Raw genomic sequence first — 121,896 nt, 5'->3', positions numbered from 1 at the left:
TGTTGAAAACCAAACAGCTGAAAATAAGAGCCATAGAGAACAGGTAATTATCTGGGTATGTGGTTTGCTCTTCTTCAGCTTCTCTCTTGACTCTTATAGATAAGTACGCTCAGTATCCATGCAAATGCTTGGCAGACAGTTCGATTCCTTCTGGATGGGGGGGGGGGGGGGGGGGGTGTCTCTCTCTCTCTCTGTCTGTGTGTGTGTCTCTTTCCCTCTCTCACTCTCTTTCCTTGCTGGCAGCAGCGTCTGTACTGTTGGCAGGAGTGACCAGAATAAAAACAGCAACACCAGACATAGGGGAGGAAAAAAAGCAAAGTGATCCATTGAAACAGAGTCTTGCCCTCTCTTAATTACGTCGAGTCTCATATCTTTTCCCTTTTTTTCACCTTTTTTCCTCACTCTCGAGGACGTTGGGCTTGTGGTAATTAGTGAGAAGAGAATAAAACCAGCTGATCGGGAGAGGGGTGGTGCATTTTGGAGCGAGATGGCTAACAGAAACATTCTGTTGCTCTTCTGTGGACTCTTCCTCTTAGCACTGATTCAGCCCTCTCTGCAAGGAGGTAAGTGTGTGCTACAGGTGAACTGACACATTATCTTTGCTGAATCAATCACAGACATAGGGCAGGTGCAAGTTTTGTAATCTGTGCATCATAAAACTGAAAATCTTAAGTGATCAACAGTTTTTCTGATGCTTATCAACTACAAGGTATACATGAGTACTTTTTTACTTATTTTAACTGAAGCATTTTACATAATATTTAAATCATATACATTATCTGCTGCAGTGTAAATGTATTTGAAATACGAGTATTATGTTTTATGCTAAATTTGGATTGGTTTATTGTTTGGCTTCACCCCAGATATAACTTACTATATAACTTAATATACTGTTGCATTGCTATGCATTTTTTATTTTGTTTTTTTTAAATACATTAATAATGTAAAAAGCCCCACGCTTTAGTCGTAAACACTGAGGGTTGTTTAGTCTGGCTGATCCTCTGCACACTATGCTCTTCCATTACACTACTGCTGAAGAAGACACTAAAATAAATAGAAAGGAATTTGTTATTTACATTTCTGCAAAGAGAGGTTTAACCACATGTTTGTGTCACATCATGGCTTTAAATTGTTATCAGTTTTATCAGTAAGCCATACCCCTACATTATAACTTTCATTTGTGTGATTCTTAATACTTGTTAATGTATATGACTTTTTAATGTGTTTTAAACAGTTACATCACATCCTACACTCACACACCTAGTGTATGTATACATGGATGCAGACTCTCTCCTTTAACATGTCAGGGAGAGAAGGCTCTCCAGCTGGTCCCTCTTTCCTCTTATCAAGCCCACTTGGTTTAAATTCACCCATGATGAACTCCCAGGTGGACAGACAGCATATGTGAGTGTCACCTTTACAGCTCTGACCGGGTTTTCTTTCTCTTGAAGTTCTGCCCAGAATCCGTGAGGCAGAAACATGCAGATCTGAGGGGGTTAGGATCAAGTGAGGTTTAACCCTTTGAAATCTGAGCAAAGTGACTCTATTTCATTCAAAAACAGGTGAAGAGCAACTCCGCTGGCATAATAAATGTTGGCAATGAACTTTTATGCAAACCACAGATACTTAACATTTGTAGCCTACATTATTATGGAGTGGATACATACAAAATGCATGTTTTGACAGCGCTGTGGTTAACGTGGCACAGAAATCACTTATGGTTATGACAAGATTTTAAAATACCATGGTTTAAAATACCTGATTTTGGTGGCACAATTATGGCTGCAAATGCGGCAATGACTTGCTAAAAAACAACTACTTCTATTGTTTGTTGATCTTCAACAGTCCTCTGCAGCTTGGCACGTGTCTCACCAAAGTGACACACCATCCACTATCCCCTTTAGATGATAAAGTCAGCTCACACTATGTCACTTTAGAAGTTTTGATATGATACATATGGAGCGTACAAATGCAAAGTATCAGTGGTTTGCAGAAACTTACAGTGCTAACATTTCTTTCTGGTGACTGAGCTGAGGTATGAAGGCAATAAGCACCTTAACAAGAAATTACCAAAAAATGACCAAGAAATGAATAAAACATTACAAGGAAATAACCTTAAAAACCAACAAAAAATAGGCAATGACCTCACAAGGTGCTAAAAATCTATATTTTTTCTGACATAATTTAGAATATAATATTTTAAAAGTTGTAAATATAGTTTTGTTGACATTTTTTCCCCTTTTTAAACAATATTTTCAGATAATTTCCTCCTTTTCTCCATTGCTTTTGTTTGTTGTCAGGAAATTTTCTTTTAATTTCTTGCCATGTTGCCCTTTTTCACAAAGGTTTTAGTGCTTGTGAAAGGTGTCTGAATGCAGCACAAAAAAACTTATGTTAATCCAGGGTTTCAAAGGGTTAAAGTTATAATTTATCGGTTTCAGACAGATAGAGAGAGAGGTTGTGAGCATGCCTTTCCTCCCACTCTCATTCAACCTGTGAGCTTGCTACCCTTCTTGCATTGCTTTGATTTGGTTCTCAGTCTGCGTTTTGGCTGAGATTCTCTCTGTTATTCAGCCCCCAACTGGAAAACATGTTTAGCATCTGGGGCTGGGTATGCCAGAGTCGAGTCCATTTTTTGTTGTATTTATTTGCTTAAAAGTCACAGTTGTTTATGCTCCTTATCTTCCAGTGTCCTTTCAGATGCATTATGTTTAGGTTATTAAATTCCTGAAAGAAACATTTGTCCTTATATAGTCTCATTCTTTTCATAGCTATTTTGTCTGCCCTCTCTAATTTGATCACGTTGTCTGTTTTTGTCAAGTCACAAATTGTATCTTCAAAAAATGTATTTGCCCTTGTTCTCTCTGCCTCAGGGCACATTCATCCTTTTTTCTTGGTGCCAGCCACATTTCAGTTGAGATTTTGAGGTGCATTCGGTCAAATTATGGCGCAGGTAAAGAAGCCAACAAATATCAATACTGGCTTTGCAGCACAACTTTGATCTCAAGTGTGTTGAATCCATCCATATCAAACATTTCTGTGGTGCTCAAACCAATTCCATCTGTCTCTGTGCAGTCTAACTTAGAAAGAAAAAAAAAACACCCTCGGCATGGTCCAAGGGTCAATTATCTGTGAGTAACATGAACCTCATTAACACCAAATTCACCCCTTTAATGCCTCTGCACAGAAAACACTTGTGAAATTCACCCCTTAAATTATGACGTAGAATGAGGCTAGTCTGACTGTTTTCCCTCAACACATGTAAATGAGTTATGGTCCTACAGGAAACATCTGGGAAGGAGTACTGTGTATCAATAAATATGCCCCCTGTCACGTAAAGCAGTGTCCAGGTACTGTAGTGTGTTTGTTGGTTCTCCCTCGTACAATGAAGGAGGAAGACTTGCTTTACATTCAACAAACAAACAACATCTGCCACATGGATATAGAGAGTTGGATGTTATTCTTATCAAAATAAATTTGTGTTGACACAGCTTGGGCTCAGTGGCCTTTACTTTTTATTGCTACATTTGATAACTGAATCAGACCCAGACGGTTGATAACATTCTTTTGAGTAGATTCCTCCATTTAGGAATTTAATCAAGCTCATTTTTCACCACCACAATATGAGGAAGAGTTCCTGCTGTCTGACCAATCACTAGCAGCAAAATTAAATGCAAGCACATTGATTTGCACACACAGCTGTCAATCATGTCATCAAATCCCCTTTTTGTAGTATCAAATGACTAATAAAAACCAAACTTGTTAGAAAAACGAACCCTTGAACAAATAGCAACATAAGAACAACTACCTTAAATGACCAAAACTATCTTTGGGAAATATTTATTTAATTTGTGCTTTGAGTTTTTCAGTTTGGCCCATGACCTGTTCGCTAACATAAATGGGGCGAGTTTCATGACCAGTACTGCAGTCAGCCACCAGAGGGCATTGAGATGTTTTGGCTTATTTTGGGGGAGATATTATGTTGTCCATCTTTATGTACAGGCTAAAGGTGGACATTGGAGTGAGTGAAATTGAAAAGGCAAAAGCAATCCAGGCCACAGTACAAAAAGAGAAGACAAAATTTGCACATGCCGTATTCTCTTATGGTTGTTGTGATTTTTTGATAACTCTTGTTTTTGTTACAAATATATACCTTAAATATAAAAGATAATAATAATAGTAATAATAATATATTTTTGATGCAGTAGCGGCAGGGGAATCTTATGGCTTAACCCTATGGTGCCAGATGAGCTAGGTCCGACACTGGTGAAATAATACCAACGTTGCTCAAATTATTTTGTAAATAATACTAATAATACCGGCGTTGCACTAATTATTTACATTTTAAATGCCCAGAGTGTATCAAGTATCCTGTCTCTCTATTTCTTACCTTGACATGGTATGCTATATTCCTCCAGAAGATCTCAACAACCAACTGGTGGACCTGTGCCAAAGTCATTAGTGTGGTTTTTATGACGGACACAGTTAATAACAAAAATCTGACGGGCCATTGGGAGATGAAAAGGGAAAAAATAGCTGCTCTGTTACTTTATAGTCTCCCAAGAATTAAAGAAGTTGTGGGATGTTTTCTTAAGTGCTGCTGGAAGCCAGTTTGCCTCATTTGGCATTAGGTAAATTCAGCCCTGAGACTTCAGAGGAATTTAATACATTAATCAGGGACACTCGTCTCGTTAAACCAAAGCAGTGCAGACTGGATGCCGTGCCTTAGTTGTCACAAAACACTAGTGATGAATTGCAGCATTACCCCAACATTGCTGGTAGATACCCAAACTGATTGTCTTGATCCCCAAAGCAAGTGGTGCTTCAGGCTTTATTGGTAGTGTGTGTTGTGGACACCTCTCTGGCTCTAATCCCTCTACTGGCAAGGTTGGGTGCCAACCACAGCATACTGGATTAATGTGACACATACAGTAGGCATCCCAGTGCTCAACAACTCTACCCTGTAATTAAAGAAATAGAATATCTGAAGTAGTGTCTGAGTAAGACACAGAGGGTTTTCTTCAGTGAAGTTTTCAGTTTTTACAACTTGTTTAAAAGGGTAACTGGTATTTTTCAAACTGGACCTGTTTTCTTTGTGTCTATGTGACAAACTGGAACACATTTATTTTTAAATTGGTCCAGTATTGAACAAGGGAACTATAACATAACATAACATAACATAACATAACATAACATAACATAACATAACATAACATAACATAACATAACATAACATAACATAACATAACATAACATAACATAACATAACATAACATAACATAACATAACATAACATAACATAACATAACATAACATAACACATAACATAACATAACATAAAAAAGTGATTGTCTTTGCCACTTAAAGGCTCACATTGTTACTCTAAGGGTCTGCCAACATTACAAATTAGAAATGATTCCTACAGAGACAGATCATTTGTTTGTACGATTCTTTTTGGTCAACCAAAAACAGCATCAACAGCATCTTTGCCAAGCCCACAGGATTCCATTAAAATAAACAGTAACTTTATCGTCCTAAAATGCACTTCAGTCAAGGTGGACAGAAACAAAATAAGACTTGCAAAAACGTTATTTCTACCAAATCAAACTTGGTGATTGTTGGAACAAGGGGAATTTGGTTGAAATAAACTTAGTGAAGTTTTTTGTTTTCTTTTTGTCAACTTTGACTGAAGTTAGTTTTAGGATTAAAATGGAACCTGGTGGGTCTAGCAATAGCAATTTCAGGGCTGTTTCTGGTTAAACAGAAAGAATCATACATGATAACAAATTGGTCTCTTTCTTTAGGGATCCTCTCCATAATGTTGTCAGACACTTACAATAACATCTGAGCCTACCAGAGGCAAAAACAAGCACTTTTTAATGCACAACGTTAATATATAATGCACAAATGCCCTGAGTGGTTGCAGCCTGTTTCGTTGCTGCAGGCTCCAGCGGTCACCTCAGTAGGGGACCAGTTTTAAAAATTGTTGGTGTCATTAGTCAATTAGACACAAAAACAATGGAAAATAGGGCCCAGATTGAAAAATACTGAAGTTACCCTATAATGGCGGTCCCACAAAGGCATTTTAATTTGTTGACATTGAGTGGTTTGCTGTAATTTGTAGTGAGGTGACCTCATTGAGTGCTCATTTGGGAGAGAGCCCTCCGGTTACAAGCACTGACTGACCAAGATTTGCTATTGTGAAAGAACTTTTATTCCATGCATTCATGTCCTACTCTGGCACGCGTCCTGGGAAAGTGTTAGGAGATTGGATGATTTCCCGTCCACGGCTTGCAGTTTTACAACAAAGCATTATGGCTGGCTGGGCAGTTGCTTTTTGCATCAAAGCCCCTAGCCAGAGGCGATTACTAACATTTTTCCTATCACCATTTTTACTGTAACTACTGTTAAGAGTATTGCAGGGATCAGACTAGAGGTTCGGGATGGATGAGTTGTTTTAATAGACATGTAATTCAAACGGAGTGTACTGTAAATGTCCAGGGTGCAGTTCCCTCGCACATCTTTTTTTCTGTCCGTAGTCTTACCTTTATAAATGGACTGGTTAATGCAATCCAATTCCTTCGCACATGGACGGCTACATTTTAACTCCTTGAAACTTGGATTGACATCAGTTTTCTTTTGCTGCATTGAGATGCCTTTCACAAGCATTCATACCCTTGAAATGTGAGCGAATGGGTTCATTTCTTTCAAAAATGCAATCGGCAACCTACCAAAAGATGTCCCACCAACTGCAAAAAAAATAGTTACCATAAAAAAAAATCAACTGATTATTAGCTTAAAAAAAGAGAAAAAAGAGAGAGAGAAAAAAAGAGAGAAAGGAGAAATCATTATAGATATCAAGAAATCTATATTGATAATTATATATTTAAAAATTAATTAAAATAAAATAAATTCTAATAAATATTTATGAGATTTTTTTTTTTATAGATTTTTTATTTTAGCACATTTAATGATGTAATTAAGTGTTTTGGTCTTTTCCTTTTCTCCCCTTTTTGTCAATTTCAGGTAGTTTTCCTGTAATTTTTCATTGATTTCTTGCTCATTTTTGGGCCCTTTCTCGTTAAGTTGCTTATTGCCTTCTTTCCATGTTTTTGGAAGAAATCAAGCCACTTAGCTCAGGTTTCAGAGTCAAGAATGTTGGATCACAAATCCGCAAGTAAAACGCCTGCCGGTTTCTCACTAAGGCATCACTTTTACACATGTAGATACACAGCATGTTACTGTGAGTCCTCATTATTGCCATAAACCACGTATCAGTTTGTAATTTGTTTAGCTCCCACTCTTTGGTTGTGGCTGAATGTCAGTCCCAGCATCTCCCAGTCAGATGTTTGGTCTGCAATCAGCCACTGCCAAGTGTTCAACAAAGAAGCACATTAACTCAGATGATTCATTCCAGCCACTCTGCGAGCAGCCCTCACCAGGCTGCGAGCTGCTGCGCAGTCTCACTGGGCCAGCAATCTGCAATGGCTCCTGTCAGGAATGTTTTCATCTCGACCTGCCACTGCCTACTGATTTCCAAGTTCGCACAAACAACATGACAACACGAGCACAACATGAGTTTAAAAATATTTTTTTAATAAAAAGCAACAACTGATGATGAATTGTTGAGAAAAGATGGTAATAAAAGGAAATTGTGATTAAACACATTACGTCAATATAATCAAAATCCTCTGGCATGAAAACATTGCATGCTTTGTTGTATTAATGTCGGCGCACTTTTGTTGGTGTGTGGGAGAGGGTGGGGTAAACATGGCACCTTGAGGCGTTTGGCATCAATAAGTTGGTCTAAATCAAACAAAACTGCATTTCTGTCAGTGTTTTTTTGGGATTTTAGCAATACAACATGTCCATTTTCCACATACTTTTATAGAACGTCTGTGGACTGGACTGGAAGATCAGGAATTCTGTTCTCCTCCACATTAATCATAGACTTTATGCGTTCTCTGTTCAACTATGCAAACTGCTTTTGTCCTTGCCAGGATAGAAGTAGAACTTTCAGTATCTTGTTCATAAATTTGATTGATATGTCCTTAGTCAGTTGTGCAGTTCCAGTTTTGAAAAAAAACAACAACAATGCTTTATTTTCTTTATTTTCAAAAAAACATTAGGGTGATGAGAACTACCTTAAAGGACTGAAAACATCTTTGGGAAAAATTTGTTTGGCTTGTACAATGAGTTTTTAGGATGGCCCATGTCCCATTTACTAACATTGAGGGGGCCTTTATGGCCTGTACTGCAGCCAGCCACCAGGGGGTGAGAGCTGTCGAGTCATCCACCTTTATATACAGTCTACGGATTATTACTGCTGCAAAGTTGGGCATTTTTAACATGGGGGTCTATTGGGACTGACTGGTCTATGGCCTGCTGACTCATTTTTCAGCTTTGGAGGTTGTTGCTTTATTCTGCTGTATGATATAGTCACATAAATCACTTTCTGGAATGCAGTCATATTGTGAATTGTTTGTTCCACTAGATTTTTGTGATTTCGCATAGCTGATGGTTATCTTCAGCCATGGCTTAATCTTTAGTCGTGTAAATCTGAAATATTCATACAGGAGAATTCACAGCTGCTACAAAACCCTGTTTTTAGTTTCAATGGCACGTTTTTCATGATTCTTTAACGATTTCCTGTCAGCTTCCAGTGGGATGACTTCACCCAAGACTTCCCGAGGCCAGCAATTCAGCAATGACAAGATTGGTCATTGTTCTTGTCATCTTCTTAGTCGTTAAAATATTGCCGTCTGAGGGCTGTGAATTTGTTTGCCAAACTGATGTTCTACCTCAGAGAGTATCACTTAGACGAGGTTGGGCAAGTGTAGAAAGTGAAGGTGGCAGCAGGTGGATGTGGGTGCAAGAAAAAGATTTCCCATTTTATTTTTTTTACAGTATTTGATGCTCCTCACACTCTCCACCATGCTATGGAAAATACACAGTGCAAAGGGTGAGTGGGCCAGCTGTCACATGTCTGATAACGGCAGATGTAAGGGTGCCAGCAACCACAGTGTTTGCTTCACTGCACTGTTGCTCTGGGCTGCAGTATGAGAGCTTTCCATGAATCAAACCTCCTCTTCTGGGACAGTGGTTTTTGGATACGTCTGAACACAGCAAACAGTTGCTAGTTTGCCAAAGCATTTTTTTGTTTTATCGAAAGTGATGGAAATAGTGGTGCAGATTTGTGTAAATGTCAGGTGGGCGAAGTGGCGTAAACACATGACAGAATAGTTTTCCTCAAGACTTCCCAAACTATGTGGAGTGCAGCCGTGCGACCATGACTGGTAATGGACCTATACGTTTTTTTTGTAAAGGACATAAAGGGAGTGTCGTAATTAACTTTTGCGAGGTTGCATGTGTGAGTGTTGTATACTCATATGAGTTTGTTTTTCATGCCTAATGCAAATTGTTTCATCAGCTCATTGGCATTTAATTATTTAGTAAAAGACCAATTATTTAAAAAACACAACGCAGGGTCATGGAAATGTCACATTACTCTGCAGTTTGGTGTAAATTAAGTAAAACTAAACTCAGCAATTTGAAAAACTATCATTAACATGGGAGGTACTTTGGAAAACATGTCATTGGCTTTAGTTTAATTCAATAATAAAACAAGTTACAGTTACGTAACTTCTCCTCTATTCTGTCATTATATGTGGGCACAACAACCAATATCCCCTCCATAAAATGAAGTGTTTTCAGGCAGTATAAAGTTTTTACACAGACTTAAATTTATAGTTGTTTGTTTGAATTACACAGATTTTCTTCTGTAGCTGTGTTGATACTCGAGGCAAATATCTTTCCAGCGAAATAAGTTGATAAACATGTCATTTCCTACTTTCTAGGCCAACAATCAGAACATGAAATGATGCAAGGCTACACATAAAAGGCGCTGGATACGGTCTTTTCCACCTGTTAGCTCGTGTGTGGTGGACTGCGTCATTTTATCAAAATTCAAAACAAGGGATTTAGACGGACCATAATGCTCACATACACATATGTTGTGTGTGAAAATGATTTCTGTCTAAGCCTTTGGGCTTTTCACACATTGTCCTTTTTGTTCTGTATAAATACAATTTTGAATCCTCTGGAAACTGAATTCTGATTATGAAATTTCTCAGCAATTGTGTTGCTTTGTTAGATCTGGGATTTAATAATCATGTGAAAATGTGAAGTGGTGACAGGATTTCCCTCCTAAAGGAAAAAAAGTTCACCCAGAAACACTCCTTCGTTATTAAAAAAATACTACTGGGGTTTGCTAAGAGATTTTAGGAAATGTTAGAAATCACTATGACATCACAACCATTTTTCTCAGCCAAGACAGGCTGAGAAAATGGTTATCTCTTGAAGTAAATTAGACAAATTCTCACAAAAAAACAACACACAGTTCATGATGTGGCACGCTATTAAAAATAGGAGAAGTTTTCGGTATGCCGGTAATGCTGGAACCAATGAGGAATAATAACAACAATGACAAGGGCCATAGAGAAGATAGATTTACTTTGCTCCCCTATTAAACCCTGACAAAACCAATATGTTCTGGCTGTTTGTACGTACAACTACAAAAAGTATAGCATCACAATTTGTATATAACACAGGTAATCATGAACCAATAAATTGTGGACATGCAAGCTGTTCGGGAAAGCTGCAGTCACATGACCAGTGCACGGACAGGAGTAAAGAAGAACATAGAATAAAGAGCAAAAGTCTGTAAAAGGAGAGAGGATGGGGTGATGGGTGGGTCAAACAAACACAGAACTTTCCCCCAGGAGACTGATGTTAATGTCTGGTGTGAAACCAAGTGAGCTTTGAGTGATTCTTTTCTGAAACGTAACCCATGTAACTTTTCGCTAAGCAAGTCGATTTAATAAACTTAGTAATACGTAATGTCAGTGCCATTCATGGGGCACTCTTTACTTAGATATCATACTAAGTATTGTATAAGGATGCGTTAGGCATGGGAGGAGGTATGTTGGTCTCAAATGATTGGTAAGGTAAAATCGAATCCCCCACCCTCCAAAAAAAATGAGAGTGTAATGACTTAACAAATCTGATATTATACAACTGGCCTATTGTAACCCATGTTGATCCCACATGGTAGCAGATATTGTACTTTATAGACCACATGACAACATGTTTGTGTTGCCAAAAAAGAGACACAAATTCCAGCCCATCACTAATCCATGTGAGACCCATATGGACACTTTTACAGAGAAATAATTCAGAAATAGTCCAAGACTTGTTCTAGATACACACTTTGATTGACACAGACACATTGCAGGAAGTGTCAGTATCTCACTCCTGGACCATGTTACCTTTCACATCCGACATATTTTTCCTGTTGCTGATGATTGGCTGCTTACTGACACCCTGTCCGCTGGGAGTCTTACAGTTGGACCACATTCAAGTCCAAAGTGAAGTCATGATAACGTAAAATACTGTCAGGAGTCCTGTGAGTGCATGTACATCATCACGTTCTTAATGTGCTCTGGGCTCAAACTGCAATAGTAGGAAATGCCTTTTCAGTTCACAACAGTCATAGTATGTGACTGATAGCAAGAAGGCAAATGCTGTAATTTACTGATGTTTCTCCGCCTTTCCTTTTTGATGTTGTCTGTCTTATAAAATTCTCTTAAATTTCCTGCCGTGTTCCACTGTAATGAATCTGCTATAAGCTTAACAATATAGTTTTAAGAAAGGGCTTTCAACTTGTCATCCTCTAATTTGCTTGGCTTATATTTTAGTAGATCAGCTATTATTTCGGGCAGGATCAAATCACTAATAAAAGTCAGGCTTTAACATTTGCAAATCTTCTTTCCCAAGGTATTTTTATCCAGCCACATTAATCATATCATGAACACTCAGGGCAAACTCTCACTGGAGCCGATGGTGAAATAAATGATGCCTCGTCTAATCCCCTGTGCTCTACAAGTCAATCTTGTCCTTCACACACATTCCAGCACATTCCCATGACCTGGCTGAGTTCATGATGAACATAAGCCCATGATGATGATGATGGTGATGATAATTAAGACAATAATGAAGAAATCTTCACAATTTGTTGAGGTAGGTCAGGTTATTTGGTAGAGGTCAGTGTCCACCTTATTTGGATGCAAGGTCTCGGTGAACCTATTGCACTCTGTGAAAGTGGCACAGTAGCAAGTAAAAGGAAAACTGGAGTAGATAGATACTCCCTCTCGCCTCGCTTGCAGCGCCGAGACAGGAAATCCTCCCTTTGATTGTGAAATGAAGGAGCAGAATTGAGAACAATCATTCTGCCTCCGTCGTGTGGGGCCTGCACCTGAGATCCCTGCCACGGAGCCAATTGCCAATGAGACGCACATAAACACAAACGCATGCACATATAGGCGAAGATTTTTTTTGGGGGGGCAGGGGACATGTCCCACATAATATTTAGCCCTGTCTACTTGAAATAATGTTTATACGCAACTATTTTGTAACTGCAATGATTTGACGAATGTAATTTATGTTTTCTATTACATAGAGAGAAATGTATTTGGCAAGGTCTAAAAAGGTTAATATTGAACGTTTTAGCAAAATGTTTATGGACAATGTATTTCAGTTTTCTTCCGCCAAAATCTTGCAATAAAGTATCCACGCTTAATTACTACAGCATTACTTTTTTATTACCTTTTTTTTAATTAAAAGGCCCTGTTGTGCTTTTTGGGTTTTTCCCTTTTCTTTATTGTCTTCTATAGTATTTTTGTGCTTGTAAAAGGTCTCCAAGTACAGCCCAAAGTCCAAGCCAAAGGAAGCTCTCTCTCTCCCTCAAAAGAGACTCCTGAAACAGCATGTTTGAGTTTCAGTGTTGACTTCCGTAACAATGTCATATCACAATGTAACAAATCAGGGTAGACTGGGCTTCTCGGCAGGTGGGACATAAGCTCAGACAGACTGTTTCAGACAGAGGTGCTGCAGCAAAGGGCAGTCTGAGACACATGATTTTTTTTTTGAAGATTGAAGCATGTAAACCTATACTAGTGGACCCCCAAAATACAAATATGAACCCGAAAATGAGCATAGTAGGGCCCCTTTAACAGCTAACCAAAATCACGATCCCTCTCTAAACTTTACCAAAGTGCTTTTGTCACCTAAAACTAAAACAGGTGTTTGGAAACATTGTGATTGGACGCATTATGATGTTCGGCAGGCTTTACTTTTGGTTTTCCATACTTGATGACTAAATGTTGTTATTCTGCCTCAAGATAATGTTGGCATTATCTGTTTGGAAGACGCTGGTTTCTGGTTTCTTAACAACACTCAAAACTGAAAACCAACAATGTATCAACGTCATCTGTCGTTAGTATTCTGCATCATATTGACATTGGTATTAGACGTTGACCTGACGTTCTCACCTGACATCACAATCTAGATTAAACCAAAATATCAATGTCTGATGACATTGGTGAAAAGTTGGAAAGGCTCTGGTGTTAAGGTCCCACACTTTTTACACTCACCATCCTTACCAAACACATCCTTGCGAAGCCTATGCAGTACATGACCGTAGTGTTTTGGTACATGAGAGAATCGTTGTCTCTGAACATAATAAAGGCAGTAATTTCGTTGCCAAAATAAAAAGAAAGTAAGTGTAGTGTCAGTAACCTCAAAAAATATAATCGCAATCTGCCATAAAACGTAAAGAAGAAAAGGCACCTATCCACAGTTAATTAGGAAGGACAGACATTTCCACCATAAACTGATAAAGAAAAGGCACCAATTGTTGCATAAAATTGACCAATATGCATGATATAAAGTGTCTGATACTCAAAATGTCTTCAGGGATGACCCTTGGACCCCTCACTTAATATGCGTCTCCCCACATATTGAAAAATAAATAAATAAATACACCCCTACACACACATTACTTGCATTGACTTAGCCGTTTGATAATCAAAAGCAGAACCCTGGACAATGTTATTTATTCCTCATTTTTATTTGAGCCAGGAGGATTTTGAGTTCTCTTCACTCAGTCCTCTATTACAAGGCCAAGCCCCAAGAAAATGGATTAGTTCTGCCATCGTCCAGCTCCCAGATCTGGATGAGTCAGGATGATTTAAGTCAACCTCCCGCTTATCTGTCCTATTGTTCATTCATAGATTAATTTTTTTGTTTTTTTTGTTCGGCAGCTGTTCAAAGCCACAGCTACTGCCATAACTGTTCCCATTTAAAACTGCTGCTGAAAAAAGGCATATACACCTACACTCTGTAAACCCTGCACAGCAAAATTTTTTGCTCTGGACATTTTTCTCTTAAAAAACAGACAAATCTTTTACCCTTGTCTAATCAGATTTTAAGTGCAGTTTTGGAGTATCCAATGCTGCCCTTGCTCACTTCATCATTAATAACTTGCAGTTATATCAACACTTTCAGAAGTGTTTCACTGCTGGAAATATGTTCTGTTCATTAAACTTGGCTGTCTATGCAATACTGCAAATACTTTTGGAATTGTCGGTATATGACCAGAGAAAACAGAGAAAAAGGGCTTTTGTTAAAAAACCTACAGTCACCAGATTGCATTAATAATGATGTACCAGACCAGGAAACACTCCTGCTGATGGGTGACGTAATGCAGCTTGGTTGTTTACACCAGAAACAATATGACACCTGACTGCTAACAAACAATCTCAAATTTCAGTTTAATGGTAAGTTAAAATATTTGTAAAAGTAATATTTTTGTTTCTGAGAACAATTTGGGCATGAAATAAGCCATGCAGTTACAAAATCTTGTTTTATATTTTATCAGCACAGCTTATATCTACTGTTGGAGCTCAATATTTTGAGCCTCCGTTTTCACAGAAATATCAGAGGAAACAGTATGGCACTGTCTTCTTGCTCATAAATTCTTGTGTTACAGTTAAACAGTGCACTAAAATATATTTCTTGATACATTTTAGGCAAGAAATAGGTAATACAGTAACATGATCCTGGTTTATATTTGATCAGCACAACCTAGTTTTACAGTTTACGATCTAAATAGATACATACTCCCTTGCTCATTTTCTTGTTTGGTATCCTGTATGATCGTCAATATGTTTACAATCCATCCAAAAGTTGATTGCATCTCAGAGTATGTGTCTGAATTATGCACGTCACTGGTTTCTTCCATTAACTGGCTCTGACTGCAGTACAATAGAAAGAATGCTAGTGTTATTATGGCACAAATCCATTAAATATGTCACATCTTGTTAGTGAGAAGGTCAAAGCCTTCTTCAGTGCAATATGTACACATTAAACTGTGCTTTTTGGCATTTTTCTGTGGCATATGTCATGAATTTTCATTCAACTAAATCGGACAGTAATACCTTGTAATCTTCTTCCCCTAATGGCTGCACTCAGTGGACAGAGCTCAAAGCACAGTGTTCACACAGTATTCGCTAATAAACACATGAACGCCTTTGACATGTGGTTTAAATTAATTGGACTCCCAACACATGTAAGAGCCATTAAACATAATCATTGTGGTCCTGCAGCTCCATTCTCTCCATTGCGTTTTGCTTTTAGTGATATGAACCAGGTTTTTCCCTCAAAAATATAACTTTTTTGCCTTAGCTCACTGGCTGTTAGTTGTCCCAAGACAACTGGAGGCATTTTTTCATCCTCCCCTCCTTTTATTTCTGGTGCTGTTCCTTGCACACATTAGGCCGCCATGTCTGGGATCCAGAACGACCATCTGAGGAGTTGCTGTGGGCTGCAGCCAAAAATCAGTCGGGAAATGAGACTAGGGGATGTAGGTGGGGGCTTAGGGTGTCCACAGTGCTGCAGCAACTCTGAGAGAAGGTCTCCAACTGCAATACCTCATCAGAATGAAGACAATTGAAATCTACTCCTAATCAAGCCTAGGAAGTTTTTTTTGCTTTCACTTTGGCTCTGGCTGGAGCTGCTGTGTTCACGTTTCATTGTGCACCCTATCACTGCTAAGACCTGCCAGCGACAGATTTCAGTTTTGACGTCTGTGTCACAGATGATGAAAGTGTTTGAGAATGTCTGTCTATTAGATGGCGTCATTGTTTAGAAATGCTGTTTCTAGCTGTGCAATAAAAACATAATAAAAAAAAAAGACATTGATGGCTTAGATCTGTTTGGCCACACTGTTCCCTGTTGTCATGCTCGTTGTTAATAGAGGGTGACCTTTTCTTTCTCTGTTGTGTGTTACAGGTGTGTATGTACCACCTGGTGCTGGGATTGGACCAGGAGGCACGGGACCAGGAGCTGGATTTTTTCCAGGTAAAAGAGCCTCCAATGACTGTCTGGACAGTTTAAGCAGAAATAATCCAGAACACAGCTACAACAAAAAAAGTCTGTTTGTCTTTAGCTGAGGTATAACAGTAATGTATACTACTGTAGACCAGAGGTTTCACTAAAAAGAAACACAAGTGAAAAAAATATCTAAATGAGAACCCGAACTTTAACTAAAATTGAAAATACTTACAATGTCTGCATTTATAAAAAATTGTAGTCAGTGTCTCTAAATAAAAAACTAAATAAATGCAAAAAAAATATTGCCGTAACTGACAAACTTTTGCCATCTAATGATCTAATTGATTAATAATCTAATTGATTCTTCTGCAAAATCCTCAATCCATAAGTGTGCTTTGACTTATGGGGAACTTTTCAGGAGGTGGAGAGGATGGTGCATGGCATAAAACCTAGGCTGCTTAGCTGCAGACCACTTCTCAAGACCAACAGCAAAATTGGGCAGTTTTTAGTGAGAGATCAGCTTCACTTGAAGTGGTGATGTCCACCAAAAGCAAATGTTTTTAAGCAAGAAATCAGTGGCGTTTCCACCAGCAATTGTGCCACCAAAACTGGGTGTTTTTGAGGAAGAAATCATTGGCATTCAAGCAGACCACTTTTCGGAACCAATCACAGAAATAGGTGTTTTTTCGCAAGAAATTCATGGCTTTCGGGGGCGATTGTGCTACCAAAGCAAGTGTTTTTAAGTGAGAAATTACAGCATCACAGTGCTGCAGACGACAGACCAACAAACAATGAAACTGTGTGTTTTTAGAAAGAAATCTGTGATATTTACAGCTGTGATTGTGCCAACATAAGTAAGTATTTTTTAGTGAGAAATGGTTTTCATTTTCAGCATTGGCACACTGTTTGAGACCAACAGCAAAACCAAGATTTTTATTTATTTATTTGCAAGAAATTGGTAGCATTTCCAACGGCGACCGTGCCAACAAAACTGTGTACTTTAAACCAGAACTAACAATTACCAGGTGTTTTTTGTACCTACCCATAACTATACAATAACCAAAGGTTATTCTGTAAAACCAGGTCTGTGGTTTCCAGAAATTGGAAATTAAATTGCAGCCAGATGTATACTAAAGGGTATAGACTTAATTATTGTTACATTTTGTATGTATTGACTTAATAAATGTCTCTTCCTATACCCACATGAAAAACATAGTTGTGAAGCTGTATTTTTTATTTCCTGGTAATTATAATTATATTGATATATAACAAATTTCTTAAAAACTGTTTAATACTGTAGGGCTTAACGTTTCGCATATTGTTTGCACAAATGTCTGTATAAATCTCTGCCCTGTCATTATATTACCACTTGTATGCATACATGTATGCCACATTACACTCTCTTGGTGTCCCGAGAGAAAGTCAGAGAAAAGTCAGCTGGTGTAATGATAAATCACTGGGCCAAGAAACTGTCCATTACATCACTACATGTAGGCATACCGTAACTTTGTACTCTGTATGACTGTTGTTTTACAAGGGTCTGTCGGAGGAGTCCCTACGGGCTATAAACCAGCTAAAGCAGCAGGTGAGTAGAAGAGACATTAGATTTATGATTTTTTCCTCTGTCTACTTTATAAAATGAGTTTATATGGATCGCATCTGGTTTATCATAAACTGATGCACTACTGTTTCAGTGATTTGTATATGACAAACTTTAAGTATTTGTATTTTGGAAATTATTTTTACAGAATATTTAGAAATGTGTATTTTCTTTGGAAAAAAATTTATTTAGCTTCATGATCACGTAATACCTGGTGGATTATATGATGAATGAAATGTTTAACTAATTGCTTTATAGCTATTCAATTGTTCTTTCAGATTATTGTTTAACTTTCAAACATGTATTAAGCTTTATTCCATGTTCATCAAAAATGACCTGCAGAATTTCATTTGTCAATTGTTTGCTATTTGCTGACACTACAACTATTTTATGACATGGTAATCTCTGGGTCATGAAAGCAGTGATGCTTTCCCAGAGTCCAGATTGTCGTGTCCAAAAGGCTGTTCCCTTCTTTGAGCTTAATGCACAGTCAAAGATATTCTATCTAGTGTTTGTCACTTCACACATTCACAGCAGACACTTATTTCTGCATGCACAGTCCACTTTAGTAACAGTTTACCAAACGCAGGCAGTGTTCTGGCATGGCTTCAGCTCCCATTTACTTGACCCTGCTCACCTTTTTAGAGCAAAGAGAATTGAAGCCATGACTGCAGAGAGAACGGATATGATGAAACATTTTAATTGTGATTCTTATCATTTAAGTTGTCATTTGGATGTTTGGTGAATGGTGTTACATTTACCGCATTTTAAGAAACAGACAAAAACAAAATGTTGGCTGTCAACACTCAGCTTTGGGTCAGTCAGATCTGGAGGAAACATGTGGTGAGACTTCCTAATAACACCACCACTAAGAATAATTACATTCAAGGGATTTTGCTCTGGCAATGAACAGTGTGTGAGGGGCCAACTGCTGTTGTTTAGTCAGTTTATTGGAATACATTATGAGGTTTAAGGTTTGCAAATTTTAAGGCCTGTTACACATTCTTTTGTAGACGCTCAGGGGTCAGTTATCAATTTTGGGATCTTAGCAATGGCAAACCTAAGTCATGATAATAGTGTTACTATGTCATGACATGAACATCGTTTGCAGGTGATGATGGTAAAAGTTTACAAAAATAAGCAGGTTTCCATTGATCTCTAAATTGCGCAAAAATTGAAATTGTGAATATAGAGTACGCTGAAAATAAACAATTTTGAAAAAACTCCTATTTATCGCAAAAAAGTTTTTATGCTCGCATGAGGTGGTATTTTTTTCGGCAATTCGAAAAAAGCCGCATTTCACAAAACTGCAATAGAAACTATTTTTTCGCTTTTATAAGTCACACGATGCTATGGCTATGTCCTTGTCGGTAGGAACTGGCTCCCTCGGGCATGATGCAGCAGGCGCTACAAGAGGTGTTAGTGCATCATGTAACTCTTTGAAAGTTGAGCGGATCATCCGGAAGTTTTGAATCCAAAATTCTTCTGTGAAATTGTGGACTGTCACCTCCCAGAAATCCCTCATACGTGGCCACTGCTACGTAAAAGGGGCTTCAATTTGAAATAACTGGAAATACTGCAGGCTAGTGCAGAGGCTGCTAATGTTTTGAACATTCATCACCATGCTTCTTGGAATGTTATCGTGAGAGAAGAAGTCGCAGATCACTCAATGAAAACACAGTCATTTCGCAAATGCGTTTTATCAACATTGAAAATATCGATTAAGTTTTGCACAAATCTGTAAAGGAAACCTGCCTAATAATAACAATTGTGTTTGACCCTGACAGTAGGAGGTTATGGAGGTGGAGGCCGTGGTGTAGGACCAGGTGGTCTGGTGCCAGGAGGTGTTGGGAATGGTGGCCTGGGCATTGGAGGACTGGGAGGAGGTAGGAAAATTAAAAAAAACCTTCCTGAAACTTTATAGTTTTAGCAGAGTCAGTCAGCATACAGCTGCTTTGAAGGCTGCAGCCAATACCCATATTAAGGCCTTTTTTTCCAACATCCTAATATGATTAATCGAAAACAGACATGAGTGCATGTTGAAGAGAGAGACAAAAAAAATGTGTTGCTCTTGTTTCGCAATGTTTGAAAAGTTGAAAACTGTGTAAACACTGTAACAAATGCGTATGTCTTTTGAACTGACATGATATTAGACTCTATAAATTAATATTAACAGAAAATGGAAATTGTTGTACAGTAAATCATATATACAGTGTAGGGAGGGTTACTTTTAATTACTTTTAACCATGTATTCCACTATAAGTTATTGGATACATGCCCTAATGTAATTTGTAATGTATTCCATCAGATTACTCAAACCAAGTAATATTCTAAATACTTTGGACAGGATAAGATAAGATAATCCTTTATTAGTCCCACAATGGGGAAATTTGGGTTGTCACAGCAGCAAGGTGTGTACAAGATAAGCAAGCAAAAGAACAATTTAAATATTTAAAAAAAAAAAACAACAACCAAAAAAACAAAGCGCAATAGTAAAAACAAGGTGCAAACTCAACATTTAAAATATATTTACATCATTTTAACATTTTGAAGTACTTCAAAATCATCTTGCTAATTTAATTTGTCTGGGTTTGTCCTGGCTGTGCATCTCCTCCTCATGTGGCAAGTGCCCTACAGACATAACCCTTTTAAAGTACTTGCTATCTTTTTGTACTTTTTAAACAGAAAACACACATTTTATTATGTGATATTTATTGAAAAAGAGTAGCAAGTACATTTTTTTGGGATGGGGATGGGATTTTCTTCAGCAATCAGCAATTCCCTGGCGATCTCCCTCCAGCCAGCTGCAACCTTATCTTGGTTTCTGTAGTAAAATGCAGACATGTTGTATAGATAACTCCTCATTTCAACTAAATGTATCAGCCATTCCTTGTCCATTGTAGAGCTTTCAAAGCAAGCGAAGAATACCACCCACTCAAACAGTAACTGTAAGGGAATACAGCTACTCTATGTAACATTGTTAATTGTATTCAGTTACTTTTCAACCCTCTATATACTGTATGTCTGATAACATGGAAGATGTTTTGATATTACAGGGCAGAAACATAACCTCACCGATGTTTTTACTTTACTTGTTACCCAACAGGACAAGGTGGAAAGCCCCCTAAACCAGGTAAGTTGGAATATTTATTTCCCTTGTCATTGTCTTCTGTGGAAAGTCGTGTAAAATAATTGAAAGTGCAGGTTTTTTGTTGTATGTGCATATATTAAAATAGTATTTCAAGGGATATTTTGCCAATTTTCAACCAATTTTCTGTGGCTAGTATGTTAAGATGAACTGTGGTAAACATTTTCTGTCACCTGTGCTGCCAAAAGCGCAGACAAAGAGTATACAGCTGATCAAGAGAGTCTCCCCTCTTCCTTTCTCTCAAACTCAGACCAAAATCTTAACTGATCAAATATATATCAAGACTATGTCACTTCCTATTTCTGTCCAAAGATGTTTCCAGAGACATTTTTAAATGCTGTGTTTAGCTGTAACAGTGAAAGTTTGTGAACAGTAAATGGGCATCATACTGCTTCCTGCACAGTGAATACGGAGGCCAAATAAACGGAGATCAAACAGTAAAACTAAGCAGCTCTGATCCAATATGAAACAAGATACTGTTACTTGAGTTGTACATTTTTTGCCTCAAATGTTTTTAGGAACATGTTTTAGCTTACTGTTTACCTGTAATACAAGATTGGCAGCTGCAGTTGTTTCACTTGAACCAGTCCACATAACATCACCCACCATCAGGAACGTGTGGTAAGGCTTGATGCATTCTGGTAGTTGAAGGGTTTCTACCTCTTGAGCAAAACTGTCTTTTTGTCTGTTTTCTCTGGTTATGTAACACCAATTTAAAAAGAATTTTCATCTTTATACTGAGGAAACAACCTCGTTTTATGTGAGGACTCGCTTCATATGGGTGATATACTTATTATTTAAAATAAATAAATATTGTGAAAAATTGTACAATGAAAATTTTAATGAAATATTTGAGGATGTAGTAACACTCCTGTGTTCTTACAGTAGTGTACAGTAATAGCCATAAAGAAACACATGGAAACTTCCGCTGCATTACGTAAGCTTATACTATTGAAGTGCTTTTAAAGGAAGGAAACAGAATGAATTGGTGTGGGGTGGATAAAGTAGGTTAATGTATACACTACATTATGTTCACACACCAACAGAATAGACCTGCACAGACGCAAAGCTCAGGCTTAAGAGGAATAGTATTTTGATTGGTTGTCACCAAGTTTTTCTTATCACCCCTGTTTTCGTCGGGGTCGGTTTACACTGGCTTGGCAGCTGTTTGGGGCGTCCTGACTGGGTGGGACCATTCAGAGATTCCACAACTCCTACACCTCTGCTGTATTAGTGAGTGATGATTGGCAGAGTGAGAGCGGCCATCAACGGCTGCCAAACAATGGTGCCAGAGCACTGATTAGTGTTATTGTAATGTTAGACCCTCACAATTTCTGGAAACCTCCGTGTTGAAATTTACCATGGCCCCTGTCTCCGATACCACACAGTAAATATTTTCCTTTGCTGTATCACAGTCTGCGCTGCATTGGGGCTTTAGCAATGTTTAGCCATCGTTTAATTTCCGTAAGCATTGCTGATACAATCTCAGCCTACCTCTATGTGTTCAGAAAGATAAGGAACCAAGCAATCGTCTTATAGTTCTGATAACACATGGAGCGGGTTACAGAAGGGTCCCTCCGGACTGCCACACCCCCGCCCTCCAACAAGATTCGCAGGAGAGCCATTTTGTGAGAATGACCTAATATCCAGTTTTCAGTGGTTTATTTTGGCTGGGATTAGCAGAGCCTTACTTGCCCTGGCTTTTGTTTGCTTTTGAGTTCCCTGTCAAGTGCATGGCATATTAAAAGGAGCTCCCTGTGAAATTAGTGCAATTTGGGGTCTGGGTGCTCCCTCCCATACTGTAGCTCCCAAACTAATGCTGTCAGAGCCCTGATTTACTGCCTGAAGTCAATTGGGCCCGACTCAACCTGCCGAGCTGTAATTCCTCAATATTCTCACAGGCTTGAATCGGTTGGGTTCACTCAAATTCTCCTGTTCTTTTTTTTTTCTTTTTTTAATGCAACTTTGTGGTCTGTGTAATGTCATGAATAATGTATGGACTGTGTTGCCATCAAGCCATCCTGAACCTCAGCCCTCATAAATGAGAAAAAATGTTCCGTATTTAATATAATGTGAGGCATATGACAGTTTTTAGGTTGTGCTGAACATTTGGTAGAAGACATATGTCATACTTGGATCACAATTGTTTGTAAACAAAAAACTTTAGTTGACTAAAGTTTGTAATAAATCTTGTAATATGAACACATATATATTTACAGTGAACACGGTCACACGGTCACCCGGGTGAAAGTCTTACCCTGCTCTCCCCTCTGCCCTATGCGGCTGTTCTAGCTCTTTGTATTACAAGCATCAAAATAATGACTGCCAGGTGTGTTTCATACCACTGCTAAAACTGCCTCTGTGCATAGGTATCTGGCGCTGAGGGACACTGACCAAGCACCTGTATTTGACAAGTTGGGAGTGAGACCAGGTTGAAAATTCAGGATTTTAGTCAGCTTTGGGCCCAAAACTGTTGCCACGGCTCAGGCTCAGATTAGGCTGGGACAGACACTGTGCGGGTTCATGTAGGATTGGGCCTGATTTTTTTGGGTCTATCTCTGTTGTATGGGAAAAAAGAAAAAAAAACTCTGACACAGAGCTAGGGATCACATAGAGTTTAACACATTTTTACATGGAAGGAGACACTTAGGTGTTGTCATATGTTCCACTTCATGGTAATTGTTATTGTAATTGTTGCTCAGTTATCTCTAATTGTTAGTTTCCATCAGTAGTGACTTTCAATATTTGCAATTTCCATTCCATCAGCTACGAAACTATCCAAATGTGTTTTTTTTACATAAGGAATAAAGTTTCCATTGCAATACAAATATGGATCTGCAGTTCACCAGCAGGTAAGCCTTTCACAATGGCATGTTGAATCCATCTGCATCAGTTAGTCAGTGTTTGGCTTGTGCTGCAGAAAACATGCCAGAGGAAATTTTTTGCTACTAGCACATGAAAAATCGTTGACCCATTTTTATTAACCTTTTATACATAAAGCAGGATTCTGTTACTAAAGAGGCACAAATGCAAACACTGGTAAACTACTCTTAGATGAACACTCGCACATCAAGAGAGCTGCCATTCATTCTTGTGAGGACGCCAAGCAGCGACATTACATTCCACAGATACGCACCTTGCCTGGCCAGTAATAGGGAACAGCAGCTGGCTATGTGAGTAGCGTGACTGCAATGAATTGCAGCGTAGCTCATGCAAGACCTTGTAAATGTTACACTAATTGTGAAACCTGTCAGCATCCAGCTTTGACAATACACTGAAAGCTGGACAGAGAGAAACTTTCTCTTCATGAACAGCTGTTGGACACAGTCTCCTTTCCTGCGTTCCCTCAAGCAAAGGTGGATTCAATCCTCACGTTGTGATTGCCAAAACTTTGTTTTTCACGGGCTAGCCTTTTGTCACTTTCAGACAGTGTTAAGTCAGTTAAAAATAAACATAGATGTTACTGTTTTTGCTTTTGGTGTAGTTTCATTACAACTGTTTGTTTTTTTTAGAGAAGATGTGTCTCTGTGTGATATCTACTGCATCTCTTTGCTTGCTGATTGACTCCCTGAGAGCAGATCAAATTATCAGTGATAGAAAGACAACAAGCTGTCTGTCCCAGCTTTCCTTTGTTTGGAAACTAATGTCACACAACACTGCATTAACCCTAGAGCAATGCAAATTGTTATCTTGTTAAAAAAATTATCTGAACAGTCAATCTGTAAGCATTTTCGTGTAGCATTTCTCTGCATAGATCATAGATAACACATAGAAGAAGGATGAAATAGTTACCGTTGTAATCAAATCCTTTGTCCTTCACTGTTATCAATGAAGGTCTACAAAACTACAAATAAGAAATATCTCTCATGACTGTGATGAGAATGACTGGCAGACAGCTATCTATTCAACATATCTTCACACAACAGTTCAGATGATATAAGAGGAATAAGTGCCCCACAAAAGGCGTCGTAATGTTATGTACTTAACCTAAAGTTACATAAGTTTGGGTTAGGAAAAGAAACATGCTAACAATGTAACTTAATATGACCCAAAATTCACTAAGGGGAGACTTTACTCTCATCAGCTCTTTGGTCACATGATGACAGCCTTCCCAAGTTTGTGGGTTATACAGAAATTGCTGGCTCAAGATTATGTACATGTACATCCAAACTGTGGTGCGTTACTTTTCACATTAATTAGTGACCAGGCCATAGACTGTATATATGAATATATGTAATAGACATAGCCACTGTGACATCACCCATTAACTTGTGGACTCCTGTTTAGAAGCCTTGAGTTCAGCCTTTTGGACATTGCTTGAAATGGCCATGACCTTAATGATGCGTTACTTTAAGCCTTATTAAAATGTAAATGTTTTATTAATGAAAAAAAAAAAAGAATCCCGTACAGTTGTCATGGATGTTAAAATTAGCTATAGAGACCCAAAACATTATTTGTACCAGGCTGTAAAGATGTTTATTTCTACTGTGAAGTTGGGCATTTTTACTTGGGGGTCAATGTGTATTGATTTGCTTCTGGAGCCAGCCTGAAGTGGCCATTGAAGGAACTGCAGTCTTTGGTACTTCTGTTGGCTTTGTTTTTTCATCTTTGAAGGTTTATACTTGGTCAAGGCACATAAAGTGTGTGGGAGGTGTGCGTGAAAGAAAATAATAATGACTAAAGGAAAGAAATTGAAGGTTGGCAGGCAGGGGGTTGTTGGGTGCGTCCCTCAAGTTGGCATCAGCAGCGAGTTCGAGGAGCGCCCCCATGACGAGTCTGCCATAATTGTGTTCAACATAGACGTTCTTGTACTAGTTTTGCTGTTTTTGCGGTTGGTCTGAGAGGGAAATTGCCTGTTACTAGCGCATGGTGATGCAATACAACTGAGCAGCAAACCACAACCCCCCTCATAAACGTATGATTTACTGCAGGGTTATTACACCAGACTGTAGATAAGTACACCAAATAAACCAGAGGCTGGGTGTATATACTGTAGTCCTTACTTCTTATCTCACCTTTTCTTTGGCGCTTCACTGCCACTGAATAAACATAATAATGTGAAGTAATGGAAAAGTGGTCCCAACAATTAGGTGCAAGATAAAATCACTCTTAGAAAAATGGCAGTACGCTTATAATTTAGGATGATTGATGACACTGGACAATGCTGCAACATCTCTCTGAGTTCTGAAATCTTGGATCCTTTGACTCTTGTGATGGCAGATCGACCTGCAGTAGAGCAGAGTTGTAGCCTCTGACTACAGAAAATAAGCAGATGTTTTTGAGTTTTCACAGCCTGTGGCGAACACTTGACTTAATTTTGAAGCTGGCACTCACTTTAAAGGGACAGTTCACCCCCAGATAAAATATATTTGATAAACTTGCCAAAGTATCACCTCGCCAAGGGCGTAGGTTTAGCTTCAATATTGTTAGGGAATCATGAAACAGGGTTTGTGGGCCCTTAGCCAAAAAAAATTTGACTGACCATCTCTGTGGCCGGTGTCATGACAGCTCTCACCAAAACAATATTGATTGATAAATAACACTACAGGTAAGAGGAAAATATGCATTTTTGATTTGGGATAAGTGTCCTTTAAGGCTGTTGCTCTAAATATTGATCATATGCAGTTAACATGAAATTGTTTTTTTCTCCTCCCCATTTTAAATTACCAACTTTAAATCATTTTCAGTATATGTTCATCTACAATTAAAAATGCACAACCCATCAATACACCTGATTCCTTTTTATTCAAACCCCTTGGTTACTATCAGGGTCTTTTTTTGAAGAAGTACAGATACACCTTTTCCACCAACATGGAACAGATTCTGTTTAATAGTTTAATAAATTGTTGGTCTGTGCTTGGTTTTTGGGTAAATAAAAATATTTGTAATAACAGAGCAAAAGCTAGATGGTAATCAATGCAATCTGCCATCTTGCTCCTACTGTTTACGCCCAGCGTGCATTGTGCAAAACTCTCTGTTTTTGAAGGTTGTGCTCAAAACAGCTGGAAACGCAGGCTGGTTCGCACAAGAACGGGAGCTGATTTGGTGGAAAAGGGGAATGAGTGGACTTGTCTGCTTCACAAAAGGAAGAATGAGAAAAGAGAAATGAGAAGATAGATTGGATATAGGGAGGACAAAGAAGAGACAGGGTGAAGCAAGGAAGATGGAAAGGATTAATAACTCTTGCAAACATACCGTATAGTGTGTGTTTCATACGCGTACAACCACACATGCTTGGAGAGTTTGCTGAAATAGAGGAGACTGATAGATTGAGGTGAGGATAAAAGTGTTTGGCCAAAAGAAGATGTACTTGGAGGAGTTTTAGTCTCCAGGAGCACAGATGCTTTTCATTACTGGAGCTCAGACCTGTCAGATATTGGAAGCATCTGCATGTGAATGGGTATGACTGTGAGTGTATGTAAATATGTTTACGATCTTCATATGTGTTTTAGTCACATGCACACGCACAGTATCTTAGCTAAGACACACCATAAGTTAATGAAACATACTCAGACACAAGAACTATGTGTTTCTATTCTTACACACTCATCTTTCCTCCCTGTCTCTGCAATCTGCTCTCAGTGTCGGTCTTTCAATACCTTGGAACCTGAGCCGTCTAGAGTGGAGACTTTTTTAATATCCCAGCCACACCGCCTCCACACTAGACTCAGCCCACCCAATATACACATATCCATCACAGCTTGTTTGTTCATACTAGAAATGCCTGTTGTTTCCTTAACAATTTTTCTTGGCTGATGTCACCAGATGTTGCTTCTAGCATTTTCAAGAATCACACTAATTCATCCCAAGAATTAAAATGTTATTGTGGTAATGCAATATAAGGATAAGGGCTTTATTAGTTTTTATTGGTGTCTCATCGGTCACGCAAGCCACACATTACTGTTTCTAACTGCAACATTTTTCCCCTGCACTTCCACGATAACTCATTTATATCTCCCCAGTCTTTCACCAACCTGCTCTGCGTCATGTTTGTGTGGTTGTCCTCTGGTAAACATGTTACAACCAATGTAATTTCTTTCCATATTCTCTGTGATAGTCGATGAGCCATCCCTTGGCATATTCTCACAGCCTCTCCCCTGCTCTGTTTGCCAGCAGGTCTGGAGCATGGACCACTATCATTGTCCATCTGGCAGCACAGACTAACTGTTGTTTATGTAGTGATGGAGAGAAAGTCCATGAGCACAGATTGGCGGTTGAATGACCTTGTTTTAGTTACTGGTAGAACTGGGCTGAAGTTTCGGAGATGCAAGGGCCTGTTTTGAGGATCTGTGGCTGAGTGAGTAATAACAGTGATGTTTTGCGAGTTAATAGAGGAGATGAGAGTGTAATTTACAGTATGTTTTGATATGAAAGTCGATTTAATGTGTTTCACACTGGGTGAGTGTAGATGTGGCTGATCAAACTGGGTTGGCCTTTGCATGCATGGCCCGGCAATGTTAGAAACTGGTTTATGCTGATCTGTTAACACTGAGCCTGTGTCTGAGCTGAACTGTAATTGCACAAGTTTGTAGGGACAATTAACCCCAAAATCAAAAATACGTATTTCTCCTCTGCATTGCTATGAATCAGTCTAAACTGTTTTGGTATAAGTGGTCTAGTTTTGGAGATATCGGCCATAGAGATGTCTGCCTTCTCTTCAATGTAATGCAACTTGATGGTTCTCAGCTTGTGGTGCTCTAAGCGCCAAAAATTATATTTGCACAACTCAACTGAAATGTCTCCTTCCATAAATCATGAGTCACATACTAAAGATAATCCAAAGACCTTGTTGTGAGCAGCTTAATGTAGGAACTATTTTTTTTCTTCTGTACCACACCTTTGGACCGTACCACTACTCAGAGGGAAATGTGTATCTACTGCAAGTTCACCTAGCACACTGAGCTAGTCAAAGTTACAGCTCAGCCGAGGAGGACACCATTAACGTTTACACCTCACACTGTCACGAGCTCGAGCTCCATGTGTAGATGTTCGCCTCCTTCCTTAAAGAGATGTTATTGTTGAGTTTTCAATTTATTATTTAGTTATTTATTCATTTGCTGCTTTAAACACCACGAGAGACAGCTAGTTCCATCACACTGGAGAGAAGGCAGACATCTCAATGGCAGATACACTCAGCAGCTCACATTAAAACAATCTAGACTGATAAATGGCACTACAGATAAGAGGTATGTATGTACTTTTGTTTCTGGGGTGAACTGTCCCTTTAAGATGGGATGGAACTGAAAGCAGTGTTGTGGAAGCGCGGAGTTTAAAAGGTCACTGTGAAAGACTTTCTTAGTAAGTCATTTATTCTTGAATTACATTTTATGTAGTAAATCTTGTGTTCCCAGTTCCCAATTTGAATCATTTTTAAAAATTTGTGTATTTTGAAATGATATGAGTCACTGACATTATCTCACCTCAGTGAAATGCTTTGGACGTCTGGATTTCTCAGTACTTATCTTGACCCAGAGCTGGACTAAATGACTTGTGAAGATGAATGGTTTTTGAATGACTTAAGATTTGGCCTTGTAATCCTAAATTGTTAGGCCATGTTGCAATAACCCGACATACATGTAATGTACAATATGGTAAACAGCTTTACCACTGTCAGTGAAACAATTTATCTCTCACTTGTTTTTCTTTGTAGAGCATCCCATATGTCTGTCATAGTAGAATGCCTCAGATAGCTGCACATGGACAATGAGTGTCCTCTATAATGACAGAGGAATTTGGTAAATGCGTTAGAGGCTGACTCAATGAATCTAATGTCAGTATTTCAACTTGAATGTTTTGAGTTGAGCCGACCTGTCGAACACTTCTCTCTTTTCTCAACCCTGAGTTGTCAGAAAAGTATTCAGTGGAATAGCACTTAGATGCATATGTCGACCATCTGGAAGAGGAAACACACTTGGCCAACTTTACATACCACAGCCACGGCTGTTTGTTGACTGATTTTCTCTCACTATGCATTATTTGCACAATTGATCATCTCTAGACAGAGAACATAGCCTATTTATGAGAGAGAAAACAAGCAGTTTTGCAAAATTGGATTTTCTAAGTTCCCATTTACTAAATGTACTACTGTGTACTCTAATGCTTGCAGTGTGTTTCTGCATTGTCTGCATGGCTTTACAGTACATGCTGTGAGTGTGTGTGCCAAGCTGAAACAGACGGTGGTATGAGCACTGGGTTAGGGATACTCTTCAGACTTAATACTCTGGGGCTCAGTGTTGGCAGACCAACTGTGACATTCCTGTAGAAGTGGGTAAAAAGTAGAACCGCAGAGGGTCTTAACTCTCACAGTAAGTGGGAACAGGGACAAGTGTTTGGTTGACTTGAAAGCTTATAGCATAGCTTGCTCTGCTCTGTATGACATGTAGCATAAACAATGACATCACAAACTCAGTGGATATAACACGTGGTGTACAAATTAAAGTCTGGTTAAAGCAAAATCTGTGATTTATTTCTAAAACCATAATAAATGTTAGACAATACTTGTTGAAAACATGTAAAAAGGAATGGAAGCTGTGTTTGAGTGTTAAACTGTTTTCTCACCATTTCTGGGTCCATGATTTTTTGGGCCGGCCAAAGGTTCTGCCCGATGACACACTGAAGCCATCTGTAACATGATCCCTTCCCCACTCTAAAACAACAAAGTCGGTGCGAAGCAACAGACTCTAGTCAGCAGTTGACTTCTGTAACACAAAGCACACATGTCCCGAGCTGCAAAGTAAAACAGTCCCCTGAGCTGAAGAGCAAACCAATACACAGCTACAGACTCTCATTAGCAGCTCAGCTGGTAGCACAGTAAAGTACACACCCCGAGTCAAAGAATGAGAGCGCAACTCAACAGCGACAGACTCTTGTTTGGCTGCTTATAGCAGTCAATGTTAGCACAAAGCACACACACACAAAAAGTGAGCAGCAACTGCAGGTAGGCCGAATAGTCGATTCAGGTAAAAGCGACTGAACGGTATGTAAGTGATAGATATTGTGATTGTGTTTATATGATTGTGGTATTTTAAAGACAAATTCACGTATTTGTTAGACTGAAAGAGCTAAGAAGGCTTGTAGAACGTTAACTCACCGCTAATGACCGAAATGACTCTAATATTATGCTACAAGCTCTAATGTGAGTCGTAACCACATCCAGCTCCTTCAGTGGACACGTCCTTAGCGCCACAGAGCAGAGAACACTCCTCATTTCTCAATGATTTTTGAAACTTAATTTAATATGTTTCCGATTCTTTTAATCATTTAAATTTGGTTCTGTGGTTAATAAAACCCTTTTCTGTGGTGTGACACACTCATTACACATATTTATTTTGAATTAAGTCACAGCAGTAATGGTCGTTGCACAGATGTGTTTGAAATAATGTGTGTTGTGGAGGTGAGAGCCTCACAAAGACTCTGGGTGGTGAGGTCAGACAGTCTCAGAAGTCAAAGCAGCCTTGTTTGGCATGGCGGCGGTGCTTATAATCCACAGAATGTGTAATGGTGACTTTTACAGTTAACATTAATTTGGAGCCATTTGTTAGACGCCTCAGAGATGATGTGTGTGTTCTAGTGCCAAAGTGTGTGGGTGGATGTGACCCTCCAAAGTTGCCTCATCATTGCTTACAACATAATAAACAGAGCACATTCTCTTCTTTAGTATGATGCAATTGTCCCTCAATAAAAATGTGAAAATGACCACCCGACAATGGCTACACTGATTCTGATCTGGATGCTGCCCCAAAAGCAAATAAAATTAGGCAACCATAGACTCTCAACTGTTTGTCTGTAGGAACTCTGACAGTCGTGCACTCGGGGTCATCTGGCAACAAGGGAGGCTGAGGCTTTGGGACCTCTCATTGATCGTGTCAATGACTCCATGGAAAAGGAAAGCGAAAACAATAAAAGGCTCGCCGCCAAAGTCGACTGGCTCACACCAGCCAGGGAGGGAGAGAGTTTGTGTGAAGCGGAGTGACTGTGTGAATACTTAATTAGTCCAACATGCGACCGGTCCAGCTTCTCATAGCTCAGTGCCCGTAACTGACAGCACGGAGAACCTGTAAGTGACAAGGAGCAGGGGAGGTCACAGGAGAGGGGAGGGGGAGAGGAAGCGAGGGGAGCGTCAGTGTGTTCGCTTGTCTCACGCGATCTGGAATCACCACTCACATCATTCTGCTTTCATCCAGCTCGTCCTGCATCACCACATAAGAATGCAATCTATCCACCATCTTGGAAGGGGAGCTGTGTGATAATTTGATACTGATAAAAATCTGGTGTCATGACAGTGAAGGACTTAATGATGGGCTTCGCTTTCAAAATGAAAATATATATGGGACCACAGCCGACGAGCAGAATCTTCCTGTCAGTCAGAGTAAAAGGCTGATTCTCTGGGGAACTTTGGAGAGCCTTTGAGGATGAAGTTATCATGAACATCACATTTCAGAAAATTGCATTTGTGCCATCACAGCAGGCCCCTGTGCTTCTTGCAATTACCCTTTGCACTTTGTGAGTTTTGTGGCTTGTACAGCAAATCCAATGTTTCAGTGTAGCTGAAGACTCACAATTTAATGGTTCTCTCTAACCCTTGTATGTAAAACATTTTTTTTTTAAGATCATTTTTTTGGCTTTTGCCTTTATTCAGACAGGACAGTTCAAGTATGAAAGGGGGAGAGAGAAAGGCGACGACATGCAGAAAAAAGGACCAAGGCTGGAATTGAGCCTGCAGCTGCTGCAGCGAGGACTTTGTTCCCACTCTACCAACTTATCTACTGAGCGCCCCAAAATTAAAAAAAAAATAAAAAACAAACAAAAAAATTTAAAAAGGAAATTGCATGCTATAAGTGCTTAAAAAATATAATAATTCAGTGGTTTCCCCTAACTTTTTAAAAATGAATTACCTAAATGTACTAATTTCTTGCAATTTGTGGAACGTTTCTTACCAAGTTTGCCTTTTTCCCATGTTTTTGACAGACATAGCACTAATTTGTTTACAGTTCAAAGCAGCACAAGGAAAGTGATGTCGCTTCAGGTTTCAAAGTATTAAAGAGACATATGAATTGTAATCGTGCCCACTGGCTTTTCAGTAAACATTTGCTCTCAGACGGTCCGCCTGATAAAATAGGAGCTAAAACAAAGAATACAGTGAGAAACGAGACCCAAAAAATTTCCTGGACATTCCAGAGCTCGAAGTCTGCCGTCAGTTACAGTGGATCTCTGCCATGGAATTCTCTGCTCTCTTAAATTAAACCCTTCACCAGGCCCAGCTGGTTCACAAAGTTGAGAGAAGGGGAGAAGGGGGAGGAAAAGGGAGGAGATGGAAAGTAGCGAGCTCTCACATCTCACGTTTGACTTCCTCCGATTGTCGCTACCACCTCACGTCTGGTCAGCGCAACCTCTTAGACGCTATTTGGAGAGGAAAGATGGAGAGAAAAGGATAGAGAAACAGGGAGAGTAAGAGCCGGAAAGTTTAATACAATGTTTTGATTAATGTGTCTTGTATTCCTCTGGTTCTGAAACAGAGGATTACCTTACTTAACCCCAATGGAGCTTGAGCGAGACGTTTCAGTTTTTGAGATTGAAACCAGATATTTCTGTTCACTCTGGCTCACATCCATCACTTGTGCTGGACCCAAGTTTGAGAACATGACTGGTGACTGAGGGAACCAGCCACGCTGTCTGGCCAGTTTTACTCCAGTCAGTCTCCAGTTTAAACTCCAATGCACATGACATGTTACAGGAGGAGGCAATGAATGTGGCAGCCTGTCCTTCGTCACATTTTCATTCCTCTGAAAACCTTCTTTGTCACAGAAGGTCTAGACATGCATTTACTTGTGCGCTCTCACTGAGATCATTCCTCAACGAGCCGCCACACATGAATCACCACTGTTGGGCGATGCTCAATTATTCACTGCCACACTATCCCAAATTTCTCCTCAACAACCTGCAGGTGCACTTGTCACTGCACAGCTGTGAACGCCAGTGCTCTTTTCTGAATGGAAACTGGCTAGTAAACCTTGTTTCTGTCACACTTTTTTCTTTTAATTCTAAATGGAGGAAACTATGATGCATTGCCATACTGCATCACTTACCTTCCAATTTCCTTGGCCCCCAGTTCTCCCTCCTGTGTAGTATTGGGTTTCTGTCCCCTCCATCTTGTGTTCAGAGCATTGACCTTTTGTAGGGTTCCTTTCTCCAAGGTTCGAAAGCACTTGGGGTTTCAAGTGGTCTCTCTGGCTCCCTATTATGCCTTGAGGGTCACAGAGAAAATAAGCCACTGCATTAGTGTACAGAAATTCTTCAGCTTGTCAGCAATCAACCGAACACTGGGAGCAGCACCAAAGCAAAGTGATGATTTGATATTGGGGTCATGGTGCAGACTTTCCATGTGTGTGGTTCAAGACAACAAACAACATTGGTGTAGACTTCCAATAATGTGTGAGCTAAGACAGGTCTATTTGTGTGAGCTGACGTGCTGTAACAATAGTAGTCCAACAAAAGCATGCTTGTTTGAGCTGACAGGATGGCGTAAATATGGCTAAACAGAGAGCCTTTGTACAACCCCCCCCCCCCCCCAAATATACAGTCAGTGGACAGATGCCAAACTGACAATAGTCCAGATTTTGTTAGCGTGTCCTCTCACTTTGACCCTGAAAAATACACGACCTCCAGGGTAGTATTTGTTACTTGAGAGCGTTTTATTTTCCTCAGTGTCTAGTGATGTCAGAACTACATACTATAAAGTTCCTTTTCCTTTCTTTCTTGTCTAAACCGTGCGTCTGCCCAAGGCCTGCTCTTGTGGTTACACATACGCACGCGCGCGCGCACGCACACACACACACACACACACACACACACACACACACACACACACAGAAACAAACCCTCTCTCAGGCTGACTTCTGCGTGTCTGCATCTTGTCTCCTTGATCTTCAAATCAGCTCAACGTGGCAGGTGCTGTTCGACCCTGAGCACGACTGCCAGAGCCAGGTTGGGTCATGCACATGTGAGCACAGGTGGGCCAGATGATGGATGAATAAGCTAAAAGTCTCCACCGTCCTGCCTGTTCGCACTCTCACCATGTTTCTCCTCCACTGACATGCATAATCTTGGTTGTGCAGACTGTGCTGTATATTTCCAACACTCACAATGACAAACACATACACCTCAGACCGGTTGATGAGACATTCTGTAATCTGGTGGCAGAAACATTTCAACCCACACATAGTTGTTTTAAAGGTCCAGTGTTTAGGTTTTAGGGGGACTTATTAATATAATATAATAACACATTTTCATTACTGTATAATCACCTGAAAATAAGAATCCTTGTGTTTTTGTTACCTTAGAATAAGCTGTTTATATCTACATAAGGCACAGATCCTTATTCATAGAGTCCATCACTTTGCACCACAATGTTTCTACGGTAGACCAGAATGGACAAACCAAACACCGGCTCTAGGCCAGTAGCATTTTTGCATTAGCTATTGCAGTTAGCAGCCCCTCTACAGCGATAAGCGTCACAAAAAATATTTATTCAGTGTTTTTAGGGGTTTCAATTCCCTGATGCATTTGTTTTGGCAACACATTCTTATCCCAACTCGTCAAATTTTGCCGCTCTGTCAATGGACTTTCACTATGTATGATAGCTATCATCCTTCATCTGTTTTTGATATTCAAGGACAGAGTTTCAGTTTATACCTGTTAGATGCATTGTGTCTTTTCAAAATACAAGGTAATGTACAGTTTGTACTCGTGAAATGCATAAAGCATTTTGCTGAATGGACGGTAAAACACATTGTTTTAACGTTGGCATGTGGTTAGGCTTAGAAAAAAACATTATTGTTTGCCTCAGCATTCAGATGGGATGCGAACAGCGGGCTCCTGGATGAATGTCTGAGGTTTGTTGGAATCATCCACCTCTTGTCTTGCATGGCCTAGGGACTTTCCAGCTCCTTTTATTACATTGTCACCAGCAAAGTTTCCAACTGACGCTGTCTGGCGGCGTTATAACCTGATGCTGTCCAGTTGCGTATCATGCAAAAGGTGCTTTTATTGCCCATGTCTGATGCCAAAATCACTGACCAAGCAGCGGTATTTGACAAATTGGAAATGACAGCAGGCTGGTTTTGGAGGGGAAGAAGCCTCTGTTGACAATTCAGCTCTGGGTGAAAACCTCCTGATCAATGAATACTGAAGGAATCTGAAGCGGGAGTTCACGTTTGGCACACAGGAGAAGTTTCAGCTGGTTTCAGCTCACTGCTAGATGCCACTTAATCCTTCACATTGCTCCTTTAAAGGGTTTAAGGCATAAGAAGTGTTCCATATATCTTTTAATGCTCTCATTTTTTGTCCTGTCAATTCTTAAAATTTTTTATTGTTAAGTGGAGCTCAGTGATAAAAATGAGACAAATGAGACAGATTCTTTGTATCAACGCAAGAGACACTGGAAAGGGGAAAGCCCTAGATCTGTCTGATTTATATAAGAATTGATTACTGTTGTTATTACTTCGAGGTGTGTCTGGGGATGGTTGAGCAATCGAGGAGAATCGAGCTGAAAGGTTTGAAGGAGATGGATTATTGCAAGGACGCTTAGCTTAGCGTCTGGGCTCGCAATGCATGCTTAGTCTGTTTGCCAAGCACTTGGCGAGGCCAGTGCCCACATTTGTTTTGACTAGGTCATGAAACTCCACACTTCCAGCTCTCTCTCTCCCAGCACATTCCTCCTCCTCGTCAGTATCATTACCTGCACCCTGCAGATTGCTGGACTCCGAGCTCTCACCCACCACTCTGACCCCCCCCCCTTGTCCTCTTGTTCAGCTTGTTTCCCATGCTTAGTCGATCTCACCACAGATTTTTGGCTTACAAGTATTGATGAAAACAAGTTCCTTGGTGGACGTAGCTTGCTGGCAGCATTCAAATTTCTTATTGTTTAAAAAACAGTTATTACGCCAACATGTTTATCTCTGATTGGGGATCTTGTTCAGCTCACAATTTCTTTTAATACATCTCTGAGAAATACAGTTCTGAGAATCATATTGTGCCCGACGCTCTCTAAAACATGGAGTCCCACATGTTAGCCCTAGAAAATAGGAATTTATCACTTTGACAGTTATTTGGAAATACTTAAGTTCAACTAATTGAATCTTTGGATGATATTCCACTTTCACTCACTTTTTCCATATGCATTTACATTTTACACTTGATTTATTTGTTTTTCTTTTAAATGAATAGCACAGGCAAACAATGTGAGCATTCGTGATGTTTCTAGGAATTGGGAAATTACAGAGATCCTCCCCAGCCACTTTTTTATGTTAAGCTCTATTTTCGTGCTTTTTATGCACTCTGGTATCTTTTTTACATTCAGAGTACAAAAGAACATTCCCTCTGTGAATCAATTTATTTTCAATTAGAAAATATTTGGCGAACAGCCTGACACCCTCGGGCCGTAAGTTAAGTATCACAGCACTAGACCCAAGAATTGCAAGGTTTCAATTCAAAGTTATAATGGTTCATGTAAATAGGCTTGTTTCAAGTTTTATGGCAAAGATAAATTATAATGTAGTTTAATATTCTTTAAATGTTACTGGCTGCACAGTGGGTTTCACTTTTCAATTTGGGCTAAAAAGGGACGGTTCACCCCATAATCCAAAATACATATTTTTCCTCTTACCTGTAGTACTATTTATCAATTGATTGTTTTGGTATGATAGCTGTGTGTTGGAGATATCGGTCATAGAGACATCTGCCTTCTTTCTAATATAATGGAACTTGATGGGTCTAGTTTAATTTGCCAAAAAATACACTTGAAAAACTCAGCAACAATGTCTCTCTGTAAATCATGACCCAGCTACTCAAGATAATCCACAGTTATTGTTGTTTTGAGGCAGTTTCATGCAGGAACTATTTTCTTTCTACCAAACTGCACCTGCCAGCTGCATCACTGTGCAGAAGCAAGCGTTCATCCACTGCTTGCTCGCATAGCACCACTGAAATAGCTAACGTTTCAGCTCAGCCAAAGAGAACTCCATGAATATTTACATCTCATGCTACCACAAGCTTCTTGTCCAAAAGTAGTGAAGATGTAGTTCTGTAGAAAAAAACATTTCTTACATGAAACTGCTGACAACAAGGTCTGCGGATTATCTTGAGTAACGGGGTCATGATTTCTGGAAAATTATACTGCTGGTGAGTTTTTCAAATGTTTTTTTTTTGGTGCTTTGAATGAGTTGAGTGCCATCTAGTTCTATAATATTCAAGAGAGGGCCGACATCTCTACGGCCAATATCTCCAACACTCAGCAACTAACACCCAAAACAATCTAGACTGATTAACGGCGCCAAGAAGAAAAATATGTATATTTGACTTTGGAGTTAACTTTCCCTTTCAATCCATGAGCAGGTGTTGATTATTTTATTTCATGTTCTTTCTCTCTTTCAACACTTTTCTTGTTTCTATATCTTCCTCTCACATGTTTTGTTCTTGTCAGCAAGCAGAACCCCCAAGCTGGGATATGACTTTATTCATGCATCAAGTCAGGCCAAAAGCTTTTGCCACCCATAGATTAGTTTGGTCTTGGAAAGAACAGACTGCTCCCTCCAGTGTTTAGAGTACAGTATAACCAGATGGTCAACCATCTTTGATGTTTGGCCCATCATGTTTCTTAGTCAGTGGGGGTCAACTCTTTCCCCGGTGCCCAAGGTGCAGTCCTTCTAGAAACAAATGTTTTGAATCAAATTTAAGTAAGCACACATGATATTCTGTCATATTTCATGTGGTTTATTTTTTAAAAGTATGTAGTACTCGCAGTTCCTAGAAAATGTTTTGATGTAAGATTGAGTGATGGGATATTTTTATTGAAGAGTAATTACTGCTGAATAAATCACCAGTAACTCGCCAAGGTTAAGAAACTGTGCATTTTTTCTTTGACTCCCCTTGCCCTCATCGTCAGTTGGTAGTACAGTAATTCTCACTTTATCTCTTTCTCTCTGCTGTTCTGCCTGTCTATCTTTTTCTTTTCCTTCCAGGATATGGCAGTCTAGGAGCTGGTGGTCTTGGAGGAGGTGGCCTGGGAGGCTACGGAGGAGGTGAGTAGCGTGGAACTAAAACTGGAACTGATGATGTGTGCGAACATAAGAGCACAAGTGTAACATTTGGTTGACAGGAGGTCTGAATATTATATCCTGTCTATAACGACATACATTTTAAACCTCATTCACCTTTGCCCCTTTGTTTCATTTAGGTGCTTATGGTGGATACGGTGGAGGCGCCGGGGGTTTCTTTCCTGGAGCTGGACAGAAAGCTGCTAAAAGAGGTACAGCAGATGGCTGAAAATGTCTGGTTAGGATTGTGAGTTTCCTGTGAAGGGCAACGTTTGTGCAAAACTGCTTCCGTAATTAAGTTGTTATTGCTGCCGAGATTATGTTAAGAGTTAACTTTTCTTTCAGGTAATGAAACACTGCATTAATGTACCTTGCAGGCTTACCAATGAAGTGGTTTTGGTGCATGGCCGGCAAATAAGTGCAGATTCTTGACACCAGAACTTTTGGTTGTATCCCGATGCTTGTCTTTGTTTAGGCAATAATGCACTTTGATTAAAGTTAGGGAAGGGTCATGATCCTTAAATTCAAATGTTATTATTTTTGGACCCTCCATAATAGCTTTCTCATGTATTGGCCTCTGCTGGTCTACCATGTCCTTGTGGGCTGCCAGGTTTTTGTGCATTGCACTAGAAATCATTTAATCAGATTTGAAAAACAAAATGTTTCTCATCAATACCTCAAAAAAAAGAGCACATTTTACTAAAAAACAACAAGTAATGTATTTGCTAGTTATCTATCTCCAGTCTTAGTCAAGTGTCAAGTGATAAATACTAAGTTAAAGTCAAATCAAGTCTTTTATCAGTGTTTGTCAAGCATGTCTCAAGTTCTCATAGTTGCACCTCATGGCAAAGGCAAAGATGTTGCATCAGCTGAGACATGTCATTTCTATATGTCATGATTCTGAATATCAAATTTGTAAGGCTGAAGTGTGCAATTAATATGTGTTTGAATTTCTTGATATAGTTAATCTTTTATTGGACAGAATAACAAGTGTGTCGAATGAGACACTGATCCTGTTGCTTGTTTTTGGTTGTTTGTTCTGATGGCTGCAGTGATATCATGTGGTTCTCCACTCCGTTTTAACCTTTCAGTAAAAATACCTCAAATTGCAGGTATCCATGTTTGGTTCTAATATTTCACTTCCCATTTTTTGGCTTGTGGTGAAAGGTCCCTGTAGAGATAGAATGGGCGTTGTGTGCTAGTTAGAATTTATTTTTATAACCAGAGAGATTATCTCAACCTTTTTTTGTGAAACTCCAGTGCTTTATATATATCAGTATAGGTATTATCCACATTAACTGCATTACTACTGCTTTCACTATTGCTCCTCCAGGCTATGATATAGGCTGTAGTACTCCAGTCCAGCCCGAAGACCACGTTTTTGAAGTCTTGCACTTGCCTTGGTCTTGTGGGTTGTTGGACTCAGATTTTTCTTGGTTTCGGGCTCTGTTATTGAGAACTGGCCAGGTTGTTCCTGGCTGCTGATTCTGGATCAGTTGCAGTCTGCAGAATGTGGCTTTAGTCTACCAACACCATGAGTTTTTTTTTTTTTTTTTTGGACTGACATGAACATAGCATTGCCCTGGTTCTCTCTTCAAAAAAGTAAGATAATCTTCACAAATGAACACCACTTTTATGAATTTTGACGCCCAAATGCAATCGCCAGAGGTAAAAAGCAAATGTTATAAGGCTATAAATGAACTACACTGCGGCTGTATGACTAAACATCTCCACCAAAACGAAATTGTAAAGCTGTGTTTGACACAGTTAAGCGTGTTGAGGCTATATAGTCTCATTTACCTGCTTGTTAGCAAATGATTCACCAGTGGGGTATTTGCGGACATATTTTACACCATAGAACAAAACGTGAACATCTTTTAATCTTGTCTTAACCACGCACCTTATTTCAAGCATCTTACCAAAAACATCTTCAAAAACCCTATTAGATTTGAGATAAGGGAATCGGAACTGCTGAAATGATAATTTTAAGACTCATTCCACTGTTGCGCCAATTTTGCAGTCTAGACAGGCTTTGAGCTCCTCACTTGCTACCAGAGTTTTTGAACATTAACATCACTTACAGACAATCACAAGCTTGCTACCTAAGCTAGCGAGACAAAATATCCGCCGACTCCACCGTAATGAAATCGACCACAAAATGGTTGTGAACATGGTTTGCTCTGGCCTTGCCTTTGATTTGGTCTCTACTGCGTTTGGACTTGCTCTTGACTCAGACTGGACTGGGCCTGGTCCTGGACCTGACTTGGACTCAGTTAAGTTGGTTTTGACTCCTGCCCTGCTATGGTGGTCATCTGCACCCTTGCCTGGTTAAGGAAGTGACCATGAGTATCAACTGGACACATATTCAGCTTGATTTAAGTATTGTCTAAATTTGGTCACTGTTGCTGAGACAACAACATGAAAAACACAATTTCCCGAATCTTTCATAATGACAAATACTGCTGTGGTTGTCCTCATCACAGGTGCAGGAGGTCCTCTGCTTCCACATGGAGGTAAGCTGATTGTTGGCCTGATGACAAACTACTGTACGAACTTGAACTGAACTTTGATAGATCCGCATGCTTGCATATTATGAGGAAGCCAAACTGAATGTTTCACATTAATGGTAACTCAGCAAGAAAAACACTGTTTGGCAAACACGTGTACATTTTTAAGGTGTACCTGCAAACCTTGGACTGTTTGAACTTTAGCGGAGCCCAGCGTGACCTCAAAGTCTGTGCCGTGTATGTGCACATGATTTCCTTGAAATTAGGCAGGCTGATGAAGCATGGACTCTGGAGGGCCCAATCATGACTAGGACTGTACTATGGCAAAGAGCCTACTGTTAAGTATTGGTTGGCAATGATAAAACTGCAGTCCCTCGAATCAGTCTGTCTGTGCTGTTTTCATGACACTCGAAATAACATTGAATTCCCCTGAAAGAGCACATAAAACAAAACATTCTGGGGCCAAACTTTTACTCACCAAATCTCCCAGGCCACATACTTACAGGCAGTGCGCAATGTCTGTGCGGCAAAATATGGGGAGTTTAAGATTGTAAATGTTGAAAAAGTTTAAGCAAACAAACCAATGTGTTTTATTGTGCTGCCAGCTCCCTTACAAGTGAAGCTGACAGCTCATTTCCTGCACGAGGGGATAGCCAAATAAATGAAGCATTTGATGAGGCAAGGCAAATGCCACGCATGCTGGCCGCCTCTCCTGATTAGATTAAAATGCAGCCATGTTGCTTTTGATCACGGAGTGATGACAGACTTGTAGGGGCAGATTAGCAGCTCTCAATACCAACGGTGGGTCTGTGGATCTGGCTCCCTGCTGAAGAGGTCAAGTTTGGCACAAGCCACACACCTGCTTATAACTCCAGTTCAGTATCACAGGGCCCTCCAGCGGCCACGGGAGGTGCAACTATAGAGTACTTGTGTTGAAAGGTTTTCATCACCCCTTAGGTAAAAGTGAGAGATGGAGCAGGGACCCCGTACTACATATATTTTATAAAACTGAGTTGCATATTAAACTGGACCTACAATAATGTGTAATGTGGTCTTAAATCCCATGTGTAAATATACCATTTTATGGTACATTGCAAACAATGCTAAGATATTAAGATAATAAATATTGGTAGATTAATAAATTTATACATCATGTTTGTGTCTGAGGTAGGAATTGTTGCACCTAGTAATTTTTTTCTCGATCAATCTAATGATATTTTTTTTCAATTAGTTGATTAATCTAACAACATATTTATTGACTATTCCAAAGATTATTTTTTTATAAGTTGATTAATATAAAAATTAAGTTTACAAAGAATAAAAACTTGCCTCATTAATTTCTTAACAATTTTTTTCAATAATTTTCTCCTAAAAACAATGATAATACCAGCATATTTTAAAATTAGCCATATTTTCATGCCACTGCTGTATTAGTGATTAATGTTAGCTAACTAACATCATTCATGGATAGCAGTTAGCCTATCATTAATGTTGTGTACCGTCAATTTTTTTTTTCCTTTTTTTTTAACAGATAAGCCATTTTATCGTGCTAATAATGTGGTAGATTCGTGTTACAGTGTAACATACTTAAATTTCCAAACACTAATTTGGCCGCTCCAGTGCAGTAACTCTGAGGTGCCTGTAAGGTTTGCAGACCCCCTTTTGAAGATACAGGGACTAAAACCTCAAACCTGAAATTCCATATTTACATGTGTCTGGGCACTTTGTACTTAAACAGGGACAGGAGGAACTGCGCTTGGGACAGGAGGAGTTCCTGGAGGTACGGGAACTGGAGCTGCAGTGCCTGCTGGAGGCAAGACACACACAACACATCATTTTTACCTGCTCGCTCATTTTTTATTTCAGTGTGCACTGTTTATGTTTGTCAAACTGTGATTTCTGCCTCCCAATGACTTGCAATACTGTTCCCACTGACGTTTCAATTTTTACTTCAATGCTTTAGGAACAGTACAGCATTTCATACCCCAAAGTGGCTCTTTGTCTGGTACAGTGGAATTGATTTTTCTAACTAAGAAAACCTTACTGTGTGCTTCAAACAGTTCTTTTTCTGGTATAATAAAGTAAAAACTTTAACAGTGTATAGAGTCTTTGGGAGGTGGGAATTCTACTTATGGTTGTTTGGTCTCAGCACTTAACAAGAAAGATGTTTGTATGCTTTCACACTTGTTTGATGATCTAAGTACTATTTAATCTCTTTTTCAGTACCTGTTATTCCTCAGACAGGCCTTCCAGGAGGTGGCGGTGGTGCTGGTGGTGCTGGAGGAAAGAAAGCTGCCAAAGTCCCAGGTTTTGTAGACTCAACAATATGCTCACATGGCTGAGGGCAGACAGGATGCAGTTCACTAGGAAGCAGATCAATTTCATTTTTCCATTGCATGTGGCAGATGTTTGGTGTGCTTGGAATTGTTTTTAAATATGTTAATTATTGGCAAAATACAGTTGTTTATATTGGCTGTCTTCATGTGAGATTATAAACCAGCTTCCTCTACATCTGTATACTTTCAAACAAAACTTTCATACAAAACAGAAACTGAAATAAAAGCTATTCACACTGCACTTTAAAGGAATACCTCACCCACAAATGATGGCTTGTATATCAGTTAGTCATGCTATGTTACCTTGAGCTTGTGAAGAAAACTTACTTATTGTCTACTGATTGGCTGTGGCAGGTGTAGGTGTGCCTGGACTTTACCAAGGTGGACTGGTGCCAGGACAAGGTTTGACTCTTTCATCGATCAATCTTAAGCATTATTTGTAATTATTTGTCAAGTGTTTCACCATGTGAGTGATCAGTGCACTTGCAAACAAACACTGGGATTTAATGATGCTCATTTTCAAAGAGAAATTGCTTATGACTCCTTCAGGATTTGGTGGACGTGGTGTTCTGCCTGGAGTGGCCACTGGAACTGACCTTAATCCTAAATCAAGTAAGGTTTAGTGTTGGCTGATTTTGGATTTCATTAGACACCATTGAATGGCACTTGTATTCTTTTTAATTTTTTAGCACTGTTTTATTGCACTTTAAAAAAATGAAAACACAGGGAACAGAGCAGTTCTACATAAGTAAAACTATTGAAAAATATAAATACATTAATACAGTAATACAAAGATATCTTCAATGGAACACATACAAAACCAAAGACTGAATGAATTAATTCATAAAATAAAATAAATAAAAAATATCAGTAGTTGTCAAGGAACATTATACACCAACAACTTTATAGTCTGTATGCAGCTTATCCAAAGTGTCATGCTGCAGGAACAAAACGGCACAGTGTTTACTTAGTTAAAAGGCCAGGGTTTAGTTTACTGTGTTTGTTGTATTGCTGAAACTCTGTCTAGTATTTACATTTTCAAACAATGATCTTTCACCTGCATCCCTGACTGGATTATGCGATTTTCTAATGCAGTTGGAGGAGGAGGACAAGGGGGTCAAGGACCAGGTAACTTTATGATTGTTGCTGTATTACAAACAAATTTATCTGTATCATTGTTACTGACTGATCAAGATTTGCATTTATTTCCTTCATTACAGGAGGCCGTGGGTATGGGGGGCCGATGCAGCCAGGAGTGTTTCATGGATACCCCCTTAAATCACCCAAATTGCAAGGTGTGATCTGAATCTTTAGTCTTATTCAGAAATGGTATTATTCTAATCATATGATGTTATATGTTCACAGAGAATTTTTGAACTTTGGTGATGTTACAGTTCTTTTTTCTCCAGCACACAGACATACTTATTTGCATTATGGCCTGATAACCAACGGGCACTTCTATGGGTATCACCCTAAAGTTTTCTATGGTGGGTTTACGACTGGTAGATTTTAAAGACAGAAGTCTGTCTTTGGGGATTTCTGATGGTCCCAAAAGCAGAACATTTTCGCCATTGCCTGCTTGCAGAGAGCCCAACAGCTACGCTGCTGTGCTCCTGCAGGGGATGAGACAATCCCAAACGCTGCTGCTAAACTTTGCTGCAATAGAGTAAGCTTGCCAACTCACCCATGTTCATCAGGGTGCTACAAAATCTCTTAAATGTAAGGATGACAGGTTTATAAAACTAAATTTATGCAAAATAATTTATTAAAGGGCTCTTGATAATGATAGTAAAAACGTAAAGAGAGAGTGTCCAGACGATTGCCCATAGTCTTGCGCCAAACTCCATCCAGAGGTTTTCATATTATAGTATATTTAGACATCTGATGAGTCTGGTATACTGTACATTTGTTCATGAGGATTACTAAGTAAAATGGCTTGCCAATCAAAATAAAGACATTTATGTTATGTGATGGCAGGTAAAGCTGCATAAGTTTAGCATCACTGCAGACAATAGACAAATGAATGATGCAACATAACTAAGTGCTTTGTAAGAGACTTTCTGGATTTACCAAAAAAGTATAAAACAAAAAAAATCTGAATATTTAGCTGAAAAGCATAATTCTGCCGAAGCAACGAACTACATGGCTAACTCTTACTGGGACTCACAAATCTCTGCAATGACTAAATGAAGTCATTTCCGCTGTATTTTAAAGGTCCAGTGTGTAGGATCTAGTGGCATCCAGTGGTGAGACTGCAGAACTAAATCTTTTGCCATGTGCAGGCATGTAGGATAACTAAGGTGGCTGATGTGAAAATGCAAATAGCCCTATTTAGAGCCAGTGGTTAATATGTCTGTGCTGGGCCACTGTAGGAAATGATGGGCACTGTGGGAGAGGAGCTGCTTCCCATGTAGATATAAGTGGTTCATTCTCGGGTAAAGAAAACCTAGCATTTCTTATTTTCAGGTGATTATCAACTAATGAAATCATAGTTTTCATAGTGAATATTAGATTTCATTTCTGCCAATAGATGCCCCTAAATCCTACACACTAGACCTTTAAAGGATTATGGACTGTCTTTGAGCAATTAAGTCAAATTAATTACATTTAAGGTATGAGCAATATCCCAGAGGATTTTTATTTTAGACACAGTAGTTATTTACTTTGTTGCATATCATTATGTGTGTATGCGCAGAATCTTTCTGGCTCTTCTTCTCTCAAATGTTTTATGTCTTTTCAGGAGCCTATGGAGCAAAAGCTGGAGGTGGCAAACTACCTTTAGGTAAAGATTTTTCTAAAACATTAAATAATTATTTGGTATTTTGGTGTTTGGTATAACTGTGGCATCAGTTCACTGATTAATAATGTGTCACATTACAATGTTTCAGGTTATGGCTATGGTAATGGTGGCACTGGGTCACAGCCTGGATATCCTGTTGGAACTGGTGAGTGTTTTTACAAATATACAGTTAACTGATATGGAGTAGAAAGGTAGTGAAGACTGAAGAATGCTCAATGGGGTTTTTCTTGTGTTATGTTTTTTTTTCCATTACGCAGGAGTGGGGCCCGGGGGCATCTCACCTGCTCAGGCTAAAGCTGCCAAATATGGTAGTCTAATACATTTGTTACCCAGACAATGCTTTTTTTTTCAAGAAAAATGATACATGTTGTGTAGCTTAAATACAGAACATATTTGTATTTTACTAAAGTCAGTGCTCCCTGCTCCAGGTGTAGGTGGCACAGGTGGTATTGGTGGCATTGGTGGCGTTGGTGGTGTTGGGGGTGTTGGAGGTCTTGGTGGAACCGGTGGACTGTATCCAGGGCAAGTGCCAGGAGGTAAGATATCTAGCAAACATCATGAACAAAATAAAAGAGCAAAAGAGTATAGCCATGTTTGCACCCTCATAACCCTCTTAACTTTTATTGTCAGTGAATAACCTCTTCAATAGTTAAATGTCTTTTTGTTCTGCAGGAGTTGGGGCTGGGGGCCTCTCACCTGCTCAAGCTAAAGCTGCTAAATATGGTAGTTTACCACATTCATTACCAGTACAATGCTTTCAATGCTATGAAGAAAAAGCAGTACGGAAAATATTTGATTCTTACATAAATCTGTGCTTTTTACTTCAGGTGTTGGTGGCGTTGGTGGTGTTGGTGGTGTTGGTGGTGTTGGCGGTGTTGGTGGTGTCGGTGGTGTTGGCGGCACTGGTGGACTGTTTCCAGGGCAGGTGCCAGGAGGTACGATATCTAGAAAATTACATAAAAAACTAAACTAAAACTTTATTGCCAAGTTAGTGGCCTCATTACTGAGAAGTTCATTACATTCTGTTTTTCTCTGTACTGTAGTTTTAAAAATGTTATAAAATGCATACCTATGTTTGAATATTTTACAGCGGGATATGGAGCTGGGTCGAAGGCTGCTAAATATGGTAAGAACATTAATGATTTTGTATCATGGAAGCATGTTTAAGATGAAATTGTTGCACAAGATTTTTCATCATTTATTCACTCATCCTTTAGGTACCTAAAAAGCATAACAAGTTAGAAATTTTACCTCAAGTTTTATAAGAACTTCTCCTTTCATATTGGTCTGGAGGCATACCAGGTGGTGTACCGGGAGGAGTACCAGGAGGAGTACCAGGAGGAGTACCAGGTGGTGTACCAGGTGGTGTACCAGGAGGAGTACCAGGTGGTGTACCAGGAGGAGTACCAGGTGGTGTGCCAGGAGGGCTACCAGGAGGTGCACCAGTGGTTGGTGGATATTCACCAGCAGCCAAAGCCGCTAAATATGGTATAGTATATAATTGACATTATCATATTTAGCTTAACATTGTATCAGCTCTTTAACTTGTACTTCTTCAAAAGTACAAAATACTTTCTCTATGTGTATTAAGTATTACTTTTAATGATGTGGAGGCGCAGGAGGCCAATTAGGAACTGGAGGACTAGGAGGCACCGGAGGACATTTAGGGACAGGAGGACTTGGAGGACTGGGAGGAGGACTTGGAGGAGGTGGAGGATATTCTGCTGCTGCCAAAGCTGCTAAATACGGTATGGGGATTTCGTTTGTGAAATAAAGATAAAATCCAAAAGGGGTCAAAAAGTCTGCCTTCCCATGTGGTCAGTTGATGAACAAAAGAACAAAAAAACCCTGTGAAGTGGTAACTCTTGAGTTCCTTCTTTAAGTGTGTTTGTGTTTGAGTGTTTTTCTATGTTGTGTAAAGGTGCTGGGTTAGTTAAAAAGAATGTTAATTTGCAGGCACTAACATCAGCTTAGTTTTGGCAAAGCCAACTACCCAATAACCTTTCCGCAAAGAGAGTACAACAATCACCTCATTGAATAAAGACAAATCAATACATATATTGACGGAAGTGAAACAGTCTTGTTTAGTCTGTACAGTTGTACTAATGCTTTTCCCAGTTGTTACGTTAGCTGTACATGAATGCAGGGAGGTTTCGGTATGGTGCCTTGTTAGCCGGCAGTTATCCGTCGTGGATGAGCCTGGTTTAGAAGAGTCGTTCCGATGCAGTTCAGTTCATGAGTTTTGTTTTTTTTTTACTAATGTTGTTACTTCTTTGCTTGTGAAGTGTAACTCGTCTAATCTTCTCTACTGCTAAAAAGAGGTCTTTGTCTGCTTGAAGCAGGCCACATGTGGTGAACAGAGCTAGGCTCTAGAGGTGCAGCAGTGACCCAACTTGCTGGGGGTCTCAGGAGAAAATTGAGAACAGAAAGCAGAGACTTTTTTTGTTGGCCTGATGATGTTGTAGGTCACATTGCCACAGTGACCAATTTTGTTTGATCAACGACTCAATGTGCAGGTTTTTGCACAAAGGTTTCAAAAATATATGATTGTTGGAAACTGAGTTGATTTGTCTGTCCTTTGTCTGAAAAACAAAAGGGCTTCAGTTGCCATTTTGAGATAACTAAACTCACAGTACACAATTTTACAAGTCCAGATTAAAGTCGCAAGAATAAAGAAATAATTGGTGGAGTCTGGTGGTCCCAACACATCTTTTGTATTTCTTTACTCAAGTCCCTCTTGCAAAGGAGATCCTGATCTAAATGATGTTACTTAATTAGTTAAATGTAATGCACGTGCTATGTATAGTTTGTATGTTTCCATGTAGCTGATCAGATGGCTTCCTTTTTAGACAATTTTCATATGCATGAGTTTTGACTGCAAAAACAGGATGCCAAAATGTGATTTTAGTTGAACTTAAAGTCTTTCACTGTGAAAACAGTAAGATTTCAGGTTTTACAGATGTACAATCAAATGTTTATTTTGTTCATGCTGCCTATATGAAATTTAAATATGTGTGGTGGTAAATCGTTCTAGACTATACAGTAAACTCATTACTTAAGGTAACAAAACCAAACTGGATTATTTCACTGTGCTCATAAATGCATCTTGCTCCGATTTGTTCTTTAATTGCCAGCACACTCAATTAAATTGACTGTGTTTAAACATGGAGCTAGCTTTACATAAATAGACTAATGAAATGAACCTGTTTTGCACAGGGGTGGGAGGATTAGGCACAGGAGGACTGGGAGGAACAGGAGGACTTGGAGGCACAGGAGGATTTGGGGGAACTGGAGGTCTGGGCGGCACAGGAGGAGCAGGAGGAGGATACTCTGCTGCTGCCAAAGCTGCTAAATATGGTAATATAGATTGCTATTATTAATATCAAATATCATAACTTGTTATGTCTCCCTATGGATGAATATGATTTCTAGCAGTAGTACCCAGCTATGTGTGAGCCAAAGGCCATGACAGAAACCCCAGAGGTGCTTAGATTGATATAAAGGGTTTAAGATCACAAGCAATAGTCCTGCTGTCGTACGGTATTTTTTTACAGCTTTGATACTGATACCTTTGAAACACCCAGCAACTCTACAGTTTTGATGATGCTCAACGCTGGCCCCGTAGCTCCTACTATTACAACTGAAATACAGCCAGCATGATAACATTTTAAGATGCAAAGCCCATGAGATTGGGGTGATATTAAATACACCTATTTATATAGTTCGAAGAAATGACCCAAAAAACAGAAAGAAATTAGTAAAAAGTTACAAGAAATATACCTATAAATATTATTACATTATAATAAAATTATTAGGAAAAAAGTAATAAACAAACAAGGAAATGGCCTGGGAAAATAGTGTTAAAACCCTGAAATGAAATAATCAGTATAACACAGTATATATTCCCACTGTGATATAACTTTACATATAAAATTTTAATAATTTTAAATCTATATTTTTTTAAATATGATTTTAAGCTAATTTTCTTGTCACCTTTTACTAATTTCTTTCATTTGTGGGACATTCTTGGCAAGTTGTTGTTTGTCTTTTTTATACCATGTTTTTGACAGATATCAAACCAATTTGTTTCAGATTCACGTTTGTAATAGCTTGTGAAAGCTGTTTGAATGCAACACAAGAGAACTGATGTTGATCCAGCTTCTAAAGGGTTAAACGATACCACTAGATTAACATGGAAATATTTGTCCTCCATAGGAGTAGGAGGACTAGGAGGAGTGGGTGGACTAGGAGGAACAGGAGCACTGGGAGGTGGAGGACTTGGAGGTGGAGGACTGGGATACTCTGCTGCTGCTAAAGCTGCTAAATATGGTAACTGGAATTCATTCTTTGGAATATTACAGATCAAAACCATCACATTTTCAGTAGTATTATACGTGAGTGTGCATGATTATGTGATTTTTTAATTTTACTTATTTATTGTTTTGTATTTAAGGTCCAGGTGGGGCAGGGGGAGTTCCTGGTGGTGGTGCAGGTGCAGGAGTTATTCCCGGAGGAGTACCATTTTTACCAGGATATGGATGTAAGAATGGTCCACATAGATAGATCGATAGATAGATAATTGCTTTAGCTTAAGTTTTACGATCACGTTTTAATCCAACCTCTGTTTGGCATGTTGTGTTACAGCTTTGGCTGCTGGTGCTAAACCTCCTAAATATGGTGAGTCTTTGCCATTTGACAGAGTTTATTGTTTACCATGTCTTGTCTCGTGTATTTCTCAGTCCTTATCTACTCATTGATTTTCATGTAGAACACTATAATATGCAGCTGATGTTTCAGTCATGAGTTTTGAAAGATTGCACCTCAGATGTATTAATGAAATTAATTTGGTTTGTAAGAATGATAATGACAGTAGATGGAGAAAAAAAACTCCAGCTGTAATCTTTCATTCATAGAGGTGCAGGAGATTAGATCTTTATTCACTCCCCAACAGGAGTCCCAGGAGCAGGCCTAGGAGGGGGCGGAGTTCCAGGTGGAGCAGGACAGGTTCTTCCTGGGTTTGGCGGCTATGGTGGTAAGTTGTAAAATTGCTGTTTTTTTATGATAATTTAATATGATGTAATGGATTCTCTGTCGCAGACATTATGTTGCCTCCTGTCAGGTTATGGAGCTGGTGCTGGAGTCAAACCCCCAAAGTATGGTAAGATGTTTTCTTTAAGTTATTGCAAGCCTCTGGGCCAGCAATAGCTTTGGCTGGAGCTGTTTTTCGGGCTGCTCATAAGCGTGATAGCTCAAGAATTTCTTCAAATTCAAATCAAAATGTGTACTCAAGAAGAGTACAGTGAGTGGTCACTGTGACTTCACAAAACATGTTTATAGCCATAACTCAAGAATTCATATGTAATTATGACAAGACTTCACACAATTATCTAATAGCAAATAATGATGACCTGATGACATAATATTCAAAAGGTCAAAGGACAGGGGCGCCCAGCAGCTCAGCTGGTAGCATGGGTGTCCCATGTGCAGAGGCTACGTCTTTACTGCAGCGACCATGGGTTTCATTCAGGCCTTGGCCCTTTGTTGCATGTCATTCCCTCTCTTTCCTCCTTTCACGCTTAAGTTGTACTATCAAATAAAAGTTCCAAAAATAATTTTAAAAAAAAATCAGTCAAAGGTCTACTTCAGTGCAACATCAGAATTTTCTGCATTAACACTTTCCTAGCTATTACTTGAAGTCATATCTCAGGAACCAAGGGGGAGATATTTGGTGAGATACTGAATAATCATCTGAATCACCTTTACACTTTCTCGACCTTAGACTGTATGTTAATGAGATGACGATAATTTTGTGCAAGAGACAAATATGTAAATGTTTAGCAGCATTAATTAGAGTGCATGAGTAAATATAGTATTTCATCAAAATATTTCAGTAAGACAAGGGCCCAGTGTAGGATTTAGACTGTTAGAGGAGTACCTGGTGTGGTACGAGGAGTTGAGGGAAACCACAGTAGAAATAAGCATAAAATTACATTAATACAACACAGTCCAAGACATTTTCTTATGCAAATGTTTAATTTTACAATGATAACTGCAACATATCCTACTAATTACGAGACTTTATTGACTGTTAACTAATGATGCAGCCTGCTTGAATTCCCTTCAATAGGAGTTGCAGGAGGTGCTGGACAGGGGTTAGGAACAGGAGGAGCAGGAGGAGTTGCAGGACTTGCTGCTGCAAAAGCTGCTAAATACGGTAGGTAAAGTAAGCGCTGCACATTCAGAGACATTTTCTTGTGAATAAACTAATGCTGATAGGAAGGGTACAATTTTTAAATTGAATTGCAGGAGGAGCTGGAGCAGGGTTTGGACCAGGACAACTGGGAGGAGCAGGAGGAGGTTTTGTACCAGGGGTAGGAGGTGGACAATACTCTGCTGCAGCAAAAGCAGCTAAATATGGTATAATACATAAGCACACAATTATAATACATTAAGAGACATTCAGTAGTGTTTAAGCACATTTTTATTATTATAACATTTTTAATAATAAGAAATATATTTTCTCATTTATCTTATCCAATGTTTAATTTGATTTTACAAACAAAACTAATCATGCAACCTTATCTATTTCTCTGAATTAGGAGTTGCAGGAGGAGCAGGAGGAGCTGGAGCAGGGTTAGGAACAGGAGGACTGGGAGGGACAGGAGGAGCAGGAGTTTTTCCTGGTGCAGGACTAGGAGGTGGACAGTACTCTGCTGCTGCAAAAGCTGCAAAATACGGTATAATACATAGCTCACAAACACAAATTACACATTCAGTGATGTACATCTTTATTCTGTGTTGCTTTATGTTATCCAAATTTATATTTAATTTTATTCTTTGGTGCATGAACTACACGTTCATACACATGTATACTAATTTTTCCATTTCCACCATGCTGTGGCATGACTTTTTCGAGTTATTCGTACATACGTCCCATTCGTGTGAAGGCATTATCTCAAGAGCACCTTAAGGGAATTTCTTGAATTTTAATTTCACTTGAATTCTATGATGAACTGATTAGATTTTGGTGGTAAAAAGGTTAAAGTCAGTATGACCCTGTCTGTCTCATTCTTGTGAACATGATATCTCAAAAAATCTTGAGGGACTTTCTTTAAATTTGGCACTAACATCCATTCTGAGTCTATAAATCCAGTCTTGTCTTGTGCTGATTTTAATAGGGAGGGCAAAATTATAGGGCACTGTACAATTGATCAAACTTGCTCTATTTCTGTTAATTAGGTGTTGCAGGAGGAGCTGGAACAGGGTTAGGAGCAGGGCTGGAAGGGACAGCAGGGACTGGAGGAGGTGTACCCACAGGGGTTGGGGCTGAAGGTACTGCATGTGTATGAGGAAACAGCAGAAGTACTGTTCTTTATCCATAGTCATCATACAAAATGATTGTGTTCAGTGTTGATACTGATAAGGGTATGTTTTTTGCAGGATATCCGGGAGGTGTGAAACCACCAAAACTTGGTAAGGAGAACCTGGAAACTCTGGCAATCATTTAGTCACATTAAACTAATAAAAATGTCCATCATCTGCTTACAATTTCCATCCAGCTTAAGGAAGGTAGCTGATACGTCAGGTGTACTCAACTTGCTCTTCCTGGGGGCTAATATTGTGAAATGACAGGAGGACGCAAACATTAATAATAATTATATAATAACTAAACTTTTGTCATTTGCTGTCCCCATCTTTGCCAAGAGTCAAATTTATTTGCAGCAGCCCTGCGCAGGTCAGGTGTAGGCAGTGGCATGCTTAGGATTTTTGAGGACATTCAGGGCTTTGCTCAGAGCTCTGTTGCACACAGATACATAAGATCCATTATTGATAGGATTTTATTTTAATTTGATCCGAAATTTAATCCGAAATTTGTCTTGCATCCCGGGACGTATAAAAAGTGGAGGCAGTATAACATATTACTCATTCCCTATTTCATTCAGTGTTCGACCCAGGTACACTGAAGCTACCATAAGAAACCATAATTTGATTTAATATGTCGACAGACTGAAGAACAAATGAGTTGTGAGAGGTTGGATATACAGAACTGTTCAAAAGTCTCTGGCTTTGACTTGTTGTTTGAGTATGGTTATAATGATCATACATACTAATTTCCCTGTAGTCTATTCACTAAAATACAACCAGAACATGCAGGAAATATGCATACAGTATTAAAAATACAAATATTTCAGAATAAAACAACTACAACAGGCTAAAGTTGCAAGTATTTAGTGTGACCTCTCTTTCCACTAGCATGTACTAAACTGTCTTGGGCAGACAATATAAGATTTATGATACTAGTTTTCTGGTGTTTTTTTATACCAGGTCACATTCAAGACATGTTGTATGAGTCTGAAGAAACCATTTTTTGGTGTTTTAATACATTGTACACGTCCTTTGTATTTTTTGTTTATATTATATATATATATATATATATATATATATATATATATATATATATATATATTATTATTTTTTTTTTTTCATAACAACTTAGCTACAAATCTATGGTGGCCTAAGACTTTTGCACAGTACTGTAGTTGTAGGCTGGTGGTATTGTTATGTAGCAGAAATTGGTGGCATTAGTTTGCTGACCTCATGTATCTCTCTTGCAGGAGGAGTCACTGGAGTAGGACTTGATGTGCCAGGAGCTACTCCAGGTACTGCTGTCAGTGGTGGCCCACATGGTTCTGCGGTGCCGGGTAAAGCTCAGAATGCATTTTTTCTTCTTTCTTTTGCATTGTCAGTGATCTTTTTAATGTTTTGAAAACTTTTACAGCAAAGGATGTAGGACCAGCAGGAACTCCCAAACCAGGTACAGTGAAATGCCCGTGCCTTGTATTTCCTAGGATTTTACTGTCCACACATTAAAACGTATGTTTTTGCAGTAGCTATCGATATACATCATATGGATGGAAAAGAAAGAAGCGCCATATCAATGTATATGTAGCAACCCTGGGGTGACGGCGTCAGTACTGTACCATCATTTATCCAAGCTTTATGTTTTTCACCAATTTTCTGCCAACAAAACTCATGTTGTGTGTACTGCTAGTGCTACTGGCTATTGACCACCTCTAGCTTACAGCAGCTGTGGCAGTATCACAGACTACCGCACAGCTTTTGCCATGTCTAGTGTCTCTCACTCTGCGGCTGTTTGACGTGACAATGTTGAAACTGTTGTCTTTTGGCAGAGCCCACGCCTATTGCCGCAACTGGCAATACCACAGAGGTCCCACGGCCCAGTAAGACTCGCTGTTTGCATGAAACCTTTAACCATGAAGTAAAATCTGTGGAATTAGTATATATATATATCAAATAGAGTGCCCCAGGGATGATGTTTATCTGTAGGCCAACCCGGAAGCGTTGTCCTGGTTCCCTCATCAAAAAGCCTATGGGATTTTTCTGTTGGATTTTGGATTTGGAAAATAAACTCTGCGCTAAACAAACATTTATGATACTTACATGTTTGGCAAAATAATCTTCACAGATGACCACTTTCAGGATTTTTAAAGCCTAAATGCAATCGCCAGAAGTAAAAAGCTTTTGCTGGGCTAAAGCAATCTACACTCAAGTTGCACCGTCACTGTTACGAGGCTGTAAAGCCGTGTTCGGCGCACTTCAGCGTGATGACATTCTGTAGTCTTATTAAGCCACTTGTAAGCAACCGTCTTTTTTAGGACATATAAAAGCTTCAAAGTTCACAGTGGGGTATTGACTGATGTATATTATGCTGTAGAAAAAAACATGACAGTCTCTTAAGCTTCTGCTTACCACAGACCTTATTTAACCCATTCAAAAATCCCACTGACTTTAAGACGAGGGAACTGGGGGTGCTGAAATGCTAACATACTTCCGGGTTTTAGGACTCATTACTGGGGTTCTCTATTGTAGTTCAGTTATAATGTATTTGCCCCTCTGATGTAGTGTGAGACAGTCCACTCAGTATTTGTTAATGCACTTGTTTCTCCCAAAAGATGCACTAAAAGGGAGAGTTCACCTCATGTCAAAAATACATATTTTTTCTCTTACTGGTACTCTAGATTGCTATTTATCAATCTAGATCATTTTTGTGTGAGTTGATGAGTGTTTGGGATATCGACCGTAGAGATTTCTGCTATCTCCAATACAATCAAACTATATGGTACTCGGCTTGTGGTGCTTAAAGTACTTTGAGCACCACAAGCTGAGTGCCATCTAGTTTCATTATATTGGAGTGAAGGCAGACATCTCTATATCCAATATCTCCAATACTCTGCAACTCACACAAAAAAAAATATATAGATAGATTGATAAGTAGTACTACAGGTAAGAGTAAAAAATGTGCATTTTTGAGCAGGGGTGAACTGTTCCTTTAAGACTCTTTTGTTTATTGAAACAAGTGTTTTGTAGTTCAATGCTTTAAGAAGCATCCAAATTTAACAAAATATTTTTTTCTTACTATTGATAGCTGTTTATCCTCTCAAATACTATTTGGACAGACTGTAGAGAACTGCACTTAGCAGAAATTAGTTGATAGATTCAGTACCATTCTGTTTCATTTCCGCACTTTAAAGAAAGGCACTATTAAATCACTTCTGTCAGCATTACAACAACATTAACTCTGCCACTCCCACATTATTATGACAGGTGTGGCCTCTTTTTCTCCGTTTCTTTTCACTAACACTAATGCTGTGCTTGGTAGATAACTTCCATTGCCATAACAGCTGTATTTTCTGGATAATGGCAAATCTAATTAGTAGATATTAAGAAAGAAGTGCTCGATTAATGCGGGAATGTCATTTGCCACACTTCATCGCTCTTAAATGTGTAAAGTTTGTTTTGACTGTTCGAATGTTTACATTTTTCTCCTGAATAGTATTACAGTTTACATTCTACAGCGGGGGATTTTCATGATGTTTCCAGGATTTTCATTTCATTTACATATTTCCAGGATAAAAATGTGACATTTGATTTACAGTGAATATAGATATGTATGTATATGAGCCTTGAATCCCCGGCTGTGGAACACTACCTGTCAGTAGATTGTTGTTTTGTACAGCTTGACATCTTCTTGACATCTTGACATGATTTTCTTGTCACGTTAAATGTTGGTTTTGTATTATTTCAAGTGGAGTATGTTCTTTTGTTCCTGATTGTTTTTTTCCCATACTTTCCCTTTCCAGTTTTGTCAAATTTGTTTCGATTTTATAGTTTCATCATTAAGAGCAACTGTATATTTCTTTATTTTTAGTGTAACCAAACAAATCAGACAACATTATAGAAATGTAACATTTTAAGAGACAATTTGACTGATTTTGTCTTTTCATTCTTTTCTTGCATTTCGTACTCCTGTGGTGGATGCCTGGCGGCAGGTGGTAGGTTCAAAATTAGTACACATTGTATTTCATTTATTTCTGTTGTGTGTCTTAACCTGTTTTAATGTAACTTATTTCTGTCTGTTTTGACAGTTGCTGGTGGCATTATTCAGCCCAGTGGTAAGTTGTACAAATGAAATTGTTTTTAATTAATTGTCCTACTGAATATATACTTTTTATACAGTACTTAATTTGTTTTTGTTTTATTTTACAGCTGGCACAAGTGTTGGTAAATATGCCTTTCCCTCACATTGAAATCTACCAAAAAATGCTTAACAGTCTATCATTTTGCATAGCTTGTATTCAGTCATTAGATATAATTAAATATGTTACAGGTGGAGCAGGTGTTCCAGCACCATCTGGTGGTAAGAGCATTTTTTTTTTTTTTTTTTTTTTTTAGTTTTTTTTACATGTGCATTGATTATGAGCCATTATTTTACAACAATCTGTTGGATTTATCCCACATGTAGTGTTTTGCTCTGTCTGAGTTTAAATTATTGCCCAGTGAGATTGCACTCTCTTTTGTGAGAGTTTATATTTGATATAGGACGTTAACTGATGTAACCTCTGCCTGTGTTTTAGTTGGTCCAACAGGGCAGGGTCAGCCTGGTAAGTGTAAACAATCTCAATTTGTATCTGAGCTTTACTAAAATGTAAGAAATATAAGAGTAATGTCAGGCAGTGATATCACATGAACCTTATTGTTTACCTAGTCATGCGACTTTTATAGTTCAAGCCTAAATTAAAAAAAACAAAAAACTCTCAACTCGTTATTACAACTTAATTATTTTTTGTTAAGAATTGTAAAAAAAATCTGTTTCATAAAAGTAATCAAAGTCATTTAGTTGTAGTTAACTCTTGGAAATATAATTAAGTTTGTAAGTAGTTAATGTTTTTGCCTTTTATTTGGCTGTATTTTGTTGTTGTTTTCTTTTGGGTGATTTACATCATACAGCTCTGCTTTTTTTCCACCAGTTTAGAGTTCCTTCTTTCTGTGTTGTGTGTTTTTATCTCCTGTCTCAATTGCATTATTACTTGAAAGATTTTGTAATGTGAAATGTTTGATAGTTCATGTAGTAGTCTCTTCTCTCCTTTAGTTGCAACAGGAGTCCAACAACCTGGAGGTATGCCAATATTTATGCTTTTAATTAAATTAACAACTCCATGTTGCTTTTAGGCCTCAAGCAGTGTTTTGTTGTTGAAACTTAATAGGATAGTAAAATAAATCTATGTGGCCACATGATGGAGACAAAGGCAGACACATCAGCTATGGTTGTTTGTCAGTCTAGTTGGTAACTGTAATAACACTGCTGTTTACAGGTTTTGGTGTTGGCACAGGTGGCAAACCACCTAAACCATTCCTACCAGGTAAGGAGGCAAATATTTCATTAACTGTAATGGATTTTTACACTAATGTGATAACTAAAAAGAGAGAGAAAACAACCAAAAAAGACACAAAATTACTTAAAAAAGACATACAACCACCACAAATACAAGAAAAATATAAAGAAAAAAAAGAAGCAAAACAACCTCAAAGTCTGTGTGTCTTGCTCATATGTAGGAGAGGCGATGGGTCTTTTGCATATCTGTGCACAGGGGCCCATTATCTCATAATCCGCTCATGCCTACAATGTATTAAATTGATCTGAGGAAAAAGTTAAAATCAACTTTCAACTTTTTCAAATCAGAAAAAGTTGAAATCAGAAAAAAGTTTATTGACAAGTATGTTTTCAATTACAAATTATTTGCCTCAATATTTGGTGCATGCAAAAAGCATATTTAGAGGAAATAATATCAAAATAATATTAAAAAAGTATAAAGGCAAAATACTGTAAAGAGAGCATGAATATAGAATAGGAAAATGCTATGACAAATATGCAAAACTGTTTAAGGGAGCTGAATAGTTTTGTGCAGCATGTGGAAAAATATTGATCAGAGAATGTGCAAAAGTGTAGAGACTTGACATTAAATCAGTCATCCTGTATGCGAAGCAAGAAAACACCAGGTGTGTGACTGAAGACTATCATGTATGTAATGCATAATGTCATATTTATCCTGAAGGTCATGAACTTGACAGAAGTACAACTTCTAAGTTCATAGATTTAAACTATAGACTGCACAAAAAATGGATGTAGCCGCCGTGACATTGCGCGTTTATATACAATTATATTCACCTCGTCATTCTAGAATAAAAACATCCTAATGATGTTCTAATACACTTTTTATGATCCTGTTCAATGTTATTGACAAAGCTTCACACACGGGGCTGTATTCATCTTACCGTGCACATTCTGTCTGGACAGTTAATGGCTCAACTTGAATCAATAAAAGCAGCAGTTAATATATAAGGAAATGCTGCATCAGGCTCTTCTTTTACCCAGTTATACCTCCAGCAGACTGAACAGTCATCAGTTTATTACATCTGCAAGTCTGCAGTATTTTATCCCTAATCTGCATTGTTTTACCTGTGATGGACATAAGACCAAATCCAAGGTGTTTTTCATGCATTTAATTTAGTCTAACTCGGTCAAATCATATTGTCGCTAAGAGGAAAACGTGGTTGGCTGCAGGAGCATGTACATAAGACAACAAAACAAACAAAGAAACTCTGAATACTAGTATTTAACACTTACAGCATGGAGTAAAAGAAAATTAAAAGAAAATACTGAAACTTAACTTTCCATATGCTGTGGGAACCCTGTAATTATGTTCTGAAAAAACAAACTAATAAATTAGTTTCTAAAATTGACATTTAATCCTCCTTTTAAACTGAATCTGAAGATACATACATAGATACATTTGTGTTTTGTGTCTGCACCTTTTTCCTGAGAATGTATTTTTTCAAATTTAATTCAGTTTTCCAAGTGATAAATAAGATGTTGAATGACTTAAGATATTATTAACAGGACCATTTTTTAAAATCAATAACTAGCGCAGTGTTGTTGTTTTTTAAGAAGTCAGTGAAGCTAATGTGATGATAACAAGATGTAGCAGGAGAGGAAGAAACCAGGATTGATGATTTTAAATCTCTTGTCTTCGCACCAATGATCTCCTAACACTTTTACTCCATAGGTGCAGGCCTAGGTGTTGGTCAAACTGGAGTTGGATATCCGTATGGTGGAACCTATGGAGGCAAGTTTCCGAAATCTGTCTATAAACATTTATCGACTTGGTTTAAACACCGGTGACTTAAACTTCTGTTGTTTCTGTGCTTTAGTTCCATATGGAGTTGGAGCCGGCACTCTGCCTGTGTCGAAACCTTTGAAACCTCCAGGTGTGTTTGTGGAAACATATTTCTGCTTTAAACAAGCCACTCCATCCAAAGTTTATCCAAAGTGTGATTTCTTGTTGCATATTTTTTTGGAGATGTTTTACTTGTGAAGGCTCATGCATTGTTGCTTTGTTGTAGCTGTAGGTGGAGCAGGAGGAGGAGCAGGAATCCCACTGTCGGCCGGAGGTTATCAAGGTCAGAACACAGTAACATTTCATTTAACATGCATTCATCATCATACCTTAATTTAATTTTTTTTGTGAACCATAGAGCACTAAGCAACTGTGTCTGTTAATACAGAAGAAATACTGGTTATTCCCCCCATTCAAAGTAAAATATGTTCTTTTCTTTTTTTTTAAAGATGTATTTTTTATGAGATATTTTAAAATTATTGCCATTTTTTGGATGCGTCAGCCCCAGATAAACTGTAGAACATGAGCTGAACGACCAGTCAATAATACTACTTTTCTCTGTCATCATGATTCAGGGGGATACAGGCCATATCACCATGGTTATGGCCATGGTATGTATAAGAGGAGAGGAGGCTGACAGCACTATTACACAATGTTGCCCCAACTCCTTAAATAAACTCAAATGTTCTGCCCAGTGCTCAAAGTGACAGTTGCTCGGGAGATGCCATCGCACTGCACTTCCTGTGCAGGAAACTGACCAACATAACTGATAAGTTTCTGTGTGGGGTGTAGTGTCAGGAAGGAGAAGCCAGCTGGATGGTCTGATGAAGGAAATCAACTGTTGTTTCAGAGGCAGTAATTACAGCCCTCGTAGACTACTCTGGAGCTTACAATCCTGTGCAGGCCAGCAATGGGTTAAACACAAGAGTCAGATCAAACATGTAAGGCAGTCTTTTGTCCCTTGTGACAGGTGGGTTGCTGTATCCTTCTGGAGTCGGACTGGGAGGTGCTGGTATTGGTGTTGGTGCCGGTGTTGGTGCTGGAGCTAAACCCCCCAAACCAGGTAGTGTAACAGGCCTGTGACACTGTTACAGATCATGCATATCACACATCTTGTGTTGTGAACGTCAGTCTTCAGTGGATTGAAACACAGTTATCTGCCACTCTAGCTCTACAGGATCCAGCTCCACCATTCCTGTAGTGTTACAGCACCGTTAGGTGTTTGTAAATGGAGCAAGTCAACAACACAACATGTCCTGATGGAGACTGATTACTGTTAATAATACTGTGTGCAACATCAAAGTGTGACGGTTTGAAGATAACACAAACCCGTGGAGAGTCCTGCCCTGAAACAGCAGAACTCTGCCGGCAGATGTTTGAATGAGGTCGTTACTGTGACCTCAGCTGCCCCGCAGGCTATATGTCACTACAGGGGCAGACATCACCACAACTATAAAAACCCAAAAAAAAAAAAATTAATAAGTCATACTCACTGCATATGCATTCATAAGAGCAGACACATTGTCATGATTTGTTATATTCTTTTTGTTTGAACAGGATATGGCAATCTTGGAGGCGGTGGTGTTTATCAGCCAGGTGAGGAGCAGCGTGTTTCTTTAATGTTTTCTTTGAATTCCTCCTGCGTTTAACAGTGGATGTTTTGTTTTTGTTGTTTTGTGTCTCTATAAGGTACTTTTGTGTGTCTATTATATGTTTTCTGTTTCTTTGAGGTATTTTTGTGAATTTTGGAGTCATTTTGTGTCCTCTTGTGGTTGTTTTGTGGTCTTTGGAGTTGCTATAAGTCTATTTAAGATCATTTTGTGCCATTTTTTAGTCATTGTGTGCCTTCTTATGGTTGTTGTGTTCTTTCGAGTTATGCGTCCCTTTAAGGTCATTTATTGTCTCTTTGAGGTAATTTTTTTTTTGTCTTTTCTAGTCATTTTGTGATGTTTTGTAGTTGTTATGTGTCCTCTGGAATTGTTTTATTTGTCTTTAAGGTCACTTTGTGCCAAGTTTTGGTCACTTTGTATCTTATTATGGTTGTCTTGTGTTCTTTTGAGTCATGAGTCCTTATGGGGTTTTTTTTTTTTTTTTCGGTCTCAGAGATAATTTTGTTTCTTTGGCTGTTTTGTGTCTTTTTATGGTTGTTTTGTGTTACTTGAAGTTGTTGTGTGCCTCTTTAAGGACTTTTTTTCCTTTTGATTGTTTAATGTCTGTAGCTGTTTTGCTCCTTCCTGTAATTATTCTGTGTCTCTTTGCAGTTCATTTATATGTTTTTGTGCATCTTTTTTGTGTTATTACGAGTCTTGCTGGTTGGTGCTTTTTATCTGAGTGACATTTTGCACGTTGGGCGTGGGGGGTGTGCCCTTGCTTCACACTTTGTGCAGTGTAGCTTCTGCTCCTCTTCCTGTTCTTCTTCTGCCCACCACTGAAAGATGAGTGTAATCACAGAACAGCAGCTGACAGCCTCCTCTCACTGCCCCACAAATACTGTACAGGCTCGTCGTTAAAACTCATGGCCCTAATCCTTCTCCCAGTGCCCAGATGAGATATTTGTCTGTGTGAAATGCTTACACAGATGGTTTAATAACTTTCCTCATTTACCAAATGGTGAATAATTATAGGCTTCTTGGAAAATAGGTCAAGTTGTCATATGCACTGTACGCACTTTATGAATCACTCTAAGTTGTTATTATGTTGTTTACTCACAATTCAGCATACCTGATTATGCGTAATGCTGCCAGACTTCCTGACAACACTTAATATATTATTTAATGATCCACCTCACATTGTCAGTGTACACACTGATGACATTTTTCGGTCACCATGGTAACTGTTTTTTAATTTCACAGGTGCAGGTGCTGTGGCTCCTGGTTATGTAGGAGGATACCCCCAACAGTATTACCCAGGTACTAAAGCTGCTTCCTGTGCATATCTGTGCACAAAGTCAATGTTAAATCTTTCACTTGCCGATGCAGATTTTGTCATATTATTTCTGCTGATCAGTTTGTGATGAATAGATGCACGATACAACAAACACACTTGTGGTAAACAGCGTTTTGTGTAGTGACCTTTGAGGACCAGAGGTTGTGTCATAAATCAGTGGAAAGGACCCAACAGTAAACAGAATAGGGACGTTTGTCTTAACCTACAGATATCATCTTGAAACTTCTCCAGTTGATGGTTTACATTGATGCAATTATTTAAGCTGATTAATTTTTGTATCACAGGTTTTCTGAAATGTAATGTTTAAATATGCAAACTGAGCATTATGTAAGTAAATATGCACTGATTTGCATTTATTTCCTGATCCATGAATCAGGATACTTCCAACAGCCAAAAACTGAAATTTTTTTCCATGTTTATGGAAACAAAATGTTATATAAATCAGGTTATGAATGACATATTAACAAACAAACCCTCCTGAAAAACCTTCATAACATAGATAGGAGTAAGACTGTGAAGTTTGGTATATGTGAGTGTTACTGAAGTTGAGATTTCTGGCTCACAGTACGAAACTCATCTTGAGAAAATGGCCTCTAAAAATGTGTAGTTTAAAATTCCATGCATTGTTAGTGGCTCGCCTTAAACCTTTTCTATTTGTAGTTTGTCATCATTGTTTTTGCTGCTTCTGGAAGCCAAACAAACCAAAGAAGCGTCAGGCCAAACAGCCTCCACATAGACAAGGATTTAAAGCACAGACGATTCTTTAACTTTCCATCCTTGTTTCTGGATCAGGAGGCGGATTAATACCCAACTGCCAACAGCAAGGTAACACAGCTGGACTGCTGAAAGGGCAGAAAAACTGACTCATCACTTTCTCCTCTGGAGCTGAGAGCATAAAGAAAGGGAGAGGAGAACTGCTGCACAATTACAGGAAATTTCACCCTCCACAGTTTATTAAGAGTCTTCTCATGGTGCATGTTGAAAAAATTAGCTGATGGCGCATTAGTCTCCCTCTCGTTCCCTTTATGCTGGACACTTTCACCAAAAAACAATTCAATTCTAGCTTCTTCCAACTTCCGCAGTATAGGTTTCATGAAATCTGCCATATAATTATTAGAGATTGCAACCTCAATTAACCTCTGATTAAATTTGAAAAGCCCTTAATTATTTTGATTAAATGATTAAATTGCATCATCAAAACAGAATTAGGATTACATGTAATTATTATGGAGATTATTTATATTTACTTAATTCCTGAAACTCATGCAAACAAAAAGGGCTTTTCACTTTTAACATAACTTTATTTCTAATATCTTACATACAACTTGTTGACACACATGGGAGGCTGATTTTGCACCAGGGAATTCATTTGTGTTTGAATAATGACGACTTGTGTCTTCTAATATGAGCACCTAATTACAGAGAAATGAATTACTATAGACAGTGGAGTAAATTCAAATTACATTGATATTAAATGTACTCTCACTCTCGTTTGCAAAATACATGAGAAGAAAATGAGTCTGTGTCAGAGCTCACTTTATTCAAATTTTAATGTGCAAAACCACACACTGCTCTCCTCTGCCGAGCTTTAACCAGGATAATTTTACTGTGTCTTACGGTGCAAAACAGACAGGAAACATCGCTGTATGTGTGCTGATCTGAACACTTGAATACGTTGAGAGCATCTCTCGATCAGACAGCTCAGCAGATCCAAGGCTAGTTCAGACTGCAGGCAAATCTGTTTCTCAAATCAGCTCTTAAATACAGACTTTCGGCACTGTTATTTGCATGTTGATCAGATCGGATTTGTGTCCAGACATCACCAAACTGTCTGCATGGTTGTTGTGGTAACAATGTAGATATCAGTAACTATGTAGCAACATTGATGGTGAGGCTTTCCAACACGTATGCATGGAAAATGGACCATTTTCTTACTCCATACAATCGCACTGCCAAGTTGCCGTCTTGTCCTCATTAATCTATAAAGAGACCGAGACACAGCATTGAATGAGACCCCGTTCATTCCTATGAAAGTTACACATGAAGCCAAAATGGTTCAAGTGCTGTGTATAAAATTACCTGCAGTATCAGCACTGCTTCTGTACTGCCCATAGAGCAGGTGCACACAAAACTTCTGCCGGCTGAAGCTGCTTCTTCTGGTTTAGCGCTCAATGAACGTGAATGGGAATAAAATGGTTCAATGTTTACGACTTCCAAATATTATGAGAACAAATGGATCAAATCCTGATGGTGAAACATATAATTTTGGTTGTGAAGCCCAAAGAAACCCATCCACTGATTACCAGATGTCTCCTTCGATATGTAAGTCAATAGGGAAAAAAAGTCTTTTTTGGCACCATGGCATCACATAACAGACCCGGACGGTGTATTTCCATTGTTTGGCCACTACATTAATTGCCGTTGTGTGCAGAGTTTGCATTTTGTCTTTGTGCCTGCGTGGGTTTTCTCCGGCTTCTCCAGCTTCCTCCCACAGTCCAAAGACATGCAAGGTAATCGGTGACTCTAAATAGGCTGTATGTGTAAATGTTAGCATGAATGATTGTCTGTCTCTATGTGTCAGCCCTGCAATAGTCTGGCAACCTGTTCAGGATGAACCTTGCCTCTTGCTTGTTGTCAGCTGGGATGGGCTCCAGCCCCCCGCAAACATTAGTACGGCTAATGAATGTCCATGTGTGTCATGTTGCAAGTAACACAAAAGATACTTTGATATCTGATTACAGTGGACAGAGTGTCCAGACTGAGGCTTTGAAGCCAGTTTTACATCGTGGTCAAGCATGGAATTACAACTTCTGGGTCTGTCACATGATACCATGGGGTCCAAAAAAACTTTCCCCATAGACTTATATTGTGAAAGACATCTGTAAATCAGTGGATTAAAATCCTCACAAAATGACTGGTATTACAACCAGAACTTGATCCATTCTGTCTGATAACATTTGGAAAGTCTAAACGAACCACGAGGTTAAAACATTTTTATCTCCATTCAGGTTAGCCGTGAGCTGATTCTAGCCGCTCGGCCATAGGTCTCTAGTGTGCTTGCTCTCTGGGACCCCATAATGCGGAAGATCTGGAAATTATCATACAATGGAAATCAAGTTTTGGGCTTCATGAGCTACTGAGCAATTTTCATTGGAACACCTCCAACACTGTATCAAGTTCTCTTCACACATCCAGGCTAGAAATCTGATTGGAATTGCATTTCAAACCCTCGCCAAATGTGGTTTAAATCTGATTTGTAAAAATCACTTTTCATGTGATTTCTTTCTTTCTAAAATCAATATGAATATGCCAAAGACAGGATTTGGGCTGGCAGTCTGAACAAGGCCTAAGTGCCTCCCATGTGATCTGCTACTAATGCCGACAGTTGTTACTCTCCACATCCTCGCCAGAACGAATATATCAACCACTGTGACAGATCCAAAGTGGTTTCATGTTAGCGTTAGTCTAATGGCACCATCTCCTCTCCTCATTTGTCCAGGTGGATATGTACCAGCTCCACTGACTCCTCAACAAGGTACCGAACTCTCTCCTCCTCACATCTTTCCATGCACATGAATAACACTGCATGGGGAAGGAAAATAGGATCATAAGTAGTTTCAGACATACAGATGTCCCCTTGCACCTCAACACAGTTTCCAATTTCTCTCTCTGCTTGTTGGCAGATTATTTAGATGAGATTGGAAGAGAGCAGGTTAGTACTGTGTTTGCGGTGCAGATGGTACGGCACAACCAGTACGCTGAACTCGTGATAATCTGCATTTTCCTGAACATCTGAGATTACGGCTGGTGGGATTATTTCAAGGAAAGCATGTCTGGATTCTTAGATAACTACAGTTTGATCTCTCACAGTATCCAAGGTATCTGAGGTAGTTGTTTCTTTTGTTTATACACCACTGACCTTATAAACGGTATTGAACATCCAGTCCTATTGTGTGAGTTGCTCTCTACCTGCCACCCTCATCAATATGTAATTTGATTCATATGTCTTTTGTGTATAGCACCTTCTGTGGGAAGCTGGTGGTACAGTATAATTGCTGGATGGATGCCACATGTCCACTCAACATAAACCTAACTCAGCTGTACCAGTAAAGCAAGGAGATCTCTTAAACACCAATCATTAAATATTTGTAGAGCAGAAGATCATTTTTATGCCTCCTCACTGGCTATAGCCACGGTTTGAGCATTATTATGTTTTCAGGTTGTCCGTCCATTCTTGTGAACACAATATTTCAAGAACAAATTTCAAGGACAAATTTCTTCAAATTTGGAGCAAATATCTGCTTGGGCTCAACAATGAACTGATGAGATTTAGGTGGTTAAAGGTCAAGATCAATGTAACCTTGCATCTGTAGCATTCTCCTTAATGCGAAATCTCAAGAAGGCCTTCAGGGAATTTCTTCAAATTTGGCACAAATGTCCACTTGGACTCACCAACGACCTGATCAGAAATTTGCGTTCAAAGGTCAAGGTCCAAAGTCACTGTGACCTCAGCTGTCTCATTTTTGTGAACGCAATATCGCAAGAACACCACAATTTTTTTTTTTTTTTTGGCACAATGATGAACTGATTAGATTTTGGTGCTCAAAGGTCAAGGTCACTGTGACCTTGCATCTGTCTTATTTTTGTGAACTCAATATCTCAAGAAGGCCTTCAGGGAATTTCTTCAAATTTGGCACAAATGTCCACTTTAACTTAATGATGAACTGATTAGAATTTATTGGTTGAAGTTCAGTTCCCTGTGACCTTGTGTCTGTCTCATGAATGCAATATCTCAAGGAGGACTTCAAATATGGCACAACGTCCACTTGGACTTAAGAATAGACTCATTAGAATTTGGTGTTCAGAAGTCAGTTCTAGTTACTGAAATAACTCATGTTTTTATTGAATTTTTATTTTGTTTTTGTGCAGCCAAAGCAGCCAAGTACGGTCCATTGCAGGGCTTCTTTGGTGGTGCTGGAGGAGGAGGAGTCTCTAGAGGTAAAAGACTTTTAGTAACTCCAGCTAACACATGCGGAAGCCTGCCATAGATACTGTATGAACTCTCATTATCTCCAGTGTATTCTCCGAGGGGACTAAACTGTAATCTGATGGTGTTTGCTGCAGGTGGAGTTGCAGGATGCCAGGGCAAGTTCTGTGGGAGGAGGAAGTAGAGGATCTCTTGAGACCCATTGTGACCTCAAGAAACCATGGTGCTACTGCATGATCTAGAATGTACATTTTATATGCAAACAAACCCCATTAGAAAACGTGTAAAGATGTTTTTTTTTTAAACTTGACTTCAACGTCTTTTTTGATACAAACCCACCGACCCAGAATTTTGTACACGCTCTGATGTGACGTATGTTATTGATAGTGCCTTTAATCATTAACATGGTCAAGTTAATCAGCATCCCCGTACTGCACCAGCCTGCTTATAATACAAAGAGTGTGTTTGTGTCACTGTGTGTTGTTCTTGTGCATGAATGTGTGTTTTGTGCGAAAGACTGACTGAACCAGGGCTGGCAATGTGACCTATGAATGATTTCCCTAACGTTTTTTTAATCCTAAAGCAAGGTGAACTGTCCTCAGTGTCACAGCCCACACTGCCTCACCTAGCTGTGCAGAGCTTGTCATCTCTCTGACACGGGTTGGTCGAGGCTCATCCAAAAACTGATGAAATCTGGCCAATGTCAGCGTCGTCCCTGGCTCCCCGTCTTCTCTGCTGCTATTTTTAGGCCTGCTGGGTATAAAGCAGCGGGAATTGGGGCTCCGGCCAACCCATCTGCTCTCAACTTTGCTGATTCTAGTTGCTATGCAGTTCAGTTTTCTCAGCATTTTTAATGTTGCCAAACTTGTGATGTATGAAGAGCAGCTTCTGCTCTGAGGAACAGTGTGCTGAAGACAATCGAGAAGTATTTGAATCATTACAGGGTGTTTAAAAACCACGGGGGAAAAGCAGTGTTGCCTTTTACTTCAAAGTAGATTACAATGTTACTTGGATTGTACTCTGGCATGTACGTTATGTATGTGCGAATTATTTGTCTTAGAGTGATTAAGTCCGCTTCAAATGTTTAGTCTTACTGCAGCAGTTATATACATTTATGTAACTTGTCATTACATGATTATTCAAGATTTTTAGCATCATGCTTTGACTCATAGCTTTATTGTTATCAGGAACATGTGAGCATAAAACAAGAACTTTGCTTTTGCATTTTATTTACTGTTTGTAATACAGAATAATTTGTTTCATGGTAGAGACAAAGCGTTTATGATGCATAAGCTCCCGTTGTTCTTCATTTACTTGAGCTGCTTTTTTTAAAAAAAAAAAAGAAAAGGCTTACTGACCAAAGGTTCATGAGCGCTGTTGCCAAGTGACTCCATCTCTTTCTGTATTTGTGTACTGTATTTTGTACTAATATGATGTTTGCTGGCTGCAGTTCCTTCACTTGATGCTGTGTAAGAACTGACTTTGAGCCTCGCTGGGTCAGACCTTGTCTTTTGTGCCGTGGGATACTCTTCATCTTTATTTAAAACTGTTTTTATAAGGAGGAACAGTGTGGTTTTGCACTTTTTATATTTCCACGACACACTTGTGACTTGTTCCCGGAATCCAGCAATTATTTGCTTCATTCAATAACAAAATAAAATGTGTTAAAAGATCCTATGTCTGTTTATCTTTCCTTTATGAGTGCATTTCTCAGCAGCAGTTTGTCCTGTGAGCTGATGGAAAACACCTGGCTCAGAATGTCCTGGTAGATCAGTTTTCTGTGAGTCACATACTAAAATCTCAGGTTCACCTCTTGAGAACCATCAGATTTAGTGCATTTAAATTCTGATATGTGAGGGAGTTGCAGAGCTGCTCACTGTAGTGACAACAAACAGATTAAGAGCAGGCATTTTGCCTCAGCAGTGACTGTAAACTCTGTTCTTGTTGTGCCAGCTGGAAATAATGAACTCTGTTGCTGCTCCCTGAAGTTCTCCTGGGAGAACCACTGACCCATGATCTGCATCCTGTAAAAGTAGCTTATACTGTTGTTACATAAGCGGCGATATAATAAAGTGCCACTTCAGAAATTCTACAGTGTCACTCTGGAACTGCAGTATAATGCTATGAGTTTCATACTCAGTTTAAGACCAAGTAAATATTTATCCATTACTTTTATTTTTTCTCCCTTTTTGTATAACTATGTGTTTGTCTGAAGAAAATTTCTTAGTTTTACATGTTCAGCTCACCTGCTTGCACCTAATGTTTTGTGAGAGAACCTAGTGTGAGGGAACGCAAAAATATTTATCATTTTCCCCATTTTTTTATTTTACACATTTATTTTTCTCCCCATCTTTTATTTTTTATTTTACCCATTTAATTTTTCTCCCCTATCTTTTTACTGTTATTTCACCCATCTATTTTTCCTTCTCTCCCATTTAATTTTTTTTACCCATTTACATTTTCCCCAACCTCTGTTTTATTTTACCCATTTATTTTTTTCTCCCACCTCTTTTTTCATTTTACCCATTTATTTTTTCTCCTTCCTCCTCTTATTTACTCAATCACTTTTTTTATTTTATTTAACCATCTTAGGGGCTCTGCTTCATTAAATAATATACACATCAACCAACAGTTTTCAGCACCTGCTCTTTAACTGATACTGCCAACTCTTTTAGTGAATCAGAATTTAATTCTTATAGATTTCACAAGAAAATGAAAAAAACATTTTTACATTGTTTCAGAAGCTTCGATGGCAGGACATGTTTGTAATTTGTGATTTCTTATTTGAATTGTAAAATATCTGTAAGATAAATGGGGGATTAAGTATCATATGGTTATTTAGTAACGAGTGAACCTTGAGTGGTGTTTACTGCACTGCACTGTGCTCTTCCTCCCCGCCCCCAAAGAAACGCATTCATTAAGCAGCTGCTGTCGCTGGTTGGCCGGGCAGAGTGTGCCTCTCCCCGGCTCCGCGCTTTCATTGGTCGGCAGCTCTCTTGAATGAAGCGCCGCAGAAACGTGCAGGCAGGCAGGAGGAAGCTGTGTGGGCCGCCGCAGGGAGGGACCGAAGCACAGAGACACGACCGCCGGGCGGGCTGCGGTGGTGGTCAGACACCGGTTATCTGTCGACCAGAGGCGGCTGGCTCTCTCCCGGAGCTCGGTGTCGGAGAGTGAATGAGGTTGATGCTGCTCTGCTGCACCTGGAAGGACGAACGCATGGGAGAGGAGGAAGGTGAGGAGGTGCTGGGTGTGAGGAGCCGCGGGCTGCATGCGGCGGCGGCGGCGGGGCGGGAGGTGCAGGGACAGGGTGAAAGAAGGATGCTGCACCGAAACTGGCACTACACATTAAGCTGTGCACTGTTTTTCTTACTTTGGGTGGCGTTTGTTGTCAGTCACACAGACGACAGAGCAGCACTGGTGTTTCTGCAGGGAGCGTCAGGCTGAATGTCCATATTGTGCTGCAACTGAAGCCATGTTTTCTCCCCGAGTTGATGCACCCGTCATGTTTGGATGTGTTCACCATGCTCAGTGGTCATTTCATCTGCTGTAGCCAAATATATTCTAATTATGAATTGGTAGTTAATGTAATTAACATAATAAAATGAGGAATCTATGTGGTGATTTCCAATTTGTATAGTTTTATAAGGAAGTTATGGTCTTTACCAACATCATGTAAAGGTCCTGCACTGTAAAATCTGACAAGTTGATCTTACTTAAAATAATATTGGAATATTTCCCTGTAAAAGGAATGAAAATGTAATTCTTAATCTTAATTTCTATTAACTTCATATCAAAGTGTTGAGTTTACTCAAAAGTGGCTGTATTTACTTAATTTTGTGAACTTAGGTTGATCATGACAAAGTGGATTTTACTAATTGTATGTGAGATATGAGTGTTTTGTTTTGTTAACATGTTTAAGAAAATACTAATATTGACTTATTTGTAACTAGCAAAATACATATATATTGCACGGCAAACTTGGTTTACTGAAGTTGCAAACACTGAGAAATACTTTTTTTTTTAACAGTTCTCATTAAGTTGCAACAACCTCACAAAATTAAGCACATACAACTACATTTTAAGTAAACTTAACAATTAGTTATAAAGCAAAGAAATTTGTGGACTCATATTGACTTACATTTTCAAGGCAAAATCAACTTTTGAGATTTTACAGTGCACAAAGTTGACTTTAAATGAGAAACATATTGGGGGACATGGAGCTGCTCAGCTTTACTCATCTATCCCCTGTGTGACTGATTTAATAATGATTATTAGTAGATCAGAACATCACTTTATCTCATTCCAATGTATTAAAAGGATGAGACAACTTTCCTGCTGGAGAGGGAGGGAAACAAAAAACATTTATGGTGCAGTAGGAAATGCTTTTTTTTCTGTATCTGTCTCTAAGCTTTGCTTTTATTTTCTTGTTAATATTTCTGTTTCACATCTTTAAAACAGGGAAAAACATTTTGGGTTGAACTGATCAGAAATAACGAAAATCGACATTGTTTTTGTGTTGATAAATTTTGGGAACAGTTTCTGTAGATCGAGCTGTGGCATCATCATTTGTGTATCTCTGTAAATATTTTGGTAAATACCTATATAAGATGTGATGTTTTTGTGCATTTGTTGTCCACTGTCAGTTTCACCGATCTAAGCAGTAGGCCTTTTATATGATGACTCGGTTTGCTCGAAGAGCTGCTGCAAGAGTTTCTGTGAGTAATGAGTTAGCAGGGATGGGACACGCAGTCCTAAACCTGCACAGGATAATACAGTACAGAGTGTGTGTGTGTCTGTGTGTGGTCTGTGTGCCTTTACTGAGGCATTTGTGTCCTCTCTGAGACCTTTGCAGACAGCAGAGGCCATGAGGACACAATTATCAGGGAGGAAAATGCTCCATAATAAAGAGATGAGGTGAAAAATATTCATTAATAAAGAGGTGATGTGAAGGGAGAGGAGAGAGGAGGCATTAGCACAAACCAGACCTGCTTATATGAGCCAGTACAATTAATAAAACTACTACAGCAGGACGGCTCTCGCAGGCATTACAGTAACAAACCGACCGCACGAAACCTCTGCCAATGGACAAATAATGACGCTGCAATCATCCCGTCTTTCATGATTCAACACTGATAGTCTGAGAACAATGCACACATGTTAGCTTCCACAAGGCAGATTGAACTCTGAGCTGATCTGTTACTAATCTTGCCTATTTATATCCAACCCAATCGCCAGAAAACAATGTTGGCATTGTATGTTTCTGCAAAAAACATACAGAAACATTTGCATGTTATTATGTAGCAAATATGTTGAAACTAGGGCTGTCAACCTTAATGCATTTATAGTAATGTGATTAAAGTCCGTAATTAACGCGTTTATTTTTTTAAATCGCTTTAATCACCTGTGACATTCTCGTCTACTAGAGTCTACTAGAGTCTACTGCTATCATATGAAAGTAAGGAATCCTTACTTTCAACCATGTCATGTTAGCTTTTCAGTCAGGGAGGGAATAACATGCTCATGACCACCTCAAGATATCTGAATGAAGATGGGTTCTGTGGGTACCCATGAGTCCCACAAGCCCACTTTCTACTCGTCCCATGCAGGCTTTTGCTGTCATTTGATTCCTAATTGAGACAATCTGGTAAGAATTGCTTTACTTCGTGAATATGCACTTGAAAACAGTTTTGTATCATAAAATTATGTAATTGAAAATATGTGATAAAAAATGTCATCAACCACGATTCACTACAGAAATTCTACGATAAATCGTGATTTAAAAAATGTAGAGTTTGATAACCCAAGTTGAAACCTTATGTTTCAACAATGCTGTAGTTAATGAGTGTTCTAGGCACAAAAAACAGTTGGTTATGTTCAGGAAAAGATCATGTTACTACATGGTTTTGGGGACACAATCCTGGCAGGAAAAGCAGCTATGTCTTGGCAAATATAACTATGTTTTGTGCCATTATCCCATCAGGTAAACAGTGGTGTCGTGGCAAAAAACAACTGCTTTTCGTGCCAAAAAAGCAGCTCAAAACACAGCAACAGGTACCCCCCCCCCCCGACCCCCCCAAAAAAACCAAAAATTGCAGGAGACAGCAGTGACTCAAATAGTGATCTCCAGCTTGGCAGGTCTCTTGCTTTGCCACTCTGACTTCCATCCAGCTGTTTTGCATTTTAGAGATGTCATGCTTCTGATGTGACAAAGTGGCTTTTAAGTGACATTATTTTTGAGTTCACTGCAGGTTTAGGCTCACAGGCAGCATGTGAACTTACAGACATTTGCAGATTTAAAGAGAGAAAGCACAATAGCTCAGTGTGGATGCTCACAAAGAATAGTGCAGGAGTCACTCGAGGAAATTCAAGCATTCATCTTTAGCTTCTTCTTCTTCTGCCGGATTACAGAAAGCGTCACCACGGATGAACTGCATTCACCACACAGCTGCCATGTTTATAGTTGTTGTTACTTTGCATCTCAGTCTATTAACGCCTCTTCACCTTCTGCTCAGGATGTGAAGGGCGTGTGATGTGTTCTCAGGCAAATGAACTGCAGCAGCAATAATATCTGCTGTATGAAGCTCTAACGTCTGCTATCTGCTGCTGCTGTCACCTCATCCAGAACAGATTTACATCTGCAGGAAACACACACACACACACACACACACGCATACAGCTGCTCTCTCCCTTTGATGAACTAAAGAATTAATTGTTCCAACTCTTCAAAGAAGCTTTTTCTCCTGAAACTTTTAATCATAATTAACATTCTCCTCATTAGACAGTTGGAAGAGGGATCAAACTGTGATGAAGTCACGTGTTTTTTTTTTTCACGAGAAGTAAAAATCTTTGTTTTTTATGTCAGTTATTCTAATATTTCTGTTGTTTTTGAGAATAATTTGTATGTTCAATTTACAGTTGTTGGACTTACATTTTCTGACACCGCTGACACAGAAGTCCCTTTAAATGATGTGGATCACTCATGATGTATATTTGCAAGTTTTACATCTTACCTTGACGAGAATTTTCTAGAACTTGAATCGCTGGTATAAAGGAATATTACAACCCCCAAATAATAATCTGTATTTAGAGTGGCAGTGGTTCAGGTGGTAGAGCGGATTGTCCTGTAATTGGCAGGTTGGTGGTTCGATCCCCGGCTCTTTCATTCAACGTGTTGATGTATCCTTGGGCAAAGTACTGAACCCCAAATTGCTCCTGATGGCTGTTCCATCGCTGTGTGAATGTGTATGAATGGTTGAAAACTGAACAGCCGGTGGCACCACATATGGTAGCCTCGGCCACCAGTGTGTGTGAATGACTGGGTGAATGTGACTCATCGTGTGAAAGCGCTTTGAGTGGTCGAACAAATAAAAAAGTGCTACACAACTGCAGGTTCATTTACCAGTTACTCGCCTTGTGTTATGTTGAATTTGGGAAGAAAACTGTCTTTTTCTTACGCTTCAGAAATGAACATAGAATTTAAAAACTGAGACATTTCTTGATGAATTGAACTAATTTACAAATCGTCATAAAAAAATGATTTTTCTCATATATCCATATATATTTTTGTGTGACTTTTGGTGAATCCAAACTCACCCATTAGAAAATGAAGGTCACACAATAACGCACACACACACACATACACACACACACACACACACACACACACACACACACACTTCTATTTAGGCAGTGGCAGAGGGGCTCCTGTGTTCAGCGAGGTAAAATAACCTTTTTTGTCAGTGGAGTCTGACTTTGGAGCTTATATTATTTTTACTTTTAGTTCAGCTCCCTGCTGGAAAGGGCTGTCTTTTTAGGAAGTACTGAGCATACAGCTGGATATATGAGACTTGGATTGTACTGCATCAGTTGTGTGACAATTTGTAAAAAGATATTTTGATAGTTTTAACCCATGTGAGTTTAATTCATCAAAAATTTCCATAGTTTTTGGATTCTTTGTTCACCATGGTGGCATGTGAAAAAAAACAGTTCTCTTCACAAAGTCAGCCCAATTGCTGCTAAGTAATTGATATCCACACATCAATTTAGTGTGTGAAGTATTCTTTTAAATCGCACCTATTGGACCTAAATAATAATGATTTAACTGTATTTTCTTTTAGACAGAAATCAATTCTGTTGTAAAAAGTCGAACTTCATTAAATTCATTAAATATGGTGCAATAATAGTCTGAAACTCTTCAAATATGATACAGTGACCTAAAAGGGTCTTAAGAGGACAAATGTGATTTTTTTTAAAGGTGGACCTGAGGGTTAAACTAAAATCGGTGGCAAAAAGTTTCTATTATTTCACTAAATGTTATAACTCAAAATGAAATGGTACATGCCTGCTGAGTGATACTCTCATTAAATGTGTCCATCTGTGAACACCAACAAACTGCTGCTGATATTCATGCTGCATGCTGTCTGTCAGTAAAGATGGAGCGTGTTAGATGTCTGGAGTCTCAGTGGTGGTGATTTGCATTGGAGGCGAGATAAGAATGGAGACAACAGTCTCATGCAAAAACACATCACCAATATTGCATCCCATCAAATAACTTTTATTGATTTTGTGAATAATGAACCATAAAATGTCAGATATCAGAACATCCTGTGACCTCTTTCTCATGTGTTACAGCAGGAGGAAGTTTGCCCGTCTGTGCGGGATGCAAACAGAGGATCTACGATGAGCAGTACCTGCAGGCCCTCAACGCTGACTGGCACACCGTCTGCTTCAGGTACGTTCAACTCAAACTCAGCCCGCCAGCCTCAACATGATAACACAAACGTCATGAGTTCTCATGTCTCGAAAGAGCAGCAGTAGAGTGTTTTCTTGTCAGAGTGAATGAATACATGAGTGTTAATCTGAAACAATTTGGCGATGAATGGTTTTGTCCTTGGAAAGAAGCTTAATCAGCCTTTTGTTGTATTTCATCCCATCTTTCTCCCCTTTTTCTCGTGTCGACTTTATACTGCCAGCTGTCCAATAAAGACAGAAAATGACCACAATAATAATAAAAAATAAAAAGCATTATAAATAATCACAAGTAGGAGATTTGGTAAACAAACAAAACTTAAGGTGACCTCTGGTTCAGTGGTTCCCAACTAGTGGGTCCAGGTCCAAAAGTGGGTTGCTGGTGACTTGTGAATGTACATTTTAAAGTACAGTGAATTTGTGGCACAGAGCTTTTATTTTGAAGTGCCATTTCTGTATATTTTTGCAATATGGTTTTGTGTGTGTGTGTGTGTGTGTGTGTGTGTGTGTGTGTGTGTGTGTGTGTGTGTGTGTGTGTGTGTGTGTGTTCTAAGCCCATGCATTGTTTATAGTTTGTGAAAAAAAATTTAAATATGTGGTTATTTACAATATGTGGACCTTGAACTCACGACTAAGGAGAAATCTGGACCCCGTGACCTGGTAGCCCCACGCAGGCTGAATCCTCTGCAGCAGCCCGGGTTCGATTCCAACCTTTGCCCCCTTTTGTCACCGCCTTCAGTAGTTTAAGTTGGGGCTGCTGCAATAACTGCCATATTAAAATACTGCGCTGTTGACAGGCAAACCGCAGGGGATGGCAAGCAACTGCAACATCTGCCAGCAGTGAGTGCTGAGCGCTGAGCGCTGCATGTTTACTGTTTTTTTTCTGGTCGCCAAGAGTTGAGAAATATTCAACTTTGGGAAAAATTCTGCAGCTGCTCATCACTGTCACATTTTTATACCACAAAGACCAAATATCACAACACTATACAATAATAACCTACACAGACCAGAGGGTGCGTCCTCGCTCCCTGCATGCTTCAGCCTAACAACCAGAGCAAGTACTCTACTTCATGCCAACATCTTTCCTTTGGCAGATATTCTGTATCATAGCAACCAGAAGCAACCAAAGCATCTCAGCTGAAAAAATGCAAGGCCCCTTATTGTGCCCCTTATTGTGCCCCTTATTGCCCTTCTGTGTTTTGCATTTAACAATGAACAAGTATTTAATTTGTTTAAAAACTGCATAATCTTTGTCATAAATAAGCTTCAGGATAGTTTGCACAACAGCAAAAACTGTCAGTAATATCATATACCATGCTGTTTAGCCACCCTTTATCACCACAGGGGATACCTTTACTGCAACAGCTCGATTTTAAGTGATGTTTATCTACAACAATTTGATTATTTGATTTTTAGACAATAATCAACTATTTTGATACTTTTTCCAAGTGTTAATGGCAAACATTCGCTGGTTTCTTCTTCTCAAATGTCAGGAATTGATGCTTTTGTTCATCATAAATCATAACGAATTTTTAAAAAAAAGCCATTTGAAGATTTTGTCCTCCTATCTGGGTTTCTTTTAACATTTTTTATACAATTTGCTCATTAATAATCAGCAAATTAATAGGTACAGAAATAAGTTGTGTTTTCTTAATCGACCTTGAATTTTTTCCGCTTTCGTATCCAGCCAGCCTTATTTTCCTTCTGCTTGACATCAGCACATTTGAAGTGTGCTGTTGGCGAAGTTTCAATAGTTAGTCAACCTTTTATTGTACCGTTGACATGAATATATGCTCTGCCACCTGTTTGTCTCTTTTTTGTGAGAAAATCTCCTTTATTTGGTCCATTTCTTCTTCCCTCTGAGTCTTTTAGTGGTCAGGGATTTGGGGTTTTGGGTGGATTTTGTGATCTCTTGTGGGTTTTCTTGTCAGGTCTGAGTCCAGAAAAGCTTTTATATCTTGGATTCAGTTCAAATGTGGACCGATGACTTTCGGCAGATGTGACACCTGAACATTATCAGGTCACATGAGTAAAATCACTCATCTTTGTGTCCTGTACACATGTAAGAACAGAAGCATTACAGGGGAGATGATCAGATTGTGACTTTTTTGTCATTTTTGTGGCCGTGACATCCTCCGCAGAAACAGAAGCTCATTAACCGACATCTCTCCGACCTGAGCAGCATGAAAATGATCTGCGAACTGCAGCTCCTGTTGTGTCATGTGTTGTCAACATTTCCGCTGCAGTCGGTGTGTTTGGTTTTACTTTCCAAAGGTTTTGTTTGGGGGAGAAGAATAGGCTGGTTTGTGTTTCAGTCTCAGGCAGGTTTCTCTCTACATGAGGTGCTGCATTTGGAAATAACTTCAGACTGAAGACTGAAAAGCTTGTTAGCAGTGTGACTGTGTACAAAATGTGTCTGTTTTATCTCAGTGGGATTTTTGATGAATTGTTCTGTAGCATGTTGTGTGTGTGCGCCTGTGTGTGTGTGTGTGTGGGCAGTGAGACTTTACCAAGAATCATGATTGTTGAGATTTAGCGCGAATATTTCTGTTAAACTGATTTGATCTTAAAAGATAAAAACACAAAAAATATGCATTTGTAGGATCCTCAAAACCATAAGTTATATTTGTCGTAGGTGAATTATTGTACTTTGCTAAATATCAAACAACCCCTGCCCTTTAGGAATGATTTTTTTGTTGCCGAAATAATGTCAAAACAGATTACATTGTATGCCAAAATTAAGTGGACCTTGACAAGGTGGAGTACATGTTCTGTGAAGCAAAGCCAAACCTCACGATTCACATGCTCACACTGTACAGATCATCAAGCCTCGACCTGAGTGCTCACAATGTACGTGTTAAACAGACAAGAAAAAGATCCGTCAGTCCCTGTGGACTGTCATAGCTGTTGACAAGTGTCAATAAAAATTTGTTTGAAGGCTGCAGTGCTGTGGACAGATGAAAGTTTGTGTCCTAGCTGAGGTACAGTTCACAATAATGTTGAGACAGAGGTCCCAAAAATAGCCATTTTTCCAAAAACGGGGTCAGTCCAAGTTTTTATTTCCTCTTTCTGTATCTCATACACACACACACATATATTTTCCCACAGATTTAGTGACACAGATTCAAATCCAGTTTCTCCATTTGCCTCACACTCTCTCATCTTTCATGATGAGAAATGATCCAAAAAAGTGATTGCAGCTCCTATCTTGTCACTAAAAGGCTTTTTTGGCCTCAAAATGATTTCATGCATAGTGAAATATTTGACAGATAAAAGCTCACTCTGTCCTTTTTTACCTGTGTATATACCTTTAACCTCAGCTTTTTGTCCAAAATGTCGTTTTTTTTTAATGAAAATGCACAAATTTCGATGTTGATAAGAAAGGAACAGAAGAAACTAGAAAATGTTTTTTGTATATGAAAGCTGAAGAATATTTTCAAACCGGCAGCATTAACAAATTATATATATCGTGATAAATATCGATATCGATCAATATGGGGAAGAAGTATCGTGAGAATATTTTTTGCCATATCGCCCAGCCCTAATGAGCACTCACCTTATTTGTCTCTGATTGTTTCCTGCTTGGACTTTAAAAGAGTGTTGAAGTTCAGGCGCCATTAAATCTTCAGATCAGTTCATCAGGTCATGTAACATGACACATTTGAGCACATGAATAAAGAGATTCACAGATGGTGGAGACTCACTAATGGCCATCGATTCTTTCAATACACTGAACTGCAATTTGAGATTTCCACTTCTAGTGAGATTTTAGAGTATACGGTGGAATTTCCCTTTATTAAATAAAAAAACATTTATTATTACGTGTGTGTAGCTTTTCGTACAACAGAAATTACATTTAATAACCAGAAACTGATACCATGTTTTGGTTTTTTGATGCATTTCCTCTCACACAGTGACTGCCTCTGTTTTACTATTACACTGCTTTCTTTAACTCCAATCAGCGCTGATCAGCCTCATCAAGCTGAGTCAGGAGGACTTATTTACTGTGAAAGTAGGACAGTTTTTACCAGGCTGTTGTATTTATTATTAATAGGTCGCAGTTGTTGATGTTGCTGCAGCTTTTGTTACTGAGGATGTTACGTAATTTCTCTCTCCCCGCTTTCTCTCTCTTTTCTCTCACATCATCATCATGTCATCGAGCTAACTTTGTCTCTGACGAGCAGGAGGTTCAGAAATCAACCTGCTTTCTGGTCTGTGTCTTTGCTTCTTGAAAATAGAAGGCTGAAGATAATTAAAAGGTGCAATTTGTGACGATATATTGCACAAATAGTTTTTAGACTGCAGATCCACACGCGTAATTGTTTTTTTCCCCCAAAATCTTTTTTCTCATTAAAACCTGCCCCCGACATTACTTTCATAACTCATGGGTTTTGGGATTTACCCTAAAAAAATAAGAACAGATTGCAGGGTATTGTCTGTACAAGGTTAGGACATAAAAGAAGGCCGAGTCAGTCCCTGATGACCTCAGCCCCCCTCTGTCTGAAGAGGTCAAGTTGCTTTTACCCGGCTGCAGATACAATCTGCCAGAACGCAGCACCAATAGACTGAATTTTTTTTTCTCCCTGCTGCCAATGGCCTTTTAAATAGCTGAATTTGATTTTTAAATTGTATTGTATTTTTATTCATTGTTTATTGTTTGTTGTTGTTGTTTAGACTTTACAACAAATTACCTCTTAGGGATAATAATGATATTATGATCCTTGACAATGCAAAGATTGCCAACAGTGCATTCTGAGTTTTGTGTGTGTTACAATATTAGCAGCTAATGAACCCTCGAGACTCGAGCAGAGATGAAGAGCGAGCCATAGAGGTTACTGCTTTCTGACTCCTCACCATTTTTTTTTTCATTTTCAAACTTTTATTCTTTCGAGCCAGCCAACAAAAGTGGCATACTTGAAGCAAAAGTACTCTTATCGTTAAGATAACAGGTATTAAGCTTTACATTTGCTGTTGTTGTCAGCTGCCACTAGATGTTACAAAAGAGCCAAATTTCACTGAAAGTACATTTAGCTTTCTTATGTGACTCTTAAATCTTTGTGAAATGCTGTAGTTAAAATGTTTTATTGTATTTGGACGAGGTGGCATTTTGTTTCTTCTGGCTTCACTTCTTTGAGGTGATTAATGTTCTGCTGCATCGTCGATGTCGCTCCTCCACTTTGTTAATCTGAGCTGGTCGGCAGATCCCCATAGCTGTGTGGAAAACTCACCGCTCAGTGTGTCATTAATGATTTCTCCCTGCTGGATGACTGAATGGGAAATCTGAGGAGGATCTGAGCACAGGACAGAGCCCACAATGGATTTGTTCAGTGTGTGTGTGTGTGTGTGTGTGTGTGCGCACGCGTCTGTGTGTGTGTGCGTGTGTTACATCTGGCTGCCTCAGTATGGATGACGGATTGCAGTTCATCTCAGCGGGGTGTCTTTTTGAGGTGTTTGCATTTTTCCATTTCTTTCTTTTTTTTAGTGTGTTTATGTGCGTGAATTCATTTCACACCTTTCTGTTTGTTTGCATATTCATACATTTTGTACTTTGACTGCAAATGACAGCACCACTTTGCATTTCTCTGTAACCGTACCATCAGCTGGTGCAAACCTGAGCACCATGCCAGCTCCCTGACATTCTTTTTGAGGTGTCAGATATCAGCCTGCAGCTTTAAGCCCTTCAGCCCACCGTGTGGTGACACAACACACACCAGAACTGTTTAATTAATGTGAGTGAAGCCATTTGAGCAACTAAATCTGTAAAAAAAAATAAATAAAAAAATTGTGGTCTCTTGAGTTGCATGCTCCTAGAAATCATGCTAAGTTTTTCATGCATACCACACTGTGTCTATAAATTAGAGGGGATCTTTTTCTGACCCAGATCCAAATCCTGAGGGAGGAGCAGGATTGTCATGGAAAAGGAGGATTTAAGACAGCTTCGCTAGTAAGCCAAAACTTCCATGGAAAATTGCGTAGTGGGACTTGTGGGGAACGGAGCTTAAAATCCAAACAAAAAATGCCCAAGTGCCTGGCCTGGTGCTGCCATGGAGCGTTACTCCAGTGGAAAGGAAGTGGAGATGATAATAGCAGAGGGGAATGCAAAATTGAAGTGCCCAGAGTGTTGTTGGAGGACTGAAGGGAGTCCCATGGGTGGAGAAAAAAAAAACACTTCTACTCAGAAAATAGCAGCAGCCTTCTGTACATACAGTAGCCTTCATGGGAAAATGCAGCTGTGTTCCCACTGAGATCCACTTTCACATTTGCTGTTTTCCTCCTGACTTCTGGTTGTCTAAGAGCCTAACTGTACACTCTCAGTATGTTTACATGCACAGTTTAGTGGAGCTACGGTTATAGCTCGATTAGGCCATTTATTCAGACTACTGTCTTTGTCCCAGTTTACATGCACCTGTGGAGAATCCATTCGTTGATGTACTTCAGACTCTGCCACAGCAGGGAGAGATATGCCCTCTTTCAGGTAGTTGCATGTCACATACATGTAATCAAACAGCTCTGAGCAAACTCAGACTGGAGTGTGACTTTTGTATTTAAAACAAATATAAAATGTTACTCTTTCACGTTTTATGTTCCTTACCTTGGCCAAAATTTAAACACAAGTCCTTCTTCAATACTTTTTTTTTTTAACTTCCTGACCCATTTAGTAGCACCCCTTCCCCCCTCAAAAGTAACTAACAGTCTTCATTCGTAACACCGAGGGAGGCTGGAAATGAAAATTCCAATATAATACTACACAAAGCCATACACACTCTGATTAATGTGCCCCTAACCTTCGTTTATCATGTCAAAATATAGAAAAGAAGAACTGGGGCCGACTTTTCTATCAGCGTCTGACACGTTCGACCATGCAAACTTAGCCTCCCTCGTTCATTCTTTCAACCACTTTGAGATATTTGTGAATATCCAAAAACCTGTTAATATCAATCTCTTTTTTAATGTTTTTAAGTAGGTGTGTTTCTCCTTTCAACCAGTCACAAACTTTGGTAAAAACCCCAATCTGGGTAGGTCTCCAAAAAAAAAGTGCTCCAAAAACCCAAATTATGCTGTCAAATCCCATGTCTTATTGAAAAATGCATCACTCAGAAAAAGGCCTAATTTGGAATATATCTAAATGTAATATACTGTTTCCATGACCTGTTTGAATTTTATAATATTGTTCCATTTGGAATAATAGTGGAGTGTTAGTGCATTAAATGAAGTCAGTATTACAGATGAGATAGCATAAAGAGATCACAGTTTCCATTTTACATTTATTGATGCACACATTGGTGAGATGCAGGGGTGACTGTCTTAGTTTAAAAAAAAAACCTCTGTGGTACATTTAAAGTGACTGTGAAACTGCATCAGTAGTTTGTTTATGATAAACAGAAGAAGAACAGAGCAGTAAACATGACCAGCAAATATTCCTCAGTGTTTTTGAACTACTTTCTGTGAAGTGTGGTGAAAAAACATTGCACAGATTGGAGCAACACCACAGATGGTGGCAAAAAAGTGTAAATATCAACAAGACAAAGCCCTCGACTCTTTGCTCAAAAGAAAATGATATTTTATCGCAGAAAAGAAGACGAGACACAGATGGGACAAGAAACAGGAACAGTCAGACAATCAGAAAACAAACCCAAAAGGTTAGTGAACGGTAAAATATTACCTAAACATCCATCCCAGTTTAGAGACCGACTTCACCACCCTCACAGAGGTATTTTACATTTTAGGTGCACTCAGTTTTGGTTAAATTTTCCCAAAACTGTGGTTTAGATTAGACTTATAGTACTAAAGAGTGGTCTCCATCTCAAGACTTCTTTTAAGGTCTCGGCCTCGTCTCAAACTAAACCGCATTTTTACTCAGTCTTGTCTTTGTCTCAGACAAGGAAGACTGCAGGGATATCACCAAATTGCCTCTGCAATAAAACATGCTTTCTGTTAAAGTCCACAGTATTTCGTCTTCATCTTTCATATTTAATTTATTCACTCATTGTTTCTAAAAAGGCTGTGAGGCCTCAGACTAAAGACTCTCTAGATGCTTCTCAGTAAGAGCGCTCAACAAGGAGCTCCTGGGTGAGCTTTATTGCCTTCACTGGATTTGAGGGGATTCAGTTAAAGTAGCTCTTGACATTTGAGAAAAGACACCAGATGGAGGGAGAAGGTGTGTAACATCATTATGAAAGGACTCTGGAGGCCATCCCAACCTCCAGCTGCCTCACGGGAATGAGTAATTAGAGGAATCCCGGTCTGACGTTTGTTCGCACCATGATTCTCTTGGTTTCATGTTTTTATTAACTTTTTATATTCTTCCTATTATCTTTAGTTGTTATTTAAATTATACAATTAAGATTCACTGGATTATTGCAAATTGATTTCTTGATGGTTATTTCCACTTTTCTGTAGCTGCATTAAAGGAACAGTGTGAAAGATTTAGGGGGAATTAGCGGTGAGGATTGCAGATTACAACATCCAAAACTTAACTGATAACTTCATCTGTGCTCACCATATTTCATGGAGACATTCATGGAGTTTTTACCGTGAGAAGAATTATCCCCAGAGGTCCAAAAAATGAGCCAGGTGATTAAAACTGGTTAAAACACTAAAAAAAAAACAGTGTCATGTAATAAATCAGCATTTCACTGATGCTGTTTGGCATATTTGAAATTTACTGTTACCTATTTTTTGTTATATTTTCCACCTTTTTGTTATGTAGTTTAATATTTAGGTGGTTTTTTTTTGCTGTCCTTGTATATTGCACACATCTAAATTTGTATTGCAACTGCTGCACTGCAATTTCCCTTGCGATAGATAAAGTTCTGTCTTGTGTCCTTAAAAAAATGTTGGTGTTGTTCCAACGCTGTCATCTTGGCGGGGCTGCTACCTTTGGTGTCTGACTCTAAAATGTGAATACCCCTGCCTAGAGCCAGTGTTTGGTTTGTCTGCTCTGGGCTTCTGTAGAAACATGGCGGTGCAACATGGCGTACTCTGTGGATGAGGACCTGCTCTCTATGTAGATATAACCTGCTCATTTGAAGTAAACGAAAACCCGACAATTCTTATCTTCAGGTGATTATACACTAATGAAAACATACTTATTTTATTATATTCCTTTTAGAAATGAACAGCTTTAGAAATGTGTATTTAACAAGTTAAAGCAATATTGAGAATCCTCATCTCATCAGTATGATTTTTTTTTGTACTCCAGCTCTGAAAACTCGACCTGTGCTGCTGCAGTCTCTCTGCAGTACAGTGCAGCAGCATCCTGCTCCCAATAAAACTTTCTCTGCCTGACAGTCGCTGCCCCAACAGTCTTCCCAAAGGACTACAAATGCATTTGCTTCGTTAGCACTTTAAATAACAACCTATTTTTTTTTACATCCAGTGTGCATCTAATGTGCTTTCTGAGCGTACGCTGTGTTTTCTGATGTAAGTGATGGATTCACACTCATATTTTCTGTAATCACATCCGGTATGAAGAAACTGAGTTTAAACTGTTCATTGAAAGCTGCCCTCTCTTAAGGGTGAGCTGTCACGAATTCTGCAGCTCCTCCGCTGCCTCCATCTATCCCTCTACACCCTGACTCATGTCTGCAGGAGCAACATTACTGCCGCTGTCCTTAGAAAAATTGCTTTTGATAATGCGTCATCTGAAGAGTTAAAAGACTGAAGAAAACAAGATAATTACGTCCAGAATCAGTGGTGGATGTAACAAAGTCTCATCTGCACCGTGTCTTTCCTCGCAGCTCTGTGATACAGTGAAGTACAGTGAACATAAAATGCTGCAGTGACTCAGCTGTTTCTACCCGCAGATGAACTCTGCCTGGTGACAGCAGCTGCAGGACGTGACGGATGATTCACGGCTCCTGTGTCGGATTGTTTACTGAGCTGAGTTAATGCAAAACAAATCCTAAAGCAGAGCCTTGACACTGAACTCTGACAGTGTCGAGGTTCAGTGACGTTAATGACATGAGACAGACGTCAGTGAAGCTATTAGAAGGTTGTCGTGGATGCTAATTTGCACAGAAATATTATTGATAATCTCACTAAGGAGCTTTGATCAACAAACAAAACTGGGTAGTTTGAGTGATGTTTATCTGCAAGGATTAGTCATTAATCAATTAGTTGGTTGGCAGAAAAATATTCTATTTATAATAAGCTATTTTGTTAATAGATCAAAACATTTTAGTCATTTTTGAGGCCTCTTAGATGTGAAGATTTAAAGGTTTTTGTAATATGTGATATTAAATCGAAATATCTTCAGGGTTTGGACTGTTGTTTTAATAAAACAGAATCTGAGAACATCAGTTGGGTGTTTGGAAATTATAACATTAATTTTGTTGCTATTTTTGTGACATTTTACAGACAAAGATATCAAATTAAATTAAAAAATGGATTTGCAGAGTAACTAATAATTATTATAGTCAAAGTGAACATGTGGTAATTAAGGGAACTTTGTGTTATAATCTGACTGATACAAAAAAAATTAAAGTTAGATACTGATAATGATAGTTGCGATAAAAAACACCCTAATATAGGGAAATAAAATAAAATAAGTGATGATGACACTTCAAACACAAATATGACATTGCCGCTCTGTAATTTCTTTTTTTATTTATTTGCCAATATAATACCGCTGGGCACTGTTCACATTTGAACCGATAACAGTGGCAGTACTGGTACCTGGAATTTGATACTGGCACCCAACAGTACTTTTTTTTTGGTACTTCAAGCAGAAATGTAATTTCAGTTGTCACAAATAAGTCCAGACTTCCAGCCGCTGGACAAAAGTGAAGAGTCTGTATTCTTAGGTAGCAAAATGTAGATAAATCTATTTATTTAGTGCCTGTTATTGGCCATCAACCGAAGCACGGAGAAATGCAACAGATTGAAGGCAGATCCGTTGCGTTAGACGTGGAAGTGAACATCTGTGATACACTTGTGGTCCTGACACAAGGAAGGTTTTCAGAACGCGGCGCTTTCTCACAGGCAGATGTGCTCTCAGTTATTGAAATCTGGTACCAATTGATTTAACATGAATTGGTACTCGGTAGTACCAACATAATTCAGTCGGTACCCTTAAAAGTTCTGAGTTCGATACCCAACCCTACAAGATACAGTATACTCTTATACTGACATTTGCTGTATTTTATAGTGATAAGCTAATATTGGTCAATTTATCATCCAGGCCCTACTGTGTGTATGAGTTAAGATGTCTGAGGATCTTTGGACCAATCTGAGTCGTTGGTCGATGGAGCTGAAGGAAGTGTGGACGATATTTGACTCTGCTGGTTTGTCTGAGCATAAACAGCAGTCTTCGTCTGTAGGCATGTGTGAGTTAAGTAGCAGTTATGTTACTAAGATGTGTTGTCACAGCTCTCACCTTACGTGGTAACTGTCATTGAGAGTGAGACGTTCGGCCTCCTTTCACCCTCAGAAAACAAAACTCCTCGGCGCTCCTGTGAGGAGGTTGGTTAATGAAATGAGCTGAGAGGAGGTGGAAGGATTTAATAGATGATGGATAATGGGACAATTAGATTTTTTGCCATTTGAATCTTAGTGCAGGAAATGGGGAGTTCACGTTACAGGGGCGGCTGTAACAAAGTTAAACGAAGAAATGAGCAGCCGGGAGAGGGGCGGAGGACAGGAAGAAGTGGATGGAGAAGCCTGACCTCTCTGTGCAGCTGCACCGAGAGAGGAAGTAGAGGAAGGGAGAGAGAGAGAGAGAGAGTCAGTGATGGTTGTGACAGCGAGGCTGTGCGAGTTAAACATCAGAGCTGCTGACATGAGTCTGTCTTTTCACTGTCAAAACAAGAGCGGCGCTCCCACGGGTGACATGTCAGCAAAGAACCAACGCAGCAAGACACTCAGAAAGTAAGTGGACCAGTGAAAGTACGCGGCTGAATGTTTATAGAGTTTTTGAGGATGACGTTGCTCAGGCCTCACAGAGTGAAACTTTTAACAAAACAATCTTAACTTCAAGTCAACTCACCCTCTGCTGCTGGGGCTTTTTACCAAATCACATGGTCTTCCTCAGTAGATTGAGTTTGTCCAAAGTTTTCATTATTGTGAGAACTTTGTCTCTTTCTGGCTCTTCGTCAGTTTTGCAGTCTGTTGAATCGTTCTGCAACAATTATATTTCATTACTGATTATTCTGATGACTTTTCTTGATAATTGTTTCTATAAATTGAGTTGACCTCATCAAATGTCTTATTTGTCTGACTAGCAGTTCAAATACAAATAATTTTACATTTTCTTTACAGTACATGACCTTCTCTTGACCCTAACTGTAATTTGTATGATCAAGAAAAAAGTAAAGAAAAGTAACAAACTGTCACATTTCAGAATCAACAGATTTTCTGCATTTTTGCTTAAAAAATTATAATTCAATTGAAATTGTTGCTGATTATTTATTCTTTTAATTGATTAATCAATGAATCAACTAAAGAAGCTAGAAGCTACTGCTGTTAAATTCCACAGAGATTACTAATGACATTGGGATTATGGCAAATTATCACTTTTTGATCGCTTCTTGATCTTTTCAGCCATGGTCATGAAAGTCTGCTTTATGTTGGTGGCATTTCTGGCGTTTGTCTGCAGGAAGGGATCATTTTTAAGTTCACCTTTTTTTTTTTTTAAAATAATGTAGAGCAAGTTAACGAAATCCTTTTATACACATTTTAAAGTTTTAGGGACTTTTTATATCTTAATTTACATGTAAGTTGTACATTTTAAACATATTGATAATCATCATTTGACTTTCTTAATTGAAGGATATATTGTTTTGTCTATGAAGTTTGCAAAAAAATACAAAAATATTAAACATAGTTTCACAGAGAACAGTAAATCTCAAATAGGGGAATGAGTACCTCTAGGGGTACTTTGGTGTACTGCAGTAGTTAAGTGAGATTTTGTTTTGAATGTTAATTTAAAAAATATCAATCAAAGATAATTCCTAAGAAAATATACTATCATAAGTGCAATGAAAAGTGTAAATTTGTTTGATAAACCTCATTTTATATTCAGTATCCTTTACTGATCAACTGCTGCAACAAATGCAATCATGTTAATGTTTGTTCACTTTGGATTTCTACCAAAAATGTTGTGTGCTGGTCAGGGAGTACTCAGCTGTAAAAAGGGGGCACATTACTGAAAAAATGACGTAAACCACTGTCATAAGACAGTAAATAAACATCAGATCCTAACAGCTGAGAAACTAGAACGAGGTCATGTGAAAAATGATTTCTATTGTTTCACATGTTCACGCTGATGATGTGCTGTGTGTTTGTGTGATCAGTCAGGTGGATCAGCTGTTCGACTTCCCCTCTTGGGTTCACACAGAACCTCTTCATAAACTGACATACATATAAAACACAAAAACTCCATCATTGGGTTTAAAACTTTCTTCATTCTAATGCACAGTATCTCGTAAAGTAACGAGTCTGTCAGAGGGCTGTAGGTACTGTCACTCTGTGGGTTTTACGTGATTTACTGATTCCTCTTTAAATTGTCTTTCACTTCTCTAATGATGCAGTGCACTTCTGTCCCTCTGGTTTCAAAAACTCATAATTTTTAGTGACTTCCCTCTTTTGTCAACAAAAGACAATGAATCAAACCCTGCTGTCCCACATGTGACTGACACTGTGTGTGTGGACTCTATTATTATCACTGGATATCCCCATACTTCATCAGCCTAAACCTGACGCATGTGTGTGTATCTGTCAAAGGGGAGAACTTTTTTGTTGATCATGGGGAGTGTAGTTTTTATTTTACACCAAAGAAGCCAGAAGTAACATTGTGCTAAATTTTATTTCCACATGTACATTTGTACATTTGAAGGAAGTGGGCCATATATATTTCTATTTATGCATAGTTATGGAGAATGCACCATGCATGTCTTGCAAAGTTGCATAATATTTGTAAAATGGCCCTACAACGCTACAATGTGACTGTTTATGTTCACATGTGATGTATGTGGAACATGTGCTTTTCATTTATAAAACATGTATGTTGCATTTGGGAAAATCCTAATTTTTGAGCACTTTTTTCGTGTAATGTCAATGTGTGAAGCCCGTGTAAATTCCCATGTAAAGCCTGTGGTGACATTTTTCCACATGTTGCTCCATGTGGCCACATGTTTTTATTACATAAAATCACATTTATCACACTGCATCCACATGTGATTAGATTCTTCCACATGTTGATAGTTGAAAACATCAGCAAATCATAAAGTGTTTCTATATTTTTATAGATTTTTGTGAAAATAAAATGCAAAATGTTTCATTCTTGATAGAATCCCCGCTCATATCGCAATATCAGTCAAAAGAATAGCAGTATGATTTTTTTCCATATTGCGCATATCTGAACTGAAATATACACACCTACTTTGTTTCCTTTGAACAGGTGTAAATATGATATTCAGCATTTTACAGCTTTATAAATATGTTATTGTGAAAGGATTTTCAATATGATAATTTATTGAGTAAAGAGTCCATCATATACACTTTGAAATCCATTATTTAATCTAATGTTGTCAGTCATTGTTGCACTAAAGCTGTTCGATTTTTGATTGACATTTTTATGAGCGTTCCTACATCGTCACTTTGTTCTGAGTCTTATTCACCTAGAGCTCCTCGTCCTCCTTGCCGTAACGTCACAGGGTTCATACTTGCTGATAACACTTGCAGAAAGGAAAAAGGAGTCGTCCTGTGTGTTGGCGCTTTTTGATTAATCACCTGCTCCTGAGCTCTAACCTTTGGCTCCTGCGACATTACTTTAATCACACTTTGAAAATTCATTTTTGTCACGTTCGATAAACTCCAGACTTAAACCCTGAATGTAATTAAAGTGAGGAAGATTAATGCCAGCATTTTTATCGAGTCCTGTCAGTGTTGTATTTGACCTTAAGCGCTTCGTGAAAAGTTTGCCATCTTCGTCAGCATTCAGACATTTTAAGATACTTCATCATACAAAAAACAACCTGCATTCTGATTTTAAAGAATTATTGAATAACTAAAGCATGGATGCCAAGACAGTTGGATACTTAATGCATAGATTTGTGATTATTATTTTTATTTGATTATGTCAGCCCTGCGTGAAAATGTGTCACCTGAAGTGACTCGTGGGCTGATTTCACCCCCCACTGGGTTCACTTGGAGGTTCAGTTTCCTTTGTTTGTGATTAAGCTGTTGGAGAAACCGACGACACTCTAAACTGTTTTGTGAAAGAGACCTGATAAAGAACAGGAGCTCTGCTGTCTCTACTGAATCCTGCTGAACAACACTCATCATGGTTCCCAGAGCTCGCTGAAGCCTTTTATCATTTCCTCGCAGTGGAACAAGTGAGGCGGTCCTGGACCGACCGTGCTGACAGTCAGTCAGTCAGGGAGGCTTAACAGTCACAAAGGAAACTGCTGCCGTGCACATCACTTACTCACAGTCTGCCAGGGCTCCTGTTTACCAGCTGAATGGACCCACCGGGCCACAAATAAAGAGATTGTCTCCCACAGTCCGTGCAGAGCCAAAGATACACAGGACGCAATTATAGCTACTGTTTAAAATGCACGGCCTGCTCTGCTCCACTGTGTTTCAGGTCTTTAAATGTTGCAAAAAACCAAACTCACCAGGGGTTAATGCTGGGGTAAATGCTGCTGAGCTTATGTTCACCAAGGTCAAGGGAATAGTCTGAGAGGTGATTGGCTGAGGGACTGGGTGAGTCTGAAACCACCCAACACAGAGAGATATGAAGGGGTGAGTGTGAGGTGATGAGGTAATGCCTCTGTTTCTATGTGAGGGGGTGACATCATCGCAATGGCATTCTGTGTTGCCATGGAGAAGAAGGGGGGAGGGGGGAGATAAAATAAGGGGAACAGAAAAGGGGGCGCGTGGGAATGGGATGAACGCGTGTTTATCTGAATGTGTCAAACCAAAAAAATTAATCCAAATAGATTGATTTGGTTGTTTTGTGTGATAGTGTGCACACGCACACAGAAAGCGCACAAACACACAGAGGTACGTTCATCCTCATCTCCAGGTGGGAATCCTTTAGTTTTCTGGGAAATATGAGCAGTAGAAATCCTGGCACTGGACCAGAAATTTCCGTCTATTTATGTCTCCTCTGAGGAGGAAGAGAGGGGTCTCCCCCAGACAGTCTGCCATTTCCTCAGCTTGACTTTCACCTCGTGTGTGTGTGTGTGTGTGTGTGTGTGTGTGTGTGTGTGTGTGTGTGTGTGTGTGTGTGTGTGTGTGTGTCCTTGCCTCTTTCCCAGAGGTTGTATTTTCTCTTTGTCTTTGAGGATTTCAGCTTAGCCTGCAAGTACAGAAACAGCAGCTGAGCACTTTTTATACCGTATACACACAAAAAAAGGTTTTCTTCCTGAAAGGCTGACGTTCTACCCAGAATAATGTAACCTGACGAACCCTTCTTTACTGAAGAAAATGTTCTTTGTGAAACTAAACTTGTCTTTCTTTCAAAGACCTGTTTTTTTAAGGGTTCTTCAAGGGTTTTCTGTAAAGCTTACTAAAACCCACTAACATTTGACAAATGTCTCTGCAATAGTCAGGGTTTTTTGTTGTCTCCAGCTCTGATCCACGTGGGCAATGATGAAAACAAAACACAGAAGTGGACGTGTTCATTTTAGCCCCTTTGGTGGCCCGATGCAATGACAGGCTATCAGAAAATACCATCTCTCTATGCCCAAGCAGCATTCGAACATTTATTCCGTACCGAGTTTAAAAAAGAAGTAACCACTGTCACATTTTCCTTGGCCTCCATGCTGCTATTAACCTGTTTCTCATCTTCGGCTAGCAATCTGAAAAACCTGCATACACATGCAAATTCTGGTGGGGAAAAAGTATAACACTAAGACTTTTAATTCAGTAAACCTGTTTTAGGAAGAAATAGTTCTTCAGGGATCGTTACAAGCATAGCTGTTAAAGATACTGATTCTCAAATATTCAATTCTTTACCCATGTTTCTATTCGGATGTCTTTACCATCATTTCATGACACACAATAGTTAATTAAAAAATGATGAAACCTTGAAAAATAAAAGGGTTCTTGGTAGAAACTCCTCGGTGGATTCTTGTTTGCACCATTATAGTTTTTAGGTAGGACCCTCTGAAAGGATCAGACTGATTTTGAATGGCCTGCAGCTAGTTATTCAAAATATGCCATGTGTGGTTTGCCACACAATGTTGTTTAATAAAGAAAGTTCACTTTGCAAGGCTGAGCAGATCTGTATATTGGCTTATTGATTACAAGTACTCAAAAGCATTTGTGCCGTCTTTGCAGAAAGAGGGGAGATGTCCTTCTGAGCTCAGCACAGATGATGGAAGAATTAATAATTAATAAGGACAAAGACATGTGTGTCTGTGTGTGCGTCTGTGTGTTGAGGGGTGTGGGGGGTATTAGAGGTGTGGCTCCTCGTAAATTTTTCAGCTTTGCATCTGTCAGTTGATAACAAATCTGCTCACACCTCGACCAGAATATAACACACTGTTTCCTCTTGCTTCCTGTAGCTGTGTCAGCCCACACGTCATTTAATGACCTGTGGCTACATGTACTCCCACACGCACACAAACACAAACACACACACACACACACACACACACACACACACACACTGCATAAAATGCTGACAGAGCTGAATGATCAGCAGGGTTTTTGTGGGAGTCAGATTAAACTGGTTTGGTTTTATTATTTCACTGCGAGTCATTCAAGGGCTCATCCTGTTTTTGCTGAATGGCGACGTACAGTAATGCAGATGAGAAATTTGTAAGTCATCATTTCTCTTTCAGTGTATTGGCATTTTCATCCTGTTCAGCAGTGCAGTCCCTCAGGGACTTTAATGTCATTCAGACCTTATGTTGTTTTCATTCAACTTCAACGCATTCATATCAACTGGGACAAATGAATCATGTCACGTATCGACCTGGGTCAGGCTGCCAGCATCATAAATATGATGCGCAGGCATTTAAAAACATATTACATCATGAAAATGTCCAATGAGATCATCTCATTGGGGATAATCAAAATAAATAATAGCAGAATAATAACAGCAATATGTAAATAATTCATCTGCTATAACATAATTTTAAAAGATGATTTCAGTTCTACTGAAACTCACACACGTCCACATATTTGTTTGTTCATAGTAAACATAGTAAACGTTTTTTTAAAACTCAGGTAGGATTATCCTCCATCTATTGACATTTACAACAAATTTTTCAGTCTTATTATGACCCCTTAAAAAGTAAAGAATACACTTACTTTTCAGAGTGATTCTCCCATCTCTGACTTTCTTCCATGGATATTTTTTGGAAAGGTAAAACTACCTAATAATTTACAAGTTAAAAAAAACATGAGATAACATTATAATGTCTTAAGCCGCTCCAGTGGCACGAGTGTTGGGGCTGCAACTTTGTTCAGTTCAGTTTGGTCCAGTCCAGTGGAGAATGTCCAAATAACGTAGATTTTAACAGGGTCAGAGTTGAAGATGGCGGTAGTCTGTGAGGCCATTAAATTAGGGCTGTCAAATGATCAATTTTTTAAAATCACAAATGATTGCAGAACTTCAATAGTTAATCGCATTTTTTTAACCGCATGTTTTCAGCTCCATTATTTTGCATTACAAAACAGTTATGAAGTCCATATTAACAAGGTAAAGTTATTCTTATCAGATTGTCTCCGGTAGGAGGGCTCTGTCCATGTCTGTATACATTTCTAACATTGAGCATAAATGGTACTTCAGTTTTGTTAGGTATCTCAAAATCCTTCAGATTTACAGTATCTTGTGAATTTATTTGGGTATTATTGAGTAGTATTTATTTGATTTATTTATTTGAGTGGCCTGCCCTGAGACAAAAACAACCAGGATGACTGTATAAACGGTCATAACATCCAGTTTCAAAAATCCAAAAAAGAAAACATATTAAAACAAAACTTCAGACCTCAGGGTGATAAAAGGGTGGCAACGGGAGGCTTGGTTAGTGACTAAAACATGCACGATGGCAACCCATCAGCTAATAGCAAATTCAATTGCAATAGCCAGGTCTCAACCTTAAGAGGGCAGTCTCTATGTACAGTATTAATTTTAATACTTTGTGCTCCAATGTCAAGATTAGGACCTGAATTACTCAACAAGACTACTAAAAACCCATATATATTGATTTATAACCTAAAAAGGTTGTCTGGGGGTGTAGTTTCTCTTTAATGACTCATGTGTATCAGAGCTATGAGTATTAAAACTCACCTTTGCAGATTACAGACACTGAGTCAGTAATTGTGACAGGGTTCAGCTGGAGTCCACTGTTGGCAAACACAGACAGAGGAAGGGGAGAGGTCGGGGAAAAGCTTCCTCCTTTTGACCTGGAAAAAGGAATTTACTACTGTAGCAGGCACTTTTAGCTAATTCCATCAGGGATTTGAGCAGGACGGGGGGACGGTTGCAGATTTACTAACTCCACTCCCTCATTTTCGTCTCCTCTGTGATTGGTTGTTTGCTGACCCTCGGGGATCCAGCTGGGTTACATAGTGTCTGAAATCTGCTCTGGTGCCTTTCACTTGTTCATGGCAGTTTTTTATGTCTGAGCATCCTGCCTTTTGTATGTCTTTGACTTTTTTTTTTATACCATTGTGTTAAATCAACCAAACACCAGTGTAATTTAGTTTTTATTGTCGATTACAGATTTTCTCAAACTCATTTCTTGCTCTGTCCTTGAGCATCATTGGTTGCTCTGCTAAAGGGCGTGTAATATTAAGTTTGGTTTTTATTTTTGCACTGTAAGCTGTCAGTGCGTGAGAGCCAGAGAAAGCTGCTAAGCTTTGTATTGAGCTAGATTTTCGGAGCATCATAGCAGAGCAAGCAAAGACTCTCTCTGAGTCTTTCACACTGATAATCCTCTTACATGTCCGTGCAGACACACAAACACTGTCACACAAAAACGCACAAATGTGAGCAAAAACCCACATTAACACACTAACTGGGAAAAGCATTTGGTTTTTTATCATTGCGGTAGGTTTTCTTTATATTCATGGAAGTCCTGGGTTTAACTGTGCATTGCTGTCTGTCTCCTCCACCTCTGAGATAAGATTCTTGTCCTGAAGGCAGAAATTTGGCATCTGGGAGTCACTAATGTATTCACTCATATCTTTAATTCTCTGGTGCCACTCCCAGCTCTGCTCTGAGAGGTTTTACTGTGAAGGAATTGAACATAAGAGCATTAAGATCACTCCTGCTTCTGTCTGTGTGTGTGTGTGTGTGCGTGCGCGTGCATGCACGTGCACCTGTTTGTATCATCCCAAGGTATGACTTTGCCCCAGCAGGGGTTTGCAGGATGCGTGTGTGCATTGAAAGGCATTTATTGAGTGGTGGAGAGCCAAGACAGCTGAGTTGCTCCTGGCTCGCTGCTGCGGACGTCTTCTGAAAGCCTTGACCCACTTCCAAGTCCCCCCACCCCCCCCCCACCCCCACCGCTCACCCAGACATGCTGCATACTGAAGCAGCTCTGCCACAATCTGCTGAGCTGCAGAGAAGCTCTGCATGCATATGCTGGGAAGAGTGGGTGTGTCGGTCTGTCTGACAAATAAATTGTATATGCGTGTGTGTCTGCATGTGCTGCAAGGAAGGTTATGTGTGTGAACTGACAGTAGGTGCAACACCTTGGGCAAAGTCATAGTGAGCTGCTGCGTCTGCTAAATGTATTAATGAGTCCTTCACTAGCTGTTACTTTACCAACCTGTCACAAACGTGTTCAACAGCAACTCATCTCTGTGTGGTGAAGAGGAAAGAAGGAAGAGACACGCATCGATTTGGGTCAGATTTAAGCCCTTGCAGAACAATTCTTCGACAGATTGGTGTGTGTAGGGCTCCCACTAAAGATTTTTTTATTTCTAATACATCAGCATTTTTTTCTCTATTAATGGATCAATTATTTGATCCCTTACTTTAATAAAATGAATGGTCAAATTTGCTGTAAAGTTGCATTGATTGCACCAAACTGCAAGTTGACTGAGATTGTACACACATCTATTGCATGTCTGTTTGTTCTGGGAGGGAGATTTTCCTAAGGCACTCTTTTTGAGTTTTATGCCATTTTTCTTTCATTAAAGTTTTTCTTGCAGGACTTTTTCTGTATCCGTTTTGAGGGTCCAGAGAGAGGAATGTCATAATTATGATACTGTCATTTGCGATACTGGGCTTTATAAATAAAATATAATTCAAAATTGAATTAAATAGAATGTGTGGAAATTGGCTAAATTCGCGTTAATTGTTGTAATCGCAACATCCTGAAGGGCTGAGTCAGCCGTCAGACAGTAGTGAAAAATGACCATTTCTTTTTTCCAAAAGTTAGGTGACATCTTTAAATGTCTTGTTTTGTCCAACCAACAGTCCCAAAAGAGATAGTCAATTCAGTGTCAAACATACTAGGGGACATGTCTCCCCTTAAAATTTAGAACTTGTATTTGTCACCACCCAATAAAAACAAAAGTAGCAGACTTTTATTTTGACTAAAATGAAGATATTTCCTCCATAAAATGGTGTAAATATTGCTGCATAAACACATCAGTGTTTGATGTTCAAAACTTTCTTTGGACCACAAACACCATGTCTCATACAGTATGTGTCCCTGCAATGTTGAAAGAAAACCTACACCCCGGTGTCAAATAAGACATAGAAAAGCAGTGAAATAGAAAAATACAAACAAATGACAAACTCGAACCAGGAAATGTTTGTTATTTTTGCTTTATCAATTTACTTTAAAAAATTATTCATTGTCAAAATAGTTGCAGATTAATTCTCATTTCAGCATTTGTTGTTTGTGCTGGGCGATATGGAAAATAATTAAATATTACTACGTTTTTTTAATCAAATGCCTCAATATGGCTGTTGTGGGGTTGACTGTTGGTGCTTTCATAAAAGATTTTTGATATATAATAATCAATAACTGGGATATAATTACTTAGTCGATAAAGGCAAATAATAGAACACCTACAACGGTCTGATGAGTTCAGAAAATTATATTACTTGTTGTAATGCAGCTTATGAAACCAGTAAAGGCAACACTTACAATGTTAAAATATCTAAAATATCCGACGATATCTAGTCTCACAGGACGATGCAATACACTTTATTGTATCTATATCTCACAATGTAGATGTAATATTGATATATTGCCCAGCCCTGCTAGGTGTGATTATAAAATGGAATAAAACAAAAACAAATTATGCATTGTAATCCCTATATTATTGCCATTTTAATTATTGTTTCATTTTATTTTTTGTTAAAAGTTATACTTAGTAGCGATGTTTTATGAAGTTTAAACCTGGCCTGAAGAATTTACAAAATCAGAAAACCAAACCTATAAGACAGCATGTTAAGAATACGAGGCGATCAGCACCTTATAATCATCACATCAGAGCCAGACACTAAGAACTCAGCAAGGAAGAAATTTGAATTATGAAGTGAACAGCAGGAAATTGGGATGAGACGGGGCACAAAGTGAATTATTCTTCACCAGCCTTTGAAGCCGTGCACGCTCTTCAATATTTCCAGAGCAAACAGCCGAGGTTTTAAGCTGCCCTGAACTGGGACGAGGCCAGACGGCTGGCTGATGGGAGGGAAGCTCCACTGGGAAGGAGTGGAGACACTCACTTAGTCATGGCGGTTAGACACAGAGATTTAGACAGATTACAAACAAGTGCATACAAGCCTGCAAGCACGCAGACGCAAGTGCACGTACAGAAATGCTTTTAACATAAGCAAAGAGATTAGCACACATTTTAATTTATGGCCACATGCGCAGCAAATGGGCCATCTTAGCCACATTAACAGATACACAAAGACGTAATGATTACAAACTAATTTTAATGACATGCACAGATGGAGACACATGCTCTAATCAGTGGGAGGATCATTTAGGTGCTACCTGTTTGTTCTGGTGTTTTTTTCTCCTGATGTTGCAGGAGATTGTTAACTCTGAAATCATTCTTGTCATCTATCATTACTCAGCAGGAAATAACCTTTACTCACCTGTTTTTGTGATTATTTTGAATGTCAAACTAAGAACTGTGAGTGAACTAAAAGTATGTGTTTGTGGTATTTTCCCTACACGGTCTTAGTCATCATATTATCACCCTGTCTGTCTCTGACTCTTTGTCATCCGTCCTTCACTCTGTCAGCGTGTGATGTCTATCAGGCTGACGTCACTCTGCACTTTACAGCAGCTTACTATTGAACTCTGGTGACAGACGAACGGACCAGACAGACGGACCAGACAGAGCTCTACAGATGAAAATGTCTGATGGTGCTCATTGTCAGACTGTCTGTACAAAAAGTAAGCGGATGAAAGTAACAGAGTCTCAGCAACACAGGTTCAGTTTCATGAAGCAAAAGACATTATGCTGCTGTCTGCTCCTGGAGAACTGTAAAATGACTACGTAAGGATCACTTTTTGTGTAAGGAATTATATTAGACCAGCTTATTGTCATTGTGCAGATTAGGTACATCACTATGTTTTTCTAACGTTCAGTCATGCAATATTTGTGTGTTTTGCTGTGATGTCGTTTTTCTGTTCCACCTCAGTTGTGATGGTGTCTTATTATCACCATAAAATCTATAATTTGGGACCCTGCAGGGTGTCATTAGAAGGGTTAAAGTGTGGTTTAGTGAGTGCAGTACAACATAATGTTCTGTCAACACAATAACAGCCTCAGTTGATGTGCACTTTCTAAAGTTCGTGGAGTTCTGCTGATGTTTTTATGCTCACTCACATTTAGAATTATGGTACATTTAGTGCTGAAAATAACAGTTGATTCATTGATTGTGTTTTTGGAAAATGATCAGTCAACTTTGTTCATTATCAATCAAATGTTTTACTTTTTTCAGTTGTTGATCCCCAAAAGGTTGTGTGCCACCATCTTGTTATCAAGCAAAAATGCAAAATATTTGATGATCCCAGCTTTCCAAATGTTAGCCTGTTGAGATTGTTGATTGTAAATTTAATACATTTTGTTTGGGCTGTTAGTTCTGCAGTTTAAAAACATCACTCTGGGCTCTTGTGATAGGTGTTCGCCATTTTTGACATATCGACTAATCCGAATGGAATACTTAGTTGCAAATATACTGAACTTACACTGTGTGTGTAGATAATGTTGTATCGATGGGTGGATTGTGGGACAATGGGCCCCTGGACACAGGTATGCAAAAAGCCTGTCTACCTACACAGGAGCAACACACACAGACTGGTGGTTTTGCCCCTTTTTTCTAATTTCTGTTGAACATCTCTTTGTAGTTGTGCATATTTCTGTAATTTTTTCTGGCTTTGTTTCAATTTTGTGTGCCCTTGTGGTCATTCAGTGTCTCCTTGAGGTGATTTTTGTCTCTCTTTGAGGTATATCTTTGTCTTCTTAGTTGTTTTGTTTCTCTTTGTGGTTCCTTTTCATCACTTTGTGGCTAATTTGTGTCTTTTTGAGATCACCGTGTTCCTCTTTAGGGTATGTTTGTGTATTCTTTGATTGTTTTGTGTCTCTTTGTAGTTCCACTGCATCTCTCTAAGGTCTTTTTGAGCCTTGTCTTGATCCGCACATGTTGATTTCAGTGACATTTAGCAGGTGAAGACCAGAGGTCTTCCTGACAATTTGGGCCTTTGCCTGGTAGGCCCTTTTAGTAATAGATGGTTGTATCATGCGTTATTTGCAAATGTCTGGGTTTCTCTCTTGTGTCTGCTGGTGTGTTTGGCTTTGTATCTGTCCACTGTTGATCGAAAGGAGAAATAACATGATTTTATCTTCAAATGACCATGAAATAACTCATATATCTCTTTACGTCTCTTCTCCTGTCAGGTGTTGTGAGTGCAGCGCATCGCTGTCCCACTGGTATTATGAAAAAGATGGACGACTCTTCTGCAAGAAGGACTATTGGGCCAAATTCGGGGAGCTGTGCCACGGCTGCAACGACCCGATCACCACCGGCCTCATCATGGTAAGAAGATCCATCCTCTGACTCTCATCTCTCATCACCTCCCTGGTTCTTTTGTTGCTGATAAACCTCGAGTTACAGCCTGCAGCCGTGACGCTCACAGCACGCACATACATGCAAGAGGACAAACACCTGAGTCCATACATTCCCACCCTCAGTGGTTGGTGTGTGCCTACACACGCACATACACGTAGGACCTGTGCCAGACCTGTAACTGACCCTGGTGCCTTTGGCTGCTTTGTCAGATAGTCTTACAGACCACCAGTGAAAGTCGGAGCTGTTGTTGTGACACAGGAGAGCAGAGGGGTTCATGTGCAGAATAGATGTGGTCACGGCACCGGAAAGCAGATAAACAATAGAGCGAGCCTCCGCTGATAAGTGCTGCTGCATTATAGAAAAGACAAGAAACAAGCATCAAAGGAGAGTTGTGTCTATTTGTTGATTAGTGATGGAATCACATACAATTAAAGCTTCAAGAATCTGTTTAATACTGTATGCTGGTGTAATCGAATATGTTGTTTATATTGTTTCTCATTTATTTGAAGCCAGCAGAAACAAAAATGCAGGAGCAGTGCAATTTTCCACTGGTGTTTTTTTTTTTTTTTGTGCCTCTTTAGTGACCTTGTGACTCCAGATGAACTCACCTGTGCGGAGGTGGTTGGAGAGATGCAGCTGAGGCTGTTAATGCTGATTAAGCGATGCAGTGCAATTTGGATGCTCTTTACAGCACAAAAACAAGTGTGCTTTTTCTGCCTGCTTCAACCACATCTTGCAAGGGCATTTTCCAGGCTTTAGTTTGCAGAGGCACAAACACACACACACACACACACACACAAAATAACACACAAAACACCTATAATCTATGCTGAGTTTTGCCTCTTTCACTCTGCTACACATTTTTTCTCCTACTGTATTATAGATTGACATGTTCACTTATTGCCGTGTCTTATCATTATACCTGAAAGGATAAGATGGTTGATGAATTAGTTGATTAACAGTAAGTTAATCATTCAAGACATTTTTTTGTGCAAAAATGACAAACATTCTTTAGTTCCAGCTTCCCAGTTAAAAAAGGATATGCATCTTGTCTTTGTCTTATGTGATAATAAACTGAATATCTTTGTGTTTTGGAGTGTTTGTCAGACAAAACAAGACAACTGAGGACATCAACTTGGGCTTTACTAGGCTACTTTGTGATTGCAATTTTTTTTTATTTTAAAGGAGTAGTGTGTAGGATTAAGTGGCATCTAGTGTTTAGGATTGCAGATTACAACCAGCTAAAACTTCTCCCATGTTTCCTTCCATCAGTGCTCATTGTTCAGGAGGTTTTAACCTTTAGGGTTGAATTAAATGCAGAGGTCTCTTCTCTCCAAAACAAAACAACCATGTGATTTAAACTGATTAAAACACTAAGTAGAGCAGTTTCACATTAAAAATCTGTGTTTTTCTGATGCTGTTTGGCTTATCACGGAGGGGCCATTAACTACGTTGGCAGACATGAAAACATCAGTGGCCCTTATCTAAAGCCAGTGTTTGATTTGTCCGTTCTGGACTACTGTAGATAGAAACATGGCAACATGGCAGACTCTGTGTATGAGGACCCGTGCTCCATATGTAGATAAGCGGCTCATTCTAAGGCAACGAAAACACAATAATTCTTATTTTCAGGTGATTAGACACTAAAGAAAACATACTTATTGTGTTAAATTCTATTTCTGCCTATAAATCCTACACTCTGGACCTTTTAAAGATCAAACAATTGACTAATCCAGGAAATAATCAGCAGACTCACTGATTATGAAAATAACCCTCAAATGTCACTGAATGTAATCCAGGTATCCAGGGCCCTTACTGTAGTTGAGTCACTTATTAGGTGTTTTGCCAGTTTATTTGAAAGGTGAGCAGCTGCAGACTTTATATACAGTTAACTACCTGATAAAGGTTTTTGCATATACTGGTGGGTGTATTTAGAAATGTGGTCACTGTGTACAGTTTATTAATATTCAGCGACAGCAGGATTTATGGAGAACATTTTCCTCTCTGCTCATTCATCAGTGGTTGCAGAGTTGGTTTTGGTAATCCCTGTTGTGTTCACACACAGCCAGTGAGGTAAAATTGGGATTATCAACCACGACAGCAGACAATATGAAAGCTACATCAGTTGTGTGTGGGAATATGTGAGACTCATATTCATGGAAACTACCAACTGTCTACTTAGCATGAAGCTTATATGACAGGGAATTTATCCACAGAAAATCCTAACTAATCATTTGCATTTTAAAAGGTTTCAGTAGTAGCAGACAGTAAAATGTTTTTGAAGTGGGATTTAACTGAAAGTATCCTAAGTTGTGTTTTAAAACGTACACTGTTATGAGTATTCCATATTTAGGAATGGAAAATTGTTATTTAATGTCCTTTAAGATCACTTTAATGATGACAAATGTGGCTGTTAGAATATTTTTTGTGGTTAGTTGAGGTGAGAAAATGCTTCTAAAGCCACCCAGACCTTTGACTGAATTAATAATTCTCTGACTGTGTGTCGTCCTTGATAGGAGAAGATGGTTAAAATAAGAAGCTGAGTACATTTGCTGCACATAAAGCATCTTCTCTGACACATTCGCCCCCAGGTCAGATACAGCAGCCAGCAGCTTCTGGCAGGTCATGTGTCATGGCCACGATGAACAGAAATCAGTCATGGCTCGGCCTTTCTCTGCATCTCTGTGTGTGTGCGTGCGTGCGTGTGCGTGCGTGTATGTGTGTGTGTGTGTCTTTTATCATTAACACTGCCTTCAAACAGCTTGCCCTTTGCAGTGCAATCTCAGTAATGAAACATGTAGGAGACTCTAAAGTGAATTCGGTGGAGAGATTGCAGCAGCACCACCTCTCCTCTTCTTTCTCCTTCTCTGGTTTATTGTTCCTCTTACAGTAGAAAGACACTGATTGACTCTCTCTACTTTAGTAAATTTTAGCTTTTAGCTGCCAAGATGGCCAGACCAATTGTATTACCGTATAGACATCAAGGTCAATTTCCTGCATCTGTGCCACACCCAAGAAGCATACACCAGAGCTGCATAGTCACTCTATCTGTGTAGTTTAGCAGGGAAACACAGTCCTATTTTTAAAATTCTCTGATGCCACAGCACCTGAAAAAGCTGCTGTCACAGTCAGTGAAAACACTCGATGATGCAGCGATGAGTCAGAGTCTGCAGGCAGAAATGTAGAACTGATGGTCAGCCAGATGGAAACAATAAATGAGTAAGGTTTGGGATTTCATCACTGCAACCTCAGTGACATCCGCCATACAAGCTGAGCTTTAAGTTGCTCATTAAAAATCTTCTGGAATTAGCTTTCCTGTCATTTGTTCACAACTCTTTTTGGAGACTCTTTGCGGAGCACCTTGGTAGCCAAGTGGTCATAGCATATGATCCTTCACCACAATGTCCTGGTTCAGTTTCAGCCTTGGCACCTGTGTTGCATGTCACACCCATAAGGTAACTTTTAAAGATGAAAAATGACACAGATGTCGAAAAGCCAAAAACTGCAGTTCCTCTAATGGCCACTTGAGGGTGTTTCCAGGAGCGAGTCAATCCCCTTATGTATCTCACACATTAAAATGTTATTAAAGCTTTGACGCATAATTGAGGGTGTGGCAGCTTCGAGTGACAGGCTGTCTGCGAGTCATCACGACAGTCTTTTTACACGGAGATCACGCTTTATGCCGCTCCGAGTGATTTTAGATGACATGCTGTAATCACAGAAACTAAAGAGGCATGACAGTTGTGATTTTTAACAAAACTGCTGTTTGTGGCAGTGGTCCTCCACGTCTCAGAGCTGTAGAGTAGGACTGACTTCACATTGGTGTTGGATGGTAGGAGTTATAAAATTGTGGGTGTCATGTAGCTCTTGTGGATCAAGATGTATGTCGGGTAGACTAGTTAGTACGCCTCAAAGTGCTTCAAACTTTTGAAGAATCTGGTCCATGTTGGTTCAAATGTAGAGCTGTTGAACTCTCCAGAACAGGCAAGTGACTAGTGGACCTTGAGTGCAGAGTGTATTGTCGAATGATGTCTCCAAGCTTAAGGTTTAACTGTCAAACTTAGAAAAACTTGGTTGCGTGTTAGTGGACAAAACATTCTCTTTCTGAAAGTGCAATTATAAATTATTTACATTGTTTTGTCAGTGACCACAGCTGCCCTGTGGGTGGGGCCATCGTCCTGATTCAATGTGATCTCTTGCAGTATAATATTATATTGAGGGCAATGTCTGTGTGTTTGTACAGTAAAACCATGTTGGTGTAAGTGTGTGTGTGTGTGTTTGTGTTTGTGTTTGTGTGTGTGTGTTCTGCTGCTGTCAGCACCTTCACCCTTGAGTTAAGATGGTAGTAAGTCAGCCAGATGATGTTACTTGGTTATTTACTGCCCTTACTGAGACTGATGTATGTGCTGAATACTAGTTAGCTGATCTAATTTAATTTCCTCTCTTGTCACTCTGCCTGTCTTTTTACACACAGATGAATGTGCAGTAATCCTGGCCATCTCCACATTCAGTTTAGAGTCAGTCAGCCTTTTTGCAAAACCTTGAGGCTGAGAGCCAGCTGATGGGAGTGGTGCCAAACATCGACCTTGGCCTGTTAGACATCTGAAGTTTGAGAGAAGATTCTGATTTTACAGTTTCTCACCCTCACTGCGTTATCTTTGCCACTGTGCTCTTTATCAGCCTGCTGTCTTCACTCCTGTATATCTTGAAGTGCAGATGTAGATGAAATTATGGCCATGAGATGATGTACTTTAAAATGGAGGATAATCTTTGAGGTAAATTGGTCAAGTCCTGGATGCTGTGTCTATTGCAGCATAAAGAAAAGCCTTAATACACCGATCAGGTGTACAGTATTATTTTGATTGTGAGGTGGGGTACGAGCACCTCCTATAGATGCTTGATTAGATTTGGATTGGGGTAATTTGGAGGCCAGGTCGATGTCTTGAGCTCTTTTTGGGGGGGCGCTGTCACTGGGGAAGTGCCTTTGCCATGAGGAGCTGTCTGGTTTTGTATATTACTCAGGTTAAAGTATAAATGGAGAAGTAGATTAATGACAATCAGTATTTTTGGTACTGGAATCATGAGAAACAATCAGATTGGATAAAAATCTACGTGTTTACGTTGGCTCTCCATCAGCTCTGCTAAATAAGGGATACATTTACACTCTTTTGCTTGTTTTTATTGGCGGCATTTGTGATAGTTGGCACTGGATGATGAAGTCATGCAGCTGCTAATTATTCACCAGAATGAGAAAATCAACTCACCAGTCTGTAAACTCTCTTCCTGCCAACTTCTGCTAGCCGGCCAGGATGAGTTCATTTTATTTGGATTTTTTCCAGGGGGGGGATGCAAGGTGCTATCCCGATCCTGCTCTGGGTCACTGCTACATGCCATGCAGAGGCAACTGCTGAGGGGCGCTGCCCATGTTGCAAGAGGAGAACCGATACAGGCATCTTTGGGGGTTGGGATATGTGGACAGTTAAATTGATCCATAATCAGAAACCATGAATTCCTAGAACCATCTGAATATGTGGACAGTTATAAAGCAGCATCCAACTATGTAAGAAGACGCAGAAAAGGACTATATTACACACAAGCACAAGTTAAAGAAGCTCATGGGATCACAGTTCACTGGGGTTTTACCTCATTTAATTCCATGTGACACATCAATTATCGATTGATTATTACTCCATCCATTCCCACTATTGCTTTGTCCTGACCAATCAGGAATCTGCTGTATTTTCATTATGTAAGTGCTTCCAGAAATGCACCTATTACTGTAGGTGGTTGTGATTTGGGCCTTCCTGGCATAATACTAAATCTTGGGGATTTTTTTGTTTCTTTTGTCGCTTTCTCTTTGTTTCTGAGATTGCAAGAATTACTGAAACAGCTCAAAGTTTCCCTTAAATCACAAATGCTTATGATTATTTGGGACTTTCAGTCATGAATCCAGATCATGTGTTTTGAAAGTTACATCATGTGCTGTACTTCTCATACTCTCATACTCTCATACTTCTCGTTCCCCTCATACATGTTTTAAAGAAAAACAAGACATTTCCATACTGATGCCAAATAGAAAAGATAGAGAAAAACACAACAGACATGAAATGAATACAACATGGACATTAATGTCTTCAATAACACACCTGATCTGCTATATATTCACAAATGAGACTAAGTCTGAGTGTTTTTTGGAGGTTTCTCATGTTTATAATTTGCTTATTTATGATTTTGTGTTTAAACTGATTAAAAGATTAAAAAAAAACAGAGCAGTTTTAAAGTTACAAAGGGTTTAGTATTTTAAATGTATTCAGACTTTATGAGTGGTACACAAATATTGTCCTTCATATGTAGGTGTTATTGAGAAATGTAGATATTTTGGGGGGTTGACCACCAAACCAATGGAAAGTCCCGCATTTCAAGTGTTCTTTATAAACTCCCACTGGTGTGAGTTAGCTCTGTGGTTGAGTGGGAATTGGCAAGTTGTTTCTAGAAATGCCAGTTGATTGTCTCGCCTCTAAGTGAAGACAGACACATGTGTAATAAGTGTTGGGAAATGCCATTTGTTAAGACTCTTAACATTTTTAAGATGTTGTTGCTGTTCAGGTTTTGATATTGTTTTCCCAGCAACAGGATAAGCTGCTGATGATCTCATCAGTGATGTTGAACCCAGCCTGAACCCAGCTCTCTGTCACTGTGTAAAAACTCTTTTTGCATTATATTAAGTCTTTTTATTATATATAACTCCTCAGGGAGGTCAGAGGTCACACACAGAGTGGTGTCCTAATGCAGCTGCTGGAGCCACAGTGTCTTTGTGTAAGAGCACTTGAGGTAAATATCTCAATGCTGCAATGGAGGATCGAACTTTGGGCTTTCAGCTGTTCTTGTTTTTAGTTTTAAACGATTCAGATTCAGGGAGATCATAACCTGACCTTCACTGAAGTGTGTTTTGAAACTCATTTAGCATTTCCTCTTTCCAGAGTGGAAACTCTGACGAAAGCAGCAGCCCCTGTAGGCTGAAATCTCCCCATGTGGCACAACTGTGGGCTTCTGGGTTTCACCTCATAGCCGACTGCCAGCAGGTTTGACTAAACTGCAACACACATTATTGAACATGAAGTCACTGTTACAACTTTTCACTGTTTGGTACCAAAGGTGATAATATCACCTTATTTCTGCTGCCACCAAGTAGCAAAAAGATCAGTTATCGCAGGATGAGCTATAACGTTACAGTTGTCAACATAATGACTCCATTTGTTTTAACGCAGCATTAGCCTCCATAACATACTTACCTCAGAACAGATAAAGCTGAGGCAGTAAAAACCCTGGGTGTAATGACTCTAAAATGATTTTCTTAATTGCTTGTGAATGTATGAAGGAGAATTTATTATTTTTTTCTTTCAGAAGTTAAATAGTCTTGTTTCAAAAGAGATTTTACTCCATAAAATACATGTAAACAGGTGTAATGGCAATAAGAGTTGCATTTCTGGATCCTCCTGGAAATGCTGGTTCTGAGCTAAAAGCAAAAAAGGCACAACTGAAGCTTTTGGGGATTTTTTTGTGATGCAAGACTCTTTACCTGTACATGAACCATGGTTTTTTGCACAAATAAAGAAATGTAGAAATACAGGAAATTACTAAACATGGTACAAATGAAGTTTAAAAGTTTAAGTTCTTCCCCTCTCAAAAATGTGTTTTTCTTATGTTTACGTTCCCTCAGATGTCTGACCTGCACTATACTGACCTTTATCTGTGCAAAGTTTGTCACTAAAGAGGTTTTTTCACATTACTCTTCTGAAGAGGACGAAGTCTGTACCACAGGAAAACTAGATCATGTATCTCACTCATACAAAAGCCAGTAGCTGTTTAATATGGGAAATACACACTGACATGGAAATACCAGCAAAGAACAACAGCAAAGAAACCTAAACCCTCCAGCAAAAAGTCGCTTCAGAGAGCAGCTAGCATTAACGTAGAAAAAGTTTTTTCAGCAAAAATGGTAGAGTGTGCAGTTTTGGTATTTAAACTGAACCCTAGAGGTTCTGTCCACTATCTACCAAAAAACCCATCGTGGCAGATATTATTGTACATTTAAAAAGCACTAATGCTGTTTGGGCCACTGCCAGTTAGCCTACAAGCAGACGAACAATATAAATAAAAGATACTAGCTGCACTTACTATTATGATTCGTCAGCCTGTCACTGATTGTAGTTCACAACTGACTCCTTATCTGAGTTCCTGCAATGCTGACTCGAGCCTTCTTGATGCTGCATGCAAATTTCTCACAAAGGTGAAAGAATAGATCTGCCTCCAGCCCCTTTCTGTCTGTTATTTCTTTAACATTTACATGAGAAAAACATATCAGTGTAACTGATTAATTTATAAAGTTATTTGTTTAATCTAAGTTGTTATTGTTTTTACAAAAAATCTCATATAAATCTACAGTGGGCACATTGGAAAGTGGCAATAGTAAGATTTCTGTCAATAGTTTTTTAATACTTTAATGTGAAAATCTAATCTAATCTAAATACATGACATATTTTCCAAAATCCTGCTGAGCTCCACAACCCACTGAATGAATACTCTAAAATGTGTCTTCAAAGGGGCTTTAAATGTGACAGTGGAACTGTAATTTAAAAATACAGAAGACAAGGTCAAAGCGTTTGCTTTCTTTTACTTGAAAGTCTGTGAAGCTGGTGTCCAGTTTAATTGTTTTAGCTGTGTATCAATACAGTCACTACTGATTTTTAACTGCTTAGTACTGCAGTTACCACACAGTAAGTTCTGTAAACAATCTGATGATTCAAACTGAACCTAAACACTGTTGTTGTGTTTTCTGTTTGTTGACCTTTGCCCTGGATGTGTGTGGATTTCTCTGGAGCAGCGACTGACGCAGCTTCCCTGCTGTAACTTAATCAGGTTTTCTGTGCCAGTCGTCTCTCTGCAGTCTGTCTGCTCTGATTTAACATTACAGGGAGGAGAGCCTATTAATATCTGCCCACTCAGACGGCCCTCTGAAGGGTCAACACATGGCACGCAGGACATGTTAGGGACATCAAGAGAGTGAGTCAACAAGGACAAGTAAGAGGTGAAGCTGGAGAGAGGAGGTTGACAGAAAGGGTGACGCAGCAGCAATGATAAACCTCGGAGGAGAAATTATACCAGGCAGGAGAGGAGATAAGAATACAGGGCTAACGAGTCAGCTGAACACTATTAATAAAGATCAGACGAGCATGTCACATGTCTTAATTTATACTCAGTGCTTTGTGATTGTGAGCTGTTTTCTGGATTGAAAGACAATAACATCACTCTTATTCTACATGTGACTAAAGACTGTGTCTCTGTTGAAAGTGAAAGTGTTTGGCATTTCCTTTCTTTCATTTTCAGGTTGGACAAGAAAATAATTTCTTGTAATCTGTGTAGGGGCACTTTTTTTAAGAAGTCTACAAAATTCCAAACAAGGACTTTGTCAGCTATGCAGTTAAAAGAAAAAAAGGTAATTAGAAGAAATAATTAAAAATAAGGAAGAACTTCAGTTTATGACTATGACAGCTGAAATGATGGATTGATTAACTGTTTTACAAAAACATAATAAAAACTGGTATTCAGGACAGCCCAAGTGGTTTAACTTTTTGATTGTCATGAAGTCAAACAGAACAACTTGAGGATGTCACAAATAGCTCTCAAATGAATTTCACAATTTTGTGATGTTTTCATTGAATCAATGATTCATCAGTTAATTGCAAAAAATAATAAACAGAATAATAAATAATGAAAATCATCATTTTATTTTGACAAGGGTATGTTTTAGTGATCAGAAGAACAGAACAGAAGGTCAAGCACATACAGCAGACATACTCAACTCAAGTTGAGATCGTGTGCCGGGTGGCCCGCCGACCATTTTCTGATCCACTTATTATCTGTTACCACTTATCCTATTTGCGGAGGAGCTGGAGTCCCAGCTGACATTGGGCATGAGGCTCGGTACACCCTGAACACACTGGGATTTTCTTTTTTGTACTTTGAATATAAATAAGGTGCCCGAGTGCATAAAAAAGCATCAAAGCTTGTTTTTCAAATGAAGCAGAGATCCTTTGGATCCCCTGACAGAAGTCCTGGCTAAGCCCCAAATGTCCTCAAATCCTCCCAGCAGCTCTGCACACACCTGATCTGTGACGAGCTGCTGTGACTCATTTACCTCTCAGTAAAGATGAGTGAGGACAGCCAATGTTGAAAGATTGAAGATGGGCAAGTTATTTATTATATTTAACAATAAATACTGTTAATGTTTGTTTATTATTGGCCCCTGAGTGCTATAATTTTTTAACCCATTAAAACCTCAATAAATCGATTGACTTTCTTTCCAAAACATGGGAAGATGTCAATGAGCAACCAAAGAAGAAATTAAAAGAAACTCATGGAAATGACCTGGAGAAAAGTGCTTAAATATTACAATTATTCTGTAACATAATTTAAAATATGTAATTATGATAATTCTGATCATATTTATGTATTTAAATATTTAGAGACATCTCTCCCTAGCTTTTTTTCAAGATACTTGTCATAATCTATACATTTTTTCCAAGTTACTCATACCTTATCACCCATATTTTGGACAGAAATCGCAGCAATGTGTTCAGGTTTTAAAGGTTTAAATACTTACGAAAGGCGTCTGAGAGCAGCACAAAAAAGTGACATCACTGCAGCTATCAAAGGGTTAATGTATACATTTTTAAATATACAGCACTATATTTGTTTATCATATAAGCTTGAAACAGTGCAGTTACAGCTTTGCTTCACATTTACAGAACAAAATAAAAGACATTTAAGACATAAACAAATGATTATTCCCCCACATAAAGGCCCATGAGTCGAGTGACTGTGACTTTTCACTGGTTTGGAAATGTGATGGCAGGAAGCGGGGCAGCAGGGGAGAAGAGGAGGGGGGGAGGAATTTACTGAGGACACCCCGAGGGGGGGGGGGGGGTAGAGGGGTGTGTGTGTGTGTGTGTGTGTGTGAGCCGGGTGGCGCGTGTGCAAGAGTGGGCGGGGCCAAACAGGAAACGATGAGGTCATAGCAGAAGTGTGAGAGAGGAGGAAGGTAGGACGGGGGGGGAGTCATGAGGAGTGACATTGATTCAGAGATGAGCTCAGCTGCAGAGGCGTGGACTGCTCTCCCTCCTCCCTCCTCCCTCCTCCCTCCCCCTGCAGCTCCGACTCTCCGGCCGGTTTGGCTGCTGCCAGTGTTTTGTTGTGACAGTGGGGAGAATCGCCTGCCTCACTAGAATGAACTAGAACAGCCAGGAGAGTCGCCAGCTCTCGCTGACATGGTGGGAGACTTGTTTTTCTGGAGCTTCTGCTGTCTCAGGCTGTGGAAGAGGGATAAGAAGGTGAGGCTGCTGCTCGGGGTTACTGGGTGTCTGATGATGGGTGATGCACAGTGAGCCGGTGAGGAGGCAGACTGTCTCAAGTGGTGGAGATGGTTTGCCGGTTGCCCGTGCGACTCTCTCCATCTTTTTCTCTTTAATTTTGAAAGTGAAGTCAAAGCATGATGTACGCTGCTGTGTTTATAAAACTGAAGCTGGAGCATGATACTGTACCATGATGTATTTTGTGTGCCATTTTAAACTGGGTCAGCGCACTGCCTTGTAATTACAGATCTGTTCCTCCTCTTCTGCACGGCGCTCTCTGGCTTTATCTTTTTTTTTTTTTTCATGTCATGAAAAACTGATGAGCCATGGCACGCGTGCTATTTATAGAGAGCATTCTTCTTCTGATAAAAGTAGGATAAAAAGTGTGTTAGTGTACACATTCAGGGATGGACAACTGTTGTCATTTCGAATAACTGTGTCGCTGGTACAATGTTATTTTTATTTACCACCCACATGCTGGAAACCACAGTGGAAGTGAGACTTGCAGAGTGGAGGGAAGGGGCTGAATACATTAGCAGCATTTCTAAGGCTGAGGCCTGTGTATACTGTGATACTGTACTGTTTGTAGCTGAAGGGGGGTTTCCATTCAGACAGCATCAATGTGGCCTTCTGTCTTCTCCCTCAGGGTTTCAGTGTAATTGTGTTTGTCTAAATGATGTCTGCTGTAGAGATTCTAAAATGAAACCAGGATCATGTCTTCTTTTGACTTTATTACTGCTCCAACAGTCTTGATTGCAGCAGTGTGAAAAATCTTGATCATATAAAAAAAAGCCTTTTTGTGCTTTAGGAGTTCCCTTTGACACATTTTTTGGATCTGAACCAGTCTGCAGGGGAGTATAAGGTACCTAATGCACATGTTGTTTTTACTATGTCTTCCAAACATCTGCATGAGGTCATTTTCAAACCTTAAGCTACGTGCTGATCCTGGGAGCTCAGTAACACATGGACTGTGTTTTTGGGTTCAGCCAATGCGGGAGGTTTTTCAAGTAAAGTTCATTACATCAAACATGAGGTTAAGCAGATCCAGATCTCCCATAATTTAGCAAGGCCATTCAGAAGCACCCTCAGCAGTGTTTTTATGAGCTCATCGGTCCACATTTAGACGGAGCGGAGTGAAGTCAGAGGGTCCGACTGGTGTTTATGTGAGACATGTTGAGGTAAAGAGACCAGAAGGAATGCAGAGGTTCCTGATGAGGTCCTGCTGTGCACATAAACACACATACGCTAACACACGTGCTGAAGATTTTAAGTCTTTCCTGATGTATGTTGTTTCATATCAGCTCAAATCTCTGTGTGTTCAACAAGAGCGTTTGTTTGACCCCAAACTCTGCTGTTTTTGCATTAATCATTTGGTCTGTAAAGTGTCACAAAGTTATCTAGTTTAAAGGTTGGAAGCAGTACTTTTTCTGGCTTTTTTTTTTACGATTTATATGCTATCAAAATAGTTTATTAACCAACTAATCATCTAATGGTTTTATCTCACCTAATGCCTTCCATACGCTAGAAAGCTTTGAAAAGACTTAAGACCTAAGTCTGACACCCTCTCATATTTAAAGACAATTTGACTTTTTGGTCACACACTATAAGATTTTGCAGGGGATGCTGCAGGGTCACTATTTGCAACATTACACCTGGATTCCTTTTGAGATTAATTCGCATTTGTCCCTGGTGGAAAATATTGTGCCAAAAGTCCCTTTAAGAAATCTGACAAATTAACAATTCCTTTGTCCTCATAAACACAAAACTGTAAAAACACAAGGTAAAAGGCATCAAATGTCGGCAGTATTAATGTCAATTCAACATCAGTATAATCCATATAGATAACCTTTATTTGTGTACAAGCTTTACATCTTGGATTTTATCACCTCAGATCACCATAAGCCTCTATTGGCTTGCTGCTCCGTTTACATGCACGGAGACAGTGGTAATGTGAAGTGAACCATTTAAAAATTAGGATTTCTCACTGAAGTGCTGGTTGGTTGGCGTTGAATTAAACACTGTATTTGTTCACTCCACAACTCCACTAGTTTGTCCTCCTTTTTTACAGTCCAAGAGAACCGAAATATGTTCACGTTGTTGCAGCTCCCCGGAGTCTTTTCCGTATTTATTGCCTACCTGGTTTGCTGCTTCCTCTTTGGTGCTGGAGAGAGCGCAGCCGTTGGTTGTTAACAAAGTTCATTGAACTTCAGTATTTGCACGAGCCAAGACTAAAAACTTAGGATAATATTTTGTTTTATTTAGTTGGAACGTCAAGGTGAGAAAAAGACTTAAGACAGCTCAGACTGTGTTTTACTCCTGATTCACTTAACAGACATCTGATAATCACCTTCCCTTCATTTTTAACTTCTTTTGTTTGTAATTAAACAGTTGGCATCTGATCTTCGTCTGTTATCACTGACGCCTGGCAAACATACACTCATCTACATTTCATTACCAGATAATCAACAAGGGAAATGTGAAATGGTGTGAGGAAATTTGAAAATGTCACAGGGAAATCTGAAATGTGTAGAGGGCAAATAGAAGCTAAACGATTCAGTTTGAAAAAGAAAAAGTAAAACATAGAGGTGAGAAAATTGTTTAAATAAACTGTTTAAATCAGCTGTTTAAATAAAAGATAAAAACACTAAATAAAATTATATACCTCTGATTTATGAAACCTTAACTTTTGACTCGTGTTTGTCACTTTATAGTTTTTAACTCTAAACATTTCACGTCAGGTGCAAACTAATAACAAATTCCAAAGAAGTAACGACCCAGACCTCCGCTCAGGAAAAGTCAACATGGGTGACAGATGGCCTGAATGAGCTGTCTTACTACCAACATGTTTCTACGTTTTTTAGTGTCGCTGAGAGCATTAGACTGTCATAAATTCCCCCAAATGGCTTGAAATGATTTGTTCACATTCCACAGCCAACTAAAGGTTACACATTAAAAACCAATGAAGCTCAAGGGCCCTGACATACCAAGCCGACAGTCTCTGTAGATAACAGTCGCCTGTAGTTTTTATCAGCGCTTGAGGACTGACTGCCACCAACATTGTCACCCTCCAAATAAAGGAATGTTTTAGCCAGGTAGCTGCCAACCCATAAGTAGTTAGAAGAGGAATGTTAGGCCCTGGCTGTATGTATAATAATGTTTTTGAAAACTGATATTTTTACCCTCAGTTTTGAAAACTAATTGTGTCCACACAACCTTTGTTTTACAAAATATCTCCACACTAGAACGTAAAACCGACTCCTTACTCTTGGTTAGCTGTCTTCAGCAGTCTCCCTTTGTCACAAAGGTAGTAAAGTGTACATGCTAACATTGCCTTTTTCACACCGACCAGAGATCTCATCACTGTTGATTCCCTTGATGTAAGGATGAAGGAGCTCATTCCAAGATTCGAGTGATGCTCTGAACATGCAAACATCCATTCCTCATCGACAACAAGTCCACTCACTAAAGTGACCTGCAGACTGCTGGTTGGACCAGGCCTGGTGCAAAACCATTGTTTCTGGTGAATTTTAAACCACGAGGTGGAGCAAAAACATTGTGTGCAGCAGCCACCTCCGTTTGTCTGAGAAGTGGAAAGTTTAAATGTAAAGTGCTTATTAGACCCATCAGTACTAACAAAATGTAAACAAAGCAGTCCATCCATTGCTGTTGTTTTTAGCATGTACTCATGACATTAAGCAACAATAGGTATGCACAAATTGAGGAGACCACGTCATTGTTTCCCAAAGGCTCTGTTTTACACGGATCTAAGTAACCAAAGTTATAAAAAATCTGCGCCTTGAAAGGCGAAAATATCTGTATACAAATAAACATGGCCTAAGGGTTCACAAAACATTTACTGGAGTACGAAACATGCAAAAACAAAAGTCTGCTACTAAAATTATGTTTATTTTACAGCCTTTTCTCTGAGCTTTGGCTCTTTTAAAAAAAAAACATAACTCTTTAAAGAGCCGGTTGTGCCAGCTCTTCAACATAGTGTTATAATAAAGTCATCCTCAAAAAATTTAACACTTAGGGACTAGGTTAATATGTTTGGGAAATACTGGACTAAGAAGTCAAGTATAATAACATGAGCACGTGAGCCACAAAAAAGTAATCTGTCTCTTTTTGTACTTAGCTACATTTCCATCAGTTATCCCCTAAATGGGGGGCATGACAGTTTTTGAACTCAGGGTAACTATGTGACCCAGATCCCCTTCACACATGGCTACTTGATCCAGTTACTCCCGGACCCCGTCCACCCACTCAACCTTGCCCTGGGCAGACATGTGTACGCAGTTTAGTTTGTTGCATTAGAACAGGCCACGAGGCTACGTGACCGCCAGTCACACACTCACAAGCACGATGAGCTAATACAGAAATAATGAAATACACTCTCCGAGGCTTGAGGGCACATGTACCACACAGCTCCTGTGCTGAGTGAAGATGGTGGAGCCGGCCGTGGTGCGTTTAATACATGTGATGTTTCTTGTATTTGTCTTTTGGAAGCTGTTAAGCAGTCACATGGTGTGATATCACACACAGATGGATGGTTTATTTTTGAATGTATTTGTTTCTCTCCTGTCTTTATTCCTACACCTTGGAGGGGAAGCATGTCCTAAATGTGAGCACAGCAGCTGTCGCCTGTCAAATGTGCTTTTAGAGACGGTGTGGGTGGGTCCGTATGTGTGTGTGTGTGTGTGTGTGTGTGTGTCATGCCTGGTTGGCAAGCAAATGGCAGCCACAGTGTCAGGTTGTGCACAGCAACACACCCTTTTCATCTCCGTCCAGCTGTCCTCTTTTCCTGTCTTTCCCATTTGTCGGGCTGCACTTTAGTCTCACACACACACACACACACAGACGGATGATTTATTTTTGAATGTATTTGTTTCTCTCCTGTCTTTATTCCTACACCTTGGAGGGGAAGCATGTCCTAAATGTGAGCACAGCAGCTGTCGCCTGTCAAATGTGCTTTTAGAGACGGTGTGGGTGGGTCCGTATGTGTGTGTGTGTGTGTGTGTGTGTGTGTCATGCCTGGTGGGCAAGCAAATGGCAGCCACAGTGTCAGGTTGTGCACAGCAACACACCCTTTTCATCTCCGTCCAGCTGTCCTCTTTTCCTGTCTTTCCCATTTGTCGGGCTGCACTTTAGTCTCACACACACACACACACACACACACTCACACGCGCACACACAAAGAGAGAAAATTCACATCTACCCACAATTAAATCATAATAACATTGCTTGTATTGAACATTAAAATTGTCTTAGTGCTTCACAGTCATCATTCTTTGGTTAGTTCTGTTTACTCATCTCTCTTTCATACTTTCGATTTTTTGATGTGTTGTGTTTACACTCCCTTGCGACGTCAGACAGTAATTGTTTATGGCTCCTTTTTATGATGCTGCTTGGAGGATAAATAAAGAAATTAAGTTGGTCAATAAGCCCTACGGCTGCCTCTTGCCGTGTTCATTACAAAGTCATTACATCTGCTCTCTCCTTTCACTCTCTCTCTGTCTGTCTGCTGTGATGTTGTGTTGTCAGCATGACCATGAAACATTGCAAAGGAGGAAAATCTTAGATCAGCAAGCTGCATATTGTGTCTTTTATTTGTTGCAAGGTCAGTTTTCATTGTTCTGAGGATAGGAAACATTTCCTCAGAAAATACAATAAAGTCCAGATGTTATCTTGTGAAATTCAAGTGGTGGCATGTTTTCCTGGTATTTTGCTGGAAGCTGCTCAGATTAATTACTCTAAAAGCAGATAATTAATATGCTTGTACAGTGTCTTCCTCTCTGCAGCCTGTGGGCCGTCAGCATGTGTTTATCAGTGAGTGTGTGCTTGTGGTTTCACTGCTGCTCTCCGAGGAGGGTGGGGCAGCAGACATATGGCTGTAAGCATTGATTTTATTGATTCTTTGATCTTCATGTTTACGTCCATTTGTCTTGTTTTGTTGTAGCTTTGCAGAGCATTTCGAAGTTGCATGGAAAATGGTAGCTATGCTGTGATTTTCCAGTTACTTTTAAGTAGACCGATGCTGGATTTTTATGGCCAATGACAATATTAGGGAGTAAGGGAGTGATTTTTATATATTGGATGATATTACATGTAATATACAAATACAAAAACACCTGTGATGAAGATATGTAATGGAGGCAAGATATTTGTTTCAGTTTAACAATAAACTTTAGTGTCAAAAATGACATCAGTGCACTTCACCTGGGATTTAATAATTAGAAATTACCCAAAGCATCTTTTTCTGCATTATGTTTTGTAAAAGAAAGAAAGAAGACAAAAAGTGTTCATATTGGTGTGTATCCGACATGAACCCCAATACGGATGATGGTTGCAGCAGTATTCCAGTTTCAAGGTTTACAGTAGTATGAAAGTTTATGGTTATCGTACTGTTTACATTTACTTATCTACAGTATTGAAAAAAACATATCTGCATGGAGAGTCTCACTTTTATTTTAGTTCTTTTAAGAAGAGAGACTTTGGGTTTTTTTCAAGACTGTTTTTTGGGCTTTTCTTGCCTTTATTGTTAGTCAGAGAGTGACAGGAAAGGGGTAGAGAGAACGGGGATGACATGAAGCAGTTTATTTAAGTTTCAAGTATAACAATAAAAAGTTTGTTCAACTAAAAAAAAACAACCTCTGATTACATTCATTAATGGGGTCATTGTTATTGATAATAATTATCCTTTAATACCATGATATCACAACATCAAAATTTCATATTGATACAGCCCTAACACCGATGTATCTGTGATAGGTCAATATAGGCTGATTTTCAAGCTCTACTTTTAAGGCTGCATCTCAGAATTGTGGCTGCGTCCATGAGCTCGAATTTTGCTCTCTGGTGATATAAGTTTGATCTCTACAAGTGAGAAGAAAATTAGTCAAACATTTATGATTGTGACATTTTCTCTAAATTGTGTTGTAAAATACTCCGAATGCAAAATTTTAAAGTGAATATGCACCGTTTTCTCTTTAAATAATGAGACTACACAATGCAACATTTCTCTGTTTTTCCTTTGCATTTAATTGATTGTTCTTTGTTCAGCACTCCTCCATGAAATGCCCCTCCTCACTGTTGGTACACTGAATTTGCATTGCAGATCATTGCAGTTGAGACGTGCTGTCAGAGGGCCCACTCCCTCCAAATTTTCTGCCACTCAAAGCACAAAATGAAACCACAAGCACAGCCTCCAGGGAGCAAAACAGCTCTAGTGGACTCGACCTTCGGTGCTTAACATTGTACCTCATGTTTAATCATAAAAGTCATCAGGTATTTGAGTGGGTGGGTCATTTGCATCGATAGGCGCAGAATTACCTGAAGGAGTTAAAAGAGGTCGATATTGATATGTGTGTGTGTGTGTGTGTGTGTGAGAGCAAGCCACTTAATCGATTTCTCAGTCGATCAGAGTCACAACAAGCAAGGACAAACAGATTTAATGTGCAACAATAAAAGTGAGAAGGTTCGATTGGAGTTGATCTTTTCATTTTTGTGTGATTTATCTGGTCATTTTAAGTCTGGTTTTCTCCCGTT

The 121,896-nt window shown here is 39.1% G+C and overlaps 2 protein-coding genes across 4 annotated transcripts in view; both read left to right on the top strand.

The window, feature by feature from the left end:
- The first annotated feature begins 325 nt into the window (after positions 1 to 325).
- On the top strand, positions 326 to 70,856 carry elna (elastin a). Its single transcript, XM_042487271.1, has 52 exons — positions 326 to 563; positions 16,189 to 16,257; positions 17,768 to 17,815; positions 19,618 to 19,716; positions 20,937 to 20,963; positions 38,996 to 39,055; positions 39,211 to 39,282; positions 41,554 to 41,583; positions 43,316 to 43,357; positions 43,801 to 43,884; positions 44,268 to 44,315; positions 44,463 to 44,525; positions 45,009 to 45,041; positions 45,134 to 45,208; positions 46,654 to 46,695; positions 46,802 to 46,858; positions 46,971 to 47,021; positions 47,142 to 47,249; positions 47,386 to 47,436; positions 47,541 to 47,648; positions 47,804 to 47,839; positions 48,007 to 48,201; positions 48,327 to 48,461; positions 49,930 to 50,070; positions 50,929 to 51,042; positions 51,167 to 51,253; positions 51,358 to 51,390; positions 51,665 to 51,745; positions 51,833 to 51,871; positions 52,841 to 52,927; positions 53,020 to 53,130; positions 53,313 to 53,450; positions 53,953 to 54,045; positions 54,154 to 54,186; positions 55,329 to 55,373; positions 55,493 to 55,530; positions 58,160 to 58,187; positions 58,282 to 58,296; positions 58,403 to 58,432; positions 58,650 to 58,676; positions 59,165 to 59,191; positions 59,388 to 59,435; positions 61,140 to 61,199; positions 61,285 to 61,341; positions 61,477 to 61,533; positions 61,826 to 61,861; positions 62,221 to 62,313; positions 62,808 to 62,846; positions 64,103 to 64,159; positions 67,696 to 67,731; positions 69,126 to 69,194; positions 69,321 to 70,856. Exons 1-52 carry the CDS (start codon positions 488 to 490, stop codon positions 69,365 to 69,367), a joined length of 3,375 nt encoding a protein of 1,124 aa, XP_042343205.1. The 5' UTR covers positions 326 to 487; the 3' UTR covers positions 69,368 to 70,856.
- A 1,344-nt stretch (positions 70,857 to 72,200) lies between these two features.
- The window catches only part of limk1a (LIM domain kinase 1a), a 66,812-nt gene continuing 17,116 nt past the window's right edge, over positions 72,201 to 121,896 (top strand). Inside the window, exons 1-3 of one of the 3 annotated variants that reach the window (XM_042486486.1) lie at positions 72,201 to 72,415; positions 77,815 to 77,914; positions 102,769 to 102,907. In XM_042486486.1, coding sequence (XP_042342420.1) covers positions 72,358 to 72,415; positions 77,815 to 77,914; positions 102,769 to 102,907 — 297 coding nt within the window. In that variant the 5' untranslated portion in view covers positions 72,201 to 72,357. Of the gene's footprint in view, positions 72,416 to 77,814; positions 77,915 to 89,682; positions 89,800 to 102,768; positions 102,908 to 114,199; positions 114,331 to 121,896 lie in introns of those variants that run through there. The other 2 variants (XM_042486487.1, XM_042486488.1) reach the window with 2 other exon arrangements.

This window comes from Plectropomus leopardus, chromosome 5 (assembly GCF_008729295.1).
Source record: "Plectropomus leopardus isolate mb chromosome 5, YSFRI_Pleo_2.0, whole genome shotgun sequence".
NCBI lineage: Eukaryota > Metazoa > Chordata > Actinopteri > Perciformes > Serranidae > Plectropomus > Plectropomus leopardus.
Note: the sequence above shows the minus strand (reverse complement) of the source record. Positions and strands in the feature narration are given on the sequence as shown.

Excerpts from the sequence above, each read along its gene's own strand:
- elna (XM_042487271.1), top strand. The coding sequence starts at position 488 with ATGGCTAACAGAAACATTCTGTTGCTCTTCTGTGGACTCTTCCTCTTA. Across the intron at positions 55,374-55,492 it reads TGTGCCAGGAGCTACTCCAG|CAAAGGATGTAGGACCAGCA; the intron begins GTACTGCTGTCA and ends AAACTTTTACAG. Across the intron at positions 62,314-62,807 it reads AGCTAAACCCCCCAAACCAG|GATATGGCAATCTTGGAGGC; the intron begins GTAGTGTAACAG and ends TTGTTTGAACAG.